Source organism: Hyla sarda, chromosome 10 (genome assembly GCF_029499605.1).
Source record: "Hyla sarda isolate aHylSar1 chromosome 10, aHylSar1.hap1, whole genome shotgun sequence".
NCBI classification, from domain to species: domain Eukaryota; kingdom Metazoa; phylum Chordata; class Amphibia; order Anura; family Hylidae; genus Hyla; species Hyla sarda.
The window spans coordinates 20,006,084-20,150,262 of record NC_079198.1 but is presented as its reverse complement, the minus strand read 5'-3'; the positions used below and the strand labels follow the sequence as shown (position 1 = coordinate 20,150,262).

General features: G+C 44.5%; 2 long non-coding RNA genes, 6 other non-coding genes and 1 pseudogene across 8 annotated transcripts; 6 read left to right on the top strand and 3 right to left on the bottom strand.

Moving 5' to 3' along the window:
* Nucleotides 1–10,600: 10,600 nt before the first annotated feature.
* On the bottom strand, nucleotides 10,601–23,801 carry LOC130293559 (uncharacterized). Its single transcript, XR_008848246.1, has 3 exons — nucleotides 23,720–23,801; nucleotides 21,409–21,454; nucleotides 10,601–10,822 (listed from the first exon to the last, which is right to left on the bottom strand). It is a non-coding gene; the product is annotated as an uncharacterized LOC130293559 (long non-coding RNA).
* A 7,916-nt stretch (nucleotides 23,802–31,717) lies between these two features.
* LOC130293187 (60S ribosomal protein L23-like) lies at nucleotides 31,718–34,476 on the bottom strand (annotated as a pseudogene).
* A 25,420-nt stretch (nucleotides 34,477–59,896) lies between these two features.
* TRNAR-CCG (transfer RNA arginine (anticodon CCG)) lies at nucleotides 59,897–59,969 on the top strand. The gene has a single exon. It is a non-coding gene; the product is annotated as a tRNA-Arg (tRNA).
* A 5,829-nt stretch (nucleotides 59,970–65,798) lies between these two features.
* On the top strand, nucleotides 65,799–65,871 carry TRNAR-CCG (transfer RNA arginine (anticodon CCG)). Its single transcript has one exon. It is a non-coding gene; the product is annotated as a tRNA-Arg (tRNA).
* A 768-nt stretch (nucleotides 65,872–66,639) lies between these two features.
* On the top strand, nucleotides 66,640–66,712 carry TRNAR-CCG (transfer RNA arginine (anticodon CCG)). Its single transcript has one exon. It is a non-coding gene; the product is annotated as a tRNA-Arg (tRNA).
* A 12,661-nt stretch (nucleotides 66,713–79,373) lies between these two features.
* Nucleotides 79,374–79,446, top strand: TRNAR-CCG (transfer RNA arginine (anticodon CCG)). Its single transcript has one exon. It is a non-coding gene; the product is annotated as a tRNA-Arg (tRNA).
* Nucleotides 79,447–80,632: 1,186 nt separating this feature from the next.
* On the top strand, nucleotides 80,633–80,705 carry TRNAR-UCG (transfer RNA arginine (anticodon UCG)). The gene has a single exon. It is a non-coding gene; the product is annotated as a tRNA-Arg (tRNA).
* A 3,695-nt stretch (nucleotides 80,706–84,400) lies between these two features.
* Nucleotides 84,401–130,674, bottom strand: LOC130294218 (uncharacterized). The gene is made up of 3 exons (XR_008848431.1): nucleotides 130,566–130,674; nucleotides 129,668–129,820; nucleotides 84,401–84,902 (listed from the first exon to the last, which is right to left on the bottom strand). It is a non-coding gene; the product is annotated as an uncharacterized LOC130294218 (long non-coding RNA).
* Nucleotides 84,441–84,513, top strand: TRNAR-CCG (transfer RNA arginine (anticodon CCG)). The gene has a single exon. It is a non-coding gene; the product is annotated as a tRNA-Arg (tRNA).
* Nucleotides 130,675–144,179: the final 13,505 nt, after the last annotated feature.

Below are 144,179 nucleotides of genomic sequence, written 5' to 3'. Positions count from 1 at the left end.
TCGGGGACAGGCAGAGGATGAAGAAAACCAGCGGGCTTCTGGCGAGGAGTCTTATCCCGGGCACAGATAGTGCAGGCTCGCACAAAGTCCCCAACATCCGTCTCCAGAGTCGGCCACCAATAGAAGCGGGAGATGAGTTGCACAGATTTCTTGATGCCCGCATGACCTGCGAGATGGGAGGAGTGACCCCATTTGAGGATTCCGAGGCGTTGGCGTGGAGAAACAAAGGTCTTTCCTGGAGGAGTCTGCCTGATGGAGGCAGGAGAAGTGGAGATCAGGCAGTCAGGTGGAATGATGTGTTGCGGAGGGAGATCAACTTCTGAGGCATCCGAGGAACGAGAGAGAGCATCGGCCCTAATGTTCTTATCGGCAGGACGAAAGTGAATCTCAAAATTAAATCGGGCAAAGAACAGAGACCACCGGGCCTGGCGAGGATTCAGCCGTTGGGCAGACTGGAGGTAGGAGAGGTTCTTGTGGTCGGTGTAGATAATAACAGGAAATCTTGATCCCTCCAGCAGATGCCTCCATTCCTCAAGTGCTAATTTAATGGCTAGAAGCTCTCGATCCCCGATGGAGTAGTTCCTCTCCGCTGGAGAGAAGGTCCTAGAGAAAAAACCACAAGTGACAGCATGCCCGGAAGAATCTTTTTGTAGAAGAACAGCTCCAGCTCCCACTGAGGAGGCATCAACCTCCAATAGGAAGGGTTTGGAAGGGTCAGGTCTGGAGAGCACGGGAGCCGAAGAAAAGGCAGACTTGAGTCGTTTAAAGGAGTCTTCTGCTTGAGGAGGCCAGGACTTGGGATCAGCATTTTTTTTGGTTAAAGCCACGATAGGAGCCACAATGGAAGAAAAATGTGGAATAAATTGCCTGTAATAATTGGCGAACCCCAAAAAGCGTTGGATAGCACGGAGTCCGGAGGGGCGTGGCCAATCTAAGACGGCAGAGAGTTTGTCTGGATCCATCTGTAGTCCCTGGCCAGAGACCAAATATCCTAGAAAAGGAAGAGATTGGCATTCAAACAACATTTCTCAATTTTGGCATAGAGTTGGTTGTCACGAAGTCTCTGAAGAACCATACGGACATGCTGGCGGTGTTCTTCTAGATTGGCAGAAAAAATTAGGATATCGTCCAGATATACAACAACACAGGAGTATAACAGATCACGAAAAATTTCATTGACAAAGTCTTGGAAGACGGCAGGGGCATTGCACAGTCCAAAGGGCATGACCAGATACTCAAAGTGTCCATCTCTGGTGTTAAATGCCGTTTTCCACTCGTCCCCCTCTCTGATGCGGATGAGGTTATAGGCGCCTCTTAAGTCCAATTTAGTGAAGATGTGGGCACCTTGGAGGCGATCAAAGAGTTCAGAGATGAGGGGTAAGGGGTAGCGGTTCTTAACCGTGATTTTATTAAGACCGCGGTAGTCAATGCAAGGACGTAGGGAGCCATCTTTTTTGGACACAAAGAAAAATCCGGCTCCGGCAGGAGAGGAGGATTTACGGATAAAGCCCTTTTTTAGATTCTCCTGGACGTATTCGGACATGGCAAGAGTCTCTGGGGCAGAGAGAGGATAAATTCTGCCCCGGGGTGGAGTAGTACCCGGGAGGAGGTCGATAGGGCAATCATAAGGCCTGTGAGGAGGTAGAGTCTCAGCTTGTTTTTTGCAGAAAACATCCGCGAAGTCCATATAGGCCTTAGGGAGACCGGTTACTGGAGGAACCACAGAGTTACGGCAAGGGTTACTGGGAACCGGTTTTAGACAGTTCTTGGAACAAGAGGACCCCCAACTCTTGATCTCCCCAGTGGACCAATCCAGGGTTGGGGAATGAAGTTGAAGCCAGGGAAGTCCAAGGAGAATCTCCGAGGTGCAATTGGGGAGGACCAAAAGTTCAATCCTCTCATGATGAGATCCGATGCTCATAAGAAGGGGCTCCGTGCGGAAACGTATGGTACAGTCCAATCTTTCATTATTTACACAATTGATGTAGAGGGGTCTGGCGAGACTGGTCACCGGGATGTTGAACCTGTTGACGAGAGAGGCCAAAATAAAATTTCCTGCAGATCCAGAGTCCAAGAAGGCCACTGTAGAGAAGGAGAAGGCAGAGGCAGACATCCGCACAGGCACAGTAAGACGTGGAGAAGCAGAGTAGACATCAAGGACTGTCTCATCTTTGTGCGGAGTCAGCGTACGTCTTTCCAGGCGGGGAGGACGGATAGGACAATCCCTCAGGAAGTGTTCGGTACTAGCACAGTACAGGCAGAGGTTCTCCATACGGCGTCGTGTCCTCTCTTGAGGTGTCAGGCGAGACCGGTCGACCTGCATAGCCTCCACGGCGGGAGGCACAGGAACAGATTGCAGGGGACCAGAGGAGAGAGGAGCCGAGGAGACGAAACGCCTCGTGCGAACAGAGTCCATATCTTGGCGGAGTTCCTGACGCCTTTCAGAAAAACGCATGTCAATGCGAGTGGCTAGGTGAATAAGTTCATGTAGATTAGCAGGAATTTCTCGTGCGGCCAGAACATCTTTAATGTTGCTGGATAGGCCTTTTTTGAAGGTCGCGCAGAGGGCCTCATTATTCCAGGACAATTCTGAAGCAAGTGTACGGAATTGTACGGCATACTCGCCAACGGAAGAATTACCCTGGACCAGGTTCAACAGGGCAGTCTCAGCAGAAGAGGCTCGGGCAGGTTCCTCAAAGACACTTCGGATTTCCGAGAAGAAGGAGTGTACAGAGGCAGTGACGGGGTCATTGCGGTCCCAGAGCGGTGTGGCCCATGACAGGGCTTTTCCGGACAGAAGACTGACTACGAAAGCCACCTTAGACCTTTCAGTGGGAAACAGGTCCGACATCATCTCCAGATGCAGGGAACATTGGGAAAGAAAGCCACGGCAAAACTTAGAGTCCCCATCAAATTTATCCGGCAAGGATAAGCGTATCCCAGGAGCGGCCACTCGCTGCGGAGGAGGTGCAGGAGCTGGCGGAGGAGATGACTGCTGAAGCTGTGGTAGCAACTGTTGTAGCATAACGGTCAGTTGAGACAGCTGTTGGCCTTGTTGCGCTATCTGTTGTGACTGCTGGGCGACCACCGTGGTGAGGTCAGCGACAACTGGCAGAGGAACTTCAGCGGGATCCATGGCCGGATCTACTGTCACGATGCCGGCTGGCAGGTAGTGGACCCTCTGTGCCAGAGAGGGATTGGCGTGGACCGTGCTAGTGGACCGGTTCTAAGCCACTACTGGTTTTCACCAGAGCCCGCCGCAAAGCGGGATGGTCTTGCTGCGGCGGTAGTGACCAGGTCGTATCCACTAGCAACGGCTCACCTCTCTGGCTGCTGAAGATAGGCGCGGTACAAGGGAGTAGGCAGAAGCAAGGTCGGACGTAGCAGAAGGTCGGGGCAGGCAGCAAGGATCGTAGTCAGGGGCAACGGCAGAAGGTCTGGAAACACAGGCAAGGAACACACAAGGAACGCTTTCACTGGCACTAAGGCAACAAGATCCGGCAAGGGAGTGCAAGGGAAGTGAGGTAATATAGGGAAGTGCACAGGTGAAAACCCTAATTGGAACCACTGCGCCAATCAGCGGCGCAGTGGCCCTTTAAATCGCAGAGACCCGGCGCGCGCGCGCCCTAGGGAGCGGGACCGCGCGCGCCGGGACAGAACAGACGGGGAGCGAGTCAGGTAGGGGAGCCGGGGTGCGCATCGCGAGCGGGCGCTACCCGCATCGCGAATCGCATCCCGGCTGGCAGCGGGATCGCAGCGCCCCGGGTCAGAGGACGTGACCGGAGCGCTGCAGCGGAGGGAGTGAAGCGAGCGCTCCGGGGAGGAGCGGGGACCCGGAGCGCTCGGCGTAACACGTACTAATTTGGTTAAAAAGTTTGTGATTTTTTTTAAGCGCAACAATAATAAAAAAGTATGTAATAATGGGTATCATTTTAATCGTATTGACCCTCAGAATAAAGAACACACGTCATTTTTACCATAAATTGTACGGCGTGAAAACAAAACCTTCCAAAATTAGCAAAATTGCGTTTTTCGTTTTAATTTCCCCACAAAAATAGTGTTTTTTGGTTGCGCCATACATTTTATGATATAATGAGTGATGTCATTACAAAGGACAACTGGTCGCGCAAAAAACAAGCCCTCATACTAGTCTGTGGATGAAAATATAAAAGAGTTATGATTTTTAGAAGGCGAGGAGGAAAAAATGAAAACGTTAAAATTAAATTGTCTGAGTCCTTAAGGCCAAAATGGGCTGAGTCCTTAAGGAGTTAAGGCTTATTAGATACTAGAAAATTACCCGATGTTGCCCCATCTACCTACCTAAACCTTGTGGGAGAGGGAAAGTAACATTTACTCTCTTGCCTGAGTCAGGATTCCTGACCTTATATCCTGACCTTATTTCCCATCTTCATATCCCAACCTTATATCCCATCCTCATATCCCGACCTCATATCCCAACCTTTCATCCCATCCATATATCCTGCTCTAATATCTTAACCTCATATCCCATCCTCAAATCTTATTCTTCATATCTCGAGCTCATTTCGTATCCTCATATCCCAACCTCATATCCTGACCTTATATCCCAAACTCATATCCCATCCTCATATCTTATCCTCATATCTCGACCTCATATCGCGTCCTTATATCCCAACCTCACAACTGTCCTCATATCCCAACCTCATACTGTATCCTGACCTCATACCCTATCCTCATATCCCAAACTTTTCTCCCAACCTTATATCCCCACCTAATATCCCGACCTCATATCCTGTATTTATAAGCCGTCCTCATATCCCAACCTTATACCGTATCCCGACATCATATCCTGTCCTCATGTACCAACCTTTTATCCTGACCTTATATCCCAACCTAATAACGGAACCTCATATCACGTCCTCATATCCCATTCTCCCATCATGTCCTATGTGGAGCAAGGTGGGGCTGAGCTTTGATGAAGAGATTGTGGTTGAAGGACCTGTGATGTGGGTGTATCGGGCGAAAATGGTGTTTTGGCCTTGAGATGAAAAAATTGGCAAAAATAGAATAGGCGTGGAAGAGAGATGCAAGAGCGGAGCTTGTGGGGTAAGGTACAGGAAGTCCCATAGACTTACATGCGACTTTAGACAAAAAAACAAACAAACCCCTGACCCTGACAAATGGGGGTTGGTCAGGATCAGTTTAACTATCCTATTTTTTTAGTTGATATATAAGTAACATGTGATTGTGTGCCAAGTTTCAGAACCTTGTTGTATATCTCCAGAACCTTATTGTTCAGGTAGATAGGGGTTGGGGTAGCTTAGTTCTGACCAATGATGATTGGCGAGGGAGGGATTTGGGAGTGTGTGCTGGCTTTTTAGGAGGCAGGAAGGGAATACATGTGCACCCTATGGGCAGAACAGGTGTAGCAGCAGTAGTAGTAGAAACCAGGCTGTATGGAGTTAAAGGGGTACTCCACTACCCCAGTGTTTGGAAAATTTAGTTCCGGATTCTGGGTGCGGGCTGCGGGGGTCGTCATAGCGATGCCCCCTCGTGACGTCACTCCACGTCCCCTCAATGCAAGTCAATGGGAGGGGCGTGGCAATTGCCACGCCCCCTCCCATAGACTTGCATTGAGGAGGCGTGGAGTGACATCATGAGAGGTATGGCTGTGAAGTCACGACCCCCACATCCCGCACCCAGCGTTCAGAGCTAAATGTTCTGAACACTGGGGCAGTGGAGTATCCCTTTAAGGTAACACTTGGCTGTTGAGGTCCCATAAGCTAAATTTTGGAGATCCCTGGTCTACATTAATGCTCTTGAACGCTCCTTGTATTGAGAAGGATCTTAATGAAGAAAATGATACACCGCCTGTAGATCAGTCTTTTCAGCCGAGATGTAGATTAGGAAACAGGGTCACGTGCGAATCAATAATACAATCACAGGGGCGTTCATGAAGCTTTCTCTACTATATCAAGGTCTTGGCAAAGCAGATAACACTATAAAATAAATGACATTAAACTTGTCTCTTATCTGGGAGACAACAGACATTTAATTACTGCAACCGGCAAACAACACATACAGTCTCTTCTACATAGATTCTGACTAAGTATATTTCCCTGAGATATTTATGATAGTTTAGAAGAAATACCCTCTTACGGTAAATTCTGATAACATCATTGAAGAAGGTCAAGTAGTAGTCAATGTTCCATTACTGAGTAAATGCTAGCTAAATGTAAAGTGTCCGGGGCCTAACCTGAAGGGCCTGAGCCCCAATACAGAATCTGGTATAGATCCCCTCTTCTATTATTTCCTATTTATTATACTGGTGTCATCTTCTTTGGTGGAAGGGCCTTTGGATACAATTCCCCAATTAAGAATAGCAACGTCTGTCATGTGTTACATATGGTAAAATATGATGGCGGGTTCCTTTAAGTATCCTTATTTTATCACTTTGGGAAACATCTGTGATCCTGTGCACTAAAGAAGTAGCTTGTTAAGGGACAATTTGACCATCCTTATTTGTGGCAAAAAAAAAATATTTTCCGGGTGTGGTCCTAACAAAGAAAAATAAACACTACATCACTGGTTGAAGTGTCTATAAAAAATAAAAAAAAATTATGAGAGAACCAAATTTGTTGAATTATTAGTCTCCAGAATGGCTTCCCATCTGATTTACAAATCCCCAGCAAGGCTACCTCTCTCACTCCCAGTCCCAGTATGGCTCCCCTCTTATTCTTAATCTCCAGTTTGGGTTCCTCACTCATTTCTGTTCTCGGCACAGCTCTACATCTCATTCCAGGCCTAACATTGCTCCCACTCTGATTTCTGGCTCCGACATGGCTCCACCTCTCATTCCCTGCCTTCATCATGGCTCCACCTCTCATTCCCTGCCTTCATCATGGCTCCACCTCTCATACCCTGCCTTCGACATGGCTCCAACTCTCATTTCTTGTCCTTAACTTGGCTCTCCCTCTTATTCCTGCCCTCAACATGGCTCCCCCTCTCATTCATGGACCCAGCATGGCTCTCCTTCTCATTCCTGGCCGTAGCTTAGCTCTCCTCATTCCTGGCCATAGCTTAGCTCTGCTTCTCATTCCTGTCCGTAGCTTAGCTCTCCTTCTCATTCCTGGCTGTAGCTTAGCTCTCCTCATTCCTGGCCGTAGCTTAGCTCTGCTTCTCATTCCTGGCCATAGCTTAGCTCTCCTTCTCATTCCTGGCCGTAGCTTACATCTCCTTCTCATTCCTGTCTGTAGCTTAGCTCTCCTCATTCCTGGCCATAGCTTAGCTCTCCTTCTCATTCCTGTCCGTAGCTTAGCTCTCCTTCTCATTCCTGTCCGTAGCTTAGCTCTGCTTCTCATTCCTGTCCGTAGCTTAGCTCTCCTTCTCATTCCTGTCCATAGCTTAGCTCTGCTTCTCATTCCTGGCCGTAGCTTACATCTCCTTCTCATTCCTGTCTGTAGCTTAGCTCTCCTCATTCCTGGCCATAACTTAGCTCTCCTTCTCATTCCTGTCCGTAGCTTAGCTCTCCTTCTCATTCCTGTCCGTAGCTTAGCTCTCCTTCTCATTCCTGTCCGTAGCTTAGCTTTCCTTCTCATTCCTGTCCGTAGCTTAGCTCTCCTTCTCAATCCTGTCCGTAGCTTAGCTCTCCTTCTCATTCCTGTCCGTAGCTTAGCTCTGCTTCTCATTCCTGTCCGTAGCTTAGCTCTCCTTCTCATTCCTGTCCGTAGCTTAGCTCTGCTTCTCATTCCTGGCCATAGCTTAGCTCTCCTTCTCATTCCTGGCCATAGCTTAGCTCTCCTTCTCATTCCTGTCTGTAGCTTAGCTCTCCTCATTCCTGGCCATAGCTTAGCTCTCCTTCTCATTCCTGCCTGTAGCTTAGCTCTCCTTCTCATTCCTGTCCGTAGCTTAGCTCTCCTTCTCATTCCTGTCCGTAGCTTAGCTCTGCTTCTCATTCCTGTCCGTAGCTTAGCTCTCCTTCTCATTCCTGTCCGTAGCTTAGCTCTCCTTCTCATTCCTGTCCGTAGCTTAGCTCTGCTTCTCATTCCTGTCCGTAGCTTAGCTCTCCTTCTCATTCCTGGCCGTAGCTTAGCTCTCCTTCTCATTCCGGGCTGTAGCTTAGCTCTCCTTCTCATTCCTGGCCGTAGCTTAGCTCTCCTTCTCATTCCTGTCCGTAGCTTAGCTCTCCTTCTCATTCCTGGCCGTAGCTTAGCTCTCCTCATTCCTGGCCGTAGCTTAGCTCTCCTTCTCATTCCTGGCCATAGCTTAGCTCTCCTTCTCATTCCTGGCTGTAGCTTAGCTCTCCTCATTCCTGGCCGTAGCTTAGCTCTCCTTCTCATTCCTGGCCGTATCTTGGCTCACCCTCTTATCCATGTCCCCAGCATGGTTCCCCCTTTCATTCCTAGCCCCAGTTTTGCTCCCCCTCTCTTTTCCTGCACTTGTCATGGCTCCCTCTCTCATTCTCTATCCTCAGAATGGTTCCACCCCCTAATTCCTGGCCCCAGCATATCTTTCCTCCCATTCGTAGGAGCATCTTGCTCCAGTTTGGCAATGTAGTGTGATTTTTCACTTTTATGGCCAACTCCTATTTTATTCTTTATTGTTTTATATTACATTGGTATGCAATACTAGTACCGAATATAAAGCTTTCCACTGGTCCTTGCATCCGTAGAAAAAAACCTCTTACAGTAAGTCTAATCTCTTCTATTCTGCATAGTTTCTTTAAAGGAAATCTATCATCACTTTCATGCTGCCTGAACCACGGGTCATAGGAGTGGTCCACAGTGGCTTATTCCTGACCCACCAGTTATAAATGATTTCACCCTGTGGGGTGGGGAGAAGCCAGTGGGACCTCGCTGATGACTCATGGTTCAGGCAGCATGAATAGGGTGATAGAGATCCATTAATAAGTATAAGTAATGCCAGGAGGACAAGGAATGTCACCTGTGTCTCATAGTCCTTGGCATATGCACCAGCTTTATATCAGCCAATAGGGTATACAAATGAATAGAGATGAGCAAAGTTACAGTATTTCGATTAGTCACGAACTTCGCGGCTCTGAGCCTGCATAAATTAGTTCAGCTCTCAGGTGCTCCGGTGGGCTGGAAAAGGTGGATATAGCAAGTAACTGTAAATTAATTCCGATTTTATTACTTCAAAAAAAGAACCCTGGCAACGTAAAGATCTAGTTTAGCCTACGAGCCAATGCTACAATCCCTGGTGCCACCCTTTAATTCCATTTAAGTTGTTCTACATGATAGCAAGCGCCAACAAGCTAAGCATCGAATTTAACGCATGCATTAGGAAAATGTCACTTTCAGGCTTTCTTTTTCCGTAAATATTATTTCTCATGCAGCGGCTATCAAGCTGTGATAGATAAATGAATTTTATGCAGCTGAAATCTATATTCCCTTCAGACGGAGCTGAACACCGCACAATGTATCAAATGAAAGGTAGGATCAGCAGAATTCATGCAGACACAGAATCACACACTGAACATACATCGATTTAAGGCTGAGGTTTCAGTGGTGACATGATGTTCGTGACACAAGTGATTCTACCCCTTACTAAATAGATTTGGTAAAATAGTAGAATTGAATAGGATCTAATACCGTATAGACATGTGTATTCAGTTTTACATTTCACCTTCCAAAAATAGAATTACACTGAACCTATGGAAATCAATGGGCATCCGTCAATGATTACATGATCTTAAAGGGGTACTCCATGCCTAGACATCTTATCCCCAATCTCGGCTGCGGCACCCCAGACATCCGGTGGATGGAGTGAACTTCGCTCAGTGCCGGATGACTGGCGATGCGGGGTGGAGGCTCGTGATATCATGGTCACGCCACCGCTCGTGATGTCACGGCCATGCCCCCTCAATGCAAGTCTATAGACTTGCATTGAGGGGGCGTGGCCGTGACATCACCAGCAGGGCACGGCTGGGACTTCACAAGCCTCCGGCGCTGCATCCGACGCTCTAAACGAATGCCGAGTGCAGCAGGGAGATCGTGGGGGTCCCCAGCGGTGGAACACCCACGATCAGATATCTTATCCCCCTATCCTTTGGATAGGGGATAAGATGTCTAGAGGTGGAGTACCCCTTTAAAAAGAAACCATACCATGCACACTCACCATCACTAGTCCTACAGTGCCATCTGTTTCATTCCAGCACAGATGCACCCATACTTTTCATTACTGTAACAGAGCCATGTGATCACCAGTCTGACTCACAGATAATCACAGTGTGGTCATGTGTGGAAGAGGTCTGTCCTGAGCCAGCTGACTTCCTGATATTATCACCTATCAGATCTCTTCTGGTTGCTCACAGACCCCCTCCCCACCAAAACCTGTATACTGCTACTGCTATCTCTATGCAACATGGATTTATTGTAGTTATACACCAAACCTAAGGCTGTGTTCACACATTGTTTTTTGCTGTGATTCTTCTGAAGTTTCAAAATGGCATTGATTTACTGTAACTGCACCAATCGCTGTAAAAAAAAAAAAAGCATTATTTTTGCTACAATTTCGGAAAATCCCAGCAAAAAGATGACCTTAACTAAATAAACAATCAGTAACAAAATGCAGTAAAAACGCAACATAGCCTGAAGACTTCAAATCTTTATAAAACACCTCCATCTTGATAAAAGGTCTAATTACTTTCGCCGTACCACAGTATTCCCCTAAAAAATGCACTTTTCACAAGAGAAAGCATCAAAACTGCACATGGTGTGAACTGATCCCAACCCACTTATGATTCTCAGCTGTTGGAGTCCAGCCTAGTTATTAGGTTGACTTCATTGGGGAAACTGCAGTAATGGGACTCCACGTCCTCTCTCTGCAAAGCAAGAAAAAAAAACATTAATTATGAAATTGGAATCGATATGGCTGAAAACCCAGCATGCTGCATCAGCTAAAACAGGTAGGCATAAAGTATACTGTTAAAATATAACCAGAACGCTAAATTATAACCCGGTCTGACCATGGAAAGAGTGAGATCTTTGTTTGTAATTAAAACATATGTTTATTTGACATCATGGCAGACAGAACATAAAACAAGAAATCATTATATAAAGGTAATCCTTAGCATAAATAAATAATGTAGGAGGGTTATGTAGGCATGTCCATAAATCTTGTCTCACCAGCTGGGATTTCTTCCTCGGTACTTTATCCAGTGTGGTGGATCCATCTTGAAAGGTCCTTTTAAGATGGCCGCCTCTGTAAGCTTCCTCTAGCTGTCATCCTCCTTCAGGCTGGCTTGGCCCCGCCTTCCTTAGGTCTTTCAGCTTTGAAGTCTTGATCTTATATACCATTGACTAAACGCAGATGTTGAACACTTCCTTACAAGCCAAAGATTCTATTTAGGTTTGCTCATGTAAGCATATAGTTATGGTATACAGTTGTGGTCATTAAATACCTCTAAGCTTCAGTTGTAGGATTCAGTTAGCTCAACTTGTACAGTGACCCCCCGACCTACGATGGCCCCGACATACGATCATTTCAACATACGATCACTCTCAGAGGCCATCGCATGTTGAAGGCACCATCAACATACGATGCTTTTGTATGTCGGGGCCATCACATAAACTTCTATCCGGCAGCGCAGACTGCTTCAGCTGCCACCGGATAGCCATTTACGGTGCCCCGTGTGGTCCGGTGACGATCACTTACCTGTCCTCGGGGCTCCGGCGCGTCCTCTTTGGGATCCCCTGCATCATCGGCGCTCTCCGTCGTCATCATCACGTCGACGGAGAACGAGGATGCCGGGGAAGCAGAGGCCTTGCCAGAGCGTCGGGGACACCCCGGGGACGCGGCGACAGCGATGGAGGGCGACATCCAGGGCAGCGGTGACGAGCGGAGACGGTCCGGAGCGGCGGGGACAGGTGAGAACAACTTCCTATACCAGTGGTCTTCAACCAGCGGACCTCCAGATGTTGCAAAACTACAACTCCCAGCATGCCCACATTCCAATGTCTAAATCCAGGTGTCCAGGGATCAGCTATGGCTCTTGGAGGTGATGATGTTACTGAAGTGAGCACTGAGGGGGAAACCTACGGGCACAACTGTGAGTGAGGCTCTTATGGTTTTGAATCCACAGATCTAGTGCACTGCCCTCCCAACCTCTTACAGGGGTACTCCGGTGGAAAACTATTTTGTTTAAATCAACTGGTGCCAGAAAGTTAAACAAATTTGTAGATTACCTCTTTTTAAAAATCTTAATCCTTCCAGTACTTATCTGCTGTATGCTCCACTAAGTTTTTTTCTTTTTGAATTTATTTTCTGTCTGACCACAGTGCTCTCTGCTGACACCTCTGTTCCTGTCAGGAACTGTCAAGAGCAGGAGAGGTTTGCTATGGGGATTTGCTCCTACTCTGGACAGTTCCTGACATGGACAGAGGTGTCAGCAGAGAGCAGTGTGGTCAGACAGAAAAGAAATTCATAAAGAAAAGAACTTCCTGTGGAGCGTACAGCAGCCAATAAGTACTGGAAGGATTAAAATTTTTAAATAGAAGTACTTTACAAATCTGTTTAACTTTCTGGCACCAATTGATTTAAAAAAAAAATTGTACCCCTTTAAGTCCTTTAGCAGAGGTTCTATCATGATCCTCCTGAACACTATATTGTATCATATCAATCGAACGGGAATGCCAGAAAGTCATACATTTCCAGGTGTGTTGTGTGTACTCTTATGAACGGGTTACTCACAAGACTACATAAAGTTTTGCTGTCAAGTCTTCACTTAGAAAGTTTCTTGCATCTCACATCCAGACCCTTTTAAAGGGGTACTCCCATGGAAAACTTTTATTTTTATTTTAAATCAACTGGTGCAGAAAGTTAAACAGATTTGTAAATCCCTTCTATTATAAAATCTTAATGCTTCCAATACTTTTTTAGGGGCTGTATACTAAAGAGAAATCCAAAAAAGAAATGCATTTCCTCTGATGTCATGACCACAGTGCTCTCTGCTGACCTCTGCTGTCCATTTTAGGAACTGTCCAGAGCAGCATATTTTTGCTATGGGGATTTTCTCCTGCTCTGGACAGTTCCTAAAATGGACAGCAGAGGTCAGCAGAGAGCACCGTGGTCATGACATCAGAGGAAATGCATTTCTTTTTTGGATTTCTCTTTAGTATACAGCCCCTAAAAAGTACTGGAAGGATTAAGATTTTTTTAATAGAAGTGATTTACAAATCTGTTTAACTTTCTGGCACCAGTTGATTTAAAAAAAAAAAGTTTTCCACGGGAGTACCCCTTTAAGTTACTGCCTGTGTCTATCACTCCCAAGCATTCCTCATTCCTGCGGCAATGTTTAAAGGGCATTACCCTCTTAGGAGAATCCCCCTAACTAACACTAACCTAATCTTCTCCTCATCTGAACGTTGGCATGACGTGCCGAGCCCAGACCCGTGTTACAGCTTTTTTTCCGGTTGTAGAGAAGTGGTGCAATTACGCGTTTCCAGACTCGGATCATCATACAGACAGCAGGAGTAGGTAAGTATTTATGAAGGGGCAGGTTTGATGGGGGAGGGAGATGGTGGCACGGTCAATGCTAAAACAATGATAATGCCCCATTGCAAATTAGCATAAATACATTTATAGTTAAATCTAGATGGATTTTTGGTCGGGAAAGGATAATTTGAAAGAGCGTAACCTGCACAGTAATCGTGTATATCCTGGTTAATGGGGCGATTCTCATGTCAGTTTCCCTTTAAAGGGGTACTCCGCTGCCCCAGCATTCAGAACCTTTTGTTCGGAACACTTGGATCGGGCAGTGGGGGTCGTGACATCACGGCCACACCCCTTGTGATGTCACACCATGCCCCCCCCTCAATGCAAGTCTATAGACTTGCATTGAGGGGGCGTGGTGCGATGTCTCGAGGGGCCTAGCCGTGATGTCACGACCCCCACTGCCCGCACCCAGCGTTCTAAACGGACGCCGGGTGCTGCACCGAGATAGCGGGGTCCAAGCTGCGGCAATCAGACATCTTATCCCCTATGCTTTTGAATAGGGGATAAGATGTCTAGAGGCGGAGTACCCCTTTAAATATCCTATAATGCACAATGCCACCAACATTCAATGCTATTATAAACAATTATTCCCATATCACAGACTATTCCAATATGCCTCAGTACTACATCTTCCTATTTATCGATTAACCATTTATAAGCCTGCTGTGTTTTCCAACTGTAATTTCCCAGAAATGATTTATAACTATAGATTTCATTTATCCCTTACGGGACTTGGGTATAAAGGCTTTCAATCTAACAGTATTCTTGTGGTTTGGCATATACCGTATTTTTCGCCCTATAGGACGCACCGGCGTATAAGACGCACCCAATTTATAGGTGCAAAATCTAAAAAAAATAAAGAATTTTGAACCCAATAGTGGTCTTCAACCTGCGGACCTCCAGATGTTGCAAAACTACAACTCCCAGCATGCCCGGACAGCCGTTGGCTGTCCGGGCATGCTGGGAGTTGTAGTTTTGCAACAACGGGAGGTCCGCAGATTGAAGACCACTGCATAGGAGGTAATACTCACGTGTCCCCGCCGCTCCGGACCCGTCACCGCTGCCCTGGATGTCGCTCCATCGCTGTCGCCGCGTCCCCGTCGCTCCGGAACGTCTCTGCTGCCGGCCGGGTATCCTCGCTCTCAGTCGCCGTCATCACGTCGTTACGCACGCCGACGCACGTACGCGACGATGTGATGACGAGGAAGGAGAGCGCCGGCCATACAGGGGATCCCTGAACGGAGAAGACACCGAGGAGGCAGGTAAGGTCCCTCCCGGTGTCCTGCAAGCACTAACCCGGCTATTCAGTCGGGCTGTTCGGGACCGCCGCGGTGAAATCACGGAGGTCCCGAACAGCCTGACTGAACAGCCGGGTTAGTGTCACCGCGATCGGTGATGTCCTGTATTAGCCGTGGGTCCCGGCCGTTGATGGCCGCAGGGACCGCCGCGATAGGTGTGTATTCGCCGTATAAGACGCACCGACTTTTTCCCCCCAGTTTTGTCTTATACGGCGAAAGATACGGTAATATGTTACAATAGTTGTGACAAGCACACATGATATATGATGAAGGCTACATAAGAGCACCGCATGAGACCTCAGTAAAACGATATTTTTAATTTTAAAGTGTTGCAAGATGGCCATGGCTGGACATTGACTAAGACAGTGCTATACAAACTACTTTGTGATACCATTTCTCCCTCTTCCACAGTGTGGTAGAGAGTGTGATGCAGGGCAAATGGAATAACCCTTGGGCAGAGAGCAGTAACCCCTTGTATTCGTGATGCCAGGGTGTGGTTTATCTTCAATACCACCCAAAGGTATACGGCTGGATCCTGGGCTAGGCACGGGGGCAGACTTGACTTGAGGCCTCCTATAACTCCAGAAACACTCCTAGACTCGACTGCACTGGACCTCAGCAACAAGAGCTCTAAGATCCAAGAGATGGAACAGAGGCTCCACCCAGGGCTTATATGGGGGAGACAATGGTGAGGTCCCATTGATCAGCCCTAGGTCACCTGGTCACTGATACCTCCTGGGTAACAATCACATGACAACTCACATGTTAAACACTCCTAAAGTGACAACGCTTTCTCCACACATTGCACAGTATAATACATGGTAAACAAATGAACATGGGGGGGGATGCAGTGTTGGATTGCCAGCAAGGAGAAGAACTGAAGTGCTGAAATGAAGAGTGAGGGCTAAGGATTTCGGACATGGACCGCACAGGTAAGACATACTCATTTGCTCTGGTTGTGCCCGTTGTCCCACTGCCCACCCTCTGCTTTCTGCAGTCTTAGTACATGTCATGCTGCATTTTGACCCACCATTGGCCACCACCCACCCGGTATTATTTTTTTAAATGCTAAAGGAGAACCTGCTTAAAATGGGTGGTAAATCCACAGTGTGGATGAATGGGAGACATACTAAGGGTGGAACAATGTGTAAATAGATGGTGGACATGCTGAGGAGGGGACACAATGTGAATGGATGGGGGACATGCTGAGGGGGGGCACAATGTGAATGGATTGGAGACATGCTGAGGAGGGGACACAATATGAATGGATGGGGGACATGCTGAGGAGGGGACACAGTGTGAATGGATGGGGGACATGCTGAGGAGGGGACACAATATGAATGGATGGGGGACATGCTGAGGGGGGGACACAGTGTGAATGGATGGGGGACATTCTGAGGAGGGGACACAATATGAATGGATGGGGGACATGCTGAGGAGGGGACACAGTGTGAATGGATGGGGGACATGCTGAGGGGGGGGGGCACAATGTGAATGGATTGGAGACATGCTGAGGAGGGGACACAATATGAATGGATTGGGGACATGCTGAGGAGGGGACACAGTGTGAATGGATGGGGGACATGCTGAGGAGGGGACACAATATGAATGGATGGGGGACATGCTGAGGAGGGGACACAGTGTGAATGGACGGGGGACATGCTGAGGAGGGGACACAATATGAATGGATGGGGGACATGCTGAGGAGGGGACACAGTGGGAATGGATGACAGATATGCTAAAGAGGGGAGATACAGTGTTGATGGATAGGGGACATACTGAGAGGAGGGGACATGTTGAGGAGAGAACACGGTGTTGATGTATAGGGGACACGCTGTGGGAGAGCATGATGTGGATGGATAGAGGATATGCTGAGGTGGGTATAAGTGTCGACAGATGGGGGAAATTCTGAAGAAAGGGGGACACAGTATATATGTGGGAAGGAGGGGCTCATTTGACTATATGCACCAGGGCCCATGAGACATTAGCCACCCCCCCCCCCCCACCTCCCCGTGATAACCGGATTGTATAGCTTAGTCACTGGTGTTCACCTGCATGTTACCGGACTCCACTCGTTTTCACAGAGTTATAAGTGACAGTAAATTATAGTTTTGTTGCTGCATTAGGGTTTTACAGTTCAAAAAATTTCCTCTGTTTCTGGATGGTTTGGATTCTCAAGGTTTTATGCAGAGCTGGAACAGACGCAGCTCTCTCTCTCATCCGCCTGTGGGGAAAATGCTCATTGATCACTTTTATAGACTTTTTTGGCTTTTCAGACATTTTTTATTCCATACGCCGTAGCAATTTAACGGTAAAGTACTGGGCACAGGCCCAATGATTACATCAATGTAGGAATAAAAAGGATTGCACGGTTGGCTTTAGAATAATATACCTCTATTCTATCAGTCTCGCTTCTATTTTGCTTCTAAATGAGAAAAAGAATATTTCTTAAAGGGGTACTCCGCCCCTTTAAGCAATAGGGGCGGAGTACCCCAGACATCCGGTGCACGGAGCGAACTTCGCTCCTTGCCAGATGACTGGCGATGCAAGGCGCAGGCTCGTGATGTCACGTTCACGCCCCGTTAGTAACGTCATGGCCATGCCCCCTCAATGCAAGTCTATGGGAGGGGGCGTGACGCCCCCTCCCATAGACTTGCATTGAGGGGGCATGGCCGTGACATCAAGAGTGGGTCACGGGCGTGACATCACGAGCCTCCAACTCTGCACCCGACGCTCTAATGGAATGTCGAGTGCAGCAGCTGAGATCGCGGGGGTCCCCAACGGGATAAGATAAGATGTCTATGGGTGCTGAACCTTAAAGTAGGATGTGATTCGCTCACCATGACTTGTGAGGTTTTGCTTTTTTTGTAATTGATTCAGTTGTAAGTTATTTTCAGAGGTTTAATGGATATGCCTATCAACTTTGGTATTTGCAGAGAACATAGTGCACACAAATAGAATTTAACAATGGAACAATATTGGAATGATCCTGGCTGGTTACAAGATGACGGAACTGGACTTCATCTGTAGAAGTCGCCTTTACTAGGTCCGAAATGTTTTTTCAAATACTCAGATACTCCCGGGACATATAGTAGGGCCGAGTTGTATAAAGTGCAGGAAGTCGCAATGGAAAACCTACAAGCAGGTGTCAATACTGGCAGCTATCAAGAATTACAACAGGACGGTAGAATGGATAATGGCGCAAACGAATGAAGAAGAATAGGAGAATGTGGCAGAAGATGACGAAAATGAACAAGTACAAAAACTTTACCCCAGCTAGCTATCCCCAATCTTCCCCTTGAGTTTTCCCTGAACACTAAACCAAATACTAGACACCAATAAGCCTCACTGTCCCGGCAACTTTCCAATTATAATTTGGTTTACAACTTCCCTAGAAGAACAAAAAGCAGGCGCTAGGAACCTTAGACAGGAATGTAGCAGAAGATGACAAAAAGGTGCAAAGAATTAAAGGGGTAGTCCCCTATAAAACATGTTTTTTTTTTAAACCAACTGGCTCCAGAAAGTTAAACAGATTTGTCAATTCCTTCTATTAAAAAATCTTAATCCTTCCTGTACTTATCAGCTGTTGTATGCTTCACAGGAAGTTCTTTTCTTTTTGAATTTCCTTTCTGTCTGACCACAGTGCTCTCTGCTGACACCTCTGTATATTTTAGGAACTGTCCAGAGCAGGAGTAAATCCCCATAGCAAACCTATCCTGCTCCGGACAGTTCCTAAAATGGACAGAGGTGTCAGCAGAGAGCACTGTGGTCAGACAGAAAGTAAATTCAAAAAGAGCATACAGCACCTGATTAAGATTTTTTAATAGAAGTAATTTACAAATCTGTTTAACTTTCTGGCACCAGTTGACTTTCAAAAAATGTTTTCCAGGGGAGTACCTCTTTAACCCTAGCTAACCCCAATCTTCCTCTCTATCTTTCCCTGAACACTAAACTTAAAACCAGACACCAATAAAGACGTCCATGGCTACCCTTGACTATATGTCTAGATTGGAAAAAGATCAAGGCATCACCATTACCTCGAAACAGTGGCAAGCAGCCTTCCGGCACCTCCACAAAACATTTATGGAAATGTACCAATCACCAGGAAACTATAGCCAAAACTATCTTCTGGAGGTACTTCCTCCCCACCTATCTGCACCAGATAGATCCTCTATGTTCGGATCGTGTTGGAGAAATTGTGGCAGTGCCGGTATGCTCATGAATGTCATTTGGGACTGTCCTGTACTTCACCCCCTCTGCCGAGGACTAGAGCTAGTGATCAGGCGCCTTCTTGTACTACAGCTTGACCCCCCTCCACAGCTTTACTGTTACTGGACCTAGATGTCTATCCTCCACATTCTCGTACAGTAGTAGCTCATCTTCTCATGTCTACTAAATTGTTGATCACAAGTGAAAGACTCCAGCATCTCCTAGCTTAACCCCTTAAGGACCAAGGACGTACCGGTACGTCCTTGGTCCTGCTCTTCTGATATAACGCGGGGTTACACAGTAACCCCGCGTCATATCATGGCGGGCCCGGCGTCATAGTGAAGCCGGGACCCGCCTCTAATAGCGCGCAGCGCCGATCGCGGCGCCGCGCGCTATTAACCCTTTAGCCGCGCGCTCAAAGCTGAGCCGCGCGGCTAAAAGTGAAAGTTCCCGGCTAGCTCAGTCGGGCTGTTCGGGATAGCCGCGGCTAATCGCGGCATCCCGAACAGCTGACAGGACAGCGGGAGGGCCCCTTCCTGCCTCCTCGCTGTCCGATCGCCGAATGACTGCTCAGTGCCTGAGATCCAGGCCTGAGCAGTCATGCGGCAGAATCGTTGATCACTGGTTTCTTATGAGAAACCAGTGATCAACATAGAAGATCAGTGTGTGCAGTGTTATAGGTCCCTATGGGACCTATAACACTGCACAAAAAAAGTGAAAAAAAAAAAGTGAATAAAGATCATTTAACTCCTCCCCTATTAAAAGTTTTAATCACCCCCCTTTTCCAATAAAAAAAAAAACACAGTGTAAATAAAAATTAAAATAAACATATGTGGTATCACCGCGTGCGGAAATGTCCGAATTATAAAAATATATCATTAATTAAACCGCTCGGTCAATGGCGTGCGCGCAAAAAAATTCCAAAGTCCAAAATAGTGCATTTTTGGTCACTTTTTATATCATTTAAAAATGAATAAAAAGTGATCAATAAGTCCTATCAATGCAAAAATGGTACCGTTAAAAACTTCAGATCACGGCGCAAAAAATGAGCCCTCATACCGCCCCATACACGGAAAAATAAAAAAGTTATAGGGGTCAGAAGATGACAATTTTAAACGTATTAATTTTCCTGCATGTAGTTATGATTTTTTCCAGAAGTCCGACAAAATCAAACCTATATAAGTAGGGTATCATTTTAATCGTATGGACCTACAGAATACATATCAGGTGTCATTTTTACCGAAAAATGTACTACGTAGAAACGGAAGCCCCCAAAAGTTACAAAACAGCGTTTTTTTTTCAATTTTGTCGCACAATGATTTTTTTTCCCGCTTCACCATAGATTTTTGGGCAAAATGACTGACGTCATTACAAAGTAGAATTGGTGGCGCAAAAAATAAGCCATCATATGGATTTTTAGGTGTAAATTTGAAAGAGTCAGGATTTTTTAAAGGCAAGGAGCAAAAAACGAAAATGCAAAAACGGAAAAACCTCCGGTCCTTAAGGGGTTAAAGAGTACCTCTCATCAAAAAAACTTTTGATATATTATAGATTAATGTATGCAGAATAACTTTACAATTGCATGTTATTAAAAAATATGCTTCTTTCTATTTAATTTTCCACTTTGAAGAAATGACCACTAGGGGTCTCCCTACCAGTCCTGGCAGCAAGCATTTCAGACTCATGCTGGAGTCCTAAACACTACGAGCTGCCAGTCTGCTTTGTTCACAAAGGAGAACACTCAGAGCTGCCAGCCGGCTTTGTTCACAGCCTGTTTGGCTGTGAACAAAGCAGGCTGGCAGCTCTGAGTGTTTAGGACTCCAGCATGAGTCAGAAATGCTTGCTGACAGGACTGATCGGGAAAAATACAATAGAAAGAAGCATATTTTTCATTAACATGCTATTGGAAAGTTATTCAACATTCAGTAATCTAAAATATATCAAAAGTTTATTTGATGAGAGGTTCCCTTTAATGGATGTATTAGCGTCTGTCAATCTTACTTGTGAATCTGAGCGGTGGGTTGGGCTCTCATATATTAGTTTCACATTTTAAGTTGCATTACTGAAATAAATGAACTTTGGACAATATTCAAATTTTTCGAGTTTCACCTGTATATGTTTCCAGTGTCTCCAAAGGTGACTTTCCGTCTATATATATGGATCAGATGCCTATGTTCAAATTTTCTGTATAAAGTACTGACAATGTTGTAGGCCAGTGGTCCCTAAACTGTGGCCCTCCAGATGTTGCAAAACTACAATTCCCAGCATGCCTGGACAGCCGTTGGCTGTCCAGGCATGCTGGGAGTTGTAGTTTTGCAACATCTGGAGGGCCACAGTTTGGGGACCACTGTTGTAGGCTATACTTTACTACTGTTACCTTGTTTGTTTTTATGTCTATGCTACTTACCTTGAGTTCTCTGCTTCATGGTAATGATTTGTATTGCTTGATACTTCTAAAACCAATAATAATAATAATAATAAAAAAAAAACCATACACACACAATTAGACACCAATAAACCTTTCTGTCCCTGAAACTATTCCCATAATAGCCCTGGTCTTCCACTTCCCTAGAAGAACAACAAGAAGGCACTAAAAATCAGAGACAAAATGGAGCAGAAAACAAAAAAACTGATTTAAAAAAAAAAAAAAGAAAAAGAGAAAATGCAAACAGGTAAAACTGTAAGTTCAGAAAACAAGGACTGAACAAGGACAGTGCCGACTAGAGAAACTAAAACAAAATTAGACTAGAATTAGGAATAGGGAACACATCCATTGGTCCCTTAAGTTTTACTAACTAGCAAGAAGTAGGGGCAAAGCATAATATGCCAATAGAGTCAGAAAAGTGTTTGCAAAGTGAATATAGTCTTTAGACAAATTAAGTGATGATATTAAATTATAACAGAGCTACAGTGTGTGTGTGTGGTGCACCAGGTGTGCAGTACAAAGACCTGTACTACTACATAGATGTCACCGATTGTTATGTCACGATGCCGCGAGTGTTGCGGTCCCATGTAATCCCCCTAACACACGCACAACATTTGCAATGGAGGGCCTGAACATGATGGTAGTGTGTCCGGATCCTAAGGGGCGAACCTAAGTTTACTGTGTGCTGGCAGGTGGAAGTCGGGGTGCCCTTGTGTTGTGGAATAACCAGACACAGGGAGGCAAAGAGACAGGGCAACACAATTTTCCTTGATGTAAATTCAGATGGTAATTGTGGTGGCACCCCTGTACCCTTGCTGTTCTGACTGGCGGACCCTAATGCAGCGTCCCCCCCCCTCTATTGCAGAGTCCCCCCTTAGGCTGTGTATTATAAATGGTTAACAAGTGCCTTGTATTATCTATTGCATTGTCTGTATAATGTTATGTACCTTTAAATGTTGTTACTAAGTCTTGTATACAGGGAAGGTGTCAGTGACCATGTAACTTGTGGGTGACCTATGGGACCCCTCCAAAGTTTCCCCAATATAAGCCCTGGGAGGAGCTAGTTAGTTCAGTGCTGAGTGCAGTGAAGTCAAGTCCTGAGAGTGTCTGGTGTCCTGAGGAGACCCAAGGCCTAACCACGCAGCCATGCTCCCACTAACCAGGGGTGAAGTCTAGTCCGTCCTAGTCAAGTAAGTCAAGATCAGTCTGTCTAAATTCAGCATGATTCTGCAGCAATTAATCCAAGTCCACTACAAGTCACAGCAAGCTTCTCGGCCTTTTGGCTAAGATCAAGTGTAGTAGCTTTCCTGTTAGTTGGCGGTGAGGAAGACCACCAAGGCAGGATGAGGAACCACACAGTAGGACAGGTGTACCAGGGATGGCTGTGGAGGGCAGCAGTCATCCCCGATGAGACCTGTTCCCTGCTGGATCCGGCCTTAAGGTTCGGGTAGAGTGAAGACCGAGGTGCACAAGTGCCCTGGGAGTGGTGACCCCAGGGTGCCGGAATTCACTTGGGATTGGCAACCCCACTTGAAGGAAAGCACGTAGCACGCACTTTTTCTCTCACTCTTCTGGGCACTCATCCTTAGTATCCCCATCTTCCGGCTAGGATCGGGGAATTTTTATAGATCCGGTCCACTTATTTATTTATTATTTTTGTCATTGTGTCCACTTTTTTATGTTCTGTTTGTCCACTAGGATTTGGTAGGGTGCGGTAGCCCTTCTGGGTGTCCCTTCTGCCGGTCTAGGGGAGGTGTGTGTGGCCATCAGGTTCCTCACCTCCCTGCTATACCCTGTGGCATCCTTGCTTTGGCAGGATGCCAAACCGGTTTTACTGGTTCCTTGGTGACAACCTGGTTAACGCCTAGTTGTCAGCCGGGAACACTTTCGGTCCCTGAGTAGCTTCAGTGAAAGGAGACATTGTACCTGGAACCTTGCAGGGGCCTTTTGCCTCGGAGGCGAAGGGTTTGGTTTGTTGGGGGGCCTCTCTCCTTTCGGAGAAGGGCTTGCGATAGACCGCATCCTCTTGCACGGTTTTTTGTGTTAACACTTGCACATTTTACTTGCACTCGGGTGATTTGAGAGCACGTACCTCGGCTTTCAATAAAAAAATTAATAAAAAAAAAGTCACAGCAAGCCTGCAAGTCTCTAAAGTCACTGGTTACCTCCTTGGGCCTAACTGAGCTGTAAAGACTATTCCATCTGTCTACCTCCGTAAAGCTTCCATTGTTCCATAACTTGGCATTGGAGTCCTTATTTGCCCCGTGCCTAGCCCAGGATTCAGGAGTCATACCTTCGGGTGGAGTAGAGGTAAAACCATGCCCTGGCATCACGGGCATAAGGGGTTAATGCCATCTGCCCCTAGGGTAATAACGTCTGCCCTTCATCACATCCTCACCACAGTAAAAACCAGTAAACAGTTATTGTATAGCTCCCAGACTGTTGGAGAGGCAGAGTTACTTGAGCGGACATGCAGAGGAGAGGTTACTGTGTCACTTCAAAGGTTTTGAACTCAGCAGTCGAGACTATCCCGGGGCATCCCCTGGTCCTCATTAGAGTATAGCCTGACTTGTTCCTATGCTCATGCTTCAGACTCTGCAGTTGGGTCCATCCTAGGGTTCTATCCCTTTAAGTCATGGCCAGACTTGTTCTGCCACACTCTCAGACTTTTGTGGTTTTCTAGTTCAAGGCCTGGTTATGGGTTCCTGATGTAGGTAACTGACTGGACCTGGGATAGAGGCAGGGATCATCTGGTCTTTTTAACCTGCAAAAAAAATCCTAGTTCAACTTCTCTCTTGTGCTACCCTTGTTTTGTGACAAATGTGACTTGCTATCCTGACAGTGGGTCTTGGCTGAGATTAAAGAGTACCTGTCACCAAACTTAACTTTTAATATATTTTTCCTTATGTAATTACTGTATAAGACACTTTGCTATTTACTTGCTGTTAAAATTCTCAACCTTTATATGTTTTTAATGTGATTGAAAACACAGCCACTAGGTGGCTCTATTCTGTTCCCTGTGCAAGTTAAACAGTTAGTTTGGTCTCCTCCCAGCCTTGCAGGAGACCAAACTCAGGAAGTGAATGCAAGGCATGACGAGGCACAGCTCTCGCAGGCTTCAGTGGGGTCAAGCCTACTGGGGAACGCCCACTATCTCCTGCCAGGAGCTCACACAATGTGAGCCAGAATAAAGGTATGATACAGAGCATTTTAAAGCTCTACGGAAAAAAAATGTAAGAGCAGGAAGGGTGTTAGGAGTAGTTAGGGAATATAATCTGAGTAAGTTTAGAAAATGGTTTGATGACAGGTTCTCTTTAAGAGATGCAGCATCTGTCTTGCTCTCTGTACTGTCTCAACTCATGCCCAACTATGGATAGGTTAACATGGCCTATATGAGCTCAGGATCACATGACCTGACATGGCTGTGACAACTAGGGGTGTAACTGTGCTGTAACCCTTAGAATACTAAACAGCATAACTGGACTGGGGAGCAAAGGTATATAAGACATATATTAAAGTGAGAGTACATCTTCTAATAATAAAGTGACAGCACTCATCCGCTATCCAGCGTTTACCCATTGTGGGACATTAAATTTGCTTTTTAAATTTAGTTTAAGGATCAGAAATCATTCAGTGCTACAAATGTGCAATAATAGATGACATCTGGGATGGAGTTAAAGGTGCGCTCCGCCATCTCCCGCAGCCATCTCCCACAGCACCAAGCATTAAAAAAATGGAGGCAGTTGTCATGATGTCACAGCCACGCCAACTTGTGACGTCATGCCACACCCCCTCCATTCATGTCTATGGGAGGGGGCGTGTCAACCAACATGCTGCTCCCATAGACATGAATGGAGGGGGTGTTTCATGACGTCACAAGGGGGCGTGATTGATATCATGATCACAGCCTCCTCTCCGAGCATTCTGAACAAAATGTTCAGAACACTGGAGCACCGGAGTACCCCTTTAATTACTTTTTACAGCAATGTATCTCTTTTACCTTGTTTTCATTTTTTGCATTAAGTAGACAAAAATCTGCTTTACTAAGATGAGTGTTAGCATTTCCCTAGATGAGTTATAGGACAATTTGCAGCGAAATAGTTAATAGTCTTTGGGGAAAAGCCGACTCATATATAACAATGGCGGATTCCTCTGTGGATGACAGCAGATTTGTAACACTAAGAGTCTCCAAATCACAACAAAGACTTAAAAACATTTTCATTAAATCCAATTATATCCTATTGAAAAATACTCCCGGGACCTTCCTCAGATATGGCTGCCGGATCAATACATCCAGTCGGAGAACAAATGCAGGTTCACCCAAAGCAAATCCAATTGGAACTAAAGGCTGTTGCGAAATAAAATTATCAAATGTGTTTAACTTTAAAAATGGAGAAAAATGAAGTGGAAAAAAAACATAAAAGAAACAGCTGGATACAGGCAGTTATATGAAGTCGACTTTTCTTCTTTTATGTTTTATTGTTTCAATATACTGTTTGTTTCCTTTTTTCAAAGTGTAGTTAAAGGGAGTATATAATCTAAAAATATCATCAGAAAATGACTTATTGACACCTATTGGAGAATGTAGTGAGCATGCTCAGTGTCATGTGTACTAGATACTGTGCAGGGAAAGGGAGGAGGAGCTAAGCAACCTCCCTCACCTATTGTAAATGGTGAATCCTGTATTATCTGCCACCTTTTTTTTTTGCAATAGAGGAGTTTTTCTGCATTTTCATAATAGCATACACTGAAGTATTGTAAGAGGGCAAAGGTTAAAGGACAAGCCTCATGATCAAAAATGTATCCCCTATCCAAAGGATAGAGCACTGCGTCCCACCACGATCTTCTGTTTGGAGCCCTGCTGTGCTAGCACAGGAATGCGTCATGACCCCCGCCCGAAGCAGAGACCACCATGCCCCCTCCATATAGCTCTATGGGAGAGCCGAAAATTGCCGAACAGTTCTCCCATAGAACTATATGGTGGGGGCGTGGCTGCCTCGGCTTTGGGCGGGGGTCGTGACGCGCTCCTGTGCTAAAGTACTGGGGCTTCAAACAGGAGATCGCGGGGGGCCCAGTGTTCGGGACCCCCCGCAACCTAAAACTTATCCCCTGACCTTCGGATTTTGTCCATGAGATTTGTCCTTTAACCCCTAGTGGACCCATAAAGTAAATAAACCTCATAGGGCCCTGGGACTTAGCGCACCATGATTAATGAATATTAAACGATCAATCCCACTGATGTCCGCCATTTAAGATGGTGTCCAGTGTTAAGAAATTTATCTGGAGGTCCGCAGGTTGAAGACAACTGCCCGGGCCTTCGTCATCATCAAGCCCCCCCCCTTTAGTTTTGTACTCACCTCCGCTCGGTGGGACGTTCGGGTGAGCTGGTCCAGGCCATCTGTGCTGCTGGACCGTCCGGTGGGGAGGGATAGTCGTTCCGGGCTGTCCATCTTCACCGTGTGGGCCTCTTCTCCGCGCTTCGCGCCCGGCCCCGGAGTAATGACGTTGCGTCCCTGTGCGTCGTCGTCACCCTCCCCACCGGAGGGTCCAGCAGCACAGATGGCCCGGACCAGCTCACCCGAACGTCCCACCGAGCGGAGGTGAGTACAAAACTAAAGGGGGGAGGGGGGGCTGGATGATGACGAAGGCCCGGGCAGTGGTCTTCAACCTGCGGACCTCCAGATGTTTCAAAACTACAACTCCCAGCATGCCCGGACAGCCAATGGCTGTCCGGACATGCTGGGAGTTGTAGATTTGAAACATCTGGAGGTCCGCAGGTTGAAGACCGATGAGGGCGGAGAGTTCACTCGAGTATAAGCCAGGGGGGGGGGGGGGGGTTTCAGCATGAAAATTCGGCTTATACTCGAGTATATACGGTAACATACAAAGTTAGTCGGTCTAATATTGAAGTGTTTTATAAGAAAACCCCAAATTACTCATTGCTGCATGTTACCTCGGCCCATCCGAAGCAGTTTATTGATAATATTCCCACATGACAATTTTTATGGCTGAGGATTTGAAGAAACATTTCAAGGATTAAAGGGGATATCCAGGAAAAAAATATATATATTTTATAATATATATTTTTTATATATATATCAACTGGCTCCAAAAAGTTAAAGGGGTACTCCGGTGAAAAACTTTTTTTTTTTTTTTTTAAATCAACTGGTGCCAGAAAGTTAAACATATTTGTAAATTACTTCTATAAAAAAAAATCTTAATCCTTCCTGTACTTATTAGCTGCTGAATACTACAGCAGAAATTATTTTCTTTTTGAAACACAGAGCTCTCTGCTGACATCACGAGCACAGTGCTCTCTGCTGACATCTCTGTCCATTTTATGAACTGTCCACAACAGCATATGTTTGTTATGGGTATTTCCTTTTACCCTGGACAGTTCCTAAAATTGGACATGTCAGCAGAGAGCTCTGTGTTTCAAACGGAAAATTATTTCCACTGTAGTATTCAGCAGCTAATAAGTACTGGAAGGATTAAGATTTTTTAATAGAAGTAATTTGCAAATCTGTTTAACTTTCTGGCACCAGTTGATTAAAAAAAAAAGTTTTTCACCGGAGTTCCCCTTTAAACAGATTAGTAAATTACTTCTTTTAAAAAATCTTAAATCTTTCAGTACTTATGAGCTGCTTTCAGTACTTGTGAGTAGTGTTGCTCGCGAATATTCGCAATTCGAATATTATTCGCGAATATCGCATATTCGCGAATTCGCGAATTTCGCGACTATAGCGCTATATATTCGTAATGACGAATATTCGTTTTTTTTTTGTTTTTTTTTTCACAGTACACATCACAGTGATCACCCCTCTCTGCTTCCAGCTTGTGTGGTGTAAAGAAGGCTATAATACTACTGTTTGAGACTGGCGTGCGAAAACTCGCATATGCAAAAATTAGCATATGCTAATTTTCGTATATGCGAATTTTCGCGTATGTTAATTTTGTATATGATAATTTTCATATATGTTCATTTTCGCATACGCGAATTTACGCATATGCGAAAATAAAACGAGAATATAACGAATGTGCGAATATTCGCGAATATATGACGAATATTCGTCCATATATTCGCGAATATTCGCGAATTCGAATATGGCCTATGCCGCTCAACACTACTTGTGAGCTGGTGGTCGGTCAGCGCCGTTGAGCCGGGTTTTGTTGAAGCCAAATCTTCTAAAGCTACAATTCAGGGCACTTGACCTTTTATCTGGGGGAAGGGCCCTTAATGTTTTTACCTAGCGATGCCCCTGCCAAGGGGTGAGACAGAAGTGAAATCCGGTAATAAAGTCAATATCAGGATCAGAGTCAATAGCAGGCAAGAATTGGCAAACCAAGGATCTGCCTAGATACACAATTGAGATGGAGTGGCCACTCTTTGAAACAGACAACAACATTATTTAGCAACATATGGCTGCCATTGGCCAAATAGGGAGTATAGAACAAAGACAACAGGTGTCCTGCACTCACCGTGTAGATTCTGATAGATCGGCTCCCATCTCGGGCTACTAATCCGGCATGGCAGACGAGGTTGCGTGGGGCGCTCAGAGGCATCTGAGCACCCCACGCAACCTCGTCTGCCATGCCGGATTAGCAGCCCGAGATCGAAGCCGATCTATCAGAATCTACACGGTGAGTGCAGGACACCTGTTGTCTTTGTTCTATACTCTTGATACTGTGTTTCCTATTGTCCTAGCACCACCGGCCTCTGATCCTATCTGTTTTCTTGCCCGATTGTTACTGTGTCCATCTCGAGGAGCTGTGTTCTGAAGGTACCGGTGCCACTAGTTTTTCCTCTTTTTTGTTTTCTATTTATTGGCCAAATAGGGTTGACCATCACTAGAGGTTCAAAGTGGAGTATTATGTCATAGTGGAGTCTATCAATGTTTAGGAAGCATAATAAGTTATTTTCCAGATGGACTGCCTGATTTTTGGTGACATGCTATTGGTATTGGAGGACAAGGGCGCTAAACATAAGGTCTATAGTTTCTACATTTACTGTCCAATCCATTGTCCCTTGTTATCAGCCTTCTTGAGACCTCATTCCTGTTGATATATTGGTTGTCGGACTCGTTCCTAATGTCCTTTTTTTTTCTATAAATCTATTTCAGCCAGTGATGTCCTGGACATATTCCCGTGTGGTCCAAGTGCTGACCTGTTAATCTCTTATTTATTGCTGCTGGTTTATGCTGCTTTTATTCCAGTTGGTGTTTTTTTGTCCCGTTTTTTGTTGTGTTGACAGATCTTGAGTCTGCAGGGATTGAAACGGTTCAGTTAATATCCAATAACCTGGCTCCATTTTCAATGACACAATTTTCTGAGAAGTAATTACAGGCTATTGGCCTTATTTTATTGCACTCCGGGCAGCTGGGGACCCATGCCAACGAAAGAAATAGCCTGCAAAAAAGTATGGGAAAGAACTTTCCGCAGAAATTACTTCATCATTGTCCGGCAAGAAAGCCCTCCCTGGTGCAGCTGCTAATGTAATATTGCTCATTTATCTTCCAAATGATCGAGAAACATCTTATTTCTTATTCAAGGACGTGCCATGCATTTTACTGCAGTGCTTGGAGTAATAGGCAGCATTGATCTTGTTATGCCATAAACATTATGGACGCCGGTACACAGGGACCTCGGCGGTACCCCGGAGGAATGCTCTGTCGGTTGATATGATAATAGAATAACATAATAAAATATAAATGTAAACATTTCTGCACCTTAACACAAAACAAATAGTCTGCTCTGCTGTATTTGGTATTCTATCATGAAGGGACGGCCTCGTACAGAACCGAGCAGAATTTATTATATCATTGCTTATGTTTAGACACTTAAAGGGGTACTCCCGTGGAAAACTTTTTTTTTTACTTTTTTTTTAATCAACTGGTGCCAGAAAGTTAAACAGATTTGGAAATCACTTCTATTAAAGAAAATCTTAATCCTTCCAGTACTTTTTAGTTGCTGTATACTAAAGAGAAATCCAAAAATGAAATGCATTTCCTCTGATGTCATGACCACAGTGCTCTCTGCTGACCTCTGCTGTCCATTTTAGGAACTGTCCAGAGCAGCATATGTTTGCTATGGGGATTTTCTCCTGCTCTGGACAGTTCCTGAAATGGACAGCAGAGGTCAGCAGAGAGCCTTGTGATAATGACATCAGAGAAAATGCATTTCTTTTTTTGGATTTCTCTTTAGTATACAGCCCCTAAAAGGTACTGGAAGGATTAAGATTTTTTTAATAGAAGTGATTTACAAATCTGTTTAACTTTCTGGCACCAGTTGATAAAAAAAAAAATAATAATAATAATCATAATAGTTTTCCATGGGTGTACCCCTTTATTAATGCTTGTAGAGTATTAAAGTAAAGACAGAGTCAAAAAAACAAGTGTCAGGGTAGTAGATATAGCGTAGTAGAAAACGAATATTGGGGAGAGCACTCCTAAATATACACTACTGGATGTGGCAAGATGAAAAAGGATAAATCCGTTGAGCTGCTGAATGATCCAGATAAGCAAATGAGACCTGCGGGGTGCAGGCAATCAAGGTGAGGTATCAAGCAAACATAGCAAAGAAGAAACAAAAGCATGCACTCACCGCTCAGTAGGTGTCTAGGCGTCCGGGGACACGGGGCAACATGACAGGTAACGCCAAAGCGCTCAGAGGCTACGCCGGTCGTTTCATGCGTGTGAAACAACCGGCGTAGCCTCTGAGCACTTAGGGGTTACCTGTCATGAAGCCCTGTGTCCCCGGACCTTAGGACGCCAAGACACCTACTGAGCGGTGAGTGCATGCTTTCATTTCTTCTTTGCTATATTAGCAGATATAGCATCTGCTATGGGGCCCAGCAATGGTCATGGAGTTGTAGTCAGGCTATCCATCCCCTGCGGCACCTTTGTTGTCCCAGGTCAATGTTTACAAGCCAGGTTTATTAAAGTAAAGGCCCCTTTATTCAGGCCAATTATTGGGTGAATGGGCGTTCATAGGAAAGTTTGTTCCCGATAACTGATCCCTGTGAAAGGGCGACTCATCAGCCAACGAATAAAAAAGCCTATTCCTTAGCTGATCCCATCTTTTGTATAGCCAATAAAAAATTATTTTTTTTGGCCGCACATTACCCTGTGTAAAAGGGTGATGTGCGGCCAACAATGATGAAAATAAGGGACCACAAAAGAAATCCAGCAATCGTTCACGCCACCTTGCCTAAAAGATTGAGTCATGTGAAGGTTTATTAAATGGGCACCGATCATCAAGGTCAACAATCGTTTACTCAGCTTGGCCTAAATAATTAAGCCATGTGAACATGTACATAAAGGCTCATTAAATGAGCACCGATCATCGTGTTCACCGATGATTCCCGTAAACCAGCCTGGAAAATTGAGCCGTGTGAAGGTTTATTAAATGAGTATTGATTATCAAGATCAGTGATCGTTCATGTAGCCTGATCTGAATAATTGAGCCATATGAAGGCTGATTAAATTAGCAGCGATCATCGAGATCAACAATTGTTCTGACCCTGTTGTCGCTATGACAAAATGATGTATAACATAACCCCCAAGGATGCACCAAATATTGGTCTGGAAGGCAGCCCTTGGTGCCTTTATTAGGTTAATAACCATTCCTTAAGCCATTAATACCAGTATCATGTAATGACAAGGGTTGAAGGGGTACTTCACTGGCCAGCCTTCCGGCTGCGTTGAGGACTAATATTCCAAATACTGTGCGTGTGCTGCGGTGGTCGGCCACGCCCCTTGTGACATCAGGCCATGCCCCTCTATGTAAGTCTATGGAAGGGGGCGTGGCGGACACTCACAGTGTGTGCACAGCATTCGGAACGCAGCCGGAAGGCTGGCCAGTGGAGTACCCGTTTAAAGTTATGAGGTCGGGGTCCACTGAAAGCAAATATTTATCATACTTTCCAGCAGTTCTGATTTGGTGAGACATTACTGCTAAGTTTGTCAAACCCCACCCAAAGAGGGCATTTTGAGTGCATTCTCTGCCATAATGGGATTTTCACATACGTGGAGCTTTAAAGAAGATGTCCAGCAGCAAGAAACTTATCCCCTATCCACAGGATAGGACATAAGTGTCTGATTCCGTGGGGTCTGACCACTGAGATACCTACAATCTCCCATACGGGGCCCTGGCTCACCCACGGTTCTGCTGTGTTAGAGCGTGTTTCGTACCCAGCACGTCAGCTGGTGGGAATACGTCTCCTTCATTCTTCTCTATGGGAGGGGCAAAGACACACAGACTGTGTCTCCACCTCTCCCATAGAGATTAATGGAGGGGGAGTGTTTTGACCAGCTGACGTGCTGGGTACGAAACATCACACACAGGAGCTGAACTGTGGCTGAGCCATACAGGAGATCGCGGAGGTTCTGCAAATAGGATATAAGTTTATTACTGATACAGTTCCTGATACTGACAGAAGTGGCAGCAGAGAGCACTGTGGTCAGACAGAAAAGAACAATTCAACTTCCTGTGGAGTATACAGCAGCTGATAAGTACTATAAGGATTAAGATTTTTTTAATAGAAGTAATTTACATATTTGATTAACTATCTGGAGCCAGTTGATCAGCACTAGTTGTCATCATGGCTCATTCTAGTGCAGGACTGCCAACATTGTATGACATTGAAGAGTTTTACATTCTCATCTATTTCCTATTGTGTTAAATGTACCAACAAAGGCTATACAGCATCGGACAGGCTGAGGGGACAGGGGGAGTGGGGGTACAAGAAAAAACATCTTGTAAGCCTGGTTAGCGCCAAACAAACCTAGCCTATACATGTTATAAGAATTCTTAAGGCTTCTACCACCAAGCATCAGACTAAGTATTTGTGACTGCTTCCAAATGGCCACTTCATTTTTGGAACAATTGCCTGGATTAATGACTTCCTACCCATGGCTTCCATCGTTGGGGTTTACTATTGCTCTCTAATACTGGTGGTGGTTAAATCTGTACCTCACCACTTTTCTTCCCCACTCCACCTCCCTACTTTTTCCCTTTATTGGCAAGAAAACTGGAACTTGCCCTATAAAAAATAGTCATCGGAATCCCATCAGAAAAAGGACTTCACCTTCCTGGACTCTAAAGCTTATGTACTCTCAGCCTAACCTGACTACCACCTGGGCTTCTTGACTTGCATCCATTCATACAAATTGATTGTCCACCAATTACTAACCTGCGGAGTACTATAGTCATGAGGACTCCCGGCATTGATCTCCCTATATTCCTTTAACCATTTTCCCTACTCCCAATCCCTTTCTTTTATTCATTCTTAGGGTGCTTTCACACCACGATTTCAGTCTATGGGTGCCGGATCTGGCTGGGGAGGGGAAAACGGGTGCTCCCGTACTCCAGCCGGACTGGCATTGAAATCCATTCACTTTAATGAGCCGACCAGACTCAAACGGTGACTCCGGTCGGCTCATTTTTGACCCATATCCGGTTTTGTGACCGGACCTAAAACTGTCACCATTTGACTCCATTCGGCTCATTAAAGTGAATGAATTTCAGCGCCGGTCCGGCTGGGGTATGGGAGCGTCCGGTTTTCCCCTCCCCTAGCCGGGTGCGGTAGCCGTAGGCTGAAATTGTGGTGTGAAAGCACCCTTAGAACCAGTTTATTGTACAAAGAGTGCATGCTTCCAGCATTGGAGGTGATCCTGGGCCACAGGTTGGCACACCCCTTTGCTATGGGTCATGTAATAGCAGTTCCTTTAATTTCCCTTTTATTGATCACCTCCGCATTGTCTTCAAAATATAAGAACACTCCACCTTTTTTCCGGTACGTTTTACTTGTTGTATTGCCGCTGCTGAATGCACCTCCTTCCTCATTTCAGACTTTCCTTTTTTAACTGTGGCCATCACCATGTCACCAACACCAGCATCTGGCAGTCTCTTCAAGCAACCTTTGATTCCCTTGATGATGTACAGGTTCTTGGTACCTGTGTTATCAGCATGGTTGATGACTGCACCCATGGGGAGCCCAAGGAAGATGCGAAACTTCTCACCAGAAGAACCTCCGCGTCTTCTCTTAGGCATCTTGATTCCCGGTAAGGGCTCTTTTATTCATTCTGTTGTCATGGCTTAAAATTTGTATAAAAACATTATTTAAAAAGATACAGAATGCCTTCTCTTTAAAGGGGGAATGTCCATAGACATTTTATCCCATATCCAAAAGATAAAGAATAAGATGTCTGATCGCGGAAGGGCCCACCGCTGGGACCCCCCGCAATCTCCATGCAGCACCGCATTATATGCCGGGCTGCTGCTCCAGTCTCAAAAACTTCGGTGTTTCTGGGACTGGAAACGTGATGTCACACTAAGCCCCCTCCCCTCGTGATGTCACGCCACACCCCCTCCATTCATGTCTATGGGAGGGGGCGTGGCGTCACTTCACGTCTCCAGTCCCAATAACACCAAAGGGTGCTGCACGGAGATCACGGGGGGGGGGGGGGGGGGCCCAGCAGCGACCCCCCCCCCACCCCCACCGCGATCGGACATCTTATCCCCTATCCTTTAATGTAAGCCAATGTAGCTGCCAGGTCACCTGAAGCAATACGCCGAGTTCGCTTGTGAGAATGAAATTCCATCCTACAATGTATCTAGTGACTGAAAGAGTTAAAATGCTGAAATCATAGATAAACCAGCCTGAAGGTGCACAACGTGGAGACTACACCGGTAGATATTTTACATACTTTCTACCGGCATAGGACAAGGAATATAGCATTTTCTGCTCCTGCTCACATTGGGACACGGGTGGTTGGTTTTATTCCATGATCGTACATTGCTTTTGGCATTTTAAGGCATTTTAGCAAAAACTGCTGAGGCCACGCAGCACATTTATATTTATAACCTTACCTTTTTTCCCACACAGGTATATATTGATTTCTATTCTGTACAAATAGGTTTACACTGTTTTTGTTCCTGAGTGATTCTGTGTTTTTCAACAAAAATTACAAAAGCAGTTTTATGTAATGTAAACTACAATAAATATCCTAGTCTATCGGATATGCTTCAACCGTACCCATACGATCCAGAACATAATCCTGTCCGGCTGCAGCAGCATCTTTGTCCCAGCTGAAGCACAGGCCCGGGACAAAGTCCAGTAAGTGAGGGCAGGACTAGCACTCCTCTGTGCTCACTCCTGTCCTGTCTATCAGACTGCAGCATGAAAACACAGAAGTGGAGGTTACAGAGCAACCTGTAGTGATTGGATGAAGAGACCCAGCACAGCACAGCAGACTCATGGAGGAAGTGAATGCATGGTGAGTGAAGGCGGGCTCAGTGCATGCCTTGGACATGCCCCTTCCTGATCAGTGGATTTCAGAATGAGTGAGTAGCAGAAGAGAGGGATTTGTGAGACAAATACAGAAGATAGATACATAAAAAGATACAAAAAGAACCTTCAGGACCTAATAAGTAACATATATAAGTATTATTTTCTTCTGTGCAATGACAGATAAACTTTAAAGGGGTTCTCCACCATAAGGTGATTTTAGTAGGTACCTGGCAGGCAGTAATGGACATGCTTAGGAAGGATCTGCGCTTGTCTTGGGCTAAATGGCTATGTTGTGAGATTACCATAACACTGTGGCTATCTTTTTGTGAACTGGGTACTTCCCGTTGGAGTTTGGTCTCTTAAACTACACATAACCATAGTTCCATGTTTGTAAGTGAGAGGCCACTTTTCTCCCTCCCACACATCACCCACCCAACCCATTAAAACACGAATAAGCTGCATTCCATTCAAAAGACCAGTGTTTTCTAACCAGGGTGCCTGCAACTGTTGCAAAATGAACTCTCTCCCACCGAGTGGTCGCTCCACCCATTGAAGCAGGGCTGGTTCCATTTGCACACCTGACTAGCTATGTCACGTCTCGACACACTGCAACCTGGGAAAACCAGAGACCCGAGACAACACTCATTTTATATGCTGATAAAAATAAATATTGGGGTGAAAATCACAGAAGAATTGTGAGAAAACCGTCACACACAGGTACAGACACTATATTATGTACTACACTAACTTTACAGCCCCTGTAACATAGTAAAAAATCCTGGAATACCCCTTTAAGTGTAAAGAACAGGAAGATTGTGCACATTCTGTGCCCCAGTTTTCCAGTACCATGACATTGGATGAGGGTGGGTTCACATTACTTTGGTAGTGTACGGGTACGCTGGATCGGGTTGAGAGGGGCGAAAACCGGCCACTCCCGTATCCCAGCTGGATCTGGCCCGAACCCCATTAATTTCAATGAGCCATACACAGGGGAAAATGAGACAACCGGAGTCAGCGTTTGACTCCGGTTTTCTCATTTTTCCCCCTGTACGGTTTTCTGACCAGACCAAACCACATTTTTAGGTCCGGTCAGAAAACCGTATATGGGGCAAAAATGAGACAACCGGAGTCAGTGTTTGACTCCAGTCTGCTCATTGAAATGAATGGGGTTCAGGCTGGATACGGCTGGGATACGGGAGCGGACGGTTTTCGCCCCTCCCAACCGGATCCAGCAACCGTACACTACAATCGTAATGTGAACCCACCCTAATAGAGGCTTACAGTAAATTCGATTTGTCACGAACTTCTCGGCTCGGCAGTTGATGACTTATCCTGCATAAATTAGTTCAGCTTTCCGGTGCTCCGGTGGGCTGGAAAAGGTGGATACAGTCCTAGGAAATAGTCTCCTAGGACTGTATCCACCTTTCCCAGCCCACGGGAGCACCTGAAAGCTGAACTAATTTAGGCAGGATAAGTCATCAACTGCCGAGCCGAGAAGTTCGTGACGAATCGAATTTACTGTAAGTTCGCTCATCTCTAGAGGCTTCGTATCAAAATATTTTAAAAACTATGTTTTTCAATAGTTGTGTATTCTTGTACTAATAGATGTCAGTTTTGTACTCTGTTCTTGCTTTCCCATTTTTTTTCGTAGATCGTAGATGGTTATTTATGATAATTACAGCCTCTATTGGACAGACCTGGGGTCTTTGCCCACCTGTAATAGTCCGTGGCACCTGTTTCTCGCCTTCACAGTTGGCCAAAGTAAAAGAGCACCGATATAGAGAGCTGAGGAGTGTAATGCGCTGCGTGCACATTCGGCGGAGTCACAGCTATCTATTTATAGCGATGTTTACCGACTAGAGTTGAAATTACCTATTTAGCTGCAGGTGCTATCACACGCCACAGAAACCCTCAGGAAATCCAGCCGTGCGAGTGGGACAGGGTGTGCCATTATACTGCAAATTGTTCCAAATCAACCAAACATTTCCAGCTCATTTAAGCAATTTTCTTTGCTAATTAGGCAAAAGGGACTTAAATTATCTTGTATGTCTTGTCTCCACGTTACAACACCTACATCTAGTTCTACACGAGATGTAAATAACGAAAAAAAAAAAAAAAAGCTTAAATTATTAGTTTCATATTCTCAGCCCACGGAAAACGACTTGAAAATTTTATGGAACGAAAGTAAAGATTATTATTACTTTATATGTTTTTGTGAGTTGGAATGTTTCAATATGACAGGATAGAGAAAAGTAGGGATGAGCTAAGGCTTTGTTTATACTGGATCCTGGCCATTGTATTGCAGACCCAAAAGGACAGTTAAAAACCTCCTTGATTTTTAATGGGGTACGTTGGGGTTCTCTTAAAGGGGTACTCCTCTGCTCAGCATTTGAAACAAACTGTTCTGAACACTGGAGCCGGCGTCGTGACGTCATAGCCCTGCCCCCTCAATGCAAGTCTATGGGAGGGGGCGTGACGACTGTCACGCCCCCTCCCATAGACTTGCATTGAGGGGGTGGGCGTGACATCATGAGGGGGCGGGGCTATTATGTCACAAGCTCCCAGCGCCGGCTCCAGCGTTCAGAACAGTTTGTTCCAAACTCTGAGCAGCAGAGTACCCCTTTAAGGTTTAGGTATTATTCTTGGCAGAAATAGCTCTGGCAATGCTCATGCTGTCAAAGCTGACAAAATCCTAAGGAAGATCCCGTATAGAAAGGCCTAGCACAAATGTGAACATTTAAAGGGGTGCTCCAGTGGAAAACATTTTTTCTTTCTGTTTTTTTTATCAACTGGTGCCAGAAAGTTAAACAGATTTGTAAATTACTTCTATTTAAAAATCTTAATCCTTCCAGTACTTATCCAGAGGAAGTTATTTTCTTTTCAAATTTATTTTCAGTCTGATCAAAGTGCTCCCTGCTGACACCTCTGTCCATGTCAGGAACTGCCCAGAGTAGGAGCAAATCCCCATAGCAAATCGATCCTGCTCTGGACAGTTCCTGACATGGACAGAGGTGTCAGCAGAGAGCACTGTGGTCAGACAGAAAGGAAATTCAAAAAGAAAAGAACTTCCTCTGTAGTATACAGCAGCTGATAAATACTGGAAGGATTAAGATGTTTAAATAGAAGTAATTTACAAATCTGTTTAACTTTCTGACACCAGTTGATTTAAAAAAGAAAATGTTTTCCACCGGAGTACCTCTTTAAAATTCAAATTCAAATTTGGATAAGAATCCAATTCTTCCTTTACCTGTCATCTTCTGTCTTCTAGTCTATTTGGGGCAAATGCTATCACAGCTAATCCATTGCTCTGGTTCAGCTAATCTTGACTGCAATTCTGGATACCGTATTTTTCACCGTATAAGACGCACTTTTTCTTCCCCAAAACTGGGGGGAAAAAGTCGGTGAGTCTTATATGGCGAATACACCCCTATCGCGGCGGTCCCTGCGGCCATCAACGGCCGGGACCCGCGGCTAATACAGGACATCACCGATCGCGGTGATGCCCTGTATTTACCCTTCAGACGCGGCGATCAAAGCTGACCGTCTGAAGGAAAAGTGACACTAACCCGGCTGTTCAGTCAGGCTGTTCGGGACCGCCGCGATTTCACCGCGGCGGACCTGAACAGCCCGACTGAATAGCCGGGTTAGTGCTTACAGGACACCGGGAGGGACCTTACCTGCCTCCTCGGTGTCTTCTCCGTTCAGGGATCCCCTGTATGCCGGCGCTCTCCTTCCTCGTCATCAAGTCATCGCGTACATGCGTCGGCGTGCGTAACGACGTGATGGCGGCGACGGAGAGCGAGGATACCCGGCCGGCAGCAGAGACGTTCCAGAGCGACGGGGACACGGCGACAGCGATGGATCGACATCCAAGGCAGCGGTGACAGGTCCGGAGCGGCGGGGACATGTGAGTATTACCTCCTCCTGCAGTGGTCTTCAATCTGCGGACCTCCAGATGTTGTAAAACTACAACTCCCAGCATGCCCGGACAGCCGTTGGCTGTCCGGGCATGCTGGAAGTTGTAGTTTTGCAACATCTGGAGGTCCGCAGTTTGAAGACCACAATTGGGTTCAAAATCTTTATTTTTTTAGATTTTGCCCCTAAAAATTGGGTGCGTCTTATACGCCGGTGCGTCCTATAGGATGAAAAATACGGTAGTTTAAAGCAGTGCTCCTGATTGGTTAGATTCTCATTAATTTCCCCTGGCTTGTGCATTTCTATGCGGATTATAGTTTAAACTCTTTGTTTTTGTGTTGTGCTTCTAGTTCCATGTTGTAGTCTTGTTTTGTTATTGTTACTTTAGTTGATTCTTGGTATTTCCTTGAGTATTCCTTATGTTTATATTTTAAAGTTGCTGTTTTTGACTCTCAGCTGCCTGTTTGATTTGTTCTTGTCAATTTGTTTCTGTCCTGCCTTGATTTCATCTCTTTCATCTCAAGTCCTGCTTGTTCTTCTTAGAGAAAGTTAGTCCAGGGTTTCCATAGGGATATTTGCAGGGACAGCTACACTGTGTGGTATCTGGGGCTAGGATAAAATGCAGGACAAGATCTAGGGAAAGAGTAGGGACAGTTAGCTAGGATCAATTCATTACTGCTTGTCATCTTACATTTCATCCTTGGCTAGCTTCATTGTTCCATCCGTTTCACCAACTCCAGTTTTGTCATCTAGGGACCATTTCGTATCGCTTCACTATCCAATTTTAACTTAATGCCTGATGAAGCAGATAATCTGTGAAACGCGTTGCATGATGGATGATTAAAGTGTTTCTACCCTAAGAGTATGTCCAGCGCCTTTTGATGTCCGCTGCTCCCTTGGAGGCTCCTTGAATTTGTGCAGATTTTCTCAGGTTGATCGGCTGCCGGCATACACCATTACGCGCTACTTTCCATGGTTACACTTGGCGAGTGTAACCTCCTGGGTGAGCATTATCCATATCTGAGTTCACCCGTTATTATCAAGTGGTAATGCGCTACGGAGCGCCCTCTCTCCTCTTTTGCTAATTTTAACTTAAGGCCAGGACATCTTAAAGGGGTCCTCCATCCCCAGACATCTTATCCCCTATAAAAAGGATAGGGGATAAGATGTCTGAACACAGGGGTCCCGCTGCTGGGGACCCCCCCCGATCTCCCTGCTGCACCTGGTGTTCGTTTAAAGCGTTGGGTGCAGCGCCGGAGGCTCGTGATGTCACGACCGCCCCTCCCATGCCCCCTCAATGCAAGCCTATGGAGGGGGTGTGACGGCCGTCACGCCCCCTCCCATAGACTTGCATTGAGGGGGCATGGCCGCGACGTAACTAGTGGGGAGTGACCTTCAAGCCTCACGAGCCTCTGCCCTGCATAGCTAGTCATCCGGCACAAAGCGTGCATCGGATGTCTGGGGTGCTGCAGCCGAGATCACTGGGGTCCCCAATGGCGGGACCCCAGCGATCAGACATCTTATCCCCTATCCTTTGTCTAGGGGTGGAGTACCCCTTTAACTAAACATCCCAACATGTGAGCCTCTATTTGAGGAGCACTTTAAGTCCTGCACTCGTTTGTCTAGGAATGCCTACAATAATTGAGGTCCACTTCAGGGGACCATGCAGCTAAAATTTGACCTCTTAAAACATATATAATACAAGCCTGAAATGCAAACTATGAAACCTGTGTGGGTGGAGCCTGACCACATAATGTTCCTTGAATTGCTTAGACTTGCACCCCCCTCTGAAGTTCTGTTTTAGGTATAACACAATTGGGGGGGGGGGGAGATAAATAAAACAGCCTGTGTCAAAATATGGTACAAAAAACTAGGTTACATGACTTGCACAACATTTTGTTTTAGACACTTTGCACCTCACGAGCTGGGGGTGTGGCTTATTGGGAAGTGGGTGGGATATGTCACTTTTACCTCCCGGGAGCTCTGCCCCTGCAGGGCCTCCGTTCATGCTTCTTTTGTACATATGAGCCTGCAGTGTTTCCCTATTACTTTCCCTTGGCTAAGCATGGCTGCCCGCCCCAGCTATTACCAGGGACGTGGTGAAGCTACCTTGTCAGGCTTGTTCGACCGTCTACGAGCCTGGCGTTTTTCTATTGCTATTCTCAGTCATCTCTGCATGATTGGGGATTTTATATCAGGTTCCAACTATTGTGGTTTACTGATTTAATTGCTCTTTTTATTGTTTTCTGCACACATCCTTAGCTTTGCCCCCTGAGGAAGTCCCTGTGCCAAGATATAAGTTACACATGTACAGAAACACGTTGGGGAGGAGATTATATTGTGCGTGTTATCTCTATATTGTACATTTATTGATGATAGAGCATAACCTTAATCTTACCACACTCAGCTATGTGTATTGGCATAGAGTATTGATGTATTGGCAGGCTGATGACTGATTTTTTTGTCTTTTTATTTTTTATTTATTTTTTTGCTTTTGTTAAACTTTATTTGGGATTTGGTGAATTTAGTACTATATTATAAGTTATTATTTATGACGTCACCTCAGTCTAAATGACCTGTGATTTTAGTTTCTAGTAGTCGTCCAAGAGGTGGGATAATCTGCCTTACGTGTGGCATTTTTATTCCATACACTCATATCCACTGTTGCATGCTCCAGAGGAAGTTGTGTAGTTCTTTCCAGTCTGACCACAGTGCTCTCTGCTGACACCTCTGTCCATGTCCAGAGAGAACTGTCCAGAGCAGGAGAGATTTGCTATAGGAATTTGCTCCTACTCTGGACTGTTCCCAACATGAACAGAAATGGCAGCAGGGAGCACTGTGGTCAGACTGGAAAGAACTACACAACTTCCTCTGGAGCATATAGCAGCTGATCAGTACTGGAAGGATTAAGATTTTTAAATAGAAGTTATATACAAATCTGTATAACTTTCTGGCACCAGTTGATTTGAATTTTTTTTCCCCCTCCAGCGTTCCCCTTTAATATTACATTATTAGGTAGATAAAGAAAAAACTAATTTTATTAAGTATTCAGAACTGGTTCTCGGTTTAATTGAACTGTGCTCGGGAATCATGAATCAACAGTAATTGCCTTTGTGAAAAATGTCAGCTTTTTGTGGCCATGGGAATACGTGATATATGATTTTATAAGTCTATCAAAGCTATGAAAATATTTTTCAGGAGGCAGATGTTCTGCGGTGACTTAACGCTCATGTAATTAAGAAGTTTTAGCGTTTTTAGAATTTCTACATTTTAAGCAATGATTTATTGTGTCTCTGTGCATTTTTGTTATATTAACCTTTCCAAATAAAAGATAACAATAATGAAAGGATAAATAAAGCCAAATTTTTATAGTTTTTGCAGACATTTGGGGCAGATTTATGAAACTGTCTAATAGAGAAAAACTGGTTTTGTGGTCCACAACCACCAATCACGGCGCAGCTCTTCTAGTGCTTTTGGAAAAAGAAAAATTTTCTTTGAACCCGTTTTCATAAATTTGCCAGATTAATTTATTTCTAACTAATTAATGTTCTTGTTTTATCTCTTACAAGAGAAGAAGATCCTCAAAGCTGTATACAGTCACCAAGGCTAAAATCTCCAGCGCAATGGAAGCAGGAGCCAGTATACAGAGCTTCCCTGCCTGCGTCTTATATGCCTGCCCACCTCATAAATATTTATAGTACCTTCATTTACACAAGCACAAGATGGGTGGGCATATGGGAGCCAAGAGGACGGAGGCAGGGAAACTCTATATATCGGCATCCCCGCTTCCATTGCCCAGGGCATTAAAGGGGTACTCTGTCGCTAAGACATCTTATCCCCTATCCAAAGGATAGGGGATAAGATGCCTGATCGCGGGGGTCCCGCCGCTGGGGACCCCCATGATCTTCCACGCCGCAACCCAGTTAGAATCAGTCCCCAGAGCGTGTTCGCTCCGGGTCTGATTACTGGCGATCACGGGGACGGAGCATAGTGACATCACGGCTCCGCCCCTGTGTGATGTCACGCTCCGCCCCCTCAATGCAAGCCTATGGGAGGGGGCATGACAGCTGTCACGCCCCTCCAATAGACTTGCATTGAGGGGGTGGAGCATGACATAACACGGGGGCGGAGCCGTGATGTCACCATGCTCCGTCCTCGTGGTCAAGATGGACTCAGCCTGAGGACCTCCATCGGTTCCGGAAGCTGCTAAAGGTGGGTGCTGCATGGTAGATCCCGGGGGTCCCCAGCAGCGATCTGACATCTTATCCCCTATCCTTTGGATAGGGGATAAGATGTCTAGGGGCGGAGTACTCCTTTAAGCAATGGTGAATGTATGCAGCCTGGATCTCCGGAGCCAGATCACAGATCGTGGTGAGTGTTACCTCTTTAAAATCAGGTTCACCCACACTATAACCCTGTGTATTAAGTTTATTGCAGGTAAACAAGGTGTCAGATTTGCATTAATTCAGCTTTCCGGTGCTCCGGTGGGCTGGAAAAGGTGGATACAGTCCTTGGAAAGAGTCTTCTAGGACTGTATCCACCTTTTCCAGCCCACGGGAGCACCTGAAAGCTGAACTAATTTATGCAGGAAAAGTCAGCAACCGCCGAGCCGAGAAGTTCGTGACGAATCGAATTTACTGTAAATTTGCTCATCTCTATAAGGGACCACTGGCTGCTATTTTAACTCATCGGGTCCCTGCGTGTCATTCGGTGAGTGTCCCCAAAGCCCCACAACTGCTTTAGATGCCATAGTCATCATTGATCACAGCATCTAAAGGGTTAATGGAAGGCATCAGCCAGAGTAAGGATCTGAAGGACAAAGTCTGAACTGTGATGGTTATGTGACTGGATCATAGAATAAACAAAAAAGCATGACTTGTGGGGTATGTAGGGACTAGACTAGTTCCTACCAAAAGTAGTCCAAGCAAGAAAGGACTCCAAAAAATACCGGAACCCCTGACGGAAAGGATACAACACTAAAGGGAACAGAGCTTAAAAAAAATAAAAAATAAATAAAAATAACGGGAGCCGACAGGCATTGTTGCCATAGTAATTTTGTTAAATTGACCTTATTATTACATCTATTAAGTCCTAATTATAAAGACAATAAAAAAAAAACAACACAACAAACTAGAATTCTGCAGCCGTAGCATGTTCCAAACTTAACTTTGCCATTTAATTAAAATCTCCCAGCTGTGAAGGAGAGACAAAAAAAGGAAAGTAAAAAAAAAATAAAAAAATAAAAATATATCCGGTTAAGAGCAAATGAATTTATTGCTGTACATTACTTTCAAATCAATGTGACTTTGCAAGTCACCCTGCAATAGTTACACTGGCACAAAGAAGAAATGGAAAAAAAATCTGAATAGCATTTAAAGGGACCATTCAGAAATAGAAAAACATGGCTGCTTTCTTCCAAAAACTAAAACACAGCATCCCCAGCTGGTTGAGTGTGGTATTGCGACTTAAAGGGGTACTCCACTGCACACATCTTATCCCCTATCCAAAGGACCCCCGCGATCTCCGGTCCGGCAGCTGCAGCATCTGGAATATGGAAGCTTGCAGCTTCTATGTTCATGGCGTCAAGCCACGCCCCCTCCATTCAAGTCTATTGGAGGAGGCTCTGTACTAGCCGTCTCGCCTCCTCCCATAGACTTGAATGGAAGGGGTGTGGTGGCTTGCATCACCAGTTATCGGGCATGGAGCGGAGTTCGCTCCGTGCCCCGAATGACAGGGGTGCCAGCCCGGAGACTGAGGCGGGACCCACTCAATCTAACATCTTATCCCCTATCCTTTGGATAGAGGATAAGATGTGTGCAGTGGAATACCCCTTTAACTCCATTCATCTTAAAGGGGTACTCCCCTGCTCAGCATTTGGAACAAACTGTTGGAGCCGGCGCCAGGAGCTCGTGACATCATAGCCCCGCCCCCTCATGGTGTCACTCCCCACCCCCTCAATGCAAGTCTATGGGAGGGGGCGTCACGCCCCCTCCCATAGACTTGCATTGAGGGGGTGGGGCGTGCACTGGCTCCAGCGTTCGGAGCAGTTTGTTCAAAACGCTGAGCAGCGGAGTACTCCTTTAACTATATTGCAATATCAGATACAAGCCTAAAAGGTCTGCCTACTGCATATGTGGATATGAGTACACAGTATAGATGGGAAGCCATGTTACAGACTATAGAGTCAAGAAGCTTAAAGGGATTATCCAGGAAAAAAACTTATCAACTGGCTCCAGAAAGTTAAATTACTTCTATGAAAAAAAATCTTAATCCTTTCGGTACTTGTGAGCTGCTGAAGTTGAGTTGTTCTTTTCTGTCTAAGTGCTCTCTGATGACACCTGTCTCTGGAACCACCCAGTTTAGAAGCAAATCCCCATAGCAAACCTCTTCTACTCTGTGCAGTTCCCGAGACAAGCAGAGATGTCAGCAGAGAGCACGGTTGTCAGACAGAAAACAACAACTCAACTTCAGCAGCTGATCATTATTGAAAGGATTAAGATTTTTTAATAGAAGTAAATTACAAATCTGTTGAACTTTCTGGAGCCAGTTAATTTATATATATATATATATATATATATATATATATATATATATATATATATATATAAACATTTTTTCCTGGAATACCCCTTTAAGGCTAGGTCTAAATCCATTAGGTTTAAAGGGCCATTCCAGGAAAAAAAAACTTTTTTTTTTTTTATAAATCAACTGGTTCCAGAAAGTTAAACAGATTTGTAAATTACTTCTATTAAAAAATCTTAATCCTTTCAGTACTTATGAGCTTCTGAAGTTAAGGTTGTTCTTTTCTGTCTAAGTAATCTCTGATGACATGTGTCTCGGGAACCGCCCAGTTTAGAAGAGGTTTGCTATGGGAATTTGCTTCTAAACTGGGCGTTTCCCGAGACACGTGTCATCAGAGATTACTTAGACAGAAAAGAACAACCTAAACTTCAGAAGCTCATAAGTACTGAAAGGATTAAGATTTTTTAATGGAAGTAATTTACAAATCTGTTTAACTTTCTGGAGCCAGTTGATATATATAAAAACTTTTTTTCTGGATAACCCCTTTAAGTCCACTGGTTTAGGAGATTGTGTTAGGTCAAGATGATGCCAAACACATACTTAAATAGGCAATTTCACTTTAAAAAAAAAAAAAAACTTTTGACATGTCACAAAGATATGTCAAAAATTTTGATTAGTGGGGGTCAGGGTGTTTAGACCCTCACCGATTGTTAGAAAGGGGTGTAAGAAGCGAGTCTTCTCTCCCAGCTCTGCCTCTAAGACTGGAACAGACTCTGTGAGCGAGTCTCCTATCATATACACAAAGCAGGGAGAGGCAGCACTCAGCTTTACTCTTTCCTGCTTGTGTTCGTGATCGGTGAGGTTCCGACCACCTAGACCCTTACCGATCAAAACTATACAACATGTGAAAACTTTTTGGATGTGGCAGGTGCACTTCAAAAGGGTAGTCTACTTTATAAAATCTATTTTGAGTTAATAGAGGGGATCCTCTCTTCAGAATCTTCATCTTTTGACCATGGTTACTACAAAAAGAAATCCCTTACATGGAGGACTTTTTTCCTGCCTTGCATTACACACATGACCCACTGACTTAAAGGGAGTACTCTGGAGGGGGAAAAATTTAACTGGCGCCAGAAAGTTATACAGATTTAAATTTACTTTTATTTAAAAATATTAAGCATTCCAGTACTTATCAGCTGCTGTATGCTTCAAAGGAAGTTGTGTATTTCTTTCCAGTCTGACCACAGTGCTCTTTGCTGCCACCTTTGTCCGTGTCAGGAACTGTCCAAAGCAGGAGAGGTTTGCTATGGGAATTTGCTCCTGCTATGGACAGTTCCTGACACCAACAGAAGTGGCAGCAGAGAGCATAGTATACAGCAGTTTATAAGTACTGGAAGGATTAAGTTTTTTTTTTTTTATATAAAGAATTAATTTACAAATCTGTATAATTTCTAGCACCAGTTAATTGGAAAATATGTTTTTCCCTCTGTGTACCCCTTAAAAAATAGACATTAAGTCATGCTTAATTATCCCTGTGCTGGTGCTGATCATTTACTGGCCTGTCAGGTTTCCTCACAAAATGTTGCTGACTTAATGTTAGCAATATTTTGGGGTACCATCATAGAGGACACCAACCAGTAGGGATTGTCCACAACGGATCACCCCTTTCAGTAGTCACATGTTAAGGGCTTGTTCACACGGCCGACTGCCCCCGTAAATCCATGCCCGTTATGCAATCCATTCGATACTTTTGCAAAGGGGTTGTAAACCGCTATAAAAGGATCGCATTGATGTCAATGGAATGCTTTTACAGTCCTTTATCACCCGTTTGCTTCCCATTCCGTTTTATTTAAAAAAAAAATTTGCAGGAAAAAAGACGTTGCATGCAGTATATTTTTTCTCCGTCAATAAAATGGAACCAAAAAGGATATGATAAATTTAACACTGAAGTCTATGGGAAATGGATGAGCCTTTAATCCCCCCTGTTTTCATTGTTTTTTTTTTGTTTTTTTTTTAATCCATTTTTAGCATGCTCAGAACAAAAAAATATATATATATTTTTTTTGTTTATTAAGTGAACAATAACAGATCCAAACGGATGCAAATGAATAACATCCATTTGCATCAGTTTACTTCAGTTTGTTTGTCTGTTAAAAGAAAGGTCGGTAAACCTCAATAGCGGGAGAAAAACGGGACGGAAGACAACTTAGGCCGAGTTCACACTTGCGTCAAAGCTCCGTTTGAGAGCGCTGTCCCAGAATCTGTGAAAGTGGCAAACAACAGACCTAACTTGACTGTCCGTTGTACAATGGACACCAACAGGACCCAACTGGTTCCAGTGACTCTGAAAGAAGTCCATCTGGTTTCTGTCTGGGGGTCCGTTCACATCGGCGCTGAGCTCCGTTCAGAGGAGCTCCGCTAGTCAAGTTGGTTCATATTACGGGAGTTGAGCGGAGAAAAAAAGTCAACAATTTGAACTGACTTGTTTAACGCAACAGAGTGCAATGCTGAGGTGAACCCAACCCTTAGTTAACAATCCGTAAGTGAACATCAGAGCTTTTTCTGTCTTTCTGAGTCATCTATTTTTCGTGCCTGCCCTGTCTGATTTTTATCCCAGCTCCCGTCTTCTGTAAAACTGAGCGGAGCTGGCAGACAGCCTGTGCTCTTTCCTTGTTGAGATTCAGCATGCCCCTTCCCTTCCCATCTGTTCTGCCAAGAAACAGTCGCAGCTAATCTGTCTTCATCCTCAGCGAGCGGTGAGAAAACACAGACCCAACACGAGAGCCTCCCTTTCCCCTCATATATGATATCTGCAGAGATTCACTGACACATTAATAAAGCCTGATCTCATCTTTCGCGGATACATACGTATAATTAAATCTGGTGTCGGGGGCCGTGCATCCTTCTCGGCTGTACTCTACTTACTGAGTGTGACAAATGACGCTCTTTAAGTGATTGACCAATTTATCACTTCTCTACAGGGCCGCGGCGCGGAGTGGGAAAGGACTGGGAGGTGAGCGGCTGATCTCAGCAAAAAAATCTATAGGCTGCAAAGATGAACCTCAACGGCAGTGGGAATATTGGGAGAAGGAACGTCACCGGATTACGGAGCGGTTAACAATTGTATATGAAGATTATTTGATCCTCTAAGGCAGTGGTGTCCAAACTGTGGCCCTCCAAATGGTGCAAAAATACAACTTCTAGCATGCCCGGACAGCCGTTGGCTGTCCGGGCATGCTGAAAGTTGTAGTTTTTTGCAACATTTGGTGGGCCACAGTTTGGACAGCTCTTAGGCACTGGTGTTACCCACTAGATAATGGTGGAGGGTCTTGTGTGTAACCCTTGACTCCATGCAAGAGCCATCCCATTATTTGTGTAGTGGAGGATTATTATTTTTTTGTTGCGTGTGTGTGCAGCATTTATATGTGTGTGTGTTTATGTAATAAAAATGGCATGTTAATGTCTGGGGGACATATTAATAATTTTGATCAGCAGTGTAATGAAGAAAACTGTGTCCCTGTAACAGAATGTGACCCTCCGCACAGGGACACACTTTTCTGCTTTACAGCAGGCTCCCTCCCACTCCCTAACTCTAATCCTAACCCCTAACCTCTAATCCTAACCACTATCCCTAATCCTAACCCCTAACCCTTACTCTCTAATCCTAACCCCTAACCCTAATCCTAACCATTACAACCAATCCTAACCCATAATCCGAACTCTAGCCCCTAACCCTAATACTAACCCTAATCCTAACCCCTATCCCTAATCCTAACCCCTAACCCTTACCCTCTAATCCTAACCACTATCCCTAATCCTAAACCCTAACCCTTACTCTCTAATCCTAACCCTAATCCTAACCATTACAACCAATCCTAACCCTTAATCCGAACTCTAGCCCCTAACCCTAATACTATCCCTAATCCTAACCCTTACCCTCTAATCCTAACCACTATCCCTAATCCTAACCCCTAACCCTTACTCTCTAATCCTAACCCCTAATCCTAACCATTACAACCAATCCTAACCCTTAATCCGAACTCTAGCCCCTAACCCTAATACTAACCCTAATCCTAACCCTTACCCCTAATCCTAACATTAATCCTAACCCCTAATATTAATCCTAACCCTATTCCTAATTTTAACCCCTAATCATAACCCTAACCCCTAATCCTAACCCCTAACCCTAATCCTAACCTCTAACCCTAATCCTAACCCCTAACAGCGATCAGCCCTGAGAAGGGCTGAGAGCGCTGAGCTGAGGTCCCATTCAGCTACAGGTCACAGTTATTTCACCTCAGTTGGATCTGAGTGTTAAAGGGGTACACCGCCCCTGGCATCTTATCCCCTATCCAAAGGATAGGGGATAAGATGTTAGATCGCCGCGGTGCCGCTGCTGGGGACCCCGGGGATCGCTGCTGCAGCACCCCGCTATCATTGCTGCGCAGAGCGAGTTCGCTCTGTGCGTAATGACGGGCGATACAGGGGCCGGAGCAGCGTGACGTCATGGCTCTGCCCCTCATGACATCATGCAAGTGTCCCCTTAATGCAAGTGTATGGTAGGGGGCGTGAGACCGGCACGCCCCCTCCCATAGACTTGTATTGACAGGGGTGGGCCGTGACATCACCAGGGGCGGAGCTATGACATAACGATGCTCCGGCCCCTGTATTGCCGTCATTACGTGCAGAGCGATCTCGCTCTGCGCAGTAATGATAGCGGGGTGCTGCAGCAGCGATCCCCGGGGTCCCCAGCAGCGGGTCCCCAGCAATCTGACATCTTATCCCTTATCCTTTGGATAGGGGATAAGATGTCTAGGGGCGGAGTACCCCTTTAAATGGGTTGTCCAGGAATCGAAAAACAGACCTATTTACTTTCAAAGAGCGCTCTCCGTCTATCTCCACTTTGGGTGCGGTATTACAACTTGGCTCCATTCACTTTAATGGAACTGACCTGCAGAATCACACCCAACTTGGAGACAGAAGGGGAGTGGTCTTTGAAATAAATGATCTCTCTTTTTCCATTTCTGAATAACCCCTCTGATCAGGACCTCCACTGATCAGGAGAATAAACCAGGAGAAGGTCAAGCTCGGCGCATACTCTCCCGGCTCCATGTAACGCTATTGAGACACATTCGCAATGTAAGGCAATGAAGCGTGTCTTGATGGCATGTCTCCCCAGGTGGCAATGCATTTCCGAGCGGAAATGTTTCCGCCACAAAAATTCTGCCATGTGCACGGTGCAGCAGAATCCCAATGGGAGCAATGGGACTCTGCAACAACAGAATTTCTGAGCTGCATTTTTCCTCCGGATTCCGGTCGGAAATTCCGTTGTGTGAACATGGCCTGAGAGAACGTTCACATGTAAATAATCTGCTGTTGGTGACTCAAATTCTACTCGTGAAGTTGACCACTGCAGAACTTTGCAAGGGAAATTTCCACAGTGGATATTCTGCAAGCGGATGTGGGGGGTATTCATCATTGTTGGTGTAGGTAAAGCATTTTTGGACACCTTTTTCCTTGTGTGCTGGTAATATGTAGAAGCAACAAATGTATGAAATCTTAGGCACATTTCTGGGAATTTCTCTGGTTTATTCGGAGCAAAAAAAAATTTGGGCGACTTTTCTACACATACACCAAAAAGTTAAGTCTGGACTGGTGTATTATTATGACTTTTTGGAGGTGTTTGCGCATTTCACTTCAATTTCACTTTAAAATGCATCCTCCTAAAGTTCACCTTGTTTACCTATATACTATAATTCAGGTATTTTTACGGCAATGTTTAATTGCATAAGTCAAAGTCAGCCCTATGAGCCTATTATAACTAATAAGATAAGATAAATGTCTATGCATTCAGTAATAATAGATGCAGTTATTGTGGTCCGGCATTCATGAGCGGATGGTGGCGGGGACTTCATAGTGACACAATGTGATTGATGAACCGATCTGTAATCGTATTACAGCAGCCAATGAAATGGACTCTGAACCTAAGAATGTAGGAACAGGAAGATTAATGTGCGACACTTGTATCATGAATTAGTTACTATATCTACAAACAAGGATACAAGACCGGCTGAGGTCACCGCAGAACTACATAAGATTATCCAGAGCATTATCCAGTCCTCGTCTGGTGACAATGACATTATGGTTGGTCCAAATCTCTCTTTTCTTTTTTTTCATAATGGGTCTGTGGTAGTAATTTGGCACCATTGGACGACTGTCGCATTTAGTATCATGTAAAAAAAACTTAGGGATAGATAACTTCGGAGAGGGGATAAGCTTTAGATCGCGGGGGATCAGAGTGCTGGGGCCCCCCGTGATCTCCTGTTTAAAGTCCCGGCTCTCCTATACAGCGGTGAGTCATGACCCTCGCCCGAAACGGAGACCGCAACGCCCCCTCCATATAGCTTTATGGGAGAGCGGGGTCTCCCACAGAACTATATAGAGGGGGGCATGGTGGCCCCCCCTTCAGGGGGGGGGGGTCGTGATGTGCGGCTGTATAGGAGAGCCGGGGCTCCAAACAGTAGATCGCAGGGGCCTCAGAGCTCGGACCCCTGCAATCTAAAACTTAACCCCTGTCCCTCGGATAGGGAACACGTTTTTTTCACATGACACTTGTCCTTTAGAGACCAGGCAAAGCTCCCTGGGAAAAACGTACGCAAAGTAGCTCACCTCCAAAAGGAAGAAATCTTCTCTCCAGTGCCACATATTGGTAGTACATTCTTTGCCTTGAAAAGTGACTATGGTTTATCAGTGAAATGAAGATCTCATTATAAAGGAAGTTTAGCCATCTTTAGACAGCGGTTTCAGGGTCCCTATTACTTATCAGTAGAGAGCAGAGTGACCGGTTGGTTGGGTTTGAGGCCTTAGACTTTGGTCTGAGGGAATGATGTGTAACCAGTGTTTGCCCAACTGTGTGGCCCAAAGGACCTCATGTCAGGAGCACTGCCTGCTGGTCAATGTCCAACACACGTTCATACTGCAGGTCGTTTAGCTGCCAGGCAGTGGCCCCTCTCCCACATGATGCCATACATCATAATAATACTAAACCCATTGTAGAAGCTGCGCTTGTTAATTGGGAACACTTAGGGAGTGGTGAAGCAAAAACGTTTGAGAATAACTGGTGTAATAGGTAGTTGTGTGCCTCTACTGGACATTCTGGTTTGATTATAACCCATAGTCATGTTACAAGGCTCTTTAAAGAGTTGAATATTGACTTACGGGGTAGCTACAGTGGGGGAGATTTATCAAAACCTGTCCAGAGAAAAAGTTGCCCAGTTGCCCATAGCAACCAATCAGATCACTGCTTTCATTTTGTAGAGGCCTTTTTAAAAATGAAAGAAGTGATCTGATTGGTTGCTATGGGCAACCCAGTAACATTTTCTCTGGACAGGTTTTGATAAATCTCCCATCAAATCTCCAATAGGCAGTACTAGAGGAACTACTTCAGAATTGGAACATTTTGGTTATGGTGAATAGGCTTGTTTTTAATAAGGTTCAACGATTTTCTCCAAACTGGTAACTTTCTGCGTAGTTCCCCATACGTCACAAAATAAGTAACAATTCTACAGGGGTTGCGGCAATACAAACAACCCTATTAACTACATTAATATGAAAGCTGTCATTTTGCCTGTACTGAAGATTTTCCCTGGGGTGTCTGGTTCTTGTCTAGGCCAATAGTATCCAAATTCTGAACCTTCAGATGTTGCCAAACTTCAACTCTTGGAGTTGTATGGCAGTCATTCTGACCATTTCTGTAATACATAGACAACCTGGGACTCCCAAAGTAAGAGACACTGCTTATGATGAGCTCTTCACTCTGTATCATAGATTGTGGTTCCAAGTAGAAAACTGCAATCAGATTGGGATTTCGCAATCTCTCAGGACCGGATGTAAAGCTTGCAGGTGATAGTGGTTTTTGGTCTTAAAGGGGTACTCCGCCCCTAGACATCTTATCCCCTATGGAAAGGATAGGGGATAAGATGTCAGATCGCGGGGGTCCCGCCACTGGGGACCCCTGGGATCTCGGCTGCAGCACCCACCTGTTGCGGCTTCCGGCAGCGCTGGAGGCTCTCATCCTAACGCCTCACGACCATGGTGACAGGAGATCAAGACATGCCGACTCCGCCCCCATGTGACATCACGCCCCGTCCCCTCAATGCAAGTCTATGGGAGGGGGCGTGATGGCTGTCACGCCCCCTCCCATAGACTTGCATTGAGGGGCAGGGCATGACGTCACACGGGGTGGAGTCGTGACATCACAATCTCACGTCACCTTGGTGGGGTGCCAAAGCCTCCAGCGTTTCCGGAAGCTGCAACAGGTGGGTGCTGCAGCCGAGATCCCGGGGGTTCCCAGCAGCGGGACCTCCGCGATATGACATCTTATCCCCTATCCTTTGGATAGGGGATAAGATGTCTAGGGGCGGAGTACCCCTTTAAGTGGGCCAGAGCGGGTGGGCACTGAACATACAACTGGTCTAGCAAAAATCTACGCAGTCCCACAAACCTCTGAAATGTCACAGGGGCTGAGGAAATGGCACAAGGGGGCTGAGGAAAAGGCACGGGGAGGGGAATGGCACAAGGGAGCTGAGGAAAAGGCACGGGGGGGGGGGAATGGCACAAAGGGGTAATTCAAAGGCACAGTGGGTGATGAAATGACACAATGGGGTAATGTGGCACTGGGGGGTGATAAAATGGCAAGGGGGGTGAGGAAATGTCACGAAAGGGATTAAACATGTGTTGTGGAAGATGGTATTGCTCAGAAATCCATTGGAAGCGAGTGGGAGCGGAATTAAGAAAGCAGTCCGGCACAGGGCTCAAATTCTGAGCTTGGGTTCCCTTCTAGGACCTGACCACATGGCATATGTTTTGATAGGGTATAACCACATGGATATTGCTTGGTGGGACTGGTATTGACCATCTTTAGTGATAATCTACAATGCAGATGGTCGCCAAGGCAGTAAACTTGCTGCACCCATCAGGCCATCTACGGGATGTTTCAACATATTTTATAAGGGGCAACGATTGGCAACAATTGGCTGGAAATTTCACATAGGGCAAAGAAAAAAAAGAACCTTTATATAGAAAACATGATATCCTTGAGATGCCGCTAATACTTTGTCCCTAGTATAACCGTCGTGAGTTTGTATGCACCACAACACTACGTTGCAGCTTCTGTAGCCATAAAATCCACTCTAAATTGATTGCCAGTAAGTTGCTAATGTCTTGGCAGAGTTTCATGGAAGCCATCTAAGCTATAATGCATTGTCTCTTGTTGGATGTCACTTAGTGGAAATTGCCTAAAGTATATGATAACCTCTAATAATGTATTCTAGTCAGGATATTTCTTATCACTGTTCTGAAGGGTGTTCTGGGGCTTCTCAACCATAGATGTATGGGCTTGGGACAGTGCATCGAATTATATTCCAGAAGATATCCGGACCATTGTTCTTTCAGAATGACTTTCTATTATTAGGAAACGTCATAACTTATTTGGTATGAGTCCAATTGTACGATGTCTTCTCATAACATCTGGGACAAAGACACACAAGTGCGGTCCCAGGGGCCACAAAAGTGCCTTAAAGGGGTACTCCGGCGCTTAGACATCTTATCCCCTATCCAAAGGATAGGGGATAAGATGCCTGATCGTGGGGATCCCGCCGCTAGGGACCCCTGTGATCTTGCACGCAGCACCCCAGTTAAAATCAGTCCCCGGAGCATGTTCGCTCCGGGTCTGATTACCGGCGACCACGAGGCAGGAGGCATGTGACGTCACGCCTCCGCCCCCGTGTGACGTCACGCTCCGCCCCTTAATGCAAGCCTATGGGAGGGGGCGTGACAGCTGTCATGCACCCTTGTGACGTCACACTCCGCCCCTCAATGCAAGCCTATGGGAGGGGCGTGACACTTGTCATGCACCCGTGTGACATCATGCTCCGCCCCTCAATGCAAGACTATGGGAGGGGGCGTGACAGGTGTCACGCACCCGTGTGACGTCACTCTCCGCCCCTCAATGCAAGCCTATGGGAGGGGGCGTGACAGCTGTCACACACCCGTGTGACGTCACACTCCGCCCCTCAATGCAAGCCTATGGGAGGGGGCGTGACAGCTGTCACGCACCCGTGTGACGTCACACTCCGCCCCTCAATGCAAGCCTATAGGAGGGGGCATGACAGCTGTCATGCCCCCTCCCATAGGCTTGCATTGAGGAGTCGGAGCATGACATCACACGGGGACGGAGGCATGACGTCACACGCCGCCTGCCCCGTGGTCGCCGGTAATCAGACCCGGAGCGAACATGCTCCGGAAACTGATTTTAACTGGGGTGCTGCGTGCAAGATCAAGGGGGTCCCTAGCGGTGGGACCCCCGGGATCAGGCATCTTATCCTTTGGATAGGGGATAAGATGTCTAAGCGTCGGAGTACCACTTTAAGAGAAGTATGAAAACTTCCAGTGCCTTGGACCACCTGAAACTCATTTATAAATTCAATGCCCTAGAGTACCACTGTGAATTTTATGGAACATGTGTTAATACGACCTACGATGGCCCGACATATGATGAAATCGACATACGATGGCCTCTCAGAGGCCATCGCATGTCGATGTCAGCATCGACATACAATGCTTTTTTATGTCGGGACCATCGCATTAAGTGCTATCCGGCAGCGCCAAATGCTTAAGCTGCTGCCGGATAGCAGCTTAATGTTCCCCGTGTGGTGCGGTAAGTATTACCTACCCCTCCACGATGCTCCGGGGTGCCCTCCGGGTCCAGCACTGGTCTTCTGGTGTCTTCTCGGCCCTCTCCGATGACGTCATTACGCTGCTGTGCACGTCATCCAATAGGAATGGCGTACGCAGCGGCGTAATGACGTCGCTACGCAGGCCCAGTAAGGCCTTGCGGAAGAAAGCAGAGGACCAGAGAAGACAGCGGAGGACCGGAGAAGACCAGGAGAGCCCAGAGGAGGCCCGGGGACACCATCTTGAGCGGCGGGGACAGGTGAGTACAGCTTCCTATACTTTACATGCGATGGATATCCCTCAACATACGATGGATTCGACAAACGATGGTTTGTTTGGAACGAATTACCACCGTATGTTGAGGGACCATTGTATATAAATCTCCACTGGAAAAAAATATATATAATTATCAACTGGTGCCAGAAGTTTAAAAAATGTTTTTATTACTTCTGTGTAAATATCTTAATCCTTCCAGTACTTATAAGCTGCTGTATACTACAGTGGTCCCTCAACATACGATGGTAATTTGTTTCAAACGAGCCATCGTTCGTCGAATCCATCGTATGTTGAGGGATTCGTGCAATGTTAAGTATAGGAAGCTGTACTCACCTGTCCCCGCCGCTCCAGACCGCGTCCTGCCGCTCCCGATGGTGACCCCAGGCCTCCGCTGGGCTCTCCTGGTCTTCTCCGGTCCTCCGCTGTCTTCTCCGGTCCTCCGCTGTCTTCCGCAAGGGCTTACTGGGCCTACGTAGCGACGTCATTACGCCGCTGCGTACGCCGTTCCTATTGGATGACGGGGCGGCGTGCGCAACAGCGTAGTGACGTCACCGGAGAGGGCCGAGAAGACACCGGAGGAACAGCGCAGGACCTGGAGGGCACCCCGGAGCATCGTGGAGGGGTAAGTAATACTCGCCGCACCACACGGGGAACATTAAGCTGCTATCCGGCAGCAGCTTAAGCATTTTGCGCTGCCGTATAGCACTTAATGCGATGGCCCCGACATAAAAAAGCATTGTATGTCGATGCTGACATCGACATGCGATGGCCTCTGAGAGGCCATCGTATGTCGATTTGATTATATGTCGGGGCCATCGTAGGTCGGGGGGTCACTGTACAGAGGTAGTTCTTTTCTTTTTGAATTTCTTTTCTGTCTGACCACAGTGCTCTCTGCTGACACCTCTGTCCATGTCAGGAACTGTCCAGAGCAGAATAGGTTTGCTATGCGGATTTGCTCCTACTGTGGACAGTTCCTGACATGGACAAAAGTGACAGCAGAGAGCACTGTGGTCAGACTAAAAAGAAATTTAAAAAGAAAAGAACCTCCTGTGGATAACACAGCAGCAGATAAGTACTGGAAGGATTAATATTTTTAAATAGAATTAATTTGCAAATCTGTTTAACTTTCAGGCACCAGTTGATTTAAAAAAAAAAAAATGTTTTCCAGCAGAGTACCCCTTTAACCCCTTAACGACGCAGGACGTATATTTACGTCCTGCGCCGGCTCCCGCGATATGAAGCGGGATCGCGCCGCGATCCCGCATCATATCGCGTCGGTCCCGGCGCTAATCAACGGCCGGGACCCGCGGCTAATACCACACATCGCCGATCGCGGCGATGTGCGGTATTAACCCTTAAGAAGCGGCGGTCAAAGCTGACCGCCGCTTCTAAAGTGAAAGTGAAAGTGACCCGGCTGCTCAGTCGGGCTGTTCGGGACCGCCGCGGTGAAATCGCGGCGTCCCGAACAGCTGATCGGACACCGGGAGGGCTCTTACCTGCCTCCCCGGTGTCCGATCGACGAATGACTGCTCCGTGCCTGAGATCCAGGCAGGAGCAGTCAAGCGCCGATAATGCTGATCACAGGCGTGTTAATACACGCCTGTGATCAGGATGAGAGATCAGTGTGTGCAGTGTTATAGGTCCCTATGGGACCTATAACACTGCAAAAAAAATGTAAAAAAAAAGTGTTAATAAAGGTCATTTAACCCCTTCCCTAATAAAAGTTTGAATCACCCCCCTTTTCCCATAAAAAAAATAAAACAGTGTAAAAAAAATAAAAAATAAACATATGTGGTATCGCCGCGTGCGTAAATGTCCGAACTATAAAAATATATCATTAATTAAGCCGCACGGTCAATGGCGTACGCGCAAAAAAATTCCAAAGTCCAAAGAAGCGTATTTTGGTCACTTTTTATATCATTAAAAAATGAATAAAAAGTGATCAAAAAGTCCGATCAAAACAAAAATCATACCGATAAAAACTTCAGATCACGGCGCAAAAAATGAGTGTTCATACCGCCCCGTACGTGGAAAAATAAAAAAGTTATAGGGGTCGGAAGATGACATTTTTAAACGTATAAATTTTCCTGCATGTAGTTATGATTTTTTCCAGAAGTGCGACAAAATCAAACCTATATAAGTAGGATATCATTTTAACCGTATGGACCTACAGAATAAAGATAAGGTGTAATTTTTACCGAAATATGCACTGCGTAGAAACGAAAGCCCCCAAAAGTTACAAAATGGCGTTTTTTTTTTCGATTTTGTCACACAATGATTTTTTTTTCCGTTTCGCCGTGCATTTTTGGGTAAAATGACTAATGTCACTGCAAAGTAGAATTGGCGACGCAAAAAATAAGCCATAATATGGATTTTTAGGTGGAAAATTGAAAGGGTTATGATTTTTAAAAGGTAAGGAGGAAAAAACGAAAGTGCAAAAACGGAAAAACCCTGAGTCCTTAAGGGGTTAAATTGTGACCCCTCACCTAAAGGGGGGAAGGCCATCAAGCCCGAGTGTTGCTGCTCCTTCTCTTCTAATATATATATATATATATATATATATATATATATATATACATTTCTTAGATCTGTATATCTTGGTCGCTATTTTCTTTCCTTACCCTTCATCTACAAATTTATTTCAAAAAGATAACTCATAAGAGCAGTGACAATTGTGTTCAGAGACCGGCCACAACCAGAAGTGAACATGTTCAATGGATACCTCCAAACACTGGCCCAGTGGCCTAATGGATAAGGCATCAGCCTCCGGAGCTGGGGATTGTGGGTTCAAGTCCCACCTGGGTCGGTCAGTTTTATCCCCTTAAGGACTCAGCCTATTTGCACCTTAAGGACTAAGACAATTTTATTTTTACGTTTTCGTTTTTTCCTCCTGCCCTTCAAAAAATCATAACTCTTTTATATTTTCATCCACAGACTAGTATGAGGGCTTGTTTTTTGCGCGACCAGTTGTCCGTTGAAATGCCATAACTCACTTTACCATAAAATGTATGGCGCAACCAAAAAAATACTATTTGAGTTGGGAAATTAAAAAGAAAACCGCAATTTTGCAAATTTTGGAAGGTTTTGTTTTCACGCCGTACAATTTATGGTAAAAATGACGTGTTTTTTATTCTCTGGGTCAATACGATTAAAATGATACCCATGATTATACACTTTTCTATTACTGTTGCGCTTAAAAAAGTCGCAAACTTTTTAACCAAATTAGTACTTTTAAAATCCCCCTATTTTGAAGACATTTTTCTGTATAAGCGGCGGTATGAGGGCTCATTTTTTGCGCCGTGATCTGTACTTTTTATTAATACCTTATTTGCTTATACAAAACTTTTATTACATTTTTTATTAATTTTTTTGGGAATAAAATGTTATAAAAAAGCAACTATTTTGGACTTTTTTTTTTTACGTTCACGCCGTTCATCGTACGTGATCATTTACATTTTATTTTAATAGTTCGGATATTTACGCACGCGGCAATACCAAATATGTATATAAAATAATTTACACTTTTTGGGGGTAAAATAGGGAAAATGGGACAATTTACGTTTTTATTGGGGACTATAAAATGGTGAAAGAAAAAAAAAAGTTAATAAATGTGATTCAACCCCTTCCCTAATAAAAGTATGAATCATCCCCCTTTGCCCATTTAAAAAAATATATATGTAAACAAAAATAAACATAAACATATGTGGTATCGCCGCATGTGTAAATGTCCGAACTATAAAAATATAATGTTAATTAAACCGCACGGTCAATGGCGTACACGTAAAAAAAAAATCCAAAGTCCAAAATTACATATTTTTGGTCACTTTGCATTCCCTAAAAAAATGTATAAAAAGCCATCAATAAGTCCCATAAAAAAACATCAGACCCCGATGCAAAAAATTAGCCCTCATATAGCCCTGTGTACGGAAAAAATTAAAAAGTTATAGGGGTCAGAAGAGGACAATTTTAAACATTCTAATTTTCATACAAAAAGTTATAATTTTTTTAAAACAAGTAAAACAAAATCAAACCTATATAAGTTGGGTATCATTTTAATTGTATGGACCTACAGAATAAATATAAGTTGTCATTTTTTTTTTTTTTACCTAAAAGTGCACTGCATAGAATCGGAAGCCCCCAAAAAGTAAAATTGTTGGCACAAAAAACAAGCCCTCCTATGGGTCTGTAGGTGGAACAATGAAAGCGTTATGATTTTTAGAAGGAGAGAAGGAAAGAACGAAAGGGCAAAAATGAAAAATGGCTCTGTTTTCAAGGGGTTAAATGCATTTTTGGAAAAAATATGAGAATGTAAAGTTGTTCTTCCTGTACATAGGGAGGTATTTATCAATTTTGCCTGTTGACCGTTTCTTTTTACCCTTTTTTTTTTCACTTTGGTTTTCGTGGACATGCACCATATTTATCATTTGGTGCAAGTTGTTAGTAATTTTGGTGCAAATGTTGAAATCAGCCGTTCACAGCGCCTTTTACACAGAACTTACCCCCACAGAGGACGCGTATTTTACCCTGTAGAGCAGCCATTTCGGAATCCCTCCTGCAGAATTTCTGCAAGCGAAAGTTGTCTCTCTTACATGGAATAAAGAACACTTAATTTCACTAAAGTTGGTGTTCTGCCTACTATCAATTATATTTAAAACGAGGATCGGAGCACCAAGATTCAATTGGCTGGCACCCCAGGATTTTTCTCATTGGATGTGCTGCTCTTTATTGGTATATATATATATATATATATATATATATATATATATGGCAAGACAATCTGAAGAAAAGACATGTGAATTGCTTAACCCATTGGGTTAGTCCTTGCCCCCTGGGCCCCCTTACCCCCATTTCACTGGGCGTACGTTATGTGTAATGTGTATTTTTCACACATTTATCAAAGTGGTCGCAAATTTCGTAAATTACGTCTATTTAAAAATCTTAATCCTTCCAGTACTTATTAGCAGCTGTATGCTACAGAGGAAATTCTTCTCTTTTTTAATTTATTTTTTGTCTTGTCCCCAGTGCTCTCTGCTGACACATCTGTCCGTGTCAGGAACTGTCCAGAGCAGCATAGGTTTGCTATGAGGATTTTCTCCTGCTCTGGGCAGTTCCTGATACCGGCATCAGGTGTCAGCAGAGAGCACTGTGGATAAGACAAAAGAAGAAATTCAAAAAGAAAATAATTTCCTCTGTATACAGCTGCTAATAAGTACTGGAAGGACAAATATTTTTTAATAGAAGTCATTTACAAATCTGTTTAACTTTCTGGCACCAGTTGATTAAAAAAAATGCTTTCCACCGGAGTACCCCTTTACGCGAAAGTACATATTTCTGGAGCATGGTTAGTTAGAAAGAAAAAAAAAACGCTGTTATTGTGTTTAGAAACAGATCAAAACCAGCAGTGAACATGTTCAGGAGCAAGTATCAAACTAAGGCTTGGTGGTCTGATTGTTAAGAAAGCAGCCTCTGGAGCTGTGGGTTTTGGGTTCAAGTCTCACTAGGGTAGTTCAGTTTTAACATGTATTGCTGTGTAAAAAGTCTGCAATCTCATGAACAAATAGTTAAAAAAAAATATACAGCAGGACAATCTGAAGGAAAGGCATGTGAAATGCTTAAAAGGGTTATCCAGGACAAAACTTTTTTTTATATATCAACTGGCTCCAGAAAGTTAAACAGATTTGTAAATTACTTCTATTAAAAAATCTTAATCCTTTCAGTACTTACGAGCTTCTGAAGTTAAGGTTGTTCTTTTCTGTCTAAGTGCTCTCTGATGACACGTGTCTCAGGAACCGCCCAGTTTAGAAGAGGTTTGCTATGGGGATTTGCTTCTAAACTGGGCGGTTCCCGAGACACGTGTCATCAGAGAGCACTTAGACAGAAAAGAACAACCTTAACTTCAGAAGCTCATAAGTACTGAAAGGATTAAGATTTTTTAATAGAAGTAATTTACAAATCTGTTTAACTTTCTGGAGCCAGTTGATATATATATATATATATATATATATATATATATATATATATATAAAATGTTTTTTCCTGGATAACTTCTTTAAAGGGTTACTCTGCTCCCCAGCTCCGGAACATTGAGTTCCAAACACTGGGTGCGGCTTCTGTGCTCACGCCCGCCCCCTTTTAATGATGCCCCATGATGTCACGCCCCGCTCCCTCAATGAAAGTCTACGGGAAGACTTGCATTGAGGGGATGTGAGGTGACGTGGTGAGGGGGCCCGCACCCAGAGTTCGGAACTCAATGTTCCTGATACTAGGGAGCGGAGTAACCCTTTAATCTATAGTCTATGAGAATAACAGAGTTTAGTACAGAGGTCTACTGATCACCCAACAGACTTTGAGATTTGTCACATCTTGGGTAATGCACATGTCTTTTTACGATGTGTTCGCCTACAAGAGAATCACTACAAACTCTTGACAAAACCTCTTAGAGTGTTTGTGTTGGTAACAGCCATATTGGATCTGTAACTTACATCTGATGGTTTTGTCATGTGATCGCACCATATAGGAAACAAGCTCAACATTTCTACTCAATTTCCTGCCAACTCTGGTGGGTCAAGTCCCTTTCTCAGTGGGTGGCTTGCGTGGATGAGTTGAGTTGATAGAAAATGGGTGCTCCAGACCGCCTACCCTCACTTCCCCATCCCTCTCCTCTTCCCTCCCCCCCATCCATCCTTCCCTTCTCCCCCTTTCCTATTCCTCCCTTTGTCTGTTTGTCGAAAAGCCAACCCCATTGTCATACTGACCAGACACATTGCACTGTAATGTCCTTAACGTTTTCAATTGCCTAATCTTTTGTCATATTTAACAACTGCTTGTTACCTTTTCTATCCAATGTTATTGTTTACTCTGTCTATAACAATATTATTGATTAAAAAGAAATGTATAAACAAGCCATATACAAGCAGAAATAAAAACAAAAGGAAAAATAGCCAGCACAACAACCTAATACACAGGTGCCCGCTGCTGTGGCAAATACAAAATGAACAAAAAAGAAAGTTGCAACAGCACTCTAGGTCAAAAAATGGAGGCTCTTAGTGCACTTTTTGATCAAAATGTGTCCCCCCATCCACCACGCGGAGGTTTAGGATTCCAAAAATTCAAACATGTTAAAGTGCGCCACATTTAAATCATTTAAAACTTTGATAAATGAAGCGCAAGTAATTGTGATTCTAATTAGTGATCAGCAGCAGGGACAATATTCGAATTTGCGATATTTCGAGAATATATTGACGAATATTCTTCCTATGTTCGCGAAATTCGCATCTTAGCTATGTTTGTTCCCTTGATTTTCCATGCGAAAATTTGTCATGAAATTCGCATAGTGCGGGATTATATCTTTCACCTAAAAGAAGGGAAGGATCATTGTCTTCTAGAAGTGCAAATATTTGTCCCAACATGTTATTTATAATGATGATTCTATGTTTAGGATTCCAAAAAAGAATGAGATTATGCGAATATCATACTGCCATACCCTTTCTCAGTGGGGGCCTTGCGTGGATGAGTTGAGTTGATAGAAAATGGCTACTCCACTCCCTCCCCCATCCATCCATCCTTCCCTTCTCCCCCTTTCCTATTCCTTCCTTTGTCTGTTTGTCGAAAAGCCAACCCCATTGTCATACTGACTAGTGTTGAGCGGCATAGGCCATATTCGAATTCGCGAATATTCGCGAATATATGGACGAACACTCGTCATATTCGCGAATATTCGCATATTCGTAATGTTCTCGTTTTATATTCGCACATGCGAATATTCGTGTGTGCGAAAATTAACATATGCGAAAATTTACATACACAAAAATTAACACAAGCTAAAATGCGCATATGCGAAACTTATCATATGCATATTTTCGCATATGCGAAAATTCGCACACCAGTCTCACACAGTAGTATTAGAGCCTTTTTACACCACTTAAGCTGGAAGCAGAGAGGGATGATCACTGTGATGTGTACTGTGAAAAAAAAAACAAAAACAAAAAAACGAATATTCGTAATTACAAATATATAGCGCTATATTCGCGAATATTCGCGAATTCGCGAATATGCGATATTCGCAATTAAAATTCAAATTGCGAATATTCGCGAGCAACACTAATACTGACCAGACACATTGCACTGTAATGTCCTTTGTGTTTTGAATTTTCTAATCTTTTGTCATATTTAATGACTGTTTGTTACCTTTTCTATCCAATGTTATTGTTCACTCTGTCTATAACAATATTATTGATTAAAAAGAAATGTATACACAAGCCATATACAAGCAGAAATAAAATATCCCAGTGACTCTTTGGGTACAAAGGTCCTGAACAGTTATTTATGGTCAACTCTTCTGTCATATACTTAAAGAATCATAACATATCAGAAATCTATATAAAAAAGAAAACATTCATATTCATCTATAGCCACCTGTATTACCTGTGGGTGATGTCATATATTTGGTAATGATGGAACACAGACGGTGATAACATTTCTCCAGGAGATGTTACCTTCATAAATATATTTAAAAACTAAATTTCTTGGATTACATTTCTCTTTCTTGGTGTTTTTGATGCATTAAAAAAATATTTTCATTCAGATTAATTACTATATCAGCAGCACATGTGTTCAATAATAGGGACAGCAGACAGGCCCAGTGGCCTAATGGATAAGGCATCAGCCTCCGGAGCTGGGGATTGTGGGTTCGAGTCCCACCTGGGTCGTTCAATTTTAAAGTGTTTGGCTTAGAGTCCTAGTATACATAACACAAGTTTATATTCAGATGGTACAGTGTGTGGCAGTATTATATTCAGGGTACAGTGTATGGCAGTATTATATTCAGGGTACAGTGTGGGGCAGTATTATATTCAGGGTACAGTGTATAGCAGTATTCTATTCATGGTACAGTGTGGGACAGTATTATATTTAGTGGGTACAGTGTGTGGCAGTATTACATTCAGTGGGTACAGTGTGTGGCAGTATTATATTCAGGGTACAGTGTGGGGCAGTATTATATTCAGGGGTACAGTGTGGGGTAGTATAATATTCAGGGTACAGTATATAGCAGTATTCTATTCATGGTACAGTGTGTGGCAGTATTATATTCAGTGGGTACAGTGTGTGGCAGTATTATATTCATGGTACAGTGTGTGGCAGTATTATATTCAGGGTACAGTGTGTGGCAGTATTATATTCAGGGGTACAGTGTGTGGCAGTATTATATTCAGGGTACAGTGTGGGGCAGTATTATATTTAGGGTACAGTGTGGGGCAGTATTATATTCAGGGCGCCACAAGGTTAGCTTGCACAGGGCGCCTGAACACCTAAGGCCGGCCCTGGTTGTCAGCGCATTCAACTAAGTAAAGACAAAAGTATTTCATACGATTAGTTCATTCATTCAGATCTAGGAAGTGTTATCTTAGTGTTCCATTTTTTTTTTTTTTGGAGAGTGTATTTTCAGACGGATTGCTGAGACAAGCATGTATAAGCATGGCCCAGTGGCCTAATGGATAAGGCATCAGCCTCCGGAGCTGGGGATTGTGGGTTCAAGTCCCACCTGGGTCGTTCAATTTTAAAGTGTGTTGGTATAAAGTCTCATGAACAAATAGTTTAAAAAAAATATACAGCAAGACAATGTGAAGAAAGTGCATGTGAAATGCTTCCCAGCGACCTGAACATTGAGTTCCGAACGCTGGGTGCAGGCTTCCGTGTTCCCCCCCTTGTGGTGTCACACCCCACCCCCTGGGGTACAGCAGCCATCACGCCCCCACCAATAGTCTTGCATTGAGGAGGTGTGATGTCACAAGGGGGCGGGCATGAAAGCAGAAACCCGCACCCAGCGTTAAGAACTCAATGTTCCGGACGCTGGGGAGTGGAGTAACCGTTTAACCTATTGTGTAAGTCCTTGCCCCTAGGGTCTCTTTACCTCCATTTGGCTACATTTATCTAAGTGGAAGTCAATTTTGTCACAGAGGGCACCAAATGTTGCAAACCAATAATAGTAATATTTTAACTTGCAAATCCTTCAAGAACTACAGAGATGCAAAAAAATCAAACATGTTAAAGTGCGCCAAATTTAAATCATTTAAAACTTTGATATATGAAGCACACGTAATTGTGATGAGAGACAGACCAAGACCAGCAGTGAACATGTTTAGGAACAACAACTAAGCAAAAGTCAAGTGGCCTAAAGGAGAAGGCATCAGCCTCCAGAGCTGGGGATTGTGGGTTCAAGTCCCACCTGGATTGTTCAGTTATAAAGTGTCCTCAGCATTATTAAAAGTCCCAACCTATTGTAATCTGCAATATATTGACGAATATTTGTCCTATGTTTGCGAAATTCGCATCTTCTCTATGTTTGTTATCTTGAATTTCCATATGAAAATTCGTAATGAAATTCGCATAGTGCACGAATATATCTTTCACCTAAAAGAAGGGAAGTATCATTGTCCTCTGGAAGTGCAAATATTTGCATATTCACATACCGTATATACTCGAGTATAAGCCGAGACCCCTAATTTCAACCCAAAATCCCAGGAAAAGTTATTGACTCGAGTATAAGCCTAGGGTGGGAAATACATCATCCCCCCCTGTCATCATCCAGACTCTTATCATCATCACCTGTCATCTTCCCCTTGTCATCATTCCCACCCCCCTTTATCATCCCCTTGTCATCATCCCCACCCCCCTTCATCATCCCCTTGTAATCATCCCACACACCCCCCCTTCATCATCCCCTTGTCATCATCCCACACACCCTTCATCATCCCCTTGTCATCATCCCCACCCCCCTTCATCATCCCCTTGTAATCATCCCACACACCCCCCCTTCATCATCCCCTAGTCATCATCCCCACCCCCCTTCATCATCCCCTTGTCATCATCCCACACCCCCCCTTCATCATCCTCTTGTCATCATCCCACACCCCCCCTTCATCATCCTCTTCTCATCATCCGCCCTCAGTGGTCTTCAACCTGCGGACCTCCAGAGGTTTCAAAACTACAACTCCCAGCAAGCCCGGGCAGCCATCGGCTGTCCGGGCTTGCTGGGAGTTGTAGTTTTGAAACCTCCGGAGGTCCGCAGGTTGAAGACCACTGCGGCCTTCAACATCATCCAGCCCCCTCTCACCCCCTTTAGTTCTGTACAGTACTCACCTCCGCTCGGCGCTGGTCCGGTGCTGCAGGGCTGTCCGGAGAGGAGGTGGTCCGGTGGGATAGTGGTTCCGGGCTGCTATCTTCACCGGGGGCGCCTCTTCTTCGCGCTTCCGGCCCGGAATAGAGGCATTGCCTTGACAATGACGCAGAAGTACGTTGGCAATGAACGTACCTCTGCGTCGTTGTCAAGGCAACGTGACTATTCTGGGGCCGGGCCCGAAGAGCTTAGAAGAGGCCTCCCTGGTGAAGATAGCAGCCCGGAACCACTATCCCACCGGACGACCTCCTCTCCGGACAGTCCTGCAGCATCGGACCAGCGCAGAGCGGAGGTGAGTACTGTACAGAACTAAAGGGGGGTGAGAGGGGGCTGGATGATGTCGAAGGTCGCAGTGGTCTTCAACCTGCGGACCTCCGGAGGTTTCAAAACGACAACTCCTGGGAGTTGTAGTTTTGAAACCTCTGGAGGTCCGCAGGTTGAAGACCACTGCGGGTGGAGAGTTCACTCGAGTATAAGCCGAGGGGGGTGTTTTCAGCACGAAAAATTGTGCTGAAAAACTCGGCTTATACTCGAGTATATACGGTATATGAAATATTTGCGCTCCACATTGACTCACACAGTCACACAGTAAATAATATTGGAGAGTTCTTTGGACTCCAAGCTGGAAGTAGGGAGTGATGATTACCTTTTTTTTTTTTTTTTTTTTTTTTTACACAGTACACATCATTCGTCATTACGAATATATATCGCTATATTCTAAATATAGAAATTCCCGGTAATAATTAGCATTTCGAATATTCGCGCTCAACACTAATTCTAATATGTAATTTCAGGTCTATGTTTAGGATTCCAAAAAGAATGAGATTATGTGCATATCATACTGCAGTAAAAAATTTAGTAAAGTAGCCATGAATGGTCACCAATTCATCTTCTTTGCTCTTTTGTGCTATGACACAGATTTGAATCATTTTTTGCATATTACAATTTTGGTATATGAGAAGTTTAAAAAAATGTGTGGACTACACAACTTCCTGTCAGAGGTTACACAAGCAAAAGTATGCTGAAGCCAGTACAATGTGTGATCACACTATAATAGTAAGTTATTTCTCTTGAGAGTATTGTTTTACTTAAATACAATTCTGATCCTGGAATACACCTCAAGGGTACATTCACACGGGCAGATTTTTTTGTGGGTTTTCCGCTGCGTATTTGAAAGGGGGCGGGCTCTTCTCAGCTGCGCTGCGGAAAATCCGCCACAAGCCCCATTTAAGTCAGTAGAAACTGCAGCGGATTTTCCGCAGCATTAATACCGCCCCAGAAAATCTGCTGCAGACAGCCGAGAATAGCCCGCTTGCTTTCAAATACGCAGTGGGAAACCCGCAAAAAAATCCGCCCGTGTGAACGTACCCTAAGGGTGCATTTTCTGCTGCAGACTTTCTTTGGCAGATTTAACTGCCCATTGAAGTCAATGGGCAACAATATCTGCCGCAGCAAATCTCCAGCAGATCTGCAGCAAAAATACGCACGTGTGTAAAAAGTCTGTAATCTCATGAACAAATAGTTATAAAAATAAAAAGTACAGCAAGACAATCTGAAGAAAGGGCATTTGAAATGCTTAAAGGGGTACTCCACTGGCCAGCATTCGTAACATAGAGTTGCATTGAGGGGGCGTGGCTGAGCCCCGCGGGGCGCACAAATCGTTCGGAACTAAATGATCCGAACGCTGGTTGAAAAGCCAACCCCATTGTAATTCTAGGTAACACTTTGCACTGTAATGCCCTTTGTGTGTTGAATTGCCTACTCTTTGTCATATATATAGTTACATAGTTACATAGTTAGTATGGTTGAAAAAAGACATACGTCCATCAAGTCCAACCAGGGGATTGAAGGGAAGGATGTAAGGGGATAAGGGAAAGGGATGTAGTTTTATAATTCTGCATAAGCATTAATGTTATTTTGTTCCAGGAATGTATCTAACCCTGCTTTAAAGCTGTTAATTGTTCCTGCTGTGACCAGTTCCTGAGGTAGGCCGTTCCATAAATTCACAGTCCTCACGGTAAAGAAGGCGTGCCGCCCCTTTAGACTAAACCTTTTCTTCTCCAGACGGAGGGAGTGCCCCCTCGTCCTTTGGGGGGGTTTAACCTGGAACAGTTTTTCTCCATATTTTTTGTATGGGCCATTTATATACTTATATACGTTTATCATATCCCCCCTTAAACGTCTCTTCTCAAGACTAAACAATTGTAACTCCTTTAATCGCTCCTCATAGCTAAGATGTTCCATGCCCCATATTAGTTTAGTCGCGCGTCTCTGCACCCTTTCCAACTCCGCAGTGTCCCTTTTATGAACAGGCGACCAAAACTGAACAGCATATTCCAGGTGAGGCCGTACCAATGCTTTATAAAGGGGGAGTATTATGTCCCTGTCCCTCGAGTCCATGCCTCTTTTTATACATGACAATATCCTGCCGGCTTTGGAAGCAGCAGCCTGACATTGCATGCTATTTTGTAGTCTGTGATCTACAAGTACACCCAGATCCTTCTCTACCAGTGACTCTGCCAGTTTAATCCCCCTTTAGATTAGATAGATTGTATATAGTATGGGGCTATACAAAAACCTTAGTTGGGTATTACCTCACGGCAATTAAAGGTAGAAAAAAGAAGAAAAATTGATCCCTGTGAAGGATTGAGGTGCCTTATTAAAATGTAACTTTTAATAGTTATATGCTTAAAAATCTAAACCAAATAATAGTGCTCTAATAGTGCAACCAAAAAAGAAAAAAACGCTAGAGAGCTAGTTGACTAGCGTATGGCGCTCATATATCAGCCTCGTGTCACTACAAGGCTAATTAATACTTGTCAAACTGCTTCTTAGTACTTGTCAACATGTCACCATATCAACACTATTACTGAACGAACAGAATAATTGTATTTAGAATAACTGTTATAGAGTCCCTTGTCCCAACGCGTTTCCATGGGTGGAACCGATAAGTAAATTTGTTCCCACCACTTCATCAGGGGACTAGAAATCAACTTATTGTGTTCATATATATCCAAGTAATAGAATGGAGAGCAGATACATTGTACTCCAAATGATATGCAAAAAAAGGAAAATGGACTATCACTGCCCGTGTCTCTCTAGAAGCTTAAGGCGATCAGTAATCCACCATTCATTCCCCTCAGGGTCCTGGGCGCAACCTAGAATAAACATAAAATTCTCCCTTAGCAACATATTGTAACTCACCAGGGATCGTGCCTGACGGATATAGTGCTTGTACTCACGATTAAGTGTGGATACTGGGTTAATTTGAGAGACCACCGGGTGCTGTAAAGGCAATATGCCCAAGTTAGATAACTATAGAGACGCCATAGGTGTATAATAGGGAGACCATAATATAGTTACAGACGCACTTACAGTTTGTTGATAGAGATGCACGCATAAAACGCTGCAATGGCAGCGAGTGCCGGAGCGGTGTCCGGAGCTGGTGCGTGTATGGTGAACACGCCGGCGTCTACCTGAAGCCTGCGCGCACCTTATATACGTCAGCGGAGGGCGCTCCCCATGACGCCGTCAATAGGGGCGCTACCTCCCTGTCAATCATTAGAACTCCGTTCCTACGATTGGAACATGTTCAGACGTCAGGTGCGGTAGGTATCAGAGGTACGTTAAGTAGAATAAATTATTATACTAGCAACAATCCTGACTTAGGTTAACCATTAGACTAGTAACTATGGGCAAACTATTCTCCGCAAAAGCATATGTCGGGTAGATAGTACATACATATGAAAAACCATCTCCTTCTCAAACAGAACTCAAGTGCCAGCTTTTATGTAGTATAGCTACCACTAATTCCTTTTGTTTTATTTATAGAACGGAATATGTCTTATATCTAGATCTTATATTTGTTCTTTTGTTTATAGAACATTTAACTAACGGAAATCTTGGTATGATACCTAATTGTTAGTGTATAACGGCTGGAGGTAGGGACACAGGTGTGGTACTAACACGTAAACAGAAAAGGGGGGGGGAAAAAAGGGGGGTTGGAAATGAGGGGAGGGGGGGAAGGCAAAAATTGGAGTATCATCTGACGTTACTTTTTTAGATCCTAGTATGGAAATGACGAGACATCAGTAAAAGGCATATTGAGATTCCAAATTATAAGTAGAGGAGTTCAAGCGGTGATAATAACTACCCATGGTATAATCTCAGCTCTCTTATGATTAGATGGAAATATGGGAGGGGGGAATTAAGAGAGGTGGCTCACTATCTAAAGAATAGGGGGGTGGGAAGACCTGTCAGGAGGTGAGGAGAGTATAGTACAGGGCCTAGTGAGACCTAACTGTTCCCTATTATGATCTATTCTGTTTGACCTATGCCTAATCGGCATGGACGCCCTAAAAAGGGCGGTACCGGATTGTCAGGAACCTCCTATACGCCCTATTTATCCCTAGCTGTAATGGTGGCTTCTAAATCATAAGGCCCACTGGGACCTTCCCTCTCTACCTAAAGCTGCCACCTCGGGGATTTTGATAGATAGTGAGCCCGTTCCTCCATGCGGTTAAATAAAACAGGTATAGGACAATTGCTCATTTAGACCTCCTGGGGCCATAGTTTGAAGTCTATAGATCCATCTGCATTCACGTTGCAGAATGGCTCTATCCCAGTCTCCACCCCTCTGTGATGGTTTGACCAAGTCAATGCCAATAAATTTAATTACTGATGCGTCGCCATTGTGTCTTAGGTTAATATGGTTAGCTACAGGAGTATTCCTGTTATTACGGACATCTCCCACATGCTCCAGTACTCTGCGTCTAAACTCTCTTATTGTCTTTCCCACATACCTCTCTCCACAAATACATTTTGCCAAATATATCACCCCTTTTGAGCTGCAGTTCACAAAGTGTTTAATAGGCATCTGTGTCCCTGATATAGTATCATCAAAGGTTTTGGTCTTCAGTACAAAAGTACAGGCTCGACAGTGGCCACATTGATAACATCCCACTGTTCTTCCTACATCCAACCAGGTTTGTGGTGTAATGGTTGAAAGATGACTATGAACTACTTTGTCACCTACACTTTGACCCTTACGGTAAGTAATCAACGGTCTTGGGCCTATCACCTCTCTCAGGTCAGGGTCCATTTTTAATATATCCCAATGTCGCTCTATGATGTTTCTCACTTCTTGGGACATGTGGTCAAAGGTGCCAATTATACGTGTGAAATTGCTCCCCTCATTTTTGGGTCTCTGTACCAAGAGGGATGTTCTGTCCTGGGATAGAGCATATTTGTATGCTCTCCTCAGGATGTGATCTGGATAACCACGTTGATGGAATCGATTCCGTAGGTCTTTCGCCTGATGTTGGAATTCTTCCCTGGTGGAACAATTCCTCCTGAGACGGAGATACTGCCCCCGCGGAATTCCCCTTTTGAGGGGCTCCGGGTGGCAGCTCTCCCATCTCAGGAGGCTGTTCGTGGCGGTAGTTTTTCTAAATACGGTGGTGTCCAGACTACCTCGTAAATTCTTACTTATCAAGACATCCAAAAAAGCTAGTTTCTGTTCCTGAATCTCATACGTGAAACTCAAACCGATTTGGTTTTTGTTAAGATGACATACAAATTTATCAAAAGTTTCTTTAGTGTCAGACCATAATACAAGGATGTCATCAATATATCTAGACCAAAAAGTGGCCTGATTTGACAAGGTCTCCTGCTCACCCACAAATGCGATGGTTTCCTCCCACCAGCCTAGGGTCAAATTTGCATACGATGGGGCACATGGACTCCCCATCGCAGTGCCCCTAAGCTGGTGGAAGTACCGCCCCTTAAATAAAAAATAATTGTGGGTGAGTATGAAGGAGAGGAGATCAAGAACAAATTGGTTATGTGTCTGATGTTGTAGGCCACGTGACGACAAGAAGTGGGCTACCGCTCCCAATCCCACAGTGTGGGGGATTGAAGAATATAAAGCCTCAACATCAATTGAGGCCAATAAAGTCTCCCCCTCTACTGTGAGATCTTCTAGTTTACCCAATAAGTCAAGAGTGTCACGAGTGTAGGAAGGTAGAGAACTGACAAATTGCCTAAGTATTTTGTCAAGGTATATACCAATATTCTGCCCAAGGCCCCCGATTCCCGCCACTATAGGGCGGCCCCGAAGGGGGACTACCCCCTTGTGGATCTTTGGGAGTGCATAGAAGGTAGGTATAGTGGGGGTTCTGGGCAGCATAAAGTCATATTCCTCTTGTGATATGATGTTAGCTAATTTAGCTGCATCTAGAAGATGTTTCAATTCATTATAGTATATCCGTGTGGGATTACTGGGAAGAATCTCATACGTCTGGGTGTCATTCAGTAGTCGAAAACACATCTCTTCGTATTGGTTAAGATCTAAGAGTACGACGTTTCCCCCTTTATCTGAGGGTTTAATGATGACATTTTTATCCCTTTCCAGGTGGTCCAGGGCCCTCCTCTCATAATAGGAGAGATTATATCGTGGTCGAATGGACAGCCTGGAAATGGATCTAAGGTCTCTGGCGACCAAATCTTTAAAAACATCGATACAGGAAAGATCATTGGTAGGGGGAGTCTGCCGATTTTTCATCTTACAGTCAGTGTATGGGCCCTGACCTGGTGTCCGCTCGCTGTCTGTAAGTAGTGCTGCCAGGTCTCTTGTAACTTGCAGATCATCAGTCGTTATACCCTGTTCTCTGGCTAATCTTCTGTCCCTTACTTTGAAAAATTTATGCCACGCCAATTTGCGTGCAAATAAGTGTATATCTTTTGTCCACACAAACGAATCATAATTTGTTGTCGGGACAAATGAAAGACCTCTACACACTTTTTGGTCTAGATATATTGATGACATCCTTGTATTATGGTCTGACACTAAAGAAACTTTTGATAAATTTGTATGTCATCTTAACAAAAACCAAATCGGTTTGAGTTTCACGTATGAGATTCAGGAACAGAAACTAGCTTTTTTGGATGTCTTGATAAGTAAGAATTTACGAGGTAGTCTGGACACCACCGTATTTAGAAAAACTACCGCCACGAACAGCCTCCTGAGATGGGAGAGCTGCCACCCGGAGCCCCTCAAAAGGGGAATTCCGCGGGGGCAGTATCTCCGTCTCAGGAGGAATTGTTCCACCAGGGAAGAATTCCAACATCAGGCGAAAGACCTACGGAATCGATTCCATCAACGTGGTTATCCAGATCACATCCTGAGGAGAGCATACAAATATGCTCTATCCCAGGACAGAACATCCCTCTTGGTACCGAGACCCAAAAATGAGGGGAGCAATTTCACACGTATAATTGGCACCTTTGACCACATGTCCCAAGAAGTGAGAAACATCATAGAGCGACATTGGGATATATTAAAAATGGACCCTGACCTGAGAGAGGTGATAGGCCCAAGACCGTTGATTACTTACCGTAAGGGTCAAAGTGTAGGTGACAAAGTAGTTCATAGTCATCTTTCAACCATTACACCACAAACCTGGTTGGATGTAGGAAGAACAGTGGGATGTTATCAATGTGGCCACTGTCGAGCCTGTACTTTTGTACTGAAGACCAAAACCTTTGATGATACTATATCAGGGACACAGATGCCTATTAAACACTTTGTGAACTGCAGCTCAAAAGGGGTGATATATTTGGCAAAATGTATTTGTGGAGAGAGGTATGTGGGAAAGACAATAAGAGAGTTTAGACGCAGAGTACTGGAGCATGTGGGAGATGTCCGTAATAACAGGAATACTCCTGTAGCTAACCATATTAACCTAAGACACAATGGCGACGCATCAGTAATTAAATTTATTGGCATTGACTTGGTCAAACCATCACAGAGGGGTGGAGACTGGGATAGAGCCATTCTGCAACGTGAATGCAGATGGATCTATAGACTTCAAACTATGGCCCCAGGAGGTCTAAATGAGCAATTGTCCTATACCTGTTTTATTTAACCGCATGGAGGAACGGGCTCACTATCTATCAAAATCCCCGAGGTGGCAGCTTTAGGTAGAGAGGGAAGGTCCCAGTGGGCCTTATGATTTAGAAGCCACCATTACAGCTAGGGATAAATAGGGCGTATAGGAGGTTCCTGACAATCCGGTACCGCCCTTTTTAGGGCGTCCATGCCGATTAGGCATAGGTCAAACAGAATAGATCATAATAGGGAACAGTTAGGTCTCACTAGGCCCTGTACTATACTCTCCTCACCTCCTGACAGGTCTTCCCACCCCCCTATTCTTTAGATAGTGAGCCACCTCTCTTAATTCCCCCCTCCCATATTTCCATCTAATCATAAGAGAGCTGAGATTATACCATGGGTAGTTATTATCACCGCTTGAACTCCTCTACTTATAATTTGGAATCTCAATATGCCTTTTACTGATGTCTCGTCATTTCCATACTAGGATCTAAAAAAGTAACGTCAGATGATACTCCAATTTTTGCCTTCCCCCCCTCCCCTCATTTCCAACCCCCCCTTTTTTCCCCCCCCCTTTTCTGTTTACGTGTTAGTACCACACCTGTGTCCCTACCTCCAGCCGTTATACACTAACAATTAGGTATCATACCAAGATTTCCGTTAGTTAAATGTTCTATAAACAAAAGAACAAATATAAGATCTAGATATAAGACATATTCCGTTCTATAAATAAAACAAAAGGAATTAGTGGTAGCTATACTACATAAAAGCTGGCACTTGAGTTCTGTTTGAGAAGGAGATGGTTTTTCATATGTATGTACTATCTACCCGACATATGCTTTTGCGGAGAATAGTTTGCCCATAGTTACTAGTCTAATGGTTAACCTAAGTCAGGATTGTTGCTAGTATAATAATTTATTCTACTTAACGTACCTCTGATACCTACCGCACCTGACGTCTGAACATGTTCCAATCGTAGGAACGGAGTTCTAATGATTGACAGGGAGGTAGCGCCCCTATTGACGGCGTCATGGGGAGCGCCCTCCGCTGACGTATATAAGGTGCGCGCAGGCTTCAGGTAGACGCCGGCGTGTTCACCATACACGCACCAGCTCCGGACACCGCTCCGGCACTCGCTGCCATTGCAGCGTTTTATGCGTGCATCTCTATCAACAAACTGTAAGTGCGTCTGTAACTATATTATGGTCTCCCTATTATACACCTATGGCGTCTCTATAGTTATCTAACTTGGGCATATTGCCTTTACAGCACCCGGTGGTCTCTCAAATTAACCCAGTATCCACACTTAATCGTGAGTACAAGCACTATATCCGTCAGGCACGATCCCTGGTGAGTTACAATATGTTGCTAAGGGAGAATTTTATGTTTATTCTAGGTTGCGCCCAGGACCCTGAGGGGAATGAATGGTGGATTACTGATCGCCTTAAGCTTCTAGAGAGACACGGGCAGTGATAGTCCATTTTCCTTTTTTTGCATATCATTTGGAGTACAATGTATCTGCTCTCCATTCTATTACTTGGATATATATGAACACAATAAGTTGATTTCTAGTCCCCTGATGAAGTGGTGGGAACAAATTTACTTATCGGTTCCACCCATGGAAACGCGTTGGGACAAGGGACTCTATAACAGTTATTCTAAATACAATTATTCTGTTCGTTCAGTAATAGTGTTGATATGGTGACATGTTGACAAGTACTAAGAAGCAGTTTGACAAGTATTAATTAGCCTTGTAGTGACACGAGGCTGATATATGAGCGCCATACGCTAGTCAACTAGCTCTCTAGCGTTTTTTTCTTTTTTGGTTGCACTATTAGAGCACTATTATTTGGTTTAGATTTTTAAGCATATAACTATTAAAAGTTACATTTTAATAAGGCACCTCAATCCTTCACAGGGATCAATTTTTCTTCTTTTTTCTACCAGTTTAATCCCCCCTAAGACATACGACGCATGCAGGTTATTAGTACCCAGATGCATAACTTTACATTTATCCACATTGAACCTCATTTGCCAAGTGGATGCCCAGACACTTAGTCTATCCAAGTCATCTTGTAACTTATGCACATCCTCTATAGACTGTACCGTGCTACAAAGCTTGGTGTCATCTGCAAAGATAGAAACAGAGCTGTTAATACCATTCTCTATATCATTGATAAATAAATTAAACAGCAGCGGGCCCAGTACTGAACCTTGGGGTACACCACTAATTACCGGGGACCAATCAGAGTACGAATCATTGACCACCACTCTCTGGGTACGATCCATGAGCCAGTGTTCAATCCAGTTACAAACTAAAGTTTCCAAGCCCAAGGACCTTAACTTACCTGTCAGACGTCTATGAGGGACAGTATCAAACGCTTTGGCAAAATCCAGAAACACTATATCCACAGCCATTCGTCTGTCAAGGCTTCTACTCACCTCTTCATAAAAGCAAATTAGATTGGTTTGACAACTTCTATCCTTAACAACTGTTTTTTTTTACCTTTTCAATCCAATGTTATTGTTTACTATGTCTATAAGAATATTAGTGATTAAAAAGAAATGTATAGATAAGAACTCCTCCCCCCCCCCCCTCATATACAAGCAAAATTTTTATATCCCAGTGACTTTTTGGGTGCAAAGGTCCTGAACAGTTCCTTGTTCATCTATTCTGTCATATCCTGAAAGAATCATAACATGAGTAGAAATCTATATGAAAAAGAAAACATATTCATCTATAGCCACCTGCATTACCTGTGGGTGATGTCATACATTTGGTAATGATGGAATACAGAAGTTAATAACGTTTCTCCTGGACATGTTACCATTATAAATAAATAAAAAAATTAAATTTCTTGAATTACTTTTCTCTTACTTGGTGTTTTTGCTACATTACATTTGTCAAAAATATTTTCGGATTACTAACTAGAACAGCACCAGACGTGTCCGGCAGAAGTTCCAGCAGCAGACGTGTCCAGCAGCAGTTCCAGCAGCAGTTCCAGCAGCGGACGTGTCCAGCAGCGGACGTGTCCAGCAGCGGACGTGTCCAGCAGCGGACGTGTCCAGCACCAGTTCCACCAGCAGACGTGTCCAGCACCAGTTCTACCAGCAGACGTGTCCAGCACCAACTCTTGTACACGGGCCCGGTGGCCTAATGGATAAGGCATCAGCCTCCGGAGCTGGGGATTGTGGGTTCAAGTCCCACCTGGGTCGTTTGCTTTTAAAATGTCTCCTGGATTATCTAAAGTCCCAACATGTTATTTATAATCACGATTCTATGTTTAGGATTCCAAAATGAATGAGATTATGCAAATATCATATTGCCAAACCCTTTGGCAGTGGGTGATTTGTGTGGATTATTTGAGTTAATAGAAAATGGGTACTCCACTCCCTCCCCCACCCATCCTTCCCCATTCCTCCCTTTATCTGTTTGTCGAAAAGCCAACCCCATTGTCATACTGACCAGACACATTGCACTGTAATGTCCATTGTGTTTTCAATTGCCTACTCTTTTGTCATATTTAACGACTGTTTGTTACTTTTTTGTCTATAACAATATTATTGATTAAAAAGAAATGTATTCACAATACATATACAAGCAGAAATAAAATATCCCAGTGACTCTTTGGGTACAAAGGTCCTAAACAGTTATTTATGGTCAACTATTCTGTCATATAAGAAATATCAGAAATCTATATAAAAAAGAAAACATATTCATCTATAGCCACCTGTATTACCTGTGGGTGATGTCATACATTTGGTAATGACGGAATACAGATGGTGATAACATTTCTCCTGGACTTGTTACCTTCATAAATATATTTAAAAACTACATTTCTTGGATTACTTTTCTCTTTCTTGATGTTTTTGATGCATTAAACTTAAAAAAAAAATATTTTCAGACAGATTCATTTTGTTATTTTTTTATGTCTTTTGCTTGCTATTTTCTATACACTTCTCTATTTTGCTAAAAATATATTTAGAAAAAATTAAACATGTTCAGTACCAACCAAAGTGCTTTTTCACACTACGGACTTTCTACCAGTGGAATTCTAATATGGGGACCGCATAAAAGCCCAAGGACAGTGGCCTGATGGATCTCACGTTGTCTGTGGAGCAGGGTGGAAGGTTCTGGTCCCACCTCTGTTTAGCATTTAAAGTGTCTCCTTTGATTTTGAGTGTGACTCCATATCCAGACCTCCATGGGTTGATAAATTTGATTTCCATTGATAATTTTCATGTGATTTTGTTGTCAGCGCATTCAACTATGTAAAGACGAAAGTATTTCATACGATTAGTTCATTCATTCAGATCTAGGATGTGTTATCTTAGTGTTCCCTTTATTTTTTTTGGAGAGTGTATTTTCAGACAGATTACTAAGAGAAGCATGTATAAACATGGCCCAGTGGCCTAATGGATAAGGCATCAGCCTTCGGAGCTGGGGATTGTGGGTTCAAGTCCCACCTGGGTCGTTCAATTTCAATGTGTGTTGGTATGAAGTCTCATGAACAAATGCTTTATACGACGCACTTTTTCTTCCCCAAAACTGGGGGGGGAGTCGGTGCGTCTTATACGGCGAATACACACCTATCGCGGCGGTCCCTGCGGCCATCAATGGCCGGAACCCGCGGCTAATACAGGACATCACCGATCGCGGTGATGCCCTGTATTAACCCTTCAGACGCGGCGATCAAAGCTGACCACCACGTCTGAAGGGAAAGTGACACTAACCAGGCTGTTCAGTCAGGCTGTTCGGGACCAACGCGATTTCACAGCGGCGGTCCCGAACAGCCTGACTGAATAGCCGGGTTAGTGCTTACAGGACACCGGGAGGGACCTTACCTGCCTCCTCGGTGTCTTCTCCGTTCAGGGATCCCCTGTATGGCCGGCGCTCTCCTTCCTCGTCATCACGTCGTCGCGTACGTACGTGATGGCGGCAACGGAGAGCGAGGATACCCGGCCGGCAGCAGAGACGTTCAGCAGCAGGCCGGCAGCAGAGCGACGGGGACACGGCGACAGCGATGGAGCGGCATCCAGGGCAGCGGTGACGGGTCCGGAGCGGCGGGGACACGTGAGTATTACCTCCTATGCAGTGGTCTTCAATCTGCGGACCTCCAGATGTTGCAAAACTACAACTCCCAGCATGCCCGGACAGCAAACGGCTGTCCGGGCATGCTGGGAGTTGTAGTTTTGCAACATCTGGAGGTCCGCAGGTTGAAGACCACTATTGGGTTCAAAATCTTTAGTTTTTTAGATTTTGCACCTAAAAATAGGGTGCGTCTTATACGCCGGTGCGTCCTATAGGGCGAAAAATACGGTAGTTGAAAAAAATAAACAGCAAGACAATGTGAAGAAAGTGCATGTGAAATGCTTAACCCATTAAGGACGCAGCCCTTTTTCACCTTAACGCGGCACCCCGTTTGTAATCAGTCCGGCCGTGTGGTCGCCGATAATCAGACCCGGAGAGAACACGCTCCGGGGACTGATTACAAATGGGGTGGCCACGTGCAAGATCCCGGGGGTCCCCAGCGGCGGGACCCCCGCAATCAGACATCTTATCCCCTATCCAACATTTATCAAAGTGGAAGTAAATGTTGCAAACCAATAATAGTAATCTTTTAACTTGCAAATCCTTCAAGAACTACAGAGATGCAAAAAAATCAAACATGTTAAAGTGCGCCAAATTTATCTGGAGCTGGGGATTGTGGATTCCAGTCCCACCTGGGTTGTTCAGTTTTAAAGTGTCCTCGGCATTTATAATCATGATTCTAATTAGTGATGAGCAGCAGGGGCCCTATTCGAATTAGCGATATTTTGTGAATATATGAACGAACAGTGTCCTCTGGAAGTGCTGATATTCGCGAATATTTGCATATTCGCATATACGAAATATTCGCGCTCCACAACGACTCACACAGTAAACAATATTGGAGCCTTCTTTGGACCACAAGCTGGAAGCAGGGAGGGATGATCGCTTTTTATTTATTTATTTATTTTTTACACAGTACACATCATTGTTTTGATGTGCACTGTGAAAAAAAAAAAAAAAAGAATATTCGTTATTACATATATATATATATATATATATATATATATATATATATATATATATATCACTAGATTCTAAATATTCACGAAATTCCCGGTAAAAATTTGCATTTCGAATATTTGTGCTCAACACTAATTCTAATATGGAATTTCAGGTCTATGTTTAGGATTTCAAAAAGAATGAGATTATGTGCATGTGTGTAAGTACACGCTGCGGGGGACAGCCATGCCCCCTTGTGATGTCTGGCTATGCCCCCCTCAATGTAAGTCTATGGGAGGAAGCGTGACGGCTGCCATGCCCCGTCCCATAGACTTGCATTGAGGGGGCATGGCCGAGCCCCGCAGCGCAAACACAGCGTTCGGAACTAAATGATCTGAACGCTGGCCAGTGGAGTACCCCTCCAAGAGCAGCTGTAATTGTGTTTAGAGACAGACCAAGACCAGCAACGAAGATGTTCCGGAGCAGCCACCCAACACAGGCCCAGTTGCCTAATGAATAAGGCATCAGCCCCTGGGGATTATGGGTTCGAGTCCCATCTGGGTCATCCATTTTTCTAGTGTATTGACTTGCGTGCATGAGTTGAGTTGATAGAAAACGGGTGCCCCAGACCGCCCCTCCCCACTCCGCCTACTCCTTGTCCTATTTAACAACCATTTGTTACCTTTTCAATCCAATGTTATTGTTTACTATGTCTATAAGAATAAGATTGGATTGAAAAGAAATGTATAGATAAGAACTCCTCCCCCCGTACACAAGCAGAATTAAAATATCCCAGTGACTCTTTGGATGCAAAGGTCCTGAACAGTTCCTTGTTCATCTATTCTGTCATATCCTGAAAGAATCGTAACGTGAGTGGAAATCTATATAAAAAAAGAAAACATATTCATCTATAGCCACCTGCATTATTTGTGGGTGATGTGATACATTACGTTTCTCCTGGACATTTTACCATTATAAATATGTTTAAATATTACGTTTCTTGGATTACTTTTCTCTTGCTTGGTGTTTTTGCTACATTACACTTGTCAAAAAAAAATTCAGATTACTAACTAGACCAGCAGCACACGTGACTAGTACCAGACGTGTCCAGCACCAGACGTGTCCAGTACCAGATGTGTCCAGTAGCAGACGTGTCCAGTACCAGACGTGTCCAGACGTACCAGCTCCTTTACACAGGCCTAGTGGCTTAATGGATAAGGCATCTGGAGCTGGGGATGATGAAGCCCTTAAGATTTGTGATGAAAGTATAATAGTGAGTTATATATCTTAGGAGCGTAATTTTATTTAAATACACTTCTCATGTTGGAAAACGCTCTTATGGTTTAGTCACACATACAGTACCTGTGCAGGATTTGAAGCTGTGTTCAGTCATTTAGTTCACATAAAATCTGCAGCTTCAAATCCTGTGCATATTTGATGTACTCCACAGGTGAATACCCCATTAAAATATTACTTGTGTTCACCTATTTCAAACTGTGAAAGAATCATATATGACAAAGACAACATTGCTATAAAACCATGTACATTGTGTGATAATGAACCTTTAAATAATAGTCTGAAGCAGTAGTCAGGAAGGGGACGGGAGGCCGGCTACTCATAGCAGCACTGACTTTTACCGATACCATCATGTCTGTAGTTTCTAAAAACAGGAGAGAAGGCGCTCTATAGGGTAATACCACCGGAGATGGGGGGAGGGGAGAGTAAAAGCTAATTTTAAACTACTCACCCTGGGTGGTTGTGTAACCTCATACACAACAATGGAAATCGCTTGGATACAAAGGTCCGTCTGCGGCCCTCCTGGTGTGGATTCCACAACGTATAGGTACAAGACAAGGCTTCAGTATAGGGTGCAGGAGTACATCGGCGCTGAACGGACCCGGGACACAGCAGGTAAGAAGGTAAAATCCAATTTATTTGATGCAATGCGTTTCCCTGCACAAGTGCAGATTCATCAGGCCTATCTGTTCCTATCTCTACTGTTTGGTGTAGCCATACGCCTGCCGTACTGTGGAAAGGACGCCTATCCGGTGAGCTGATCTACCTGTCTCCTCCTAAAAATTTTAATAGGAGTAATTTACAAATCTGTTTCATGTTCTGGCACCAGTTGATTTAAAAAAAAAAAAAAAAAAAATCACTGGCGTACCACTAGAAAAGCACAGACCCAGTGGCCTAATGGATAAGGCATCAGCCTCCGGAGCTGGGGATTGTGGGTTCAAGTCCCATCTGGGTCGTTCATTTTTAAAGTGTAGATCATGTGTATTTCCTCCCACATTTATAAAAGAGATGCACATTCTTCATAAATAACAAAGCAGTTTAGAAGTGGAAACATTTTTGGGTGTACTCCGAGAAGAAGCAAGATTGTGCTTATATTTTTGCGCAAACATTTTGCGACAATTTAAAGTCGTCACAGCTGGTAAATCCCCAACTACTGCAAAATGCTAACCATGCCACACTATATGGGGGAGATATTCACGCTGTTTTCTCAGATGAAACAGCAGTAAACATGTTCAGCAGCGCTTCTGTGCGCAATGGAGGGGAGGAGCCAGCTTGTCAAGCTTTCCTGTCTTCTAAATGTGGTGCGATAGGCCCGTCCCTGATATGATATGCTATTTTCTTCATTCTAACAATGACACAAAAACAATCCAATTCTTGGTTATATATTATTATTATTTTTAAAGATTAATATTTTTATTTATTAGCATAGTAAACAAGAACATGACATGGAAAAAGTAACAAACAGTTGTGATATATCACAAAAGAGCAGACACTTCAAAACACAAAGGGCATTACAGTGCTGACAGTGTCAAGGACTACGGCGTTGGTTTCCGACTGACAGACAAAGTTTAGAGTTTAAAGGGGTACTCCGCCGCCAAGACATCTTATCCCCTATCCAAAGGATAGGGGATAAGGTGCCTGATCGCGGGGGTTCCTGCTGCTGGGGACCCCCGTCATCTTGCACGCAGCACCCCGTTACAATCAGTCCCTGGAGCATGTTCGCTCCGGGTCTGATTACTGACGATCACAGGGCCGGAGCATTGTGACATCACGCCTCTGCCCCCGTGTGATGTCATGCTCCGCCCCCTCAATGCAAGCCTATGGGAGGGGGCGTGACAGCTGTCACGCCCCCTCCCATAGGCTTGCATTGAAGGGGCGGAGCATGACATCACACAGGGGGCGGTAATCAGACCCGGAGCGAACTGATTGTAACGTGCAAGATCACGGGGGTCCCCAGCGGCGGGACCCCCGCGATCAGGCATCTTATCCCCTAAGGGAAAAGATGTCTTAGCGCCGGAGTACCACTTTAGAGTTTCAAATTATATCAATAGCAGCAAATTATGTAAAGGGCAATAAACAGTACATTCCCATAAATATACAATGTAAAGCCTCAGAGGAAGCTAAACCAATGTGTTTCCCAAACCACATCGTTGAGGAAATTTTAACTTACAGCTTAGATCTGAGTCTGTAGAAAGGATGTTCCGCTTTGACTTGATACATCATATTGTTTACTTTGCTCAATATGCCTCAGAAGTCTACAGTTGACTTATTAGACTTGTGTTATACAGTGGTCCCTCATACGATGGTAATCCGTTCAGATGGATCATCGTTTGTTGAAACCATCGTATGTTGAGGGATCCGTTCAATGTAAAGTATAGGACAGTGGTCTACAACCTGCGGACCTCCAGATGTTGCAAAACTACAACACCCAGCATGCCCGGACAGCCAACGGCTGTCTGTAGGTCCGCAGGTTGAAGACCACTGGTATTGGAGCTTATACTCAAGTGTCCGTCACCGCTCGTCACCGCTGCCCTAGATGTCGCCTTCCATCGCTGTCGCCACCGGTGTCCCCGACGCTCCGGCAAGGCCTCTGCTTCCCCGGCTTCCTCACTCTTCGTCGCCGCCATCACGCCTCTATGCACGCCGCTCCTATTGGATGACGGAACAGCATGTGCAGCGACGTGATGACGACAATGGAGAGCGCCTACGATGCAGGGGATGACGCGCCGGAGCCCCAAGGACAGGTAAGTGATTGTCAGCGGACCACACGGAGCACATTAAACGGCTATCCGGTGGCAGCTGAAGCAGTCTGCGCTGCCGGTTTGCCGTTTATGCAATGGCCCCGACATACAAAAGCATCGTATGTTGATGCTGCCTTCAACATGCGAGAGGCCATCGTATGTTGAAATGATCATATGTCGGGGCCATCGTGGGTCGGGGGGGTCACTGTATAGTCGGAGGACACATAAAATTGAGCGACCCAGGTGGGACTTGAACCCACAATCCCCAGCTCCGGAGGCTGATGTTTATCCATTAGGCCACTGGGCCAGTGCTTTATGCTGACTGATGATTATGTTTACTGCTGTTACTCTAAGTAATCTGGTAATGATGGAATTCGTATTGCTAGGTATTTGTATTACAAAAAATAATTTTCAGAATGATTTTTAGCGATAAAAAAGGATCACATGAATGGTGAGTGGCCTAGTGGATGAAGCATCAACCTCTGGAGCTGGGGATTGTGGGGTTCAAGTCCCACCTGGGTTGGAAGATTTTAAAGGACATCTGCAGCCATAACAACTTATCCCCTATCTACAGAAAAGGGGAGGAATACCCTGACATTGCGGCTAATGCGTGTAGCACTTACCGGTATGCCACTCCATGGGAGAGGTGGGGAGGCACAGAACTACATGGTGAAGGCATGGCGGCTGGCATAGGAGTGCCGGGGGTCCCAGCGTTTGGACCCCCCCGCGGTCAAACACTTATCCCCTATCCTGGGGCTAGGTTGTTATGGCTGCATATTTCCTTTAAGGTGTCTTGTGGCGGGTCCAAAGTTCTAGTATCTGTCTCATGGTTCTTAAAATTTTATTTCAGAGTTCTGAGTCATATTGGGGGAGAATAAAAATAAAGAAACATATGTAACAAGAAGCCTTCTACAAACTTAGGCTGAATTCACATATCGTTTTTGCAATATGGTTCCCGTTTCAGGTTTTTTGTTAAAAAAAAAGTATGTCTCAAAAACGGACCGAACCGTATACAACCGTGTACAACCTTATATATCTCTGTACGGTTTAATAATTTTTTTCAAAAAAAATAAATGGATACGGTTTTATGCTTGTCCTTAACCCCTTAAGGACCAAGAACGTACCGGTACGTCCTGAGTCCTCTCCCTTACTATAATTCTCCCTCCCTTACTATTAACTCTTTAGACGTGGCGTTCAACTTTGAACTTTAAAGTGAAAGTAAACCAATGCCGGTTGGCTCAAGGAGGGTTGCGGAGGGTCCCTACCTGCCTCCTGTTGTCCGATCACCAAATGACTGCTCAGTGCCTGAGTTCCAGGCATAAGCAGAGAAGTAGCAGAATCATTGATCAATGGTTTCCTATGAGAAACTATTGATCAATGTAAAAGATCAGTTTGTGCAGTGTTATAGCCCCCTATGGGAGCTATAACACTGCAAAAAAAAAAAAAAAAAGGGAATAAAGATCATTTAACCCCTTCCCTAATAAAAGTTTAAATCACCCCCCTTTTCCCATTTAAAAAAAAAAGACAGTGTAAATAAAAATAAACATATGTGGTTTCGCCGCCTGCGGAAATGTCCGAATTATAAAAATATATAGTTAATTAAACCGTACGGTCAATGGCGTACAGGTGAAAAAATTCAAAAGTCCAAAATAGTGTCTTTTTGGTCACTTTTTATATAATGAAAAAATGAATAAAAGGCAATCAAAAAGTCCGATCAATACAAAAATAAACCATCACATAGATTTTTAGGTGCAAAATTGAAAGCTATGATTTTTTAAAGGTAAGGAAAAAGAAATGAAAGTGCAAAAACAGAAAAACCCCTGGTCCTTAAGGGGTTAATTAAATAAAGTTCTTCTTGTTCTATTTGTGGGAAGAACTTTCGGTGTGCACTGCGCATTTGCAAACTGCAAAACCTTATTGTGCAAACCGGATGGAACCGTACACACATACGGTTCAGTACGGTTCCCATAGACCACCAAAAAACATATACGGGTTGTATCCGTTTTTTACCCGGACATAAAACTGTAGTAGACTACCATTTTGTGTACTGGAAAAAACTGTAAATCATGCAAAACGTACACAACCGGATGCTACGGTTGGCATCCGGTTTTCTATGAAATGTCTATACATACGGTTTGCAATACGGTTGCATAAGTTTTTTTTTCACTGAAACCGGATACGGGAACCGTATTGCAAAAACTGAGGTGTGAATGTGTCCTTAGATCTAATATATGAGCTAAAAGTTCTTCGCCAAAGCAGTTTAGTGAAACATGTTGGATGGGAGGATGTGTGATTTTTCACTACCACTGAGGCTTTACACTGTATGTTTATGGAAATTGAATGTTTATTTTACTTTACTTTTGCTGTTATTGATTTAGTTTGAAATTTAATCTATTTAGATTACTCTTTTATTTTTAGATAAATTACTTAGAGAAGCAGCAGTAAACATATTAATCGCCATTTGAACATCTGAACAGAATCAGCAGAATCCAATTGAAAACAATGGGACTCTGCTGCAAGCGGAATTCCACTGGTGGTATCTTCCCAGAGTGGACATGCTTCCCTAACACAGACCCAGTCACCTAATGGATAAGGCATCAGCCTCTGGAGCTGGGGATTATGGGTTCAAGTGTCAATCAGTAGAGATGAGTGAATTTCAGAAAAATTCGAATTGGCCTAATTTTACCAAATTTTTTGGTTCGGACTGAATTTATTCATGGCAAATTGCTATAAAAAAAATGATATTTCTGGCCTACAGAGAGGCTCAGTAGGGGTGTAGAATACTTTACCTTGTCCTAACACGCATAGAGTGTGTGCTGTGTTAGTAAAATAATACTGTTATTCAGTATGACATGCAGATTGCAGGCATCGCTATTAAAATCACTGCGGAAGAGTGTTTGGCATATTTTTTTATATAATTTTTTATTTAATTTCATTTGAATTTATTAAAATTTTTTGATTACCTATTCTGGTGAGCATCAAGCTGACAGTCCTCCTTCAGGCGAGATACCACCTGTTCCAGCCCCTGCCTCTCAGCACCCCCTGACTGTGAAAGTGCAAATTTTTCATTTAATCAGTTATGGTTCATTGCTACCACTCCAAGCTGTTTCATTGGCATGCACCATATGCTACCGTATTTTTTATTTAACAATAACCCTCCATCTCCGAAAATAGTTTTGTAATGAGTATTTAACTCATTGTAGCCTAATGAGCAAGGCATCTGTCTCCATAAAAGGAAATTATGGGTTCAAGTCCCACTCAGTTCATTGCATTCTAAACGATCTTCAATGCTTTCGTATACTTCCTACAAACATGACATAGACATCAGGTTCAAAAGCATGAGAATATGGAATCCAAATACTATGGGGGAGATTTATCAAAAGTTGCCCATAGCAACCAATCAGATCACTTCTTTCATTTTTATTTCAATTTAGTTACGCACATAACAATGAAATGAGGGTGTCTTAAACAAGCAGAAGGGGCAACTGTCGCAGCAGCGCCACCTCTGCCAAAGTATATCAAATAATGAAAATCGAAATAAATATGGTCAACCAATACCTATAACCACTGTAACTATGAGCAGATATAAGAAGAGGGGGAGGGGGGACGTGAGGGGAGGGGGAGAGGGAGGAGGAGTTCCTGAAGTTGGGTAGATCTAAGAAGGGCTGGGGGGGGGGCAGGAGGAGAGGTGAGAAAGGGAGCGGTAGGGGTGGGGGAGAGGGGGGGAGGGCTGGAGAAGAGGCTGTCAGTATGAGATAATATAGATAGTACACAAGTAATCCGTCATCATTGCTTCATACCATATGGGCAGGGGGGGGGGGGGGGGGTCTAGATCCAACCAGCTGCCCTCCCACTTCTTTCATTTTTAACAAGGCCTCTGCAACATGAGAGAAGCGATCTGATTGGTTGCTATTGGCAACAGGGCAACTTCTCCTCTGCACAGGTTTTGATAAATCTCCCCCTATGTGCCGTAACCATATCCATAACTAGCAGTCTGCTTGTTGATACATATCCCTGATATGGAGGTGAAATGTATATGTGGTAGGGCCTTGGGGGGTGTAGTGTAGTTGGGGTGTTGTTTCGGTATATGAGGGGTTAATTTAACCTCTGTCACTCTTGACGCCAGAGTGAGGGTTAATATGATGAGGTAAATCTTCGGCTATCGCCACCCTTCCCAGAAACGATAGGTGCGTGCTTAAATGAATGAAGGTCCACAATAGAGATGAATTTGAACTTGCATAAACTTTACTGAGGTACTTGCGGTACATCCAATTAACAGCAACAGTCTTATCAATACAGGCTCTATGTAGTACGGTAGTGATTGACAGATGCCGCGGACCATTGACTTATCCAAAGGACTAGCATAATTAGGATTGATGCAGAGATCCATCTGGATTTAGGGGTCTGTTTAGGTGCGGTGATCTTGCAGACTTAACAGGGATTGAGATAACTCACAGTTTTGTAAGATGGCCATTGCCGCAAGGCTTGGGCCTAGTCACTGCTGACGACAGCTGTGCAGATCTTCCTCTATCAGCAGCCTACGAGGAAAGAGTGCGAATGATGGCCGCCGCTCCCTTATATGGGCAGGGGCAGGGCCATTTTGGATTGGTCCATTACACTGCATGGTGGGTGATCACCTGACTTCCTCCAAAGGTCCGTGAACCATAAAACCATAGAGTTTTGGAACGCATCACGTGACCCGCAGGTCCTGCGACACTACAACAAGATAAGTACACTTTATTTACATATTTACACATTGAATTTGAATAACTTTAACTATTTAAGGGGTGACAAGAGGCTAACTATTGATGAGGACCCCACCGGTAGCTAGGGACTCTGACTTTGGGGACCTCACCACAAGGTAACAGATGCAATCCGGTACCGGGACACCACATATAAATGATAAGTAAAGAGCAAATTGATTCCAAATCAGCACCATATTTCCCCCAAAAGTTCTGATTCTTCTGTAACTGAATTCATGAGGATATGTATCCAGTGAATCACATACAGGAGCATGGACTCCTGTTGAATGCAGGAGTCCCTGCTCCTGTGGGCTAAGCTGCAAAGCCCAATGAATGTGTCTAATTCAAGTTGAAGTCGATGGCCAATCGAGACAAGTCACCAAAACTAATTTTAGGAGATCCGGTCATCTCTAGTGATGAGCAAAAATAAAAATATATTTAAACAATGCTTTAATTTAAGGGGCACGTATGGTGTTGGTGCACTACATTTTCTCTGCTTGTTATAGAAAAGTAAAGAGATATTTCTCCACTGGGAAATTATTTCTTGTGGATCCGAGAGCTTAATAATATTGGTTCTCAGATGTAGTAAATCTCTTCCTGTTCTGGAAAGATTTATCTTTCTGAATGGATATTAAATTCTTTAACAAAATGTTCAGTTTTTGAATAATATCCACTCCTCAGATGTGAGAAAAGGAAGTACATGGGAGCGGCAATTACTTCTTTTCGTTCTCGACCTCTTTTTGAATGTCAGCCATGAACGGCACAATTCTGAACAACTTTTATATTTCTTCTGTAACAGTTTTGGACTTTTTGTGCAAAACATAACTATAGAGAGGGAAAAAGAGAGTGAGAGAGATAGATAGATAGTATACAAAAAAAAAGAAGATTGCAGCAGCACACTTGGTCAAAAAATGGAGGCTCTTAGCACAGTTTTTGATCAAAACGTGTCCCCCCATCCACCACGCGGAGGGGGCCTCATTTCGGATGGGACCCTAACACACATTATGAGCCTAACACTCATAACACTCACCTCTGTTGGGCATATAGCCTCTAACTGGGTGACATGCTGGATCCATTATCAATTTAAATTAAAATACCTCCTGTGAAAAAGGGAAGGGGTGCATGGCTACAGAGGGTGCCAGTCCCCCTTAGTTGCACAAAAAAACAAAAAGAAAAATAGCCAGCACAACTACCTAATGCACGGGTGCGCGCTTCTGTGGAAAATACAAAGTATACAAAAAAAAAGAAGGTTGCAGCAGCACTCTTGGTCAAAAAATGGAGGCTCTTAGCGCACTTTTTGATCAAAACGCATGTCACCCAGACAGAGGCAATATGCCCAGCAGAGGTGAGTGTTATGAGTGTTAGGCTCAGAATGTGTGTTAGGGTCCCATGCGAAATAAAGCCGCCTCCGCGTGGTGGATGGGGAGACACGTTTTGATCAAAAAGTGTACTAAGAGCCTCCATTTTTTGACCAAGTGTGCTGCTGCAATCTTCTTTTTTTGTATACTTTGTATTTGCCACAGCAGTGTGCACCCGTGTATTAGGTAGTTGTGCTGGCTATTTTTGTTTTTGTTAGATAGATAGATAGATAGATAGATAGATAGACCAGAAGGTAGCAGCACACCGTTCAGATGAGGAAGGAAGTGGGTCCAACTCAGGTCACAGGACTCCAAGCTTCCTATAGGTAAAAGATAGCACTGCAGCACTCCAAACATTTTAGAAAGCCGTGGGTAGCGTTTTTTCCATCACAGTAAGTAAGGCAACGTTTCAGCTGCTAGCAAGCAGCCTTGATAAAGGCTGCTTGCAAGCAGCTGAAACGTTGCCTTACTTACTGTGATGGAATAAACGCTACCCACGTTTTTCTACAACATTTGTAGTGTAATCTTTTACCTAGATAGATGATAGGTAGATACATAGATCTGTGGTGTCCTGGAGCGTGGTCACTTTTTGCTACCATGAACACTATTCGGGTGGCTATTGCCTCAAAGCTCCACAGCTCAGTCTCAAGTCTATTTCTCCAAATGTATTACTATACAAATGTTTTTTTTTTTTTTTTTTTTTTTTTTTATTAAATATATATGCGCTGAGCCAATAAAAGTGCAAGGAGTTAACTTTCTGTACCCCAAATCCTTATCTTCACTGTGAAATCTGGTAACATGTCTCATGACAGGAGAAAGACTTAAAGCACATGTTAAGTGAGTTAGGCTCTCACCTCTGGTAAGGGAACATTACACAGCAGCAGCTCTCACATCTTTAGTGGGAATCTGCTTCCAACTACATTATTTCAGGTCTAGACAACAAGCTGCAACCTTTCTGGCATGTCCTCCTACAGGGGTAGTACCAACACAAGTGGATGGTTGAGGGACATATGCAAAGCTCACCGGCTGTCTAGCAAAGTAAGGACTAGGTTCCAGTATTCTCTGGGCCAGATTGTCCAAAGCAACAGACTAACGTCTGGAGTCTCCCTTTTGGATGTCTCAGAGTAACCAAGGAAATGTAGGCGAGAAAGACTTTGCAAAGTTCACTCCCCCGTGAAGACCCCTGAAGTACGCACTCACACTTGTAAAGCCAAGTCAATCTCAAGTTCTGCAAGTGCAGTGAAGTAAAGGCCAGAATCATGACACGCTTCTCAGCTCAGCACGTACCACTAGGGATAGAGAACCAGTCTACTCTGGAGGGCTACAAGTCAAACCATTCCCAAGTCTATATTCTTCCCATTGTTCAAGAACTGCGACAGTGGCATGCTACCCACTTTCTCTACCTAACATGTCTATCCAGTGTAAATTCACCAGACTATCATTATCACTGTTTTCTGCTATATTGGATCTACATCAGCAGTAAAGAACAAGCTGCTATCCACAAATCCTGGCTTTTGAGGTATTTATTCCTGGGGCTTCTCAATTTAAAGTATTGGTTAGTGGAAACTGTCAGTTAACTACAGGGTTGTTCCACTTTAGCCATCAGACTACAACTCTCATCATTAGTCACACATACTAACTTCAACTCTACTTCTGGTGTCACGAACCTGACAACCTGCCAGCCAAGTGTCCAAATCAGTTTTACAGCATTCACGCTAGACCACCCCCCCCCCCCCACTGACCACAGATACACGATAGATAGATAGATAGATATAAAACCTAAACTTTTCCATCCAATAACCTTTCATGGCATTTGATCTCAGACCGGTCATTTATCGTAGTCATCCTGTATTGTGTTTTATTCTTAGTAATAGTATTTCTGTATAAATTGCATTATATACTGCTGGTTACACAAAAATGCCCACTCTCCAGTCCCCACTGTCCCTCATCAGTATAAGCAGGAGTTGCCTGGTGGCATATGTTTTCCTGTCCCGGTGCCAGCCATCATCTGCGCTTTACATGGAAGCACTAATTAAAAGTCCTGTCAGCCATGTTGTTAGCGATTCTTTTTTTAACCTTCTCACAGTCAACCAGCGAGAAAGTAATGATTTACATATCACTCAAACAAGTGAAATTGAATGGTTTACATGCAGAATGCCAGTTCTGTAGAGGAGACGTTGATTTTTGCTTGAAGGTCACAATTGGCTTTATCATAGGGGAAACAAAGAGGGTATGTTACATGGCATCCATCTGAGTGTATTTGTAAGGGTGGGTGGGTGTACATGATCCCCCTTTCGAATAAAAATACTAGTTTTCTGTTTTATTTCTTTGATTGCTTTAAGCGCCATTTGTATGCCAGGTAAATACAATGTGCATGTAGCTGTTATGTTGTCTTATAATGTTGGTTTTGGTGTTTTGTATGAATGTGAATCTTTGTTTTCTGTTGCAGGACTGGCAGGTCATGTTATTTGGTGTTGAGAAAGGGAGGAGACTCCTGAAACGTCCAGCAGCTCGCATGCCAGCGAGCGTTTTCACACCCCCTCAGAATTAGCGTCCACATGGCCAGGAACACACTGTCCAGCAAGCAGCAAGTCTGGGATGGAAGGTTCTGAAGACACCGAGTGGAATAACCTCTGAGCAGTCTATTGAGCACCCGGTGATTATGTTCTGTATATCTCTCTACTGTTATGTACATGGATAAATTTGGAGATAAAGAACTTTTTAAGTGCAATTCCCAGTCTATGTCTATTTCTATATACATGTTATTTGGCCGCCCAGCCATGTCTTGTCACAGAATGATTAAAAAGGAGGAAGCAATTATATTGGTGGGGGCATAGGAAGAGCTTAGCATTGACATGGGTACAAGCACCATTACACCAGAGATTTGTGCCACAATGCTGTCTGCGATTTTGAGTGGGCAAAGTGTTGGTGGACATTTTTGGCTAATGGAGTGGTGGTGGAGTAATAAGCCATAGTGGCTTCTCTGTTACAGATCAGAAGGTGAGCTGAAGGCCCATATTGTTACGCCGAGCGCTCCGGGTCCCCGCTCCTCCCCGGAGCGCTCGCTACACTCTCCTCACTGCAGCGCTCCGGTCAGATCCACTGACCCGGGGCGCTGCGATACCGCCTCCAGCCGGGATGCGATTCGCGATGCGGGTAGCGCCCGCTCGCGATGCGCACCCCGGCTCCCGTACCTGACTCGCTCTCCGTCGGTCTTGTCCCGGCGCGCGGCCCCGCTCCTTAGGGCGCGCGCGCGCCGGGTCTTTGCGATTTAAAGGGCCACTGCGCCGCTGATTGGCGCAGTGGTTCCAATTAGTCTGATCACCTGTGCACTTCCCTATATCACCTCACTTCCCCTGCACTTCCTTGCCGGATCTTGTTGCCATCGTGCCAGTGAAAGCGTTTCCTTGTGTGTTCCTAGCCTGTGTTCCAGACCTCCTGCCGTTGCCCCTGACTACGATCCTTGCTGCCTGCCCCGACCTTCTGCTACGTCCGACCTTGCTTCTGTCTACTCCCTTGTACCGCGCCTATCTTCAGCAGCCAGAGAGGTGAGCCGTTGCTAGTGGATACGACCTGGTCACTACCGCCGCAGCAAGACCATCCCGCTTTGCGGCGGGCTCTGGTGAAAACCAGTAGTGACTTAGAACCGATCCACTAGCACGGTCCACGCCAATCCCTCTCCGGCACAGAGGATCCACTACCTGCCAGCCGGCATCGTGACAGTAGATCCGGCCATGGATCCCGCTGAAGTTCCTCTGCCAGTTGTCGCTGACCTCACCACGGTGGTCGCCCAGCAGTCACAACAGATAGCGCAACAAGGCCAACAGCTGTCTCAACTGACCGTTATGCTACAGCAGTTACTACCACAGCTTCAGCAATCATCTCCTCCGCCAGCTCCTGCACCTCCTCCGCAGCGAGTGGCCGCTTCTGGTCTACGCCTATCCTTGCCGGATAAATTTGATGGGGACTCTAAGTTTTGCCGTGGCTTTCTTTCCCAATGTTCCCTGCACTTGGAGATGATGTCGGACCAGTTTCCCACTGAAAGGTCTAAGGTGGCTTTCGTAGTCAGCCTTCTGTCTGGAAAAGCCCTGTCTTGGGCCACACCGCTCTGGGACCGCAATGACCCCGTCACTGCCTCTGTACACTCCTTCTTCTCGGAAATCCGAAGTGTCTTTGAGGAACCTGCCCGAGCCTCTTCTGCTGAGACTGCCCTGTTGAACCTGGTCCAGGGTAATTCTTCCGTTGGCGAGTATGCCGTACAATTCCGTACTCTTGCTTCAGATTTATCCTGGAATAATGAGGCCCTCTGCGCGACCTTTAAAAAAGGCCTATCCAGCAACATTAAAGATGTTCTGGCCGCACGAGAAATCCCTGCTAATCTACATGAACTCATTCACCTAGCCACTCGCATTGACATGCGTTTTTCCGAAAGGCGCCAGGAGCTCCGCCAGGATATGGACTCTGTTCGCACGAGGCGTTTCTTCTCCTCGGCTCCTCTCTCCTCTGGTCCCCTGCAATCCGTTCCTGTGCCTCCCGCCGTGGAGGCTATGCAGGTCGACCGGTCTCGCCTGACACCTCAAGAGAGGACACGACGCCGCATGGAGAATCTCTGCCTGTACTGTGCTAGTACCGAACACTTCCTGAGGGATTGTCCTATCCATCCTCCCCGCCTGGAAAGACGTACGCTGACTCCGCACAAAGGTGAGACAGTCCTTGATGTCTACTCTGCTTCTCCATGTCTTACTGTGCCTGTGCGGATGTCTGCCTCTGCCTTCTCCTTCTCTACTATGGCCTTCTTGGACTCTGGATCTGCAGGAAATTTTATTTTGGCCTCTCTCGTCAACAGGTTCAACATCCCAGTGACCAGTCTCGCCAGACCCCTCTACATCAATTGTGTAAACAATGAAAGATTGGACTGTACCATACGTTTCCGCACGGAGCCCCTTCTAATGTGCATCGGATCTCATCACGAGAGGATTGAACTTTTGGTCCTCCCCAATTGCACTTCTGAAATTCTCCTTGGACTTCCCTGGCTTCAACTTCATTCCCCAACCCTGGATTGGTCCACTGGGGAGATCAAGAGTTGGGGGCCCTCTTGTTCCAAGGACTGTCTAAAACCGGTTCCCAGTAACCCTTGCCGTGACTCTGTGGTTCCTCCAGTAACCGGTCTCCCTAAGGCCTATATGGACTTTGCGGATGTTTTTTGCAAAAAACAAGCTGAGACTCTACCTCCTCACAGGCCTTATGATTGTCCTATCGACCTCCTCCCGGGCACTACTCCACCCCGGGGCAGAATTTATCCTCTGTCCGCCCCAGAGACTCTTGCCATGTCTGAATACGTCCAGGAAAATTTAAAAAAGGGCTTTATCCGTAAATCCTCCTCTCCTGCCGGAGCCGGATTTTTCTTTGTGTCCAAAAAAGATGGCTCCCTACGTCCTTGCATTGACTACTGCGGTCTTAATAAAATCACGGTTAAGAACCGCTACCCCCTACCCCTCATCTCTGAACTCTTTGATCGCCTCCAAGGTGCCCACATCTTTACCAAACTGGACTTAAGAGGTGCTTATAATCTCATCCGCATCAGAGAGGGGGATGAATGGAAAACGGCATTTAACACCAGAGATGGACACTTTGAGTATCTGGTCATGCCCGTTGGCCTGTGCAACGCCCCTGCCGTCTTCCAAGACTTTGTTAATGAAATTTTTCGTGATCTTTTATACTCCTGTGTTGTTGTATATCTGGACGATATCCTGATTTTTTCTGCCAATCTAGAAGAACACCGCCAGCATGTCCGTATGGTTCTTCAGAGACTTCGTGACAATCAACTCTATGCCAAAATTGAGAAATGTCTGTTTGAATGCCAATCTCTTCCTTTCCTAGGATACTTGGTCTCTGGCCAGGGACTACAAATGGATCCAGACAAACTCTCTGCCGTCTTAGATTGGCCACGCCCCTCCGGACTCCGTGCTATCCAACGCTTTTTGGGGTTCGCCAATTATTACAGGCAATTTATTCCACATTTTTCTACCGTTGTGGCTCCTATCGTGGCTTTAACCAAAAAAAATGCCGATCCCAAGTCTTGGCCTCCTCAAGCGGAAGACGCCTTTAAACGGCTCAAGTCTGCCTTTTCTTCGGCTCCCGTGCTCTCCAGACCTGACCCTTCCAAACCCTTCCTATTGGAGGTTGATGCCTCCTCAGTGGGAGCTGGAGCTGTTCTTCTACAAAAAAATTCTTCCGGGCATGCTGTCACTTGTGGTTTTTTTTCTAGGACCTTCTCTCCGGCGGAGAGGAACTACTCCATCGGGGATCGAGAGCTTCTAGCCATCAAATTAGCACTTGAGGAATGGAGGCATCTGCTGGAGGGATCAAGATTTCCAGTTATTATTTACACCGATCACAAGAACCTCTCCTACCTCCAGTCTGCCCAACGGCTGAATCCTCGCCAGGCCCGGTGGTCTCTGTTCTTTGCCCGATTTAATTTTGAAATTCACTTTCGGCCTGCCGATAAGAACATTAGGGCCGATGCTCTCTCTCGTTCCTCGGATGCTTCGGAAGTTGAACTCTCTCCGCAACACATCATTCCTCCTGACTGCCTGATTTCCACTTCTCCAGCCTCCATCAGGCAAACTCCTCCAGGAAAGACCTTTGTTTCTCCACGCCAACGCCTCGGAATCCTCAAATGGGGTCACTCCTCCCATCTCGCAGGTCATGTGGGCATCAAGAAATCTGTGCAACTCATCTCTCGCTTCTATTGGTGGCCGACTCTGGAGACGGATGTTGTGGACTTTGTGCGAGCCTGCACTATCTGTGCCCGGGATAAGACTCCTCGCCAGAAGCCCGCTGGTTTTCTTCATCCCCTGCCTGTCCCCGAACAGCCTTGGTCTCTGATTGGTATGGATTTTATTACTGATTTACCCCCTTCCCGTGGCAACACTGTTATTTGGGTGGTCGTTGATCGATTCTCCAAAATGGCACATTTCATCCCTCTTCCTGGTCTTCCTTCAGCGCCTCAGTTGGCTAAACAATTTTTTGTACACATTTTTCGTCTTCACGGGTTGCCTACGCAGATCGTCTCGGATAGAGGCGTCCAATTCGTGTCTAAATTCTGGAGGGCTCTCTGTAAACAACTCAAGATTAAATTAAATTTTTCTTCTGCATATCATCCTCAATCCAATGGACAAGTAGAAAGAATTAACCAGGTCTTGGGTGATTATTTACGACATTTTGTTTCCTCCCGCCAGGATGACTGGGCAGATCTCCTTCCATGGGCCGAATTCTCGTATAACTTCAGAGTCTCTGAATCTTCCTCCAAATCCCCATTTTTCGTGGTGTACGGCCGTCACCCTCTTCCCCCCCTCCCTACCCCCTTGCCCTCTGGTCTGCCCGCTGTGGATGAAATTTCTCGTGACCTTTCCATCATATGGAGAGAGACCCAAAATTCTCTCTTACAGGCTTCATCACGCATGAAGAAGTTCGCGGATAAGAAAAGAAGAGCTCCTCCCATTTTTTCCCCTGGAGACAAGGTATGGCTCTCCGCTAAATATGTCCGCTTCCGTGTCCCTAGCTACAAGTTGGGACCACGCTATCTTGGTCCTTTCAAAATTTTGTGCCAGATTAATCCTGTCTCTTACAAACTTCTTCTTCCTCCTTCTCTTTGTATTCCTCATGCCTTTCACGTTTCTCTTCTTAAACCACTCATCATCAACCGTTTCTCTCCCAAATCTGTTCCTCCCACTCCTGTTTCCGGCTCCTCGGACATCTTCTCCGTCAAAGAGATTCTGGCATCCAAAAAGGTCAGAGGGAAAACCTTTTTTTTGGTGGATTGGGAGGGTTGTGGTCCAGAAGAGAGATCCTGGGAACCTGAGGACAATATCCTAGACAAAAGTCTGCTCCTCAGGTTCTCAGGCTCTAAGAAGAGGGGGAGACCCAAGGGGGGGGGTACTGTTACGCCGAGCGCTCCGGGTCCCCGCTCCTCCCCGGAGCGCTCGCTACACTCTCCTCACTGCAGCGCTCCGGTCAGATCCACTGACCCGGGGCGCTGCGATACCGCCTCCAGCCGGGATGCGATTCGCGATGCGGGTAGCGCCCGCTCGCGATGCGCACCCCGGCTCCCGTACCTGACTCGCTCTCCGTCGGTCCTGTCCCGGCGTGCGCGGCCCCGCTCCTTAGGGCGCGCGCGCGCCGGGTCTTTGCGATTTAAAGGGCCACTGCGCCGCTGATTGGCGCAGTGGTTCCAATTAGTCTGATCACCTGTGCACTTCCCTATATCACCTCACTTCCCCTGCACTTCCTTGCCGGATCTTGTTGCCATCGTGCCAGTGAAAGCGTTTCCTTGTGTGTTCCTAGCCTGTGTTCCAGACCTCCTGCCGTTGCCCCTGACTACGATCCTTGCTGCCTGCCCCGACCTTCTGCTACGTCCGACCTTGCTTCTGTCTACTCCCTTGTACCGCGCCTATCTTCAGCAGCCAGAGAGGTGAGCCGTTGCTAGTGGATACGACCTGGTCACTACCGCCGCAGCAAGACCATCCCGCTTTGCGGCGGGCTCTGGTGAAAACCAGTAGTGACTTAGAACCGATCCACTAGCACGGTCCACGCCAATCCCTCTCCGGCACAGAGGATCCACTACCTGCCAGCCGGCATCGTGACACATATGCATGATGTTATCCTCCTAGATGCTGAAAATCTAGGCAAATCTTCTCAAGAGACCCAGAGTTTAGAGCTGCCATGATGGTGCCACCAAATAAAGCCTGTTGAGTCACCAGGGGGACCTGAGAGAACTGTTCCTGAATTATTGTATTTGCCAGGGATAGTCAAGCAACAGAAGAAAGAAGCATAACTGTATGAAGTCTGTCGCTGAGGCAGTATATCTGAACAAAATTGTTATTCTGGGGAGAGATTAGTTCTTGGAATTCTGAAGCTGGGGCTGTGGAAAGTTTCAACCCAAGAAGGAGCCAAGCTGGGTTGGAAGGTGCTAGACTCAACCCCTGAGGAGTTTGCAGTCAATGAGGGATTGTGTAAGATATTTGCCTAAGAAGGGTCAGTGAGTAATTTGTTGCATTCGGTTAGCTCTACTACTGTCTGTGATGTTGCCTGGTTGGCTAAGTCTTGAGTAAGGGTGTACCTACACTAGAGACCAGGGCCGGCCCAAGACATTGTGCTACCTGGGTCCAGGAGTGAAAGTCTGCAACCCCCACCCCTCAAAAAAAAAAAAAAAGAAAAAAGTACTATGTCATTGCATATGAGGAGGGCATATTAAAAACTCTGGGGTGTGGTATATTAGTACTTTTATGCCATTCACCGTACAGGATTAATTATGTTGTATTTTAATAGTTTGGACAATTACGCATGAAGCAATACCTAATATGTTTATTTTTATTATGTTTAGATGCTTTTTTATATGGAAAATGGAAAAAAGGGGGGTGATTTGAATGTTTAATATGGAAGAGGTTAATATGTGTTTTTAATCTTTTATTAAACTTTTTTTCTTTACACTTTATTGGCCCCTTAGGGGACTTTTAGGAGGAATCATTAGACTCTTCATACAGATTAATCTAGTTGCATAGAACTTCATTGATCTGTGTGATCTGCGATCATTTGGTAGAGCTCTATCAAATGAAGAGCCATGGACCACAAGGAAGGAGAGGTAAGCCCTCCTCTAAAGTGAATTGCCACCCCCCCTCCCGCGCGGCACCATGGTGGACTAGGACCTTCATAGGTGGCGAAGGGGTCAAAAATCTTTTCAAGGCAGCAATTTGCCACCCTGTGAAGGTGCCCCCTGGGCTGGATTCAAACCCAATGGGACCAACGGTAGAACTGGCCCTGCTAGAGACAGACCATGTGGCTTCTATTGGGCCCTTAAAATTAGGGGATCCAGTCCTTTTGGTCCCTTTCCTTTTTCTACTATATCTTATTAGACAGAAATGCTTCTTTCTCCTATTATCAAGCTTCTTCTCTCTTCCCACACCTCCTGTTGTTAAAATCGTTTCTCAAAATCAGCTCAGCTTTAATCTGTGTCTACTAGACAAGCAATACAAGTCTATAGAGGGTGGAGGAGGGAGCTTGGCCCACCAGCTCTGAGAGAAGTGGAAATTAGAGATTAAGCCTGCAGAGCACAAATCTGATGAAAAATGCCATATTTACATATTGGCCAGAAATAGTGCTGTTCCTCATGTATACACACAGGGCAACTTATCCTGAAAAGTCACCTGAAATGGGGGCAACGTTATAAGCTGCTATGTTTTATGCTTGAGATTTTGTATTTTGATACTTTTAATGGAGCCATAAAAATATGTTTTATCCAACTATTAATATGCCGGACTACTTTATCTCGATTTGGATTGAGCCACAGCACTTGTGGAATATCTGTGCGTTCCTGACACCCCTCTCAAAGGGAAGCCTCCATACTGCCCTAATCCAGTGCTCCACTGCTCCTCCAGTTTGGGAACCCATTGCTCTGGCTCATAGCAGCAGGTCCCTGGTCTGCAGGAGCAGTGGAGCACCCTAGCTGATGGTAGTTGCTGTCCACAGCAGCCCGGTGCCAGCTCTTCTCCTCTACTGTTGTCCTGCTTCACCCCTCGGTGCAGGGACATCAGCCTACCAACCGCCATGGCTCACCGCCTTGGTCACTTTAGATGGAGTAACTTGTGGCCGCCATTACTGATTTTTTTTGAGGTACCCCCTACAAAATTGCTTAGTAACCCTAGTTGAGAATCACTGCTCTAGATGTTCTTTGAAGCTTCTCTCTACTTGAGCTTATTGATGAGAGTTTTAGACTCAAGCCCAGGTCTAATAACTTCAGAGTCCCTAATAGGGCAATTGAATAGGAATTTTTCAAACCAGACAATCTCTGTGTTCACACTTTGCAGTTTCACTGTGTACGTGCCCCATTTTTTGGAAAATCAAGCCAAAGTATTTCTCTATTTTACTGCAATTATTGAATTCAAGCACCATTCTGTGCAGTGTTTTTTGGAAAAATAGTCACATAAATTAGCTAAAATTGTGATGTGTGAACACAGCCTTAAAGGGGTACTCCACCCCTAGACACCTTAGGATAGAGGATAAGATGTCTGATCACAAGGGTCCCACTGCTGGGGACCCCCAAGATCTCGGCTGCGGCAGCCCAGACATCCGGTGCACGGAGCGAACTTCGCTCCGTGCTGGATGACTGGTGATGTGGGGAGGAGGCTTGTGACGTCATGGCCATGCCCCCTCAATGCAAGTCTATGGGAGGGGGCGTGACGGCCGTCACGCCCCCTCTCATAGACTTGCATTGAGGGGACATGGCCTTGACATCATGAGCGAGGTGTAACCGTGAAGCGCCGCACCTGACGCTCTTAAAGAACGCTGGGTGCAGCAGGGAGATGACGGGGGTCCCCAGTGGCAGGACCCCCGCGATCAGGCATCTTATCCCCTATCCTTTGGATAGGGGATAAGATGTCTAGGGGCAGAGTACCCCTTTAACATAAGGTAAGTGTTGCAATGTATTTACAAGGTTAACCTATTTTTTTATGAATACATCCCCAATCTTACAACAGCTTACAATGGCGTCAGATGGAAGAGAGATGTCTTACTGACCCCATCTATTGGTGAGAGCCAAACCCTTCTATGTATCAGTCTCAGCACTGAACAAATTTTCGAAGCCCATTTTATCTGCAATGCCCTGTTCGTCACCTCCCCCGTCAGTATCCCAGACAATCAGACTTATTAATGTGCGAGCGGCATAATACATAAATTGTGTGTACAGCTGATTGCCAAACACTAAAGCTAAAATCCCATAGCCGCACATGGGCTGAAGATACAAATTATCCAACATTTTGGTAATTGTTTTGATCAATATGCAAGGTTCCTTTCATTTAACAGCGATTGTTTCCAGCGCTCTTATCATACGCACATGATTATTATCTTAGATATAAATGAACAATTATCGCATCAAGAGGGAGATATTTGCAACTATTGTGTCTTTACAAAACACCATTAGTTACATATTTACACAGTAATTGGAGAACGCACGGAAAATAATCCCATAAACAGTAAACATAAAATAAATGCGCAAATTAACTGATGCCAACATGATATTAGAAGTTCTATTCAAAGGCAAAGACATAAAATAAGATAAGCCATGTTTTTGTTTTCTGTTATTTTGAAAGTCTAAATGATGGAAATAAAATGTAACTTTTGTTGACATATTATAAGAATGTCTAATCTGTAATTTGATGCCTTTTGGAGATTTTTCCATCTTTCCTTGGCTTCTTTATGCACATTAATACAAATTTTTACCTGGGGTGCCCAAACGTTTGATCCCCACTGTAGCAGCAATTTCCAGTTTTTCTCAAAAATGTCAAAATCTGAATTTTTTTAGGGACCAGTTCAGTTTTAAAGTGAATTTGAGGGTCTTTGTGTTAGAAATACTCCATAACGGACCCCATTGTGAAAAACGACATTTAGAAAGTTTGTTAACCCTTTAGGTGTTTCACAGGAATAGCAGCAAAGTGGAGGAGAAAATACAAAATGTTCATTTTTTACACTAACATGTTCTTGTAGACCCATTTTTTTTTTCATTTTTAAAAGGGGTAAAAGGAGAAAAAGACCCCCAAAATTTGTAACCTAATTTCTCTCGAGTATGGAAATACAGTACCTCAGGGCTCAGAAAGGAAGGAGCGAAAATGGGATTTTGGAAAGCAAATTTTGCTGAAATTGTTTTTGGGGGGCATGTCAAATTTAATAAGCCCCCATGGTGCCAGAACAGCAAAAAATTAAAATAAGTAGATAAACCCACATGGCACACTATTTAGGAAACTACACCCCTCAAGCACTGTAACAAGGGGTATAGGGAGCCTTAACATCCCACAGGTGATTTAAAAATTTTCGTTAAAGGGGGGCATGAAAATTAAAAATGTGATTTTTTTTCCCACTAAAATGCTGGTATTACCCCAAATTTTTCATTTTCACAAGGGGTAATAGGAGAAAAGCCTCCCAACATTTGTAACCCCATTTCTTCTGAGTTTGGAAATACCCCATATATGGATACAAAGTGCTCTGCGGGTGAACTACAATGCTCAGTAGAGAAGGAGCACCATTGGGCTTTTGAAGAGAGAATTTGTTTGGAAAGGAATTCGGGGACCATGTGCATTTACAAAGCTCCTGTGCTTCCAAAACAGTGGACCACCCCCCCACATGTGACCCTCTAACTGTTGCAAAACTACAACTCCCAGCATGCACTGACAGGCCGTACATGCTGGGAGTTGTAGTTATGCAACAGCTGGAGGAACACTGGTTGTGAAGTACTGAGTTAGGGTTTGTTACCTAACTAAGTGTTTCACAGCCAGTGTGCCTCCAGCTGTTGCAAAACTACAACTCCCAGCATGTATGGTCTGTCAGTTCATGATGGAAGTTGTAGTTTTGCAACAGCTGGAGGTACGCTGGTTACAAAACACTGTGAGTTAGGTAACAAACTCTAAATGTTTTGCAACCAGTGTGCCTTCAGCTAATGCAAAAATGCAACTGTCAGCATGCACTGGCAGCCGAAGGGTATGCTGGGAGTTGTAGCTATGCAACAGTTGGAGGCACACTACTACAACTCCCAGCATGCCCTTTGGCGGTCCGTGCATTCTGGGAGTTGTAATTATGCAACAGCTGGACGCACACTTTTTCATTGAAAAAAATTGTGCCTACAGCTGTTGCATAAGTACAACTCCTAGCATGCCCTTTGGCTGTGCTTGCTGGGAGTTGTTGCTGAGCAACAGCAGGAGGCACACAGGCCTCACCTCCTGCTGCATCCTGCCACCACTGTTGCTGCCCCGATCGCCGCTCCAATCACCGCCCAGCAGGATAGTGATTGGTAGGTTGTCCCAACTGACCAATCATGCGATCGTGAGGTGGCACCCGTGCCACCTCACTCCTGCTGGGCAAGGGTGATTGGTACTGTCTCAGAGAGCACCAATCAGTTTTTTTCCGGGTCGGAATTGACTGGCGATTTTCGGCGATCGCCAACATGGGGGGGGGGGTCTCAGGATCCCCCCAGGTATTGGCCCGGGATGCCTGCATTCACCGGAACGGAAATGTTCAGGGCGCACAGGTACACCCTTGGTCCTTAAGTCGCAGGACACAAGTGCGTACCTGTACGGCCTGTGTCCTGGTGGGGTTAAGATATGAAAGCTGAGCTGTGATTGGTTGTTGTGGGAAAATCTATCAAATATGACCTTAAAAGGTTGAAACATGTTGAGGGCTCTGTGTGTTGTCTGACATAATGTAATTTTAACATCGACCATCATATTGTACCTGTGCTTATGATTGTCCATAGTCATATACATAAATACAAAGCGAAAAGGAGACCCAAAAAAGGGAAGGGTATCCAGCTCCCAGAAAAAATTATATTAAAAGTCCAAAATTGAATTAATCCATTTAAAAGATAGGCATGAAAGAAAAAACACAAAGTGAGATAAAATCACAACGCCAATATACATAAATACACTTCCTGTATGTATTTTTTTTTTTATACAGGATGTATATTTGGTATTATGGTTGATATTTAAATTACGCCCATATATGCCCATTAAAGTTCGCCCATATACATAGCACCTTTGCCATACATGACATTATATGTAAGCCATATTCATAAATTGTATACCATGTATGTGTATAAATCATATACACAGTGGTCCTGATTTATCAAAATGTGTGGGGGAAAAAACTATCTATCTATCTAATATATATCTGTGGTGCCACTGGGTGCTGGGAGATACGTTATAATTTCGTGACGCCAGGGCACCGTTATCCTATACACTGTCCGAGGTTGGAGACAGCTTCTCCTGGGCACGCACGGGGAGTAAATGAACACACAGATGTCAGCTTACAGATAACTGTCTTTACTGAGCAGATGGTAATACACAGACTCCTTGGGAGCCCTGTTGCCTTGCTGGGACTTGTGGTGCTTTCACCCAATAAATTGATACTGACTTGAGAGACATGAAGATTGATCCTGGTATCTAGAGTTCTGTCAAGGTCTTGTAGCTTCCTCCACCAGGGCATGAACTTCCACCGTGCGGGTGATCCTTGTAGAATTACCGGATAAAGTAGATTTGATCTGGGCCTTCCCTTGGAGCTTCTCCACACACCTCACACCTTTACCACACTGGAGCTCACAACAGTGACTAGCACTGAACTGGGGCAAATCCTCCCCCCCCCCCTACACTATATACAAAGGAATTTAGGGGTTCCCATTGGCTGGATGGGTGATATGGGCTTACACCGCCTCTCATTCTTAAAGGTACAATAACACATACAAATAACATATTTAGAAACAACTCTTGGCAAAGTGCTGGGACATAATAAACACAGCAAGAAGTCTCGCAGTGGGCTCAACTGCCTGCCTGAGGCAGTCCAAAGCCAGAGGACAGCCTTCGGTGCTGGGATACCACATATCCATCATCTATCTATCTATCTATCTATCTATCTAGACAAAGCAACACATAGTGCAGCACTCAGCAGTTTGTAGGTGGGTGCAAGCTGTAGTTAGACCCCAGTCATGGGTCCCACACGATACAGCAAGTAGAAAATACGGCAGCACTCCAAGAAGAAAGGTGAATGGTGGCTTTATTATCACCAAAGTGTACAGCGACGTTTCGGCCACCTCACGTGGCCATCATCAAGCTGACTTGATGATGGCCACATGAGGTGGCCGAAACGTCGCTGTACACTTTGGTGATAATAAAGCCACCATTCACCTTTCTTCTTGGAGTGCTGCCGTATTTTCTACTTGCTGTATCTATCTATCTATCTATCTAACTATCTCATATCTATCTATCTCATATCTATCTATCTATTTATCTATCTCATATCTATCTATCTATATCTATCTATCTCATATCTATCTATCTATCTAATATCTATCTATATCTATCTATCTCATATCTATCTATCTATCTATCTATATCTAAAATCTATCTATATCTATCTATCTCATATCTATTTATCTATCTATCTATATATATATATATATATATATATATATATATATGTCTATTTGTCTATCTATCTATCTATCTATCTATCCATCTATCTATATTTCCATCTGGCTGCCTGATAGAGTTTAAATCTGAAGATGTTCGTCTTGGGGCAGCTTTTGGGTGTGTACACTGGCCCTTTAAGAGACCAACCCATATATCTGCTGGCCATTACACGAATATTCTGATTGATATATCCAGTCAGTTGTATATTGTTACTTACTGTATTCCCTTATCTACCATAGACATAACACACATCTACAATGAGCAGAGGAGCCGCAAGAACACTGTGTGGTTTTGTCTTTCGAAGCCAAAGTGGCTCATGCATGACTTATAAATGTCAGGGAAATCCATCTGGGGTTGTCTTAAGTAGATTTCTTGCACTCTGTCCTCTCGCAGCACGGGGGGGGGAAAAAACAGCAGGACACCTGACAAATTGTCAAAGCATATCGAAAGAGAGCCAGAACAGGGTTTACTTATCATGGAAAGTGACAAGTCAGTGGAGACTTTACAGGACCTTGAGGTTCTTTGTTGCACCGCAACCTCCTCCGGCACAGATAACCGGCCCCCATCAGTCATTCGCAAAGTCTTAACAGACAAGCTGTGATTTTTCTTCCAATAACACTTTTGTTGACAGCGACGTGGAACGGAGGCGGCATTTAATACCGAGACGCATGGCCATGCTTGCCAGCTCATTACCACGTCTAAATCGACTAACCAGGTGTAAGCTCTTCAGGGAAACAGGGCTGGGAGAACATATTACAGACATCGCCGCGCTGGCTTCTCACGCTATCACCTGTAGGCAACAGGTACGGAGAACATCAGGCGTAATTGTTTATTCTTTGTTGGAACGTCCATCACGTTGCACCTTGGTGGTTTGCTATGTTAAAGGGGTACTCCGATGGAAAACAATAAAAAAAAAAAAAACTGGTGCCAGAAAGTTAAAGGGGTACTCCGCCCCTGGCATCTTATCCCCTATCCAAAGGATAGGGGATAAGATGTTAGATCGCCGCGGTCCTGCTGCTGGGGACCACGGGGATCGCCGCTGCAGCACCCAGCTATCATTACTGCACAGAGCGAGTTCGCTCTGTGCGTAATGACGGGTGATACAGGGGCCGGAGCAGCATGAAGTCATGGCCGGAGCAGCATGAAGTCTAAATAGACTCCATTTTGGATAAAGAGACCACTAGATGTATATGACACTCTCTTTTGTGTTTCCTTTACTTCCAAGCTCAGAAGCATATGTAGAATTGACCCCAGCTTTAGTTGCAAAACTACAACTCCCAGCATGCCCGGACAGCCGTTGGCTGTCCGGACATGCTGGGAGTTGTGGTTTTGCAGTATCTGCATAGCCAACCCATCCCACGCCTGTCATTCCTTTGTTCTTATTGTACATAATTTTACTTCAATATGTTTTAGTTTCCATTATTCCTGATATTTAGGATACATTTTCCCATTTTATACCCACAACTGTGTATGACTGGAAGAGTATAGTGCCTAAAACCAGAGGCATGATCCTCAGGGGCGGGGTCACTGCTGCTGTGTGTAATATTTACACTTCATTGGAAGGTGTATGCATTGGGGGATTACAAGACAATGTTAGAATAATACTAATAATCCAAGTACAGATTAAATCAGATATTACAGTATAACAGCTGTGTATGACTGGACGAGCATAGTGCATAAAACCAGAGGCATAATCCTCGGGGGCGGGGTCACTGCTGTGTGTTATATTTACACTTCATTGGAAGGTGTATGCATTGGGGGAATACAAACAATGTTAGAATAATACTAATAATCTAGGTACAGATTAAATAAAATATTACAGTTTAACATCTGTGTATGACTGGATGAGCATAGTGCATAAAACCAGAGGCATGATCCTCAGGGGCAGGGTCACTGCTGCTGTGTGTAATATTTACACTTCATTGGAAGGTGTATGCATTGGGGGATTACAAAACAATGTTAGAATAATACTAAAAATCCAGGTATAGATTAAATAAGATATTACAGTATAACAACTGTGTATGACTGGAAGAGCATAGTGCATAAAACCAGAGGCATAATCCTCAGGGGCGGGATCACTGCTGCTGTGTGTAATATTTACACTTCATTGGAAGATGTATGCATTGGGGGAATACAAACAATGTTAGAATAATACTAATAATCCAGGTACAGATTAAATCAGATATTACAGTATAACAACTGTGTATGACTGGACGAGCATAGTGCATAAAACCAGAGGCATAATCCTCAGGGGCGGGGTCACTGCTGCTGTGTGTTATATTTACACTTCATTGGAAGGTGTATGCATTGGGGGATTACAAAACAATGTTAGAATAATACTAAAAATCCAGGTACAGATTAAATAAGATATTACAGTATAACAACTGTGTATGACTGGAAGAGCATAGTGCATAAAACCAGAGGCATAATCCTCAGGGGCGGGATCACTGCTGCTGTGTGTAATATTTACACTTCATTGGAAGGTGTATGTATTGGGGATTACAAGACAATGTTAGAATAATACTAATAATCCAGGTACAGATTAAATCAGATATTACAGTATAACAACTGTGTATGACTGGACGAGCATAGTGCATAAAACCAGAAGGCATAATCCTCAGGGGCGGGGTCACTGCTGCTGTGTGTTATATTTACACTTCATTGGAAGGTGTATGCATTGGGGGTATTACAAGACAATGTTAGAACACTTCTACTAATCCAGGTACAGATTAAATCAGACATTACAGGATAAAAAAACAGGACTGTATTTTCCATTTAGGCACCTGTTGGGCCTGTGCCTAGGGCAGAAATGTTAAGAGGAGCAGCACTTCATTGAATAAAAAATTATAGATACTTTTGATGTAGTTGTTGCCACCATGTGACCTGGAGAATTCCCCCCCCCCCCCTTTGTGAAGCTATGTGGGTAAAATCTATGGAGAATATGCATTGGCGATTTTGCTGCATACTCGTGACAGATCTGCATAAAAAAATTCTGTTTATGAAATGACCCTGATGGAGGAAATGGAGGAGGGGGAAAGAGGGGTGTTGGGTATTCAGTCCAAGTGTTTTTTGGGTGTAAAGAAAAAAAAGGCAAATTCTGATGATATTTTTGCATGTCAGATGGACAGGACATATGGGCAAGCATGTGGGGTGTGAGTTATGGGGAATATGTCATTAGAAAATGACCTATTGTTTCTATCAAGTTTTCATGTTAACCCTATATGTTAAGAATTTTTTTTTTCCATTTTACTATCTATATTTTTAAATAGTCCTTATGCAGTTTCCATTCTGTCCACTAGACCTAGAACTACCGTAAGCTGAGACTTCCTATTCGGTACAGACTCCTCCTTATTATCCCTGACAGGATTACAGTGATCGGCGACACAAATGTGGAGATAACAAAGGTGCACACAATAGCTGTTGTTCACAGGTTAGCCATTCCCTCCCTGTAGAATGACCTCTTAAAAGATCGCAGAGCATGCACAGGCACATTTCCAATTCAGGTGAATGAAACAGCTTCAGTCCATTGTTTCCTATGTCCATGGTTCCTGCTGTAAAGTATATTTCTAAATGCTGTAAAAAAACAGCTCACACCCCTATAATAATGCGCAAAAATGAAATGTGAAAAAAAAAAAACAATAATGAAATAGAAAAAAATTGGAAAAAAAACATGTTTCACTATCTGACTCTAATCAGTAAAAAAAATGATATATTCCCTTTGACCCCATGAAAGTTAGCATACTGCCTAGGTGTATAGTTTGACTACACACTGAACTGGAAATAGTGGGGTTAAAGGGGTATTGCAGGAAAAAACTTTCTTATATATATATAAACTGACTCCAGAAAGTAAAACAGATTTGTAAATTATTTCTATAAATTTTTTTTACTCCTTCCAATAATTATCAGCTGCTGAAGTTGAGTTGTTCTTTTCTGTCTGACAACAGTGCTCTCTGCTGACATCTCTGCATGTCTCAGGAACTGCACAGAGTAGAAGAGGTTTGCTATGGGGATTTGCTTCTACTCTGTACAGTTCCCGAGACACGTGTCATCAGAGAGCACTTAAACAGAAAAGAACAACTCAACTTCAGCAGCTCATAAGTACTGAAACTGATTTTTTTAATAAAAGTAATTTACAAATCTGTTTAACTCACTGGAGCCAGTTGATATATATATATATATATATATATATATATATATATATATATATATATATATATAAAAAGTTTTTTCCTGAATAATCCCTTTAAGTAGGTTATTAGATGGTAAAAACTAAAGGAGGGTATTTATCAATACTTGACACCATAAAACTGGCATTAAAAAGTAGCACATTTTTGTGCAGGCGTAATTATGTTGTGGAAAAAGAGTGACATTTTCAAAGCATTTGAGCTTTGCACAAAAGTTTGTTTATTTTTTAGGTCAGTTTTCTGGTGATAAATTCGTCCCGAGAAATTACGTTTTAGGATATTCAGTTTAAGATATAGAGATGACATGATGTAAGAGACAGCAGACAGATAATCCCTGATGCTTTGTAGTAGCTCAGGGGTGATGGTATATAACTGGGTGCCATCAGCGTAGAGATGGTACTGAAAGCCAAATGCTGCCGAGAGATGAAGAAGAATCAATAGGGATTAGCTGCTTTTAGATTTAGCTGTGAAGAGATTATTTGACATCTTGTTTAGGCCAGTTTTGATGAGTGTAAAGTGCGGAACCCAAATTGTAAGGGGTAAAGAAGAGAGTTAACGGAGGGAAGGCTGAAGAGGTGAGAGTAGACCAAGTGTTCCCGAAGTCAGGAAATGAAGGGGAGATTAGAGACAGGTTGGTTATGTGCAGCACAGGATGGGTCAAGAGATTACTACTGGATCCTGACTGTTCCCTGACCTTGCTTTTGCCTTCTGATTTTGACTTGCACTCTTGGTTCGACCCTTGTCTTTTTTTTGTTTTACCTTTGTCTTCTGACTTGTTAACTTCCTGGCTTGACATGGATTGACCAGACTTTCTTTGTTCTGTCTGATTTTGTACTATGTTCCTCTCAAGGTTTTGACTTTTTGGCTTGTTTATGGTTTAGACCCTTTGTCTGCTGATTTTTCATTTTATCACTGACTCAGCTTGTCTAACTATCCTGCTCCCCTCCTGCTGTTAGTCCGGCGTAGGGAACGCCGCCGAGTTAGGGGTGGGTCATCAAAATGGGTAGGGGCATTAGCTTGGGTGAGCACTACTGTGCATTGTTCCCTACTGCTGGACGTGAAAGAAGTCCTGATAGTGGAATAGAGGAAGTATAGGAGGGAAGGGATCTATGCTACTTGGAGACTGTAAAATAATTTCATGCGGGATGTTTCAAATTTTAAGTGTGAAATAAATAACCATATCTTTGGTCCTGAGATCGGTGGTGGCAGCTGATACTAGGGGGCTTAAGGTCCTTTTACATATGATAATAAGCCACTGTAAAGGAGATAACAATCAACCTACAAATGACAAAATGCTGTCGGCTGATGCCACCTTTTGCGTAGTCAATACAATCACTGTTATTGGCCATACATCTCCCTATATAAACAGGCAATGTGCGGCCAGCCATGAAGAAGTGAAGGGCCACGTGATTAATCGAGCCTTGCAAGGACTAAGCAAATGAGCACCGAGGGTTTGTCGGCCTTTGGCAATCTCTTTTTTGGTTCCCTGAATAAGACAATCACATAGTGTCCTCTGGCAGATACCAGTTGGCTGGTAACCATGTCTACATGGTGGTACATTGATACTATGGGAATTTACATCCTGACTTCATCCCAAAGCTGATTGCAAATCATTTTATTAAGAAAAAATTTTTTATTTTTTTTTGTAAGCCACCTATATAACGTGTCACTTCATCCATATGGCAAATGCATCACTGTGTGAAGTTACGTTGGCTTCGTGTCTACCCTTCCCTTTTGATATTTCTATGAAGGTGACTTTTCTCAGAATAGGAAACAGTGTGGATATTGTCAGAATGCTATGAATGCTTTCACCTATTGATTTTATTGCATTTCCAAGCCACCATTGACTTCACTTTGCAAAGGATTCAATCAGACGGCACTTAACCTGAGCTTTTATGAAGGAAGCTATGTCTGCTTGGGAGTGTGTGCTATAAACATAGAGACACATTGTTCAAAGCAGAACAGCTAATACTTATTTCTAAGAAGAATCTTGGGGGAAAATGATCTATTCCAGGAGGCCCCATACAATGCGCCCACAGATTTTGCATTGCTTACTAAAGATAGAAACAATGTGGATTCCGATGTTCTTCTATGACATTGTTCATCCTGAGCTTGATTGTGTATGTACAAGTAGAGATACAAAGCTTTTAAAACTACATTCTGCCATCACTAGCCAGCCCTATTGCTTGGCATAGCCATCAGACAAAACTATTCTCATTAGGAGAAGTCATTATCTATAAGAACAAATGACTGGGACACAGAGAACCAATGGGCAACTGATGTCTATCGATAGGACAGAATTTCAATAATAATTATAGACACCAAAATTACAATTCCCTAATATACAGTGGAACCTCCTCAAAAGACTATCTCTTTAAAGGGGTACTCCGTCGCTAGACATGTTATCTCCTATCCAAAGGATAGTGGATAACATGTCTGATCCCGGGGGTCCGGCCACTGGGGACCCCCGTGATCTCTGCAGTGGAACCCCAGTCATCCGGTGCAGGAAGCGCACATCGCTCAGTGCCGGATGACAGGTGAACACACTATCCACCCCCCCCCCCACCCCCCCGTTTATGTCTATGGGAGGAGGTACTAGCCATCATGTCCCGTCCCATAGACATGAATGGAGTGGGTATGGTGTGATGGCAAAATCACAGAAGCCCTGCGGTCGGACCCTTGTGATCAGACATGTTATCTACTATTCTTTGGATAGGGGATATTATGTCTAGGGGCAGAGCACCCCTTTAAGAAGACCATTCTCTTATCCAGGCCAGATTAGGTGTGATGAGTTTTCAGTCCACCATTCACAATCCAGAGAGATTGGAGAAGAAGTAAGGGAATGGGATCACTAAGAAGAAGAGAGAAGTCTGGGGACTTACTCTTCTGTTCTTGGCTGAGATGCTAAGTGTGAATTGAAGAACATACAGGAGGAAAGAGATCTGTGCTACTTGGGGACTGGAAGATAATGTCTTGTAGGATGTTTTTAATTTTAACTGTGGAATAAATCTTTCTTTTTTTGGTCCTGAGATCTATGATGGCAGCTGATACTCTTGGCATAAAAGCCTTTTTACACAGGCCAATTATCTTGTGAATGAGCGTTCTTGAGGAACACTTGTGCTCGATAACCAACAAGAGTAAAAAGATCCAATCACCAGTGGATGAAGGAGAAAACTCTTGTTCATTGGCTGATGCCGTTTATGTGCAGCCAATAAAATCAATGTTACTAATTTGGGGTATTATATTGTGTTATAAAACACTTAAAGGGGTTGTCTGCCTGCATTGACAATCTCTTTTTCTTAAAGGTTTCCCCAATAAGACAACCACATGGAGTCTTTCGGCTGTGTCCTCCAGCAGATACCTGTTGACTGGTGAGCATGTCTCAATTCTGGATGGTGACACAGGAGGAGAGGTGGTTAACACTATGTAAATATACATTCCTAACTCAATCCAGAGATTGAAGGGGTAAAGTTTCTTCTTAAAGGGATCATCATAAAGTCATGTGAAGGCTTATAGGTCATTGAAGCTCCAATGGAACAAAGGTTTTGTAAAGCAGCTCTCCCGTCACCATTTCAAAAAAAATTCCTAAAAGTACTCCCATGATGATAGGCCTCTCACTACTCAGATAGCACCATGCTCTGTACTGATGAGGGGCAGTAACCCCAAAACAGTAGGTGCTTTTCTTTCTTCTAAACATCCCCAGTCAGTTTCTAAAACTCTGAGTTGGAGTGAAACTTTTACTATTAAAGGGGTACTCCACTGGGAAGAAATTTTTTTTTTTAAATCAACTGGTGCCAGAAAATTAAACAGATTTGTAAATTACTTCTATTAAAAAACTTTTAATCCTTCTAGTACTTATCAGCTGCTGTATGCTCCACTCCACAGGAAGTTCTTTTCTTTTTGAATTTCCTTTCTGTCTGACCACAGTGCTCTCTGTTGACACCTCTGTCCATTTTAGGAACTGTCTAGAGTAGAAGCAAATCCCCATTAAAAACCTATCCTGTTCTGTACAGTTCCTGACATGGACAGAGGTGTCAGCAGAGAGCACTGTGGTCAGACAGAAAGGAAAAAAAACAAAAGAACTTCCTGTGGAGAATACAACAGCTGACAAGTACTGGAAAGATTAATATTTTTTAATTGAAGTAATTTACAAATCTGTTTAACTTTCTGTCATCAGTTGATTTAAAACTAAATGTTTTCCGGTGGAGTACCCCTTTAAGGGAACGCTATCTGAAAAAATGTTGTGGGAGCTGCTTTACACATTCTTTCTTAACTTTATCCAATAATGTCTTCTCCTTCTGATGACTACATGTTGAAGGGGAAAAATGGAAAGACTTTGAAGGGGTACTCCATCTCTAGACATCTTATCCCCTATCCTTTGGATGTCTGATCGGGGGGTCCTGCAGCTGGAACCCCCACGATCTCTGTGCAGCACCCAGCGTTCATTTTGAACGCTGGGTGTGGGCAGCGGGGTCGTAATGTAACGACCACACCCCTCATGATGTCACACCACACCCCCTCAATGCAAGTCTATAGGAGGGGACGTGGCTGTCGCCACGTCCCCTCCTATGGACTTGCATTGAGGGGGTGTGCCGTGATGTCATGAGGGGCATGGCCGTGACATCACTACCCCCGCTGTCCGCTCGTATTGTTGGGAACAAAATGTTCCAAACACTCGGGCAGCAAAGTACCCCTTTAATCCTGCACCTGACAATATGGATGCTGTAGGCATTCCCTGCTGTCCCCTTAACATTGTCTACAGCCGGATCTGGGGAGGGCCTCTAGAATCTGCCCAATAGCTGGAAATGTGGATGTCAATGAAGTGAGATGCTGATTGTGTGTCCAGCACCTTCTCAGGATAGTGTAAAGACTATTGTTCTGAGAGTCATCCAGGTAGAGCTAGTGATGAGCTACGACCAGAACCTTCCTGGGAAAACACCATTGCTACATTAAAGTGGGCCAACATCCCTAAACTTACACACAATGGGGGACATGTATCATTATTTGTGTACGGTAGAAGCATTTTACCCCTTTTCCCGAATTCTAAAATATGCGCAGAAGCGCTAAATTTATCAATCAAGCGCAATGAGCTTCATAAATTGCAGGTAAATATAGTAATCTCCTCAATCCACTCTTTGGAAAATAGAATCAATGATTTAGAGCATCTTGCTACGTTAAGTCCAAGATGGCTTATATTTGCGCAAAAAAAAACAGCTCTTGCTGCAAAATTTTTGGTGTAAAGGAAAAGTACGCAGTTAATAAATCCATGTGTACTATAGATGTCACTCCAAGGTACCCCGATTCAGCCACATCTGGAGGACATACCAAAATGTGCGCAAAAAAAAGGGCTTGCGCAACATTTTGCGCAAAAAAAAATACAAACAAAACAGGGGTAAAATCTTTGATACATGTCCCCCATTGTGAGGAGGACTCCGAGTTTCCATGCTCTCTGTGGCAAGTCGAGTTTCCCTGTGGACTGTGTCCCCTTGGCTGTAAATCTTTACCCACTGGCCCATTCCCATATTCCATGGATGGTATTTTTGTTCTTGGTTTATGCCTGTGGGGTCAGTTTCTGTCCAGTAGTCTGACATTACACATCACTTTTGTTCCACCAATCACTTTCTCTATAGATTTTAAACAACCCATTACACATGTGATCTATGGGGGAACCTGACGCCAACCGATCAATTGTTCTACACTGCTATAGGAGGAAAGAAAAGAATTATGCTGTTCTTATTGAAATCTATGGGTCAGCCATGTAATGTAAATATATACTGGGTCCTTCAAAGCAAGAGAAGTGTCTTGTAGTCATTCTTTACTATGGATAACAGATACATGTCCTGAATAAGAAACCTCTTGCTCCATATTAACTCAGAATTTTAGATATTTTATTTCACCAAATGTACAGTATGTGTTACAGGGGGAGGCATCACAGTGTGTGCCCATGAAGAAAGAGAGCCTGATGTGGTGGCGGGGTGTGTGGTGCAGGGCGGGGTGTGTGGTGCTGTTACCCTAGGGGCAGATGGCATTAACCCCTTGTATTCGTGATGCCAGGGCATGGTTTAGCCTACAACCACCAGAAGGTATACCGCTGGGTCCTGGGCTAGGCACGGGGGCAATAAAGACTTTGACGCCAAGTTACGGATAACGGTGGCTTTACTGAGGGTAGACAGTTGGTAAAGTCTATACAGTTCAGCCAGGGCCCAAGGCGGTGACTATTGATGCAGAGACCTTAAGGGCTTGCTGGGACTTGAATGCAGACAACGTTGACTTGACAGATGACAGGGACTGACTTAGGCTGGGTTCACACCACGTTTTGTTAAATACGGTTCCCGTATACGGCTGGGAGGAGGGGGGCGGGGCTTAATCGCGGCGCCCACACTCAGCCGTATTCGGGAACCATATTTAATGTATGTCTTTGAGCCGATCGGAGTGAACTGCAGCCTTCAGTCGGCTTCGTTTTCGGCCGTATGCGGTTTCCCGACCGCAGGCAAAAACGTGGTCGACCGCGTTTTTGCCTACGGTCGGGAAACCGCATACGGCCAAAAACGAAGCCAACCGGAGGCTGCGGTTCACTCCGGTCGGCTCATAGACATACATTAAATACGGTTCCCGAATACGGCTGAGTGCGGGCGCCGCTATTAAGCCCCGCCCCCTCCTCCCAGCCGTATACGGGAACCGTATTTAACAAAATGTGGTGTGAACCCAGCCTAAACTTGATTCATAAAGCTGTGTCTTTATCTTACTTGACTTGATGGTGGCTGCAGAACTGAACTTTGAGGTCTCCAACCCTCTGGACACACACACTAGGCGACTGCACTGGACCTCAGCTTAGCAGAAGAGCAGAGCTCAAAGAGAGAGAAGCTCCACCCAGGGCTTATATGGGGGAGACTAGCAGGGAGCCCATAGGTCCCTCTTGGGATCACCTGGTCACTGGTACCTCCTGGGTAACAATCACATGACATATCACATGGTATAACTCTTAACCCGTTGGGGATGAAGGGCGTACCTGTACGCCCTTCGCGCGCCCCCATTCTATAACGTGGGGCCACGACATGGCCCCACGTCATAGCGGGTCGGGTCGGGCCCGGCCTCTAACAACGGCCGGGACCTGTGGCTAATAGCGCGCTTCACCGATCGGGGTGCCGTGTGCTATTAACCCTTTAGACACAGTGTTCAAAGCTGATCGCCACATCTAAAGTTACAAAAATACACTCCTGGCAGCTCAGTCTGGCTGATCGGGACATCGCCGTGATACCGCGATGCCCCGATCAGCTATGATGCTGCAAGAGGGTGCCTTACCTGCCTCCTGCATGTCCGATTGCCTGAGATCCAGGCAGGAGCAGTCAAGCGGAGATAACACTGATCAATGCTATTGTATAACAAAGCATTGATCAGTCCCTATGGGAGCTATAACATTGCAAAAAAAACTTAGTAAAGATCATTTAACCCCTTCCTTAATAAAAGTTGGAATCACCCCCCTTTTCCCATAAAAAACAAAACAGTGTAAATAACAATAATGATAAACATATGGGGTATTGCCACATGCATAAAAGTCTGCACTATAAAAATAAATTGTTGATTAAACTGCACGCTTATTTTTATCACTTTTAATACAATTTTTTTTTTTTATAAAAAGCGATCAAAAAGTCCCATCAAAACAAAAAACATCAAAACCGTTAAAAACTTCAGATCACGGCGCAAAAAATGAGCCCTCATACCACTCCCTACGTGGAAAAATTAAAAAGTTATAGGGGTCAGAAGATGACAATTTTAAACATTTAAATTTTCCTGCATGTAGTTATGATTTTTTCCAGAAGTCCGACAAAATCAAACCTATATAAGTAGGGGATCATTTTAATCATATGGACCTACAGAATAATGATAAGGTGTCATTGTTACCGAAAAATGTACTGTGTAAAAACGGAAGCCTCCAAAATTTACAAAACTTAGTTTTTTCTTCAACTTTGAGGCACAATGATTTTTTTTTTCCGTTTCTCAGTCGATTTTTGGGTAAAATGACTGATATCATTACAAAGTAGAATTGGTGGTGCAAAAAAAAAAAAGCCATCCTATGGATTTTTAGGTGCAAAATTGAAAGGGTTATGATTTTTAAGAGGTGAGGAGGAAAAAACGAAAGTGCAAAAATAAAAAAAATAAAAATAAAAAAACGTCCCCGAGGGGTTAAAGCAACATTACATTTTATAACACTTTACATGGTAAAACATATTTACAATGGGGAAACGATTACAGGGGGCCTTGGAGACACTGAAGGAGGCTGCCTGACAGGACAGCAGGAGTATGGGGGAAACACCCTACCCGTACTGGGCCACCACACAGACTTGCCCCCAAAGCTGAATGCAAATGATTTTATATAGAATAAATATTTGTCAGTGAGTATTTTTTTATGTAGGGCAGTTATATAATGTATCACTTCATCCATATGGTAAATGCATCTCTGTGTGAAGTTACGTTGGCTTTGTGTCTACCCTTCCCTTTTGATATCCTTATGAAGGTGACTTACCTCAGAAAAGGAAACAATGGGGATATTTGGGGAGATTTATCAAAACCTGTGCAGGGGAAGAGTGGTGTAGTTGCCCATAGCAACCAATCAGATTGCTTCTTTCATTTTCCACAGGCCTCTTTAGAGGTCTGTGGAAAATGAAAGAAGCAATCTGATTGGTTGCTATGGGCAACAGCACAGGTTTTGGTTGCTATGGGCAACAGCACAGGTTTTGATAAATCTCCCCCATTGTGTAAATGCTATGAATGGAGGGGCAAGCTGTGCATAACTAGCTTGCCCCCTGACTGGTGAGCAGTAAGAGGTTAAGAAATATACAGGCAAGGTTTTTAGCCCCTTCCCCCGCCTGTAAAACTAGCAAATGGCTACAGTGGTATGTCCCATGGGTGGGGGGGGGGGAAGGAGTGCACCAATCAGGGGTTTAATAGTTTCCCGGGCTTTCAGAGGCCCTCCCCTGGGTATTTATAGCTGTGGTGCCTCCCTTCCCCCCTCAATCTGCCCAGGACCCGGAGTTTTGTCTGCCGGTTGGTATGTATCTGCCCCTTATATTATGGCCCGGATGGAGCAGGAGGGTGAGGGTTGGCATGCTCGCTTGTGGCTGAGCTGGCCTCCCCTCCTGTTGCACCCTGGCGTTAGGTTCGGGAGGCTGGCGGACCTCTCGCCCTCTCACAGTCCCGCTCTCCTTTGCCCCCCCCCCCCCACCCCCCGTCCGCCCGTCCTGCCCGTTCCTTTAATCCTCTTCCCTGCCCCGTTCCTTTAATCCCCTTCCCGTACCTTTAATCCTTTTCCCTGCCCGTTCCTTCAATCCACTTCTCTGCCCCTGGCCCGAGCCCCTTTGCCAGGCGTGCTCCTTATGTGCGCGCTTTGCCTCCTTCCCCGTTGCTGTCCCCTCCGTCTGCGGTGGCGGCCCCCTGGGTTGCTGCGGCTGTTTTGTATAGCCTTGCGCAAATGGACGTTTATTAACGTCCATTTGCGTGTTCCCAGCTATAATGCGCGCTCACAAGGCGAGCGCGCATCATAGCCGTCGGGTCCCAGTTGCTATTAGCAACCAGGACCCGTGCTAATGCCGGACATCGCCGATCGGGCAGATGTTACATAGTTAGTTAGTACGGTCGAAAAAAGACATATGTCCATCAAGTTCAACCAGGGAATTAAGGGGTAGGGGTGTGGCGCGATATTGGGGAAGGGATGAGATTTTATATTTCTTCATAAGCATTAATCTTATTTTGTTCCAGGAATGTATCTAATCCTGTTTTAAAGCTGTTAATTGTTCCTGCTGTGACCAGTTCCTGAGGTAGACCGTTCCATAAATTCACAGTCCTCACGGTAAAGAAGGCGTGTCGCCCCTTGAGACTAAACTTTTTTTTCTCCAGACGGAGGGAGTGCCCCCTCGTCCTTTGGGGGGGTTTAACCTGGAACAGTTTTTCTCCATATTTTTTGTATGGGCCATTTATATACTTATATACGTTTATCATATCCCCCCTTAAACGTCTCTTCTCAAGACTAAACAATTGTAACTCCTTTAATCGCTCCTCATAGCTAAGATGTTCCATGCCCCATATTAGTTTAGTCGCGCGTCTCTGCACCCTTTCCAACTCCGCAGTGTCCCTTTTATGGACAGGTGACCAAAACTGAACAGCATATTCCAGGTGAGGCCGTACCAATGCTTTATAAAGGGGGAGTATTATGTCCCTGCCCCTCGACTCCATGCCTCTTTTTATACATGACAATATCCTGCCGGCTTTGGAAGCAGCAGCCTGACATTGCATGCTATTCTGTAGTCTGTGATCTACAAGTACACCCAGATCCTTCTCTACCAGTGACTCTGCCAGTTTAATCCCCCCTAAGACATACGATGCATGCAGGTTATTAGTACCCAGATGCATAACTTTACATTTATCCACATTGAACCTCATTTGCCAAGTGGATGCCCAGACACTTAGTCTATCCAAGTCATCTTGTAACTTATGCACATCCTCTATAGACTGTACCGTGCTACAAAGCTTGGTGTCATCTGCAAAGATAGAAACAGAGCTGTTAATACCATCCTCTATATCATTGATAAATAAATTAAACAACAGCTGTCCCAGTACTGAACCTTGGGGTACACCACTAATAACCGGGGACCAATCAGAGTACGAATCATTGACCACCACTCTCTGGGTACGATCCATGAGCCAGTGTCCGGCATTACCTTTTTGGATGCGGCGATCAAAGTTGATCGCTGCATCTGGATGTATGTATAGGCGTCCCGGCTGCTCAGTCGGGCTGATCGGGACCATCGCGATTAAATCGCGATGTCCCGATCAGCTGGAACGCAGCAGGAGGGTCACTCACCTGCCTCCTGCGCGTCCGCTCGTGGATTGATTGCTCCAAGCCTGAAATTCAGGCTTGAGCAATCAATCACTGACAACCCAGATCATTGCCATGTTAATACATGGCAAGTGATCTGTGTGTGCAGTGTTATGGCTCCCTATGGTGCTATAGCATTGCGCACCAAAAAAAAAAAAAAAAAAAAAAAAATTTTACCCTTGCCATGATAAATGTTTGGATCACTCCTCCCCCCCCCCCTTTTTCCCCCATACATAAAAACATGAATTAAAATATAAATTAATAACTAATAATAATTAAATAAATAAATAAAATAAAAACTGTATTACATCAAGCATGTAAATGGTATCGCTGCGTGCGTACATGTCCGTACTATCTAAATATGTCTTCGATTGCAGCATTCCTTCAATGGCGTATGCGCAAAAAAAAAAAAAATAAATAAATAAAAAAAAAAAAAAAAAAAATTTAATTAATTAATTAATTTAAAAAATAAATAAATAAATAAATAAAAAAAAAATAAAAAAAAAAAAATACAAAAAATTAAAAAAAAAATAAAAAAAAAAAAATAAAAAAAGAAAAATTACAATAAAATAAAAAAGTACAAACTGTGTAGATTTCTATACACAGGCACATGTGGAACAAGTTATATATCCTCATTTGATCCGCGTGTAAGCGCGAATTAAAAATTAAATATATAAATTCTACAGTCCCATATAGCGTATTTTGGTCGCTTTTCATACCTATAAAAAAAATAAATAAATAAATAAATAAATAAAATATATATATATATATATATATATATATATATATGTATTTATATCGCAACTCTGTTTGACACGACAATTGTATCGCTGTAAACTTCGGATCACGGCGCATGGTTCAGGCAGCCACTGCACCCCAAACCCTCCATCACCTCTCCACTCCGATTTCCCGAAAAACCACCACTGCGGCCGCTGCTGTCCCTCTTCCTGAGTTCTCTGCTGCTGGTTTCCCGGCGCCATTCCGGGCGGCGGCAGAGTACCCGCAACCAGGTGGTCTCCAGCGTTCCTTGTTCAACGCCTGCGGTGGTGAAGTGGTTCCTCCTGCTTTTGTGCCTTCTCCATCTTCTGGACTTAGTGAGTGTGCTGTTGCGGGGGGGCAGGGGGGGCTCTATTTTCGTGCCTGCCCTTGGTGCTTTGGCAGGCCAGTTGTCTTCAACTGGCTAGCTGGGTTGGTTCCCTCTCCTTCCCCGGTTAGTGTGCTTATGGCTGTTCTGGTAGTTTCCACCTTTTGTTCCTGTGGGTTTGTTGGGTTTGGGTCTCGGATATAGGTGTATGTCTATGTTGGTCTCTGGTTGTGAGTTGGGTACGTCTCTTCTTGACGGGGTGCTTGGTGTGGTATCAATTTCTGCGGTGCACGCTTAGGTGAGTGGTCTTTTGGCCTTACGCTCTGGATGACCGGGTTTTGTGGTTTTAGCTCCTGAGGCTTGTTCCTTATTTTGATTCGGTGGCACCCAGTTACGGTTTTGTTTCTTTTGGTTTTCTCCCCCTTTGTTTGGTGTTTCTCTCCGTCACTAGTTGTAGTCCCTCTCCGCTGCTCTGTTTGTCCTAGTGTATTGTCTGATGTTTTCTCCTGTTTTGCTCCCGATCTTTGGTAGGCATGGGACTCCTGTATGTCGTGCTGGGTGCTTTAGCTGATGTGGCGGTGGGTAGGTTTCGCTTTGAGTCTCAGTTTGTCTTTCCTCGTGGGTTCTTTTGTTTGTGGTGGTTTTCCGGAGGGGGATTCTCCTGTGCTCTACGCTTGTTGGGGTGTGGTTTGTTGCAGTCTTCCGCATGCCGCGTTGGCGTTGGTCTGCAGTTTTCCTGTGGACGGGGAGTGATTGCGTTTTCTCTGCTTTGGTTTCCTCGGGGCTCGCTAGGTGCCCCTGTTCCGATCCTTGCTGGTTTACTGTAAGTTCCGCATGGAATATGGTTCTGGGTGGAGTTTTTTCCTGCAGGTTGTCTTTGGCCGCCGAGGGTGTCTGGTATTTGGGCCCCCGCATATGTGCCCCTGGTACGCTTAGAGCTGACATTTCGGTTGGTTGGGGTTTTTTCAAGGGTCATGCGGTGGCCTGGCCTGCTTTCAGTTCCCTGCACGGGGAGCTCGCTTTGTTCTCGGATGTGGCTGGTTTGGTCGGTTGTTGGTGTGGTGTTTGGTTTTCCAGTGGTGCTGTGGGGTGGTTTACAACTGGGTCTTGGTAGTCAGTGGGTTTCTGCCATGCTTGGGGTTTTGTTTGTGCTTCTCCCTTGGTGTTGGTTGTGGGACTTTGGGTGCTTGCTTCGGCAGCTCATGTTCTAGGCTTGTAACGTTACTGTGTGGGTTGCAAGTCCCCTGCGCTTGGTTGCGCGCTAATTTTGTGATGCTTTTCTTCTTTTCTAGTGTGTGATTTGAGTGATCACGGGGCGTGTTTTCTTCCTGTGCTCTGTCTGTTGCATCTAGTGCTTCGCTGTTTGGAGTTACAATTTCTTTCAGGGCTATGCTCCCTGGGTCGGTATTGGGTGTTGACGCTTTGTCCTGTTTTCTCTGGCTGTAGTTCCGGAGGGTTGCTTGTGTGGCCGGCCCGTGGGTCATCGGGGAGAGTGGTGTAATTTGTGGTCCGCTTTGGTGGCTCCTGCGACTTGGTCGCACTCACGGTACGGTACTTGCGTGTGGTTGGTGTTGGTGTGGAGGCCGGGATGTCTATCTACAGTCGTGGAGGGTCCCGGAGGTTCTAAAGGGTCTGTGGACAGGGGATAAAAACATAAAAAAAAAAAAAAAGTAAGAAATAAATATTGGTTTCGGTACCTGGAATGCCCTTTGAAGTGACCTTACGAGGCTAATGTTTGATTTCCTGTTTCGTTTTAATAGGATGTGATAACGGAAGTTATCTGCTGTGTCACCTCTCCAAGGAGGTTCGAGATTTGGGCAGTGTTCTCAGTGTATCCAAATAACATTCTGAGTATGTGATGTGGGATCTTCACCTGTTCATGTGAATCAGCTAAAAAAAAAAAAAAAAAAAAAAAATAAATAAAAATAATAAATACTTTAAAAAAATAAATAAATAAGAAGTTGGGTGGCTTTCCCGCTGTGCTGCACGGCACATGGCAGGGGGTGATTTTCTTTCTGCTTTGCGGGTGGTGTATACCTAGGGGCTGGGCCCGCGAGTGGGTGGCCTTGCTGTCGGTGACCGTTTTTTCCTATCTGTTTTTGGGTCGCTTAGTGGCGGCTGCAGGTTTTTGGTTGTCGCTTTTGCGTAATTTTTTCTAATCCGAGTTTTTGCGCTAGCTTTTTTCAGGGCTATGTGGATGGGGCACTTTTTCTTTCTCCTCGTCTCCTTCCATGGGACTTGGGTGTCTGTGTTTTTGGGTGCCTATTTTGTGCGTTCCATGGTAAAAGTTTAAAACAATAAAATAAAAAATAAAACTAATAAGGCCCGTCGGTCCGAGACTGGTTTAGGCGATCCGGGACACGCAGCTCGTGCTCCATGAGGGTCCGCGAATGACTGTTTTGTGAGTTCTGGATTTGCTCTCTTTTTGTATCGGGGCCGGCGGAGGTGGCTGGGTTTCCGGAGAGGGTAGCGCTGCACGACGGCCGCGGGCGATCTGCATGTTGTGTTGCTATATTCGCCCAGTTTGATGTTTCCCATGTGTGTTTTTGTTTTGAGAGCGGCTTTCAAGGTGGTGCGAGTGCTGCAGCACTCTTCGGTGTATGGGCGAGTCTGAGAGATGAGTTCACACGGGTTATAAAAAAATAAATAAATAAATAAATTTAAAAAATGGGTCCTGGTGGCAGGTACCCGGATTTCCTGGAGAGGAAAAGTGTTGAGCGGATTTCCTGGAGAGGAAAAGTGTTGAGCGGATTTCCTGGAGAGGAAAAGCGCTGAGCGGATTTCCTGGAGAGGAAATGTGTTGGGTGTGCTGGGGGGCTGGAGGTGGCCCCAGGTGTTGGCTATCCACTATCTTTTGGGTGGGGGTCGGAGCCCAGTGTAGGGCTAACTGGTCTCCTCCGTGGCGGTAAGAAGACGGTGAAAGCGGGGTCAACCCGGGGTAGACCTCCACACAGGACAGTGTGGCAGCACCTCTCGGGTTGGTAAGAAGCCAATCGGTGTCTTTGTTACAGTTAAATTGTTATTTATATAAGTAATTTTATAAATAAAGCTGTGGCCGATCCCCACCCACGGAAAAGTTAAATTGTTGTTGTGTCAGTTATTATTTAAGTATTTATTGTAGTAAGGGGGAGGGGTAGTTATAGCCTGCTAGGAGCTAATTGGGTCTCAGCAGTCTGGAGGGGCAAGCTGTGCATAACTAGCTTGCCCCCTGACTGGTGAGCAGTAAGAGGTTAAGAAATATACAGGCAAGGTTTTTAGCCCCTTCCCCCGCCTGTAAAACTTGCAAATGGCTACAGTGGTATGTCCCATGGGTGGGGGGGGGGGAAGGAGTGCACCAATCAGTGGTTTAATAGTTTCCCGGGCTTTCAGAGGCCCTCCCCTGGGTATTTATAGCTGTGGTGCCTCCCTTCCCCCCTCAATCTGCCCAGGACCCAGAGTTTTGCCCTCCCTCCCTCCCTTTTTGTATCTCTGTTTATTGTAAGTCACAGCTTGGCGGTAAGAAGACGGTGAAAGCGGGGTCAACCCGGGGTAGACCTCCACACAGGACGGTGTGGCAGCACCTCTCGGGTTGGTAAGAAGCCAATCGGTGTCTTTGTTACAGTTAAATTGTTATTTATATAAGTAATTTTATAAATAAAGCTGTGGCCGATCCCCACCCACGGAAAAGTTAAATTGTTGTTGTGTCAGTTATTATTTAAGTATTTATTGTAGTAAGGGGGAGGGGTAGTTATAGCCTGCTAGGAGCTAATTGGGTCTCAGCAGTCTGCTTTCACCTACTGATTCCATTGCATTTCCATGGCACCATTGACTTCATTGAGCAAGGGATTCAATCAGACAGCACTTAACCTGCGCTTCTATGATGGTGGCATTGTCTGGCTGGGAGGGGAGTGTGGGCTGTAAATGTTGCGACACATTGTGCGAAGCAGAACAGCTCGAATTTATTTCTAAGTATATTCTTGTAAAAACGGGAGGCCGCGTACATTGTGCCCCCAAATGTCAAATTGGTTGTTAAAGATAGTCATAAACAATGCGCCATATTTTTTTCGCCGTATAAGACGCACCCAATTTTAAAGGAGGAAAATTTTGAAAAAAAAAGATTCTGAACCAAATACAATGTAAAGTATAGGACAGTGATCTTCAACCTGCAGACCTCCAGATGTTGCAAAACTACAACTCCCAGCATGCCCGGACAGCCAACGGAGTTGTAGTTTTGCAACATCTGGAGGTCCGCAGGTTGAAGACCACTGGTATAGGAGGTAATACTCACCTGTCCCCGCCGCTCCAGACCCGTCACCGCTCATCACCGCTGCCCTGGATGTTGCCCTCCATCGCTGTCGCTGTGTCCCCGTGGTGTCCCCGTCGCTCCGGAACGTCTCTGCTGCCCGGTATCCTAGCTCTCCGTCGCCGCCATCACGTTGCTACGCACGCCGCTCCTATTGGATGATGGGACGGCGTGCGTGACAACGTGATGACGACGAAGGAGAGCGCCTGCCATGTAGTGGATCCCGGCACGGAGCAGACACCGAGGAGGCAGGTAAGGTCCCTCCCGATGTCCTGTAAGCTGTTCGGGACGCCGCGATTTCACAGCGGCGGTCCCGAACAGCCCGACTGAGCAGCTAGGTTAGTGTCACTTTCTCTTCGGACGCGGCGGTCAGCTTTGATCGCCGTGTCTGAAGGGTTAATACAGGGCATCACCGCGATCAGTGATGTCCTGTATTAACCACAGGCCCCGGCCCTTGATGGCCGCAGGGACCGCAGCAATAGGACAGGGTTTTAATTTGTATTTGCACGGCGAAAAATACGGTAAATACCTTTTATTACATTGCTCCTCCTAATCTGGATTGTGCATGGATGTAAAATTAGAGATACAGAAATGTTAGAACTACAATTTATTAGGTAGTCATGTTACCGGGCACATCCATCAGGCAAAAATATTCTTATCAAAAGAAGTCATCCCCTATGAGAACAGACACCTTGAACACAGTGAGGCAAGGGACACCTGATGGCCATTGGGGTCTCTCTCAGCAAGGAAATCCCTTTCACTGTTATTGTACAGGGGTGGCCAAACTGTGGCTTTCAAGTCAAATAAGGCCTTTAGGTGTCTTGCGGCTCACTGCTTACCTCTAGCCCACACCGCCACTTGAGTGTTCCAGCCCTCTACTCTGCTACTTTGCAGAGCAATGGTTGTTGGTAGAAGATGTGCCGGCACAGGCATGTCTGCTTGAAGATGTCGGCCAGTGATGTCAGTCGACGGCAGCATCCCTCTCCCTCCTGCTGAAGAGCAACAGACCCTAGGAAACTTCAGTTGGGGCTATATAGGGAGGGTTTCTACTACCTACAGGGGGGCTGCTACATCTTACATGCGGGATGCTACTACAGGTGGCTCCTACTACCTACAATGGGGCTGCTACTACCCCATCAAATGAACTTCTGCTTTAAACTGATTCTTTAAAGGGGTTATCCAGGAAAAAAAAACCTTTTTATATATATATATATATCAACTGGCTCCAGAAAGTTAAACAGATTTGTAAATTACTTCTATTAAAAAAACTTAATCCTTTCAGTACTTATGAGCTACTGAAGTTGAGTTGTTCTTTTTTGTCTAAGTGCTCTCTGATGACGCCTGTCTCAGGAATTGTCCAGAGTAGAAGCAAATCCCCATAGAAAACCTCTTCTACTCTGTCCAGTTCCCGAGACAAACAGAGATGTCAGCAGAGAGCACTGTTGCCAGACAGAAAAGAACAACTCAACTTCAGCAGCTGATAACTATTAGAAGGATAAATATTTTTTAATAGAAGTCATTTACAAGTCTGTTTAACTTTCTGGAGCCAATTGATATATAAAAAAAAGTTTTTTCCTGGATATCCCCTTTAAATTACAGTTAACAGGTTTACAGACCCTTCTGTTGGGGACTAAAGCTCCAAACATGTTTCAGTAAAATTCATCCATTTTGCTAAGTCTACCTTGTATTCCTGGGATACATAGTTCCACAACAGCTGGAGAGCCTCAGGTTGCTTACCTCCACCCTAAGTCATGCATAAGCAATGTTCTTCACATCTGTTCCTGAATGTCATCCCCTATAATGCTCAGTCAAGTGCAGAGTCCCAAATTGTGCCATGGGCTCATTTCTTTAATGGTAATAGTTTCTCAGTGCTATAGAACATATTGAAATTTTATACACTTTAGGATGTTGCTAAACTCATAAAAACTTTGCAGAACTGTGACACGGTAGAATGCACGATAACGATTCCAAAGAGAAGAAGCACAGCTGGGACATTACTCACAGACAGTTTAATGGCGGAGGTTTATGATGAGCCATAGGAGGCTAGGAAAGGGGCTTGAAAGTTGTGGATCGTAAAGTGGTACTCTGCCCCTAGACATCTTTTCCTTTATCCACAGGAAAGGGGATAAGATGTCTGATCGCGGGGCCCCTGCCGCAGGGGACCCCTATGATCTCGGCTGTGGCACACCAGACAACCGGTGCACGGAGCGAACTTCCCTCCATGCCGGATGACTGGCAATAAGGGGCGGAGGCTTGTGACGTCATAGCCACATCCCGCTCGTGATGTCACAGCCATGCCCCCCTCAATGCACGTCTATGGGAGGGGGCATGACGGCCGTCATGTCCCCTCCCATAGACTTGCATTGAAAGGGCATGGTCGTGATGTCACGAGCGGGGTTGGCTGGGAAGTCACAAGCTTCCGGCGCTGCACCCGACCAAACAGCAGGGAGATGGCGGGGGTCCCCGCCATTAGACATCTTATCCTTTGGATAGGGGATAAGATGACTATGGGTAGAGTACCCCTTTAATATCCTTCCTATTTTATATTGATCCATAATGGCATGGGAAACCATACAGTACAGAAGTCTAAAGTCAATAGTGAACTATAGTTTCATTTTCCTTGTCGCCTCAGCCCTTCAGTATTTACCATTAGTAAAAACACAAAGTCCACAGATCTACTACATCACCCTGGAGCTACAGTACAGTACACTGAATATCCTTTCTATTAGGGACACCCATCTAGTTGTTAAATAGGGATATGATCTGGGGACTGAGAAGGCCGGTGAAGCAAAGAAAAACTCCATCTCATATTCCTGGAACCAATCCATGACTTTATGAACTTTGTGGCATGGTACATTGTCCTACTGACTGTCTCTCTCTGCCATAGCGGGAAGAGCTGCCATGAAGTGGACTTGGTCAGCCACAATGCTTAGGTAAGTCTTACCGTCCAAATGTCCATCCCCACAGGGTCGGCTCTGCCTATAGGCAAAATAGGCAACTGCCTAGAGCGTTTGCTTGATGGGGGAGCCCCTCTCTGCCTTCCACAAGAATCCGAACCCCAGCATCCGAACCAATTGCTCAGCCAGCAGCATGAGGAGGAGGTTTGTTACAGTGTGTCACTCCAGTAGTAAGTTAATTACATGAGGAAGGGGCTTGCTACAGTCTGTCACCCCAGTAGTAAGGAGATTACATGAGGAGGAGGCTTGTTACAGTGTGTCACCCCAGTAGTAAGGTAATTACATGAGGAGGAGGCTTGTTACAGTGTGTCACCCCAGTAGTAAGGAGATTACATGAGGAAGGGGCTTGTTACAGTGTGTCACCCCAGTAGTAAGGTAATTACATGAGGAAGGGGCTTGTTACAGTGTGTCACCCCAGTAGTAAGGTGATTACATGAGGAAGGGGCTTGTTACAGTGTGTCACCCCAGTAGTAAGGTGATTACATGAGGAAGGGGCTTGTTACAGTGTGTCACAGTAGTAAGCTGGTGCGTGTCAAAGGCCATGCCAATGGATGGAGTCAAGGGGGCGGAAAAATTAGATTTTGCCCAGAATGGCAAAAGTATTAGAAGACCCAAGTATTAGAAGACCCAAGAGAACATTCCCCACACTAAGGGTACATTCACACGAGCGGACCCACAGCATATTTTACACTGCAGATCCACCGCTGAAGGACCCCTGCATGGTGGCTTTACATGTGCCTGCTCCGAGCGGAAATCCATAGAAAACTTGCTCACTTGATTTTATGTTACATAGTTACGATTTGGGATTATGAGTCAAGTTTCCGATCACGAAAAGAGAGGTGTCCCTAATATGGTGTGTAGTGTCTGGGAACCTGTGTCCCAGCCAGAGGCGTAGGTAGGTTGTAGCTTCGGGGCCCCGATGCAAAATCTGCAACAGGGCCCCATATGCCAATTATTGTATTGCTCTCTTATGGGGCAGATGTGCTTTGGGGCCCCATTAGGCACCAGGGTCCCGGTGTGACTGTTACCTCTATAGCTACGTCCCTGGTCCCAGCAACTGAAGTATGAAGTTGTCGTGTGGCTAAGGAATCCCTTTCCAAATGTTTGGAAAACTTTTTTTTTTTTTAATCAACTGGTGCCAGAAAGTTAAACAGATTTGTAAATGACTTCTATTAAAAAATCCCAATCCTTCCAGTACTTATTAGCTTCTGAATACTACAGAGGAAAAGGAAACACAGAGCTCTCTGCTGACATCATGACCACAGTGCTCTCTGCTGACCTCTCTGTCCATTTTAAGAACTGTCCAGAGTAGGAGAAAATCCCCATAGCAAACATTTGCTGCTCTGGACAGTTCCTAAAATGGACAGAGATGTCAGCAGAGAGCACTGTGGTCATGATGTCAGCAGAGAGCTCTCTGTTCCAAAAAGAAAATAATTTCCTCTGTAGTATTCAGCAGCTAATAAGTACTGGAAGGATTGGGATTTTTTAATAGAAGTCATTTACAAATCTGTTTAACTTTCTGGCACCAGTTAATAAAAAAAAAAAAAAGTTTTCCACCGGAGTACCCCTTTAAAGGAGATATGCAGGGGAAAAACGTTGTCCCTATCTGCAGGATAGGGGATAAGGGTCTGATCGCTGGGACCCCTGCAATCTCCCATACAAGACCCCCTGGTTTGACCCCAGCTATATGATGTGTCGCACCCAGCATGGAAGCCGGTCGAAACAAGCCCCCTCTATTAATTTTTATGGGGGAGGCAGAGACAAAGTGTTTGAGTTTCTCCGTCTCCCCCATAAAAATGAATAAGGGGGTCTTGTTTCGACCGGCTTCCATGCTGGGTGCGACACATCATTACAATCTCCCATAGAGATTATTGAAGGGGCTTCCGTGCTGGGTACGACACGCTCATTAAAGGGGCAGAGCCAGGGCTGTACGGGAGATCGCGGAGGGGATTATTTGTATTTCAAAGAACAGTTTTTAAATATTATATTTACAGTTTTTTCAGTCCCCATTAGGGATTATTACCTGCAATCATTATATTGCTAACAATATATAATACTAAGCTCTCACTATTGGTTAATTATGGATCACAGCAGGATGTCTGATTTTGTTTATTTTTTTTCATATTGCAATCCAAAAGCTGTATTTTTACTTTTAGCCCTTTGTGGGACGGGCTGTTTTTCACTGGCACCATTGTGGGGTCTATATAAAGTTTTGATTCACTTGTATTAACTCTTTTGAGGGAGTAGTTTTACTCCTTTAGCACAATAAAAACACTTTTGGGCCCAACCTTCTGGGGAGGGGGTTGGACTTGGGAACTCCTCCCTCAGCCTTCTAGGAGTTTTTATATAGTTTTAGAATAGGGTGAGTCATGTGACCAATGATCTACTCATCCTGCACAGAAATACAATATCGTGCAAAAAAACAAGTCCTTATATAAGTCTGTGGATGGAAATATAAAAGAGTTATGATTCCTAAAAGGTGGGGAGGAACTTACAAAAACTCAAAATATGAAAAATGTCTGTGTCCTTTAACCTCTTAAGGACCCAGGACGTACGTCCCCGTACGTCCTGGCGTTTTCCGGTACCTGCCGCGCGCGGGGCAGAGATCGGAAGCGGATGCCTGCTGAAATCCTTCAGCAGACATCCAGGGCAAACGCCGAGGGGGGCCATGTCTGCCCCCCATGTCGGCGATCGCCGCAAATCGCGAGGGAAATCACCCCTGCTATCTGCGGCGATACCGGGCTGATCGGGTCTCTGGGACCCGACGCCCGGTAATTTTGCATGATCCCGGTTGTTACAGACAGCCAGGACCATGCTGGAGGCTAGGAGCGAGGTGGCAAGCTTGCCACCTCCTCCTATCCCCTGCGATACGTCATTTAGTTAACTGACCAATCGCAGGGGGGGGGGGGGCCCTGGAAGTCCGGAGAGGACGGGAGGAAGACTGGAGGACGCGACGGGGGACAGGGGAGTGCTGGGGCGCGGCCCCGGTACTTACCTTGTCCCTGAAGACCCGGATCCCGGCGGCGGAGACGGCGGTGGTGGTGACAGGTGAGTTGATCTCCGGCGGCGTCGCGGGACCTTTGCAGCAGTCCAGACCGCCGTAAAGCTATCTGGTCTGCTCCATCTGGTCCCCTTACACTACAACTCCCAGCATGCCCAGACAGCCCTTGGCGTCTGGGCATGCTGGGAGTTGCAGTTTTGCAACATCTGGGGGTCGACAGTTTGGAGACCACTGTGCCCTTCCAGATGTTGCAAAACTACACATCCTCAGCATGCCCTTACTGTCCAGGCATGCTGGGAGTTGTAGCTCTGTAACATCTGGCCCTTCAGATGTTGCAGAACTACAACTCCCAGCATGCCTGGACAGTTTTGGCATTCTGGGAGTTGTAGTTTTGCAACATCTGGAAGGGCACAGATTGGGAACCACTGTATTAGGGGTCTGCAAACTGTAGTTCTCCAGATGTTGCAAAACTACATCTCCAAGCATGCTGGGAGTTGTAGTTCGGCAACATCTGTCTCTAAAGATGTTGCCGAACTACTACTTCCAGCATGCCTGAGAATGTTTGGGAGTAGTGGTTTTGCAACAACTGGAGGCACACTGGTTGGGAAACATTGTCTGTTTCCTAACTCAGTGTTTCCCAACCCGTGTGCCTCCAGCTGTTGCAAAATTATAACTACCAGCATGCACTGATAGACTGTGCATGCTGGGAGTTGTAGTTTTGCAACAGCTGGAGGTTCCCCCCTCCCCCCTGTGAATGTACAGGGTACATTCACATGGGCAGGGGGCTTACAGTAAGTATCAGGCTGAAAGTTTGCGGTGCAGCAAATTTTGCGCGGCAGCTCAAACTCACAGCGGGAAACTCGCTGTAATCCCCCGCCCGTGTGACTGTACCCTAAAAACACAACACTAGACTACACTACCACAAAATAAAAAGTAAAAAACACTACATATACACATACCCCTACACAGCCCCCTCCTCAATAAAAATGAAAAACGTCTGGTACGCCACTGTTTCCAAAATGGAGCCTCCAGCTGTTGCAAAACAACAACTCTCAGTATTGCCGGTCAGCTGTTGACTGTCCAAGCATGCTGGGAGTTTTGCAACAGCTGGAGGCACCCTGTTTGGGAATAACTGGCATAGAATACCCCTATGTCCACCCCTATGCAAGTCCCTAATTCAGGCCTCAAATGCACATGGCGCTCTCACTTCGGAGCCCTGTCGTATTTCAAGGCAACAGTTTTGGGACACATATGGGGTATTGCCGTGCTCGGGAGAAATTGCATAACAAATTTTGGGGGGCTTTTTCTCCTTTAACCCCTTATGAAAAGGTGAAGTTGGGGTCTACACCAGCATGTTAGTGTAAAAAAATAAATTTTTTACACTAACATGCTGGTGTTGCCCTATACTTTTCATTTTGACAAGAGATAAAAGGGAAAAAAGCCCCCCAAAATTTGTAATGCAATTTCTCCCGACTACGGAGATACCCCATATGTGGGCGCAAAGTGCTCTGGGGGCGCACAACAAGGCCCAGAAGGGAGAGCGCACCATGCACATTTGAGGTGATTTGCACAGGGGTGGCTGATTGTTACAGCGGTTTTGACAAACGCAAAAAAAAAAAAAAAACACATGTGACCCCATTTCGGAAACTACACCCCTCGCGGAATGTAATGAGGGGTGCAGTGAGAATTTACCCCCCACTAGTGTCTGACAGATCTTTGGAACAGTGGGCTGTGCAAATGAAAAATTTCATACAGCCCACTGTTCCAAAGATCTGACAGACACCAGTGGGGGGTAAATGCTCACTCTACCTCTTGTTACATTCCTCAAGGGGTCTAGTTTCCAAAATGGTATGCCATGTGGGGGTTATTTTGCTGTTCTGGCACCATAGGGGCTTCCTAAATGCGAGCAAAATTTTCTCTCAAAAAGCCAAATATGACTCCGTCTCTTCTGAGCATTGCAGTTCGTCCGTAGTGCACTTCAGGTCAACTTATGGGGTATCTATATACTCAGAAGAGATGGGGTTACAAATTTTGGGGGTATTTTCTGCTATTAACCCTTGCAAAAATGTGAAATTTGGGGGGTAACACACATTTTAGTGACATTTTTTAAACATTTATTTACATATGCAAAAGTCGTGAAACATCTGTGGGGTATTAAGGCTCACTTTATTCCTTGTTATGTTCCTCAAGGGGTCTAGTTTCCAAAATGGTATGACATGTGTTTTTTTTCCTGTTCTGGCTCCATAGGGGCTTCCTAAATGCACCATGCCCCCCAAAAACCATTTCAGAAAAACGTACTCTCCAAAATCCCCTTGTCGCTCCTTCGCTTCTGAGCCCTCTACTGCTCCCGCCGAACACTTTACATAGACATATGAGGTATGTGCTTACTCGAGAGAAATTGGGTTACACATACAAGTATACATTTTCTCCTTTTACCCCTTGTAAAAATTCAAAAATTTGGTCTACAAGAACATGCGAGTATAAAAAATGAAGATTGTGAATTTTCTCCTTCACTTTGCTGCTATTCCTGTGAAACACCTAAAGGGTTAAAACGCTGACTGAATGTCATTTTGAATACTTCGGGGGGTGTAGTTTTTATAATGGGGTCATTTATGGGGTATTTCTAAGATGAAGACCCTTCAAATCCACCTCAAACCTGAACTGGTCCCTGAAAAATAGTGAGTTTGGAAATTTTGTAAAAAATTGGAAAATTGCTGCTGAACTTTGAAGCCCTCTGGTGTCTTCCAAAAGTAAAAACTTGTCAATTTTATGATGCAAACATAAAGTAGATATATTGGAAATGTGAATAAAAAAATTTATTATTTTGAATATCCATTTTCCTTACAAGCAGAGAGCTTCAAAGTTAGAAAAATGCTAAATTTTCAAATTTTTCATGAAATTTTGGGATTTTTCACCAAGAAAAGATGCAAGTTACCACAAAATGTTACCACTATGTTAAAGTAGAATATGTCACGAAAAACAATCTCGGAATCAGAATGATAACTAAAAGCATTCCAGAGTTATTAATGTTTAAAATGACAGTGGTCAGATGTGCAAAAAATGGCCGGGTCCTAAGGTGTAAAATGGCTGGGTCCTTAAGGGGTTAAAGGGGTACTCCGGCGGAATTTTATTATTTTTTTTATATCAACTGGCTCCAGAAAGTTAAACAGATTTGTAAATTACTTCTATTAAAAAATCTTAATCCTTTCAATAATTATCAGCTGCTGAAGTTGAGTTGTTCTTTTCTGTCTGGCTCTCTGCTGACATCTCTGCTTGTCTCGGGAACTGCACAGAGTAGAAGAGGTTTGCTATGGGGACTTCTAAACTGGGCGGTTCCCGAGACATGTGTCATCAGAGAGCACTTAGACAGAAAAGAACAACTCAACTTCAGCAGCTTATAAATACTGAAAGGATTAAGATTTTTTAATAGAAGTAATTTACAAATCTGTTTAACTTTCTGGAGCCAGTTGATATATAGAAAAAAGTTTTTTTCCTGTATAACCCCTTTAATCCTTCCAGCACTTATTAGCTGCTGTATGCTACACAGAAAGTTATTTTCTTTTTGGATTTCTTTTCAGTCTGAACACAGTGCTCTCTGCTGACATCTCTGTCCATGTCAGGAACTGCCCAGAGCAGGAGCAAATCCCCATAGCAAACCTCTCCTGCTCTGGACAGTTCCTGACAGAGACAGAGGTGTCAGCAGAGGGCTCTGTGGTCAGACTGGAAAGAACTACACAACTTCCAGCAGCTGATAAGTACTGGAAGGATTTAGATTTTTAAATAAAAAGTAAACTAATTTACAAATCTTTTACATTTTCTGCCACCAGTTGATGTAAAGAAAATTGTTTTCCACCGGAGTACCCCTTTAAAGGGGTTATCCAGGATTAGATAAACAGAGCTAATTTCTTACCAAAACAGCGCTACCCCTGTCCTCAGGTTGTTTGCGGTATTACAGCTCAGTTCCATTGAAGTGAATGGAGACAAGATGTAATAGCATATACAACCTGGGGACAGACGTGGAGCTGTTTTTGGAAGAAATTCACTGTTTTTCTTATCCTGAATAACCCCTTTAAGAGATGAAACAAAAACATCCAAATCTTCTCCCCCCTTATCAGGGGGACAGATAGAAAGTCCCCATATACCAGTGTTTTCTGAACAGTGTGCCTCCAGCTGTTGCAAAACTACAACTCCCAGCGTGCCCGGACAGCCTTTAGCTATTCATCTGTTTGTCTTACACAGTGTTCCCCAACCAGTGTGCATCCAGCTGTTGCAAAACTACAACTCTTAGCAAGCCCGGACAGCCAAAGGCTGTCCGGGCATGCTAAGAGTTGTAGTTTTGCAACAGCTGGAGGCTCACTGATTGTAAAATGCCACACACATTAGATGGTCGTTCAGTCCCGGCAAAATTGTCATGTTCCCCCGACACTCATCTACTGTGTATTGCCAACTTTTACTATGAATATTTTTGCCGGGACTGAACGACCATCTAATGTGTGTGACATTTTCCAACCAGTGTGCCTCCAGCTGTTGCAAAACTACAACTCTTAGCAAGCCCGGACAGCCAAAGGCTGTCCGGGCATGCTAAGAGTTGTAGTTTTGCAACAGCTGGAGGCACACTGGTTGGGGAACACTGTGTAAGACAAACAGATGTGTAAGACAAACTAAACATTGTTCCAGTCCTGACAAATATTTGGATCCAAATTCCGCATGACAATCAAGCTGTGACGGGCAGCTCCGCCTGCACCTCACAAGAGCCAGGTTTTTCAGGCGTAGCATGGGGAGCGATGTTGCGGTACACAGAAGAAAAGGGCTTCAACCGATCTTGGCTCAGAGTAAGCAAGTCCCAGGCCGGCAACGCAGCCGTCACTCTGGTTCCTGGCACTGGAGGCTCCTTGTAATTTTCTATAGTGTTGATCTTTTTACATGCACAGTTCCCTTGCCTAAATGGATGCTTCGTTGTTGTTCCAATTCCAACTTTGATTTTATTTATAGAGATTTAGCATTGAGCCAGAAAACTTGGAGACAAACTGGATTGTGCTATTATTTTAACAGCAGGGGCATTGCTAAATGTGTTTTCCAAAGAGTGTGCCTCCAGCTGTTGCAAGACTACAACTCCTAGCATGCCCGGACAGCCTTTAGCTATTCATCTGTTTGTCTTACACAGTGTTCCCCAACCAGTGTGCCTTCAGCTGTTGCAAAACGACAACTCTTAGCATGCCCGGACAGCAAAAGGCTGTCCGGGCATGCTAAGAGTTGCAGTTTTGCAACAGCTGGAGGCACACTGGTTGGGAAAATACAGCTATTAGGGTTACAGAAGTAGAAGCAGGGTCATTGCTATATGGCAGTTTTTTCCAAACAGTGTGTTTGGCTGTTGCAAAACTACAATTCCCAGCATGCCCGGAAATCCTTTGGCTGTCCGGGCATGCTGAGAGTTGTAGTTTTGCAACAGCTGGAGGCACACCATTTGAAAAACACAGCTATAAGGGTTACAAAAGAAGAAGCAGGGGTATTGCTATATGGCAGTGTTTTCCAAACAGTGTGCCTCCAGCTGTTGCAAAACTACAACTCCAAGCATGGCTGTCCACGCAGGATAAGAGTTGTGGGTTTTCAACAGCTGGAGGCACACTGTTTGAAAAACACAGCTATAAGGGTTACAGAAGTAGAAGCAGGGGTATTGCTATATGGCAGTGTTTTCCAAACAGTGTGCCTCCAGCTGTTGCAAAACTCCAACTCCAAGCACGGCTGTCCATGCAGGCTAAGAGTTGTGGTTTTGCAACAGCTGGAGGCACACTGTTTGAAAAACACAGCTATAAGGCTTACAGATATAGAAGAAGGGGCATTGCTATATGGCAGTGTTTTCCAAAGAGTGTGCCTCCAGCTGTTGCAAAACTACAACTCCCAGCATGTCCAGACAACCAACGACACCCTGGGAGTTGTAGTTTTGCAACAGCTGGAGGCACACTCTTTGGAAAACACAGCTATAAGGGTTGCAGAAGTAGCAGCAGATGATACAAATGAATGCATAGACAACCATAGCATGAAGTAATGTTGGCAACATGAGTTGGAGTCATTTTACAGTGTGTATGGATATATAGTCTTGTGTGCACAGTCCTAGGTAGTAGTCCCATACGTCTTCCTGCAATGTCTTTCCTCTGCAGTTTGATGCCCAGATATTATTGGTTTCTTACTTTGTCAGCAGATCCTCATCCTCTATATGAAGACAATAATCCTTGTAACCCTGCCAAATACTGTAACCCCTGAATATAATACTATCACACACTGTACCCCCCGAATATAACCCTGCCACACACTGTGTCCCTTAAAATAACCCTGCCACACACTGTGTCCCTTAAAATAACCCTGCCACACACTGGACCACTGAATATAACCCTGCCACACACTGTGTCCCTTAAAATAACCCTGCCACACACTGTACCCCCTGAATATAACCCTGCCAAACACTGTACACCTGAATATAACCCTACCACACACTGTGCCCCCTGAATATAATACTGCCACACACTGTGTCCCTTAAAATAACCCTGCCACACACTGTACCCCTTAAAATAACCCTGCCACACACTGTACCCCCTGAATATAATACTGCCACACACTGTACCCCCTGAATATAATACTGCCACACACTTTACCCCCTGAATATAATACTGCCACACACTGTACCCCCTGAATATAATACTGCCAAACACTGTACACCTGAATATAACCCTGCCGCACACAGTACCCCCTGAATATAATACTGCCACACACTGTACCCCCTGAATATAATACTGCCACACACTGTAGCCCTTAAAATAACCCTGCCACACACTGTGTCCCTTAAAATAACCCTGCCACACACTGTGTCCCTTAAAATAACCCTGCCACACACTGTATCCCTTAAAATAACCCTGGCACACACACTGTACCCCCTGAATATAATACTGCCACACACTGTACCCCCTGAATATAATACTGCCACACACTGTACCCCCTGAATATAATACTGCAACATGCTGTTCCCCCTGAATATAACCCTGCCACACACTGTGTCCCTTAAAATAACCCTGCCACACACTTTTCCCCTGAATATTACCCTGCCAGACACTGTACCTGTGGTGTCCCAGCACCAAAGGCTGTCCTGTGGGTTGCGAATATCCTCAGGCATGCCTGCTGCACATATGCTGATCCACTGAGAGACTGTCTATTGTATTTGATATGTTCAAGCACTTTATTACATGCTCATTTCTGTTTCTCATATCCACTGTATAATATGTTATTTATGTGTGTTGTACCTTTAAGAGCAAGGAGTAGTGTAAACCAGGTGACCATGCCTGCCCAATGGGAACCCCTAAATTCTGAGTTATATAGTGTAGTGGGGGAGGAGTTGCCCCAGTGAGTTCAGAGCCTAGCTCTTGGTCAGTGCTGAGTCGTATATGGAGAAATCCTCAGGGAAGGCGAGGAAAATATATCTTCTAAAGTCTACCAGCCATTCTGCAAGTGTTCTCCCGTACAGTGAAAAGTCAAGCCCTGGCGGAGAAAGCAATTGGACCTTGTCAAAACCCCAGCCGGCCTGGAAAATCTGCAGTCTCTAATCTCAAGTCAGTATTAATTACGTGGGGGGAAAGCATCATAAGTCCCAGCAAGGCAACAGGGCTCCCAAAGGATTACACTGCATCCCTTCCACTCTGCTCCAGACTGTGTGTAACACCATCTGCACCCTGCTCAGTAAAAGATAGTTATCCATAACCTGACGTCGGTGTGTTTCTTTACTCCCCGTGTCTGGCCCGGGAGAAGCTGTCTCACCTCGGATCGTGTATAGGCTAACGGAGCCCTGGCGTCACACAGTGATTAGGAATTCCTTGCACCCCCGTGTTCCCACATACCCTTTAGAATATACCTTGCCAGAAACTGTACTCCCAGATTATGACCCTGCCATGTACTGTGCCCCCTGAATATAACCTTGTCACATTCACAAGACTTCACAACAGAGATTGAAGTGCTGGCACTGCTCTCCCTCTATATATTCTCCCTTAAACAGTCTGTGTGCGTACTCTAGCAGCGTATCTTCATGCGGTGGTGCTCATGTACTGCGATAGTGATAGGATGAATGCAAATCCAAATAATCAAGAAGAAAGTACAGGCAACTCACCACGTTGTAGTAACTTCGTGTTTATTACTGGGACATGCAGGTAAAGCGGCTCCACGCCACACCGGGATGCCGAACACTAGTGCGTTAACCGATGACAGCTGTTTCTTTCCTTTCAGGAACTTCAACAGATCGTCTCCATTCACCTGTGCACGTGACTATATATCTCCTCCTTTACTTGTGACGTCGTGCCGAGGTGAGCGGAGCTTCAATCTTACAAATAGATTTACCAATATTAGATTTATAGAAAAATTACTTATAAACCATAACATAATTGTGTATAAGTGAAAATAGCATTACTTCTGTGGTAAAAAACTGTTTAAAACCAGGCTAGTAAAAACAGAACCATTTGTTACCAAACCGATGTTCAGAGAAAGACTCCCATATCTATTCTATCATTTAACCCCCTCATGTCTTGAGCTCCCGTCCTCAATATCCAACGGGCTTCTATTTCTCTTAATTTTTTCACATTATCTTGATCTGGTTTTATTTTAACTTTTTCTATGCCTAAGAATTTTATATTTTTGATGTTTCCTGCATGTTCAGAGACCACGTGTTCTATCAGTCGCGGTGAACCTTTTTTTGTCACTATAGAGTGCATGTGTTCTCTGAATCTGATATTCATGGGTCTGATTGTACTGCCTATGTAAAATCTCATACATTCACATATGATTGCATATATTACATTTTTGGATCTGCAGCACATAAAATCTGTTATTTCTCTGGTAATGCCACCTATGTTAATACTGTTGCCAGTTATAAAATGGTGGCACCAGTTGCAATTTCCACATTTTTTATTTCCTCTGATTATTGATTTATTTAACCAGTTTTCTTCTGTTGTTCTTTTTTCAGTTATTTTACTTTTTACTAATTCGTCTTTTAAATTTTTTGTTCGCTTAAACGCTATCATGGGTTTTTCTATTTTTATTTTACCAAGAATCTGGTCTCTTTCTATTAAATGCCAGTTTGTGTGTATAGATCTTTTAATTACTTCATGCATGGGACTATATTTGAATGTAAATGTAAACCTCTCTTTCTTTATGTCCTCATCTTTTATTTTAGTGTGTTTTCTGTGTCTCCTATTTTTTAATAGTATGCTCCTGTCAATTTTTTTAACTCTTTCTAGTGTGTTTTTTAACATTTGAGGTGGATATCCCCTATCTTCTAACCGTTGTATCAATTCATCGGCCTGAGTATTAAACGCCTCTTCTGTGCTATTTATTCGTCTCAATCTGAGTAGTTGTCCA